This window comes from Typopeltis vanoorti, chromosome 1 (genome assembly GCF_054136105.1).
Source record: "Typopeltis vanoorti isolate ZY-2024b chromosome 1, IOZ_Tvanoo_1.0, whole genome shotgun sequence".
NCBI classification, from domain to species: Eukaryota; Metazoa; Arthropoda; class Arachnida; order Uropygi; family Thelyphonidae; genus Typopeltis; species Typopeltis vanoorti.
The window spans coordinates 50154908-50299086 of NC_143549.1; the positions used below are offsets into that span (position 1 = coordinate 50154908).

General features: G+C 35.4%; 1 protein-coding gene across 1 annotated transcript; it reads left to right on the forward strand.

Moving 5' to 3' along the window:
- Nucleotides 1-12732: 12732 nt before the first annotated feature.
- On the forward strand, nucleotides 12733-92878 carry LOC150109961 (uncharacterized). The gene is made up of 4 exons (XM_090400527.1): nucleotides 12733-13378; nucleotides 40744-40866; nucleotides 73900-73974; nucleotides 91612-92878. Exons 1-4 carry the CDS (start codon nucleotides 12733-12735, stop codon nucleotides 92490-92492), a joined length of 1725 nt encoding a protein of 574 aa, XP_090256653.1. The 3' UTR covers nucleotides 92493-92878.
- The last annotated feature ends 51301 nt before the right edge of the window (nucleotides 92879-144179 follow it).

Here is a 144179-nt window from a genome sequence, read left to right on the forward strand (position 1 = left end):
CTGTTGCATATATGGAGAAAATGGGTTTGGGTTATAAAATATTAACATGGATAAGAGGAGGACTGACGGACAGATATCAAAAAAGTGGTATATGGGGGATCTGAGTCTGCAAGTTTTAAGAACCTCTTCAGGTTTGCATAAACCAGACTTAGTGATTAAAAGAGATGGTGATGTTTGGGTAGTTGATGCGCAGGTGGTGGGAACAGGGCGCCCACTAACCTATAGCCATAATAATAAAGTAAATTATTATAAAAATAACCAAGATCTAGTTAGTAAGATAAGGGAGGAGCATGGGGAAACTCCGAGGTTTACCAGCGCCACCATCTTTTTACATGGTGTATGGAGTGCAGATAGATATAAGGACTTAAAACAGCTTGGTCCTTAAGCAGAAGGATATAAAAGTTCTTTCCTAGACGGCCCTACAGGACACACTGGTGCATGGTGTTGCCACCAGAGAATGACTACAATGATAACTAGAACAGGCATAGAATAAAACACTTGTAAAGGCTTAGGCCGATATCAAGTCTAGACGTGATGTAAGGGTAGTACTGCCCATACTTTGTTCAATGAGCACGGACATTTTTTTTTATTCTGCGTTTCTTCTGTTAGAAGAATTAAATCAAATAAAACTTAATTGAAACAGCAAGACTTTGATGCAGAAAGTATTTGATAATTATAATACCACTTCCAAATTGCAATTGGATAGTAAAGGATCAGCATACTCTATCTTAAAGGAACATCTGAGCAAATAGCAAGCATCCTTCGCAGATTTAATTTATATACCACCTTAACACAAATCCTGAAATTAGCATCTTTCTTACCACCTAGCAAAGATACTTCATCCACTTCCTCATTGCCTGGCATTTATCAAATAACTTGTACTTGTACTTATTGGACAGACTGTTCCTTCTGTTCTATTAGAATCGAAGAACAGCAAGGTTTTATAAGATTTTGGTTTTTAAAGTTTCGGGGCTAGTTTCTCAATGCCATCGACACTAGACAAAGAATTCACTGAAACGGTATCAAGATGTTACAATACAGTTGGTTCAAATTTGATTGTTTATGTTTTTGAATCATGTAAAGTCCTAATCATTGTCCTAACCTTAATCGATCACACTGTATGTATCTCTAAGTTTTGGCACTGATTATTATTAGTTATTTACATATATTTTTAAACATAAATAAAAACATTGCTTTTTATCCCTTACAAGGGAATAGAAGTGGCCTTTTAACCTTCTGTAGCTTTTGGATACTGAGTGGGCAATTTAATTTCCACTGGTGGCTAATCAGAGATAGCTGGCCCAAGTTCATTATGAATGGCAACCGATTAAGAGACTGGCAAACAAGTGGTACCATTTCTTGGTACCTAACCCTAACAGGATCTGTTCTTGTCTGAAATAGTGTGGGCTCTACAATTTTCTTGAGTTTATGGTAAGAAAATCCCGAGTTTCTGGTATAAAAAAACACTTGCCCGTGCCAGAGATCGACTAACTCGGGAAATAGACGAAGAAAAACTTAAAAAAGCTCCTCCAGATGGTGATTAAACTTAAACTTAAGTCGATCTTTGGACGACCTAGTGCAGAGAATGCAAGTGACACTTTCACTGAGCTACACAGACCTAATATTTTTAATAAATTAATTAATAATACATATATTCCAATATCTCTGAACTCTAATAGTGTTTCCAGCAGCAAACAGAACACATTATGTTATATGCATGCTGCATTCAGTCATTCTTGTATTCGTAATTCAAATAATGTTACCAGTTCTTCTGTCTTCTCTCTGAATGAAGCTCACGACATATTGAGCGAAATATATAGGAGTAATAGATTATATATACTTTTCTTTTACATGTGTGATGCCGTTATTTAAAAAAATATATTATTCAGCATAACAGAATTAAGTAAACTAAATTTGGGGAGGAGGGGATTGACTTAAGCAGTATGTCTCATGAATAAAAACAGCAAGAGTCGGGCTGATGCATTAAGGATTTTGAAGCGAAGATAGCCGTGTTGTATATGGTGACCTCCCTCAATGGGTCTTGATTTCATCGAGGTCAGAGTGTATCTCAGTAGAAGTGGCGTTTGCATTCTACAGGTCCTTTACCCGTTGCAGGGTAAAGCACCACGAGATGGAGGCACTTGCTAGCCGCCTTCTTCACTGCATATTAATTAATTAGTGATAGCCTTGGGCTAGCTATCTCTGATTGGCTACCAGTAGAGATTGAATTGCCCACCCAGTCTCTCAAAGTTAGATAGGGCTAAAACTGCCTTGCCTACTCCCTATACGGGAACAAAAAGGGAACTAAGTATAGAATGGAAGACGAAAGATAAGAAAAGTTCTTTTTTTCTTCTTTATTTCTATTGATACTAATTTTATAATGGCTTAACTGTGATCCTACAACATACCTGAGATTATCATTAATTGGTAATTATAATAACCACATTTTATTCTTAAATTCAATCCATTCATCTAACATTTCTATAACCTATGAAATGTACAAAACTGAACTGTTTGGTTGTGTGGCATGTAAAATGAAGAATAATTATGTAAGAATAACATAGTTAAATGTAGATGTATCAATTGACAAGGCTGGAGGAAATTCTGGAATTCTGGAATCCTTGAAAGGCATTAACATTCAACTGCAGGTAATGTAGTTGCCTTGATGTGAATTTGTGCAAGGTGGACAAATTCACATCCTTAAGGAAGTTAAGGTGGATTTATTTTTATTTTTAATTTTATTTTTTTATCAATGCCATACACTAGACAAACAGCACCTGTGTAGCTCAGTGGAGATAGCATGTGCCTTGCACGATACTAAATCTCCCGAAGAGAGTGCGTTCGTCTTAAGTTCGATTCTAGTTGCCGACTAGAGAAACTTTTACTAGGCCTTTTTCGACCGGTTCCCCAGTTAGTTGATCTCTGGCAGGGACAAGCGGGATTTTTCTCCCGGGAACTCAAGAAAATCGACTGCAGAACCCACACTTTTTTAGACAGTAACCCATAAAGTTAGGCTTAGGGACCATGAGATGGCACTTGTCAATCATCTTACTTCCCTGCACCATGTATAATACTTAGGCCAGCTATCCTTGATTGGCTACCTGTGGAGGTTGAACTGCCCTCTCAGTCTCCAAAAGTTAGGTAGGGCTGAAACGGCCTCGCCTACTCTCTATACGGAAATAAAAGGCATTAGCTGATTTTTTTAACACAAGACATAGTAGATCTTGAAGATATAAGTGCTCTGTTATGGTGCAAGTAAGGTTAGGATAGGTTAGGTATGTATGAATAGTTACTCTTCTTGATGCAAGTTGTCACCTGAGATAAGCTGAGATTTTTCTTCTTTTTTTTGATACTTTTACTTGTCAAAAAGGCTTGGAAAGAGAAGTTTGGGGTAGAATGAGAAATGAGCTTCATTATTCGGTGAGAATAATTTTCTGACACTCAAAGCAGATGTTTGGATCAGTAGAATAGAAGCAGTATTATGATCATGGAGGAGACAAGTAGACGTTCTGGATGTCGTCCCGGCTTTGTAGTACCAAAGAACATGAGGTCGGGAGTTTCAGAATGGAATGGGTTCTTGTGTAAGAGAAACAACTCGCCCAAGATTGTGATGTAAGGTAACAAGAAGGTAAGTGATCACAGCAGTATATATGTATATATGGATGGAGAACTAGCTATAAAAAGATCATAGATATTAGGAGAATTGAGAGTGTCATACGGAATTCAGGTTGGTAGATGTATGGTTTTCTTTTCTTACAGCAAATACTTCCGAATCTCGTTCAGCATGGTCAGTGGTATTGGAAAATTCGAACCATTTAGGATTCTGGTGATTCATCTAGAAAGATAATTCTATTGTATTAGGATACTGTTTTGTTTTGTATTGGTTTACTGTTTTGTCTTGTATTGATGACTGAATTGTACAGTAATGGTTTATTGTTTTGCATTGATGATTGTTTTGTATTGGCTTACTATGTTGTATTTATTTATTTATTTCGTATGATGATACAACGGCCGTGAGACCGTTTTACAGGGAGCTACGACACAATCTGAAACCCCCCTATTTTATCCTATAAAATATCCTATAAACCGGCATAGATGCTGAATCAGGCCTATGGCTGGGAGGGGCTGTTTCTTAAGTATTCCTGGGTTTTTCATCCTGCATACAGACAAATCGTCCCTTCAGAACACACGCAATTTACAGACAAAAAATACTAGTTGTAGTGGGTGATAGATGGCGTTGATGGATATGATTCATAGTAGTAATCCGTGTGTATTAATGGGGCTGGTTTGCTTGTTCCGGCGGACAAAAAACCTGAGTTTCCGGATGGAAAAATCCCCTACCTTCGTATGAGACCGGCTAACTCACCTTTCACCAAAAGAGACCAAATAAAGGTTCTTGACGTCACTGATACGAATCGAACATTTTGATATTTTGTCTTTCCAAACAATGGACTTCTTCTATACCGTATAAGCTATGAAGGCTCTTCGTATTGATGATTGTTTTGTATTGGTTTACTGTTATCATGTATTACATAAAGATGTATGTAAAAAATGATAAAAGGATGCATTGTAGTCTATCTGGATACCTGGATTGCACTCGAGCTTCAGGTATAGGAAGTTGAAGTCAGAATGGTTTTCGTTTTTGAAGAGCAGAATACTCATGATCAATGTCACGGAATAATAGGATAAGGAGACCTTAAGCTTGTGGAAGTCAAAAGCAGAATATTCCAATTAGACTGATAGTAAGCAACGCCGTATCTCACAAATGCAAGAGCCATCCTTGCGATGAAAAGAATCATATGATGTGCAATCTGAAACGTTAAGGTGGACTATGATTGCTGTAGCTGCAATTTAGAAAACTTTCTTCTTTTCGCTGAAACCTAAATTGCAGCTACAGCAATCATTAGCTATCTGTAAATTATGGCATGCATGATTTAAGATTGGCGTTTATATTACGAATGTTCATGAAAGTAGTTTTTTTTACGTCCATATCGATCTTTAAGGGAGTTTATATTAATCTCAGTGACTATTTTGATTTGTCTTCTTCAATATTAGTGCTAAATTCGATGAAGGATTAAGTAATTACGATATTATAACATCACAATGAGAATTCATCGAAAGAAGTACTTCCTTTATCAACCAGGATATTACGAGAATGCGCAAGAGAACTGCGAGTATTTTTGATTAGATTGCTTAATATAGGTCTCAGCGCTAGCAGTATCTGCAGAGAGTGGAAGGAGAGTAAAAATAAATAACTGTAACAATTCTATAGAAACATTCTAGATCATACTTATGTGGTTGTTTAACGTTTTAAGAAAGGATCATTAAAGCTGAAAGCAGAAACGGATATAATAATATGGTACTCTATTAGGCAAAGTCAAGAGGAGGTCTTGTCTTCAATATCCTCTGTTTCAGTAGGGTGACAGTCAACTTGGATTAAGGAAATGGCTGAACTTTGATATAGTTGGGCTTTTAAATGGGATTTCGTTAGATGATATATTGAAAAATGTTAAGTAAATTGGAGAAGTGGGTATGGATATGGATGAGATGTGACTGACAGAGAGATTATAAGTTGTGTATTGAGGTGCAGAATAAAGGAGAGGCAGGTGATCAATAGTGTGCTTCAAAGAAGCTCTCTATTTGGTGTACTACTGTTTATTTTGCAAATACATGATGCTGGAGACGATTGAAAGGATGATATTAAATTATTGGCAATGATTTTAAATTAGGGAGGGCAGTAAACGAAAAGGATATAGAGATGCTGCAGGGTAATTTGAATGAAATGACAGCATGGGCATAGGATAATGGTTAAACTTCAGTTTAGACAAATATAAAGGTATATACTAGGGTACAAAAGTTTTCAAGCTTTGTAATTTATTCATGGGATTGCATTGACAAAAAACTGAGATTTGTGAATTGTCAAGTTGGAATTGATAGTGGACAGACAGTTAAAGTTCAGAGTACATATTATAAAAGTAAACAAAACAGCACACATGTTGAAACCAGACTAGCATGAAGGAATAAAGAAGTTGTTTTCCCTCTTCATAAGGTTTTAATACGACCGCACCTGAATTATTATGCTCCGATTTGGTCATCTTAGTTTCATGGGATTTAGGTGGAGATGTCTGAGAAGTCAGTGACTAGATATTGTCAGCCATATGAGATATTTTATATGAAAATATGTTGAAGGCCTATGGGATACAAAAACTGGTAGATAGATGGAAGAGACAGAGCATGATAGAAAAATATGTTGCTAAAGAAGTTCGATAAAATAAATGCAGGAAAAACTTTCAATATGTCATGAGGAGCAAAGAGCAAATAGAATACCTTTGAAAGTTGAGTTAAAGTGTGGTTATCAGGGAGAAGGGAACTAGATATTTTTGGATGTATAGTGATTTGCATGGTTGCTAACCCTAACATAATATATTATTGTCAGAAATGGTGTGAGTTGTACGGTCGATTTTCCTAAGTTAACAGGAAATAAAAACAGACTCTCCATGATAATAAGTCTGCTTGCCAGTGCTAAAAATAGACTAAATGGGCAACCTGCCACAGAAAGGTTTAGAAAACGTTCTCTAATCGGTGACTCCAATTCGTTTTCTTCAGTAACGGGGCATACATACAATTAGATGCATACATACAAATACTTAAGTTATACCCACATTACTTTATATACTGTATATATGCACGACAGTGGCGCACCCAGAGGGGGGCCGAGGGGCATGGGTACCCCCTAAATAAAAAGGAAAAAACACTAGAAACTTTTCCAAAAATATTTTCCTAATTAATAAAATTCATTTTTTTAAATTTATGTTGTGTCGTGTCTTCTATTTCTACACTATGAATTAGCGATCATTGCAGATGCTCAGTCATAGGTCGTGTGCAATGCGTAGTGTGTATTCTCAAATCGTCTACTCAACTCCCCCCCCCCCACAAGATTAAATCCTCAGTGCGCTACTGATGCACAATGAAAATTTACATAGAATTCTGTGTTACTTTTATTTTACAAATTTGCACTAAAGTTAACATGTATACTGCAATTATAATAAATAGAACCTTTCCCATTTTATAAAAATTAGATAATAATGAAGCAACACACAAGCGAGCTCGCAAGCACACCGATATTCAATCATGATGTGATGTATAGAAATGAAAAATCTGAGTTCTGAAAGTACATATTATCAGGACTGTATGATATATGCTCAGTATGCATTTTCATAATTATATTAAAACGCCAAAAGGATGCATTGCGTCTATTTTTTTGTTGATATTCTTTAGTTTGTTGTCCAAACAGAGAAACTGACATTATTCATATGTATCTCAAGTTCATAGGAGAGCCAAAAGTCAGAATTTGTCAAATGAGAGAGAGTGACCTAATCGCCTAGAGCCTTCTCTAAGCACCAGAAAAGCAAGCACATATACAAGGACAGCATTCTATTAATATACAAAAATAATGAATAAAATAACATAAAATAAAAAAAATAAAAATAACAAATAAAAAATCTTAAATTTTACAATTTTGTAAACGTGATTATATTAAAATTAAAATTAGTATTAATCAGAAAGGAATTTTCAAGAAGTGCAATATATTATTTATTTAAATGTTTTTAATTGCATCCATAACCTTAGGCCGCATGAAGGACTTAAGTTCGATTGTAGTCGCTAACTAGGGAAACTCTTTTGAGTGGTGGTCATTGGCCAGCTATCTCTGATTGACTACTGGTAGAGCTTGAACTGCCCACTCAGTTTCTAAAAGTTAGATAGGACTAAAACGGAACTCACTAAAATTGATTACCTGATTTTTTTTTCTGAAAAAAATACAGAAGCTAACAAAAAAGGGGGAATAAAATTTAATTTCTGCAGCAGACATCATACAACAAACGGACAGAACACATGAAAATGACTTTGAATAGGCCAATGTCCTGAAAACATTAAAAAAAAAAATGCTTACCCCTCTCCTCCAAAATGTATTCCAAGAGATCCAAATTCTTACTTTCTTACATAGTCTAGTCCTAAATGGAATATGCATACTTCATCAAGAAGTCATAGGTCATTATGATAATACAGGAAGAGATGTGGTGTGTTTTTTGCACTTGTAGAATTACTTCTGTCCGTTTGTTGGTTGTTGGTGGTGCGTAAATGACAATAAGAATTATTATTATTATTGTTATTGTAATTGTTGTACAGGCACTTCCATGGAGTCCAAAGCCTCATCACTGGAGACCCAATTTATCCACACAATCTGTCATACCTCTCCTTTAACTCAGTCACAGACAAAATACTAACAACTCAATCTGAGAATTTATTCCATTCATTCACCACTCTCCAAGTGAAAAATCTTGTCCTTACTCCCATACCACGAGCTTACTTAACTTATAGAGAGATAACTTTTTTTGTTATTCCCCCTCACTGAAACATCTCCCTACATCAATCCTTTAAGTAACAAGTAACTTAAATGTTTCTATCATATCCCCTCTTTTTAGCCTATCCCCAAAGTTCTACAGCACACACACCCTCAATCTACCCTCATAGGGAACGTTCCACTGACAGCTCACAATCTTGGTTGCTTGCTTCTGAATTCTCTCCACTTCCTCATCCCCCCAAAAAACCCAGGAAACGAGACCTGCTCCAGATGTGGAATAAGGCTTCAAAAAATGGAACATGCACTTCACATGCAGATTCATAACTTCATATTTAAAATACTGCAGCAAATGGGGATGAATATATATCGTTGGTGAAATGGAAGGAGGGTTGTTGATGGAGAGATATCAGAGAGTAGTTTATTCAGGAGTAGAGTCCAAAAGAAGGCCTGTGGCTAGTGGTGTGCTGCAGGGTTCTGTACTTGGACCACTGCTATTTAATTTGTTCATTAATAATATAAGAAAGGATCTGAGAGGAAGTGGTCAGTTATTTTCCGATGATGCAAAGTTGGGTAGAGCAATAGTGAGTACACATGATGTCAAAATTTTGCAGGATGATTTGAATAGACTGATGGACTGGGCAAAGAAGAATGGATATGAGTTTAAAGTGGCAAAGTGTAAGGTTATGCATTTTGGGGTGAAATGATTATCAGCAGTATACCACATTAGTGGAACTGTACTCCAGGAAATTGACGAAGCCAGAGACTTGGCAGTATTAGTGGATAGAGAGTTAAAGTTTAGGGGCACATAGCAAAAGTGGCTAAAGCAGTTCATCAGATCATTTGGTTACTGATGTGCAGAGACAAGCAGGTTATTGTTCCTCTTTACTGAGCCTTGATAAGACCCCATCGTGAATACTGTGAATAGATCTGTATGCCAGGATTTCTTGGTGATGGGGAGGAGGTAGGGAGGATCCAGGAGAGAGTGACCAAGTTGGTAGCTAGTCCATTCAATGATCTTAGAAGAACAGGTTGAAGATTTGTGGGTAACAAAGACTGGTTAATAGCCAGAAAAGGGGTGATATGATTGAGACATACAAATTACTAAGGGTTTTACAAGAATAATTCAAAGGAAATTTTAGAACAGGTGTGGTAGTGGGAGAATCAGGTGGAAATCCATGGAAATTGAGCAAGAGTGTAGTTAGCAAGGGTGTTAGAACCAGGTTTTTTACTTGGAGAGTTGTGAATGAGATCAAAGCAAAGTATGATAGATACTTTGCAAATGCTTATGGTTTTTGACATCATGTTTAGGGCCTCCCTCGATGAGTCTAAGTACTCCTTGGAGTTGTCCATAATAATGATAATAAAAATAAATAAATAATAATAATTTCCGCTAAAGTCTTAAATTTTCTTTTTGGGAGTGAATGATGCCATTTAACTCTAGCTAATGTTTCAGAGATTGAGGAGAAAGTTGAATCTCCACTGATAGTTAATCAGAGGTACACAGCTCAAGACTATCACTAATTATATTCGGCAACCAGTGAAGAGAGAGATGGCTGAGAAGTGCCACCATCTCGTGGTCCATAACCCTAACTTTATATGTTTATTGGCTGGAATAATGTCAGTTCTAAGATCAATTTTCTTGAGTTTACAGACGAAAATCTGCAGGTTTCCAGAAAGACCTGCTTTCCCATGCCAGAGATCGATTAATTCGGAAACCAGTAAAATAAAGGCTTAGAAAATATTCTTCTATTCGTCGACTAGAATTGAACCTAGGTCTTTGTTTGGACGGCCAAGTTCCGTGGATATCCAACGCCACTTCCACTGAGCTACATAAGCTCTTCCAAAGTGCTATTTGGAACACTTTAAATTTCTCCACATTATAACTGAAACTCAAACTTTTGTCCATTTGGAACGCATTTAAATCATCCTGCAAGTGTTCCATATCGCCTTAATTCACTATTAACTCGATTAACTCGATCTAATTTTGCATTATTAATAAAGAACTGAATATTTCCATTTATTTCCTGTATGATTTATGTACAAAATAGGAATGGTTCTAGCACTGAACCTTGCACTACAACGCTGGTCAGCAGCAGCATTCACCTGGATTCTTCTTCGCTGTATACCACTTTTGGTATCTGTTCTACAGTCACCCCCCTTATTCACATAACTAGTGTTATGTTTATCTCCATTTGTTTTAATTCGCATAATAAAGTTCCATGTGGTATTCAGTTCAAATGCCATTGCAAACTCGGAGAATCATCATTTAGCCATTATGTTATCCATCTCAGCTCTCACTCCATTATAAAAAGTTAGTAAATTACTAAGGCATGACCGATATTGTCCCTCATAGAGTAGCATATTACTGTCCAATCATTCGTGAATTCTTTTTTTGACCAATTACTCCAATACTTTTAGCACCACTTTTGATATTGATTGGTCTATAATTTTCTCCTGCAATCATTTAGAATCCCCCGTATGCAATGGAATTATTTTGACCACTTTTCTCTCCCTTGGAACTCTATCAGAGATGAGACTTAATGAGTTTAGTCAATGCCAGTTCTCTTGCATATTCCCTCAAAATGAGAGCTGTTATCCTACCTAACCTCATGGCTGCATTCATATTTAGTTTCTTCGGTATTCCAAGAAAAAAAAAAAAAATCAGCTAACGCCTTTTTATTCCCGTATATACGGGAGTAGGCGAGGCCATTTAGCCCTATCTAACTTTTGGAGACTGAGTGGGCAGTTCAATCTCCACTGGTACCCAATCAGAGACAGATGGCCCAAGGCTATCACTAATTAAGCGGTACGCAGTGAAGAGAGACGGCTCAAATGTGCCGCCATCTCGTGGTCTCTAACCCTAACACAATATATATTTAATGACTGAAATAATGTGGGTTCTACGGTCGATTTTCTTGAGTTTACAGGACGAAAAACCCGAGTTTCCGGGAGGAAAAACCTGCTTGCCCGTGCCAGAGATCGACTAACTCGGGAACCGGTCGAAAAAAGGCTTAGAAAAATTTCCTCTAGTCGTCGACTAGACTCGAAACCAAGACTTCCTTCGTGCGGCCTAGCGCGATGGTGTGCAAACGCCACATCCACTGAGCTACACAGGCTACCCCCCTATTTGACTAGGTATTCCAAGAAACTATAATTATTATAACTATTATTATAACATGACCCCTCCAGGGAGTCCAAAGACTCATCGAGGGAGGGCACCTGCTCTTCGTCTCCACCACTCAAATCCACCAACTACACCAACGCCATCTATTGCCCATCATCACCACTAGTATTTTCACAGACAATCACAAACATCCATGCCCACGGCGGGATTCGAACCCGCAGCCTTCTGGTTGGAAAGCAGATACGCTAACCACTGGGCCAACCAGGTCAGTAAATTCATCCATGTCTATCCAAAAAGTCTCTGTCACAGCATTTACCTCACTATATGATATACCCTTGCAAAGTGGTCACTAAGTAATTGAAATGTTTTATCTGCTTCTGTCACCTCGTGACCATCGACACTTATTAAGGTTATTGTTCCATAGTCATTTCTCCTCTTACTTGCCACCTAACGAACGAACTCTTTGGGATTTACCTTGGCCTGCTCCGTGTCTTCTTGTATTCTGATTTAATCTGATTTTGCCCTCCTTACCATACTGGTCACTCTTCTTAACTGATTCTTGTACTGTTCATGAGTTTGCTGGTCAGCTTTCTCCTTATATACCATGCACAGCATTTTCTCTTTCTGAAACTCATGCTTAATGATATTACTCATCCATCTAACTCGTACCTAATAATCTTCCTTATCTTAGGTATAGAATTTAATATTGCTTCCTCCCTTAACTATCTCTCATCCATTATTAGCATCCTTTCCTTGCAGGGACTTATACCATGGCACAGCTTCGAACTTCCTCCTAAGCTTGTCATAATTACCTACTTTGTAATGCCACATATACACCTTCTTGCCGAAATGTTCCTGATAGATCTCCTAATGATGTTTAAAGCAGATGATTTTAATTATCTACCACCTCGTCGTCGTGCGAACAATTTAAGTATAGGCTTTTTTTTACGTCCTGTTCCTGCTCTGTGTACGAGGTTGATCTTTCCGTCTCAGTCTTGGGCGTCTAGGCTCTTCTCCCTGTAAGTTTAAATTCGATTGCTACTTTAGGAATCCTGTTGTTATTCATTCTTTCTATGTGGTGTAGCCAATTTTGCTGGTATTTTTCTATTTCTTGTACGATGTTTTTTATGTACGTAATTATCAACTTAACTCCTATAAAATTAGTCTTCATGAATAAATAAATCATGCGATAGAGGTCGCTAAGCTATGGAATTTTGTCATGTAAACAAAATAATCGCGTCTGGTAATGGCGGAAGGGAGTAGTTGTTTAATGGTTGATCATGCACGCAAGTGGGACGTTGAAGAGACAAGAGCTTTGTTACTTGTTTGGGCTGATGATAAGGTTCAAAATACATTAAAAGTAACCAAAAGGACGAGACCAGTATGGGCAAAGATTGCGTCTACGCTTGGAAAGCTTGGTTATGATAGAACTTGGTCGCAGTGTCGTTCAAGAATTGGTAATCTTATACAAGAATATAGGAAAGATTTAAAACATAGAAGTGCAGCGGCCAGTGCCGTTGGCAGAAACATTGGTAATTCTAGCATTCAGAAAACTGGTGTATTTTGTAGTGACGAAATTAATGGATATAATGTATGTAGCACCAGTAGCAGTTGTAATACAATTAGTAATAACACGTTGCCTTATTTCGAAATATTAGATAAGATTTTTGGTGGTCGAGCAATGAATGAAGGTCATCCTCCCCCAGTTTTGTCACTTAATACTGTACAGCTGTCGAATATATTCGATAATCAGAAAGGAAACAATCTCGCCGAAGTGTATAATGTCAGTAAAATGGATAACACTCCTATGGAAAATACTGCAGATTCGGAGTTCAGGGGACAACCCGATGCCAGGCCCACAGGAAGAGTTGGAGAACAACCTGCTTTAGAAGGTAATATTTTCTTTTTAATAAATCTTAAAGCATTGGGATGAAAGAGCATTTTTAAAAAAAAAAAAAAATTTAAAAGAAGTACTAATATTGGTTTGGTAGTTTTATAGCAAAATCTTTATATTCATAATACGTACATTCATGACTGGTTGTGTTGCTTTTATTACTAAACAGAAATGTCCCTTTTCAATTCAGATTTTGAATAGTTAACTTAAGTTGTTTAAACAAAAAAAATAAACATTTTTAGCTTCCTCACCTTAAAAAAAATATCATCTTCTGCTGATGAGATTATTATCCAGCTAATAATCTGCAAAATTCCAAATCCATCCATTTTTAGAATACTGACCTCACATTTGAGATGATGCACCAGATAAAATGCCTCCAAATATTCTTGAAGCTGTCCAAAACATAGCAGTTTGGTTGATGATCCTCTCTCTCTTTAATCACTTTCTGACTGACAGATTTGTTTTGCATTATGCCCTTCTACATCAATAGAACTGGCATCTGTCATTTCTGCTTGCCCTAGTAACATAAGCAGTATCAGTTCAATATCCATTTATAGTTCTGCCAACTCATCAAGCCTCTTATTCCCACTTATCTTTCATGCACCTCTCTTCTCTAGATGAGTCCTTTCCATTAATCCCTGCCCACTCATATTCAAAATCAGTTTGTTATCAGTTCAAACCTTACTTGTTGCAAGTGATATAAAAAAAAAATTAAAATAATTTAAAATAAAATGTAAAAAAAATTAATAAAGATGAAGTCATCCATTCCTAATTTATTACAATTAAATAAATTTAAATTGTAATAATTAGAAAGAAAGTTGACCCCACTAATCTTTCATTTGTAGTTTCTGTAGTAGTTTCTGACCTCTGGAATGTTGAGTATGAGGAAAGATTGAGAAGATGTAATTTGCAGAGTCTGGTGGAGAGGAGGAAGAGGGGAGATATGATATCGACCTACAAGTTGGTAAGGGGTTGTTATAAGATCAATGATGGAGAAGTTCTACAGAGAATAGTGGGAGATCAAGAGAAAACTAGAGGTCATCCCTGGAAACTGTATAAAGAGGGTGTGTGTAGGGGAGTGAGAGGCAGGTTTTTTTCGTGCAGAGTTGTGAATGATTGGAATGCCTTGCCTGAGAGTGTAGTGTCTGCAAGGAGTTTGAGTGTGTTTAAGACACGGCATGATGAGATGTATGTGTGATAAAAGGACCTTCAAGATGAGTCTTTGACTCCATGAGGTCTTGGGGTAATAATAATAATCTCTTCTGCCTGTTTTCTGAAACATTGTTTCCCATATCTCCATCCACACACACACACACACACACACACACACACAGTTTCTGAAACCTCCCATGAATGAAAGTGTTATGAAAGGGGGAAAAAATGTAAAGTAGTTTGAGTTAATAAAAAATGAAATCATTTTTATTAAGTTAATAAATTTTTATTGTAATAGAAAGAAACTGGATTGAAAGATAAGGGATTTTGAAGTAATTAAAAAAAATGTGCTTAATAAAACAGTATCATTTATTAAAATAAAACAAGTGGCAGATTCGGATGACTGTAGTGGATTTGTTCGATATACTGAAAAACCTTAACCGCAGAAATAGGAATGCATAAAATTTGACTATGGCTGAACCCCGTAATATGAATGCTTAATTATACTGTTAAATCTCAGAAAATAGTTATGGTGGTAATTATAGCAGTCTATCCAAGTGAGTAATAAATCCTTTTTTTTTTTTTTTTTTGTACATTTGAAATTTTGTATATTTGCAGAATAGTTTTCCCAGTAAGGCAGGATTTATGGAAAAAATAAAAAATAAAAAAAATGAGAAGAAAAATTGATGAAGATTTTGTGAGGAAAGAAGTATTGGTCAGAAGGTGTTCCAAGAATGTATTTTCATTTTGAAGGCAAAGAGATATCTTATATCTATGTGTAGACTTTGAAAAGTTGTGAAAAGATGCCAGAAGAAAGTGTTAAGCTGTATGCAGTAAATGCTACCATACACAGTGTGGCAGTATGTAATTTATATTACATTTAATTTGTAAATCAGTTAAGTACTCCAAGAATTTACAGATTTACAGGAAACTGATTTAATGTCATATCAGTTTTATACAAATTACTTTCTTTGTGCAAATGATATCATCTGCTTAAAACTTCAAGTTAAATAAGTAAACATCAAGTTAAATAATTGCCCTTCCCAAATTAGCATGAAAAGCAAATAAATAACTAAAGCCATTAAAAAAAAAAATCTGTTATTAGCTAAATAATCAATTTTATGAAGAAATGAACTATAAAGTACTAAGATAATTTAGATATTTAGATATATTTTGTAACGGAGATAGAAAATTAACTATGTAATTTACTCAGTTATGTAATTTTCTCAATTCACTTCAGGTATTCAACAAGCAAAGTGTTGGTCATATATGTTCAGCATGAAAATGATATATCTAAACAGTATTCACAAACATCCATTATCATGACAGAATTCAAATCCACATCCTGTCAGTTGGAGACTATCAAAGTTTGGTGTGGCAGGATGCTAGTTGACTAAATTTATATAGAACAAGAAAAGAATCAGTTGAGATACAAACTAATCATATGTATGACAGTGTATAAATTGACTGTACCAATCTTTGAGTAAATTACTTACTCAAAGATTGGTGATCACCAATATGTGTGTTCTGAGAGAGAGAAAGAAAGAAAGGGCATTAGTGGTACAACTATATTAAAAATGAAGATAATACAGAGGCATTTGTTATTATTGACATCCAGTGGTGTTTAAGCTGAGAAAATTACATTATGCTATTAGTAGATTAAAATGATGGTGAAAAGGCTTATTAGCATTATTTGAATTATATCTGAATCATCTAAAGCTTATGAAGTGACTGAGGCCACTGTTTATTATGGCATTTGCCTGTTTTGCCAGTAGAACACATGTAATTTACAGACAATACACTGTCTTCATAGCATAGTTGCCTCAACAGTAAATACAAAACAGCCAGTGTATTCTGCAGGATAAAAATTCTGAATTTTTTGGAAGGAAAGTCTTGCTACTTCTGCATGAGGTGTGATGATATCTAACTGACCTTCAACCAAAAAACTTATAAGGGTTTCTCATGTCTAAGATGGGATTTGAACTCAAGCCTTTTCAAATGAAATATATCATGAAAAGACCAAAAATGGAAAACCAGTATAAGACCAGCTGCCTTAGAAGACAAAAGTAAGAATTGATCACATTAGGGATATACCAATTAAACAATGTTTAGAATTAGTTTGTTTTAGTAATGAAATTTTCTGTTGCCTGTCCTATCATACTATCTTTTATACCCCCATACAGTTTAGGAAATACTAATAGCAACAAACTGTAAATTCACATCAGCAGTTAAGATTTTATTGAGATCCACTTTGTTTTCATACTAAACTGCTGAGTTCAAAGTTTGTATTAAAAAGAGGAAGTTTCTGACAAGTACTACTCATCTTTGAAACATTTTTGAATTAATTAAAAAAAAAAAGGAAGTCAAAAGTCACATTTAAATCAGAAGCTGCAGATAAAACTGAACTTCATTGAGCCTAATTGTCTACTGTTGTTTTATAGGTGTTTTCTTTTTGTATAAACTACTATAATCTTTACAGAGTGTAGCAATGCATATGTATTCTAATGAGTTTATTAGAACCGACTTTATTTTGATTATTGCTAGAATTAAGTCTTTTATTAATTAACTGATTTAGTTAATTCAGTTCATTGATGAATAGATACATGTAGGTTATCATCAGATTCCTGATATGTTACTTCAGAGGTGGGGGAGGATTACAGGATATTATGATATTGCTACAAGATGAGATTACATCATTACTTACTTCCTATAAACAATAAATTAAAGATGCCAAGAGATTATATGCTTGGTTTTACACTTGGATAAAGGTTTAATCCTTTATCCAAGTGTAAGCAAACAAAGTTTGCACATGAAGTAACTTCATGACTGGGCAACTAGTATATAGAGGCTAGGGAAAGTGACCTTTCCCATAATGCTATGCATGGGAAAGGTCACTTCCCAGACTGGTTTTGACCTTTATTGAGGTCTCATCAGTGGGAGCTAGACCCAGATACCATGGTTTAAATAATGCAGAAGTTATATTTCCATATACAAGTTAGCAAAACGTGTCACTTTATTATTGAAAGACTCTGGATTAAAGATAGATGTTTCCACTATTCTTGGTTTAATCCTTTATCCAAGAGTAAGTAAACAAAGTTTGCATGTGAAGTAACTTCACAACTGAATAACATCCATCTCTCATCTAGGATATCTAGCACACTCTCCCTTGATGAGTCTTTGAACTTCCTTGAGGTGTCACATAATAATAATAATAATAATAATAATATCATTTTGGTCTTATTTTAGTAATAAGATGACACCTTTTGACTACTTGTATATGGAAATATGACTTCTGCATTATTTCAACCATGGTATCACTTCTGTGTCTAGCTCCCACTGATGAGACCTCAATAAAGGTCACAACGGTTTGGGAAGTGACCTTTCCCATAATGCATAGCATTACACATTTCTGTAAGGATATGTGTTTTTCATTGTGATATGAAGTTATTAGCCTCTCTATACGAGTTGCCCAGTCGTGAAGTTACTTCACGTGAGAACTTTGTTTGCTTATACTTGGATAAAGGATTAAACCATGAATATAATTCTTGGCATCTTTCATTTATAGTATAACCAAGTGGAAAAACTTAGCATTTAAATTCCTGTGAACAGCTTCCCCCTCTAAAGCAGTCTGTCAGAACTCCAATATTATTACTATTTATTGACATCTCCATGGACTCATCAAGGGAGGGCATCCTACTCTACTAAACATAACTCACCAGTTCCACTACTTAAATCTGCCAGCTACACCACATGCTACTATCATCATCTACACGTAATACACACATCTACTGCCCACTACGATAGTATTTTTTGTATGTAACTTTTATGTGTTCTCCTAGCCATTTGTTTGTATATGGAATAAAAAATGCTAGTTTCCAAGAGATAAACCTTGCTTCCTCCATATGAGATCACTACCTCGTCTTTAGTTTAAAAAAAAGTCAATGTAGAGATTATTTCATCATCTATACTTCTGTCTTCTGAGGTACTTCTTAGAAGATAGAATTACTTTTTAGGTTGATACATTACTATCAATCCATCTTGATCTAGGTCTTTCTCTTAATCTTTTTCCTGCCATCCTGAAACAAACAAAAAAAAGTTTTTTTTTTTTTTATTACAGCATTAGCATAATCACAAGGTGAAGCTAGAACAGAGAATGTTAATCCTATTTTCAGAGCTGAACCATGTGCTGAATTGCGTGTCAGGAAAAAATTACACAGGATAAAATTGCACTGCAAAAATTACACGAGGACGAAATTACACAGGGAAGAAATTACACAAAGAAAAAATTATACATAGATAAAAATACATGAAGAAAAAAATTAAAAGGAAAAATACACAAGTAAGAAATTACGAAATTAAGAAATTAAACAAAAAATTACACATGGATAAAAATACACTAAGAAAAAAATTAAAAGGAAAAACAGGAAAATATTTACACAAGTAATTTCAAAATTAAGAAATTACACAGAGAAGAAAAAACAAAGATAAAATTACATATAGATAAAAATACACTAAGGAAAAAATACACAAAGGAAAAAATACACAAGTAAGAAATTACACATGAAATAAAATTTACCAAAAATTGTACAAAATTTATAACCAGCAAGGGGTAAATCACTAGTGCAGATTTGGGCATGCGGATTAGGGAGGTGGTTGAGTTGGAAACTCAAAATGATGTAGTGATTAGCTACCCTAATTAGTACTTACTTAAGATTTACAAGGAATAAATTCTTAAGGTAAAACCAATCGACAATTGTTAATCACCATGAACTGCTCAAGAATTTCTAAGAATTGTTTGGGTGAAGGTATATAAGTACATTTTTGTCTTACATTCTTCAGTTCTCGTTTAGTGACTTGTAATACAACTAGTGTATAATGTGTGAGTTAATAAATTTTGTGATTAAATTTTTAAAATTGATTTTTAATTTCCATGGCTGATTTTGAGTACGGCGTTAGTAATAAAGGTGGTCAAATTATAATTTACAAAGAATTCGAGTTTGTTCATCACCATGAAACTGCTATCGGAACTATTCATTGGCGTTGTGCAAAGTTTAGAACTTTACATTGTCGATCGCTGCTCCATACCAGAGACAAAAAGATTATCTGTGAGTCTTCAGAACACTGTCATGTTAATAGGACTTTTGAATCTGAAGCTCATCAACTTGCAAATCAAATGAAAAGAGAAATATCAAATCCAGGCGCAACGACTCATGCAATTATAGCTAACAGTTTAGTGACTGTATCAGACGAATTAAAAATGTGCCTACCGAAGAAGAGCTCCATGACGAGGCGATTAAATAGATTGAAAGCTAAAACAATCGGAAACGTTCCGTGAAATCCAGATAACAAAAATTTTGAAATACCAGAGAAGTACTCTAAATGGATTATTCATGATTCCGGGGCAGAAGATCCAGAACGTATAATACTAATTGGTCACAAGACTCTTCTAGATCAACTTGTAGTTAACGATTTTTGACTAGCAGATGGTACATTTAAAGTGGTTCCAGAAATATATTATCAGTTATATAGAATCCATGTCCAATATGATTCAGGCGTCGCTTTTCCTTGTCTACTGGCTCTTCTACCAGGGAAAAAGGAAGAAATATACGTGTAGATGTTGAACATGTTACTGGAGAAAATTCCTGAAGCTCGACCACGAAAAATTTTGACCGATTTTGAAACAGCAGCAATGAATGCTTTCCGTACCGTGTTTGAAAACATCGAAATTGGTGGCTGCTTTTTTCACTTATCACAATCTATTATACGCAAAGTAAATGAATGTGGACTAAAATCTATATGACTCCAATCAGTTATTTGCAGTACACATTAAATTGTTACAATCACTTGCACGTTTGCCAGAAGAAGAAGTGTTAGAAACATTTTTAGAAGTTGATGATCTGTTCTCTAATTTAGATGAATATAATGAACAAATCGAGCAAGTTTTCCTTTACTTTGAACATACATATATTCGAGGTCGACAGCTCAGGAACGGCACTTATAGACAACCTCTATTCAATATTTCTACTGGGAACCATAGACACTCTGCAGCCAACTGTATAGCTAGAACTACAAATTGTATCAAAGGATGGTACTATGGACTTCAGTCGCTCTTTCAGTGTTCCCATCCAACTGTTTGGAAATTTTTGGATAACATTGTTAAAGAATTATCTTTACAACATACAAACTATTTGCAGCATTTAACTGGTCAACGAAACCCAGGATGTCATAGGTACATTTCGTTAAAACAACGTATTTCAAATATTGTAAAAAAATTATGACTAATAGACGATTGGATTTTTTACGTTGTATGTCTTATATGACTTAGCGTTTGTTTTTTTATTATTTTTTAAAATAAAAGTAATTTTTGCAATATTAAGAAAGTTTGTGTTTAATTTGACAACAAAATACCAATAATATTTTAATCGAATTAAAGTCAACAGGTAGGTCTTATAAAGTATTACAAAAGTATCGGAACTCTTATCTGAAAATAAATATGAAATTCATCATAAAAATTTAAAACTCTAAAGTAAAAAACTTCGATGTGAATATTCAAATTTGTGTAATTTTTTCTTAGTGTATTTTTATCTATATGTAATTTCATCCTTGTGTAATTTTTGCAGTGTCATTTTATCCTGTGTAATTTTGTCCCGTGTAATTTTAACATGTAACCGCTGAATTGCTACCATATGAGTGTTTATAAAATCAAATGGTTGCAATTAAAATCAAAACTAAAATAAAAATAATTTTGAAATAAAATTCGTCATCATTAATTTCCTGATATGTACTCTCGAGGAGTGTGTAGGATGCTGTGACAGCACTACATGATTAAGTTTACACTATAATTAAATTCCTGTCAACAATTTTCTTCCATATTTCCAATAATTTCCTCAATATTAGCCTATATCATAGACTATTATGGAGGAAAATAAGACTCATATTACTTGTCAGCACTCCGATATTGTCGTAACTATCATTTCGGTCTTCTAGGTGGATTGGATGAATCAATCCACCTAGATATTTGTCTTCCTGTGGATCTTTTTCCTGCCATCTTGGCATCAAACAACTGGTTTTTTAACCTAATGTCTTCATTTTTAATATAATCAGAGTCCTAATTTTTCTCAGAACTCTGAAATCTGTGGTCTCTAATCTTTGATCACGTGCTGTATTTCTAACCCAACGCTCAGATCCATAACCTAAAAACTAGTTTGAACACTGTTTTGTATATTGCTAGTTTAATGTTTTTAGTTACTCTCACTTATTTCATATAAATTTATTCAGCTGGTTCCCCAACATTCCAGCTTTGCTTATTCTTTTGTCTCTTTCCAAATTTAATTGCTGTCTTCACTACAAACTGTGCCTAAATAGCCAAAACGTTTTACTTGTTCTATAAATTTTCTCCATTGACAATGCTGCTGAAGTTTTTTTCTTATGTTCTTGCCAATTTTCATAGTTTTGGACTTTTTTATTGCTGATTTTCATGCAAATTTGTTACAGTTGTTATTTAGTTTTAGAGAATCCTGGAGACTTGCACTTAATGTGTTTAGGAGTATGTCATCATCTGCAAAAAGAAGAGTCAAATCAAATTTGATATCTCTGATAATAATATTCTAGCACCTCTGTAGCACAGTTGGAAGAACGATGGTATGTTGCACCCTTCGATTGGAAAAGGCCTAAGTGCAATTCTTGTTATGGCAGGAGGAATCTTTATGTAGTTTTGTTCAATTGTAGGTGAGTTAGTTAGCCAATCTAGGTAGCAGGATTTTTTTTTTCTCCTGGAAACTTGTTTTTTTCATCCTGCTTATAAATCAGCCTTCAGAACACAGATAATTTACAGACAAAAAATGTTAGTGGTGGTGGCAGACAGTAGATGGTGTTGGTGTAGATGATCATAGTAGTGGCAGGTTGGTGTAGTTGGTGGATTAAGTAGTAGAGACAGAGAGTTGTAGAGTAGGTGCCTCCCTCAATGAGCCTTTGAACTCTTTGGAAGTGGTGTCAGGATAAATAATATCAGGTTTAATGCAACTTTATTTCATAAAGCAACCCATATAGATGAATAAAAATGGAGATTAATGTGCATCCTTGTCTTACACCTGATTTTTAGATCAATTTTTCTGTATTTCATTCAATTTTAACTTTCATTTATAGTATAACCTTAAATATAGACTGTGTATTGTTGTATATAATGTTCCATGTATCCCATATAAATGTAGTGTTTTGAAAAACTTTTCTCTGGTCACCTTTTCATATATTTCTTTTCCAGATACAAAACTTAAGTACAGATTCTTTTTATATTTCCCATGATTTCTCAGCTCTTTGTCATAAAGTGAAAATCTGAACTTGACAACCTCTATTTGCCCTGAACCCAGCTTGTTCCTTTCCATATTTCTTATTCACAATTTTTCTCAGCCTCTTTTCAAGCATTCTAACCACACCATCTGCATTCTGCAGTAAAATGTTCATATCCCCATATTTGTGCATTTCTGGTTAAATATCATCTGCTCCAGCTGCTTTTCCACATTTCAAGTTTTTGATGGCTATTTGTTTACGTCAAGCGTTGATATATACTTCTGTTTGTATTCCTCTTGAATATTTTCTGCTACTGTTCTATAACTGCTTGTTTTGTGTTTAACAGTCTTTCAAATAATTATTCTATACATCTACAATATCATTATCTTCAGTTTTCATGTCACCTTCATCATCTTTTATTCCTTTTACAGTACTCTTTCATCCATTTCTAAACTTTTTCAACTCCTCTACAATGTTTTGCCATCTTCCTGATATTTAGCTTCTGCAGGTCTTCCCATGACTTTTGTTTAGCTACTTTTATCTTGATATCAAAATTGGAGATGTTAATGTCAGCTCTTTGCTTTATGCAGATGATGTTATACTTCTAAATAAATCCGCTACAAGTCTGCAAGATTCTCTGACTAAATTGAATAGCTGTTGTAATAGATATGGTATGAAGGTCAGCAATAAAAAGACAAAGACAATGAAAATAGGCAGAATCATTGAAAATGTCAACTGTGTTGTGAATGGAGAACCTGTGGAACAAGTAAAACATTTCAGCTACTTAGGCACGATTTTTACTGAAGATGGTAAATTAAATATAGAAATAGACAACAGCATCAGCAAAGCTGGTATGGTGGGAAGTCAATTGAATAAATACATATGGAATAAGAGAGAAATTAGTCGGAACACTAAATTAGCTGTATACAAGACGGTGTTCAAACCAGTTTTAACTTATGGATCTGAGAGCTGGGTCAGAAGTAAAACACTTGACCAAAGACTAGAGACTGCAGATATGAGAGTCCTGAGAAAGATTATAGGGGTGAACAGATGGCATCAATGGCAATATCATATTAAAAACAACGATATTAGGAAAGAACTTGACATTGTCAGCATCCAGGAATGTGTTAGCAGAGCTAATCTCAGGTGGTATGGTCACTTAAACAGAATGGGTGAGGAAAGATTAGCAAAACAAGTGTTCTCTGCCAGGTTGGCAGCAAAACGACTCAGAGGAAGACCAAGATATAGGTGGATTGATACGGTACAAAGTGCCTTAGACGATAGAAATATAAGATCTGATAATGTTGGAGTCTTGACAAATAACAGACTGATTTGGAGGAAAATTGTAAATAGGAAGTTAGTAATGATGTAATTTTTTTCATGTAGTACTATCATATCCTGTACACCCCTTGAGAGTACATGGCAGGAATTTGATGATGACTTTTACATCATTAACTTTCCTCATCCTACTAGTAATAAAACCTGTTTTCGATGCATTGAAATATCCTAATAAAGGGATTGGTAAACAAATTTATTATATCATTTATGGTGATCAATTGACCTCTGTTTTCATCTAACAGTGTCATTTTCCCACAATCATTTCTCCTCCTACTGGCCTCATAACAAAATAAGTCCTTAGGATTTTCCTCAAATTGCAGAGCTAATCTGTTCTCATATTAGTTTCATCTTCCTTGCTATGCCAGTCACCTTCCTGGCCTGAGTCTTGTATTTTTCATGCAACTGCTCTCCCATTCCTTTATACTTTTTCATAACCTATTTTTCATCTAAATTTCTATTTGATGTTATTAGGTCATCCACTTTACACTGAAACATATTATCTTTTTCACTTTGGGTATGGAACTTGCCATTGCTACTAATAAATATTTTTTCACTTGTTGACATGATTGCTTCAGTTGGTTGTGTAAACAGAGCAATTTGTAAAAAAAAAAAAAAAAAAAAAAAAAGCTTTCTAATTATGTACAATTTCACAAAGGCATCCTTCATTAGCTGCTAGTATATGCATACTCTGAAGACAAAGTGAGAGTGGGCCATGTACAAGAGAGACAATCTCAAATTTGAAAATATTAAGATAATCATGACAAAACAAAACAAAAAAAGTAAACTCGTTGTTAATTAAACAAATTAAATTTATTTCTAAAACTACTGAATTTCCAAGTTTTTGGAAGTACATGAGAAAACATAGTGCCTTGCTATAACATTATAAAAAAAAATCGCAAACTCCTGCCCAAGAACGTGTATTGGCTTTATTTGTGCATTAATTACATCTCTAACTTTTTTTTTTAAGAGTCATTTATATTCCAAAATGACTTTGAAAACTTATTTCAGATAGTTATGTCACAATCTATGAACTGCCAGATGGTGATAAAAATTATAAATACAGAAAAGAGGCAAAAAAAAAAAAAAAAGCTTTTATTTCTATATTATTTAAATCATTTAGGCAAGTTAAGCTATTGCCTAAAATTAAGAAGCTATTTTAGTTAATTACTAATAGGAACATGCAAACATTCTTTTTGAAATATATTATTCATTATTTTTACAGCTATTTTGCCTGCTTTTGTTTAGGAATGCCCCTGTTTTAATGTCATTGGCTTTTTACTCAAGAATTCTTAGGGCATTGCAGATGTATTTTAGAGACATATGTATGTAGCATAATGGAAGAAAATTCACACATACCTTGTCTTTAATGTTGTTGCCTGTCTTCTTTCTGTGGTCACTGTCGTGCCAGGTTATTTTGCACCTTAGGCAAAGTTTACAAGTCCGCCACTTATTTCACAAGTTGGATATTTTTTAAAATGAAATTTTAAATATAAAAAATAAATTATTTTGGCATGCTTTATTAATAATATACAAAGTAATATACAATATGTATAATATATGAAAATCAAATTTTAATTTTACTTGCCTTCAATTTTGCAAAATTTTGAAAGTTTTGCTCTCCTTCATGGCTTATGCCCCAGGTGGTTGCGTAGTTTGCTTGAATGGTAATGCCGGCCCTGTTTGCAGCGCGCATACCTCTGCTGTTATGGTGTTGAAAGGGGAGTGGGGGGGGGGCTTAGGAAATGTGGGAGAATTAATTTGAAAAAAACTTGGGTTTTTTAAAATTAATAATAGTTTTTAAGAGAGTAACATGGGAGTTTTTCCAGAAATAATATCTATATTATTTATTGTTTTATTTATTTATTTTTGTTGAATAAATCTTTTTTTTGTGTGGTTAAAGCATTGGCTACTTTTTTTAAAAACATATTCCTATTATATTAATGATCTGTTAATAGTTTGGTCTGCTGATTTCTCATTCTGCAGAAACTATGTGTATTTCTATAAGTTCTTTTCATCTTATACAGGGTGTTCGGGATAAATTTGACAGTTTCGTAAGGAAAAAGAAAATCTTCTTTGTATCTATTAAATTTAATGAATTGACAAAAAAACATTACAGGCAGAGTTAATTACAATACTATCAACAAGATTTACTCAAAATAACCACCATTAGCATCGATCACAGCTTCAATTCTGCTTCGGAACCTCGAACAAGCTGATGCTACAGTCTCCCTGGGAAGGGCCGCAAAAACTGTTTTAATTTTATCCATTAACTGGGCTTTTGTATTACTGGAAGTGCGATTGGTGTCTTTTTCAACTGCGCCCCATACAAAATAATCCATGGGGTTAAGGTCTGGGGAGTTTGGAGGCCAAACATTTGGACTGGTGAAGTCGTAGAAATTTTCAGACAACCATTTTTGACTTTTCCCAGAGGTGTGGCAAGGGGCCGAATCCTGCTGCCATACATACGGCCTACCATTGGCTACCCTTGTTATCCAGGGCTTGACTACAGTTAGCAACTCCACGAACAAAGCCCGAATTCCAATGCCAGGGTTCTTCAACACCTGTTCCTGCAGATTTGCGAGGAATTCTGCTGTACGAACGCAATCAGATCGTCTGCTAGGGATCTTTCTTCTTGCTACATCCTCGTAGTCACCATTGCAAGTCTCTAGTTCATGCCTGATTGTTTTTACTGTATTCAGGGAGCATTGGGCAGCAGTCGTAATATCCTTATTTTGATGGCGGGCACGAATCATCATGATACAAGTTATTCTCTTCCATGATTCAGGTGGGTTCCAGCTATCCATCCTTTCTGACATCTTGTATATGAATGAAGAAGGGTCCAAACTTTTAAATGAAGAGAAGTGTGTGTTAATACATGTAACTTACGGAAAAATATAATTAATTATAAATATGTCAAATTTATCCCGAACACCCTGTAAATGCTGTTAAAGCATCCATAATATAACATTTTCAGGGAACATTGAATTCTGTATATAGTGGGTCCAAATATTCCTCAGCTAAACCATATAGATCAATCAAGATCTATGTCCATATATTCAATTTCTGTAGCAGATATAACTTACATGTCATTTCATCAACAGAGTATTTTCTATTTCATATTCATATATTTGTTTAGTGTTGAATGTCTTTTTTTAAGTGATTTTGAGTATAAATATGTTGGAAATCTGAAATTAACATTTTATAATATATTTTTCATTCATAAAACATTGTTTTTATGTTATTAAATTGTGTGTGGGGAGGGGGTGGGGAGGAATGAGAGTACATATTCTACTCAAGTTCACTTCTGAGATGAAGTGAACTTGAGTTCACTTCGTCTCAGAAGTGATGGTGAAATCTCATTTTCTGCTACCTTGGCACAAGGTTGAGTAAGGATTATCCTACTCTATCAGGTAAGTGAACAGTTCATCTTATTATTAGTATTACTCAGTACTTTAACATCTCTCTTATGTGTCAGTACTTTATTAATTCCACAGTACCAGATGGCACAAGATATAAAGACAGTAATGTTTCTCTTTTGTACTAATTTCTTTCCTACTTTCCATAGTAATATTTGCTTTTCAAAATTCAGTTTCATTACATAGGCATTTCTTGGACATCTTGCACTGTGATTTTGTTAGTGTCTATTCATTTATCAACTTAATCCATTCATATATTTTGTCTTGTGTCCTAAATGAGTCTTTTATTTTTTAAAAAAAAAACCCCATTCATTTAGTGTTATTTAGGAGATTTTTCATATCATTTCATTTTATAACTCTGGTTTTTTAATATCCTAGATCTCTCTCTCTCTTACACAGATATTTTGAAATAAAATACTAGCAATTTTTTTAATTAAAAACATCGAAAAATTATTGTGTTCCCACCTTTTTCTTTAATATAGAAATTTTTAAATGACATTTACTTATAATATGGTGGAATATGCAGCAGAATAGTGCCATAGGTGGATTAAGGATTAAATAACAAGACCAAGTTACAAGAATAAGTCTGCTTCAAAGACGAAACGTAGTACTTAATGCAGCTTCAGGTTTTCAGTAAGCAGTAGTGATCTGCTTACAGGAAACATTTCACACTGCATGATGAAAATCATCTATGGATCAAAGATGTGGGGGGTGAGAGAGAGAGATGATTTTACTGTTGAAATATGTTTCATTAGTTTGAAATTTTCTTTGCATTTCTTGGTCGGCTCAGTATGTATATCCTGTTTTGTATAATGTGAATGTTGATATATCCCATATTTGTGTGTTTGGTTCGGTTTCTGCCACATGCGAGAGTGGTCTGAAAAGATCTTCGCCTCGACCATAGATGGCAACACTATCGGCAAGATTTTATTTTTCTAAGTTGGTATATCTGTCATAAGCATCCATGAGAAAGTCATTCTATCAAGTAGTTCATTTTATACAGCTGTCTGAAGCAAAAGTGTTGTCTGTATCCCTTGAAATGGATAAAATTGAGTATCGTGCGGTTATAAAATTCCTTGTAAAAGAAGGTTTAACGCCAAAAGAAATTTATTCAAATTTCATGAAAGTTTAATGGCACTCTTCTCTCTTGATTTTGACAATTAAGAAATGTGCTGCCGAGTTTAAACGTGGCCGTATCAGCCTTGAAGGTGATCCACATGAAGGATATCCAAAAAGTGTAAGAACACCAGAAATCATTGATCATGTGCACGATATGGTATTGGATGACTGGCGAGTCAAAGTGCGTGAAATTACTGAGACTATAGGTATTTAAAAAGAATATATAGGATATATTTTGCATGAAGAATTGCAAATGAAAAAGCTTTGTGCGAGATGGGTACTGCGCTTGCTCACAGTAGATCAAAAACGCACTCACATGAAAATCTCTGAAAAGTGCTTGGAGCGTTTTAACAAGAATAAAACTGATTTTGTGCATCGATTTATTACTGGGATGAGACTTGGACTCACCATTACAAACAGAATCCAAACAGCAGTCAAAACAGTGGACAGAAGCCAGTTGTTCAGCTCCAAAGAAAACAATGTTGGTTCCATCAGCAGGAAAGGTCATGTCATCAGTGTTTTGGGATGCTAAAGGCATTTTGTTTATTAATTATTTTGAAAAGGGTAAAACAATAACCGAGGAATATTATTCCGATCTTTTAACCAGACTAGATGAAAAAATTCATGAGAAAAGACCCTGTTTGTAGGAAAAAAAATCATCTTTCATCAGGATAATGCACCTTCCCACAAAGGTGTTTTGGCAGTGGGAAATTTAAGGGGATCTGCACTATGAATTGTTAGAACATCCACCCTATTCCCCAGATTTTGCTCCCTCTGACTTCTATCTCTTCCCAAAACTAAAACTCTTACTCGCTGGTCAGCATTTATCTTCAAATCAAGAGGTGATTGCAGCTGTAGAGCTATTTTGCAGATCTTACTGAGAACCACTACAGTGACGGGATAATGGTGCTGGAGCATTGCTTGAATAAATGTATTGGTCTTAAGTGAGATTATGTTGAAAAATAAAAATAATTTTGAAATTATAAATTCATTTTTTCATTGTTAGGCCGAGAACTTTTCAGACCACCCTCACATGAAGGCATTCTTTACACACACACACACACACACAGGCTGCTGAATTAGAAACCTTTATGCAGATGCACATAAATGTCATCACACAGCGTTTATGCAAAATACATTGTTGTATCCAGTGTGTTCTGTTCTGGTCAGTAATATTGATTAGAATGGGAAAAACAAAGGATCTTTTGCAGTTCTATAAAGGGCTTATTGTGGGTGCCATCTGGCTGGAGGTATGATTTTGAAAACAGTAGAGCCAACTGGTTTTCTCAAAAGATGATTTATCCCAGGCTTAATGGTAAATTAACCCACATTGCTTGTCTAAGAGACACAACTGTGGTCTTGCAACAGTCTGTGAGGAACAAGATCACTGTCATTCCTTTGTGCAGCAACTGACCAAAGCATTTAATGAAAGCTCTTCCAGGGAATTGAAGAGGATATACCGTGGTATCAGGAACACCATGACTGGACACTGGATAAAAGTCATGGTTCCATGAGTCACGATACATCTTGTTCGGTACCGATGGTAAGCAAAGAGTTGGGTAGGAGACCTATGAAGAAATAAACCAACTTGCCTTGTAAACAAAGTTCTGGAGGTGGTTCATGGTATGAGGCATGTTCTGTTTTTGTGGAATGGATTCCTTGATATTTCTGGAAGGTCAGGTGTTGCTGATCAAGTCCATCCTGAATTGTTGCCTATTTTCCCACAAGTCATGGTTGTTTAATGGATAATAATGATACTGTCTATTGTACAAGACTTGTTTAGCAGTGGTTCAGCGAGTACAACAGCAACTTCCACCATCTTCCCGTGGCCACCACAAAGCCTGGATCTGAATCCCTGTTGAGAATGTATGTGATGTTAAAAAAAGAACAGATCCAGAAGGAAAGTCCTCTTTCATCAAATCTGAGCTACTTAAAAAGCTGTCTGGTGAATGTCTGATATGTTGTAGGCATAGACAATCCAACACCTTGTGGAATCTATGCCAAATCACATATTTTCTGTTAATTCAGGTTAAAAGTGGTCCAATGTGGTATTAAATAAAAGTTTCTAATTCAGTGGCCAGTGTGTGGGTATGCACACTTGTGTACATTTGAGTGAGTGAGAAGTCCAATGCAGTATTAAATTAAAGTTTCTAATTCGGTGGCCGGTGTGTGCATGTGTTTCCCTTCCATATTTCCATAAACAGGAAGGATGTTGATATTTTCTGTCATGTGTACCATGCTATAGTTTTGAGGTCATCTACATAGGTAACAATACAAAGGGCATTGTTATTTGAAATTTTTATGCCAACTTTACTGAGTATATTGTACAAGAGTGTTTCAAACAATAAAGTGTCAGTCACTCTTATGTTGAAGTTGTTAGAATTATGATTATAGCCAGTGTCTTATGTCTCTTAATTGCATGTGTTCTTCTGACTGGTTTGCCCTACCTCATCTTTAAGAAACGAGGTGAGCAGACTGGGACTTCTGACCTAATGTCAAGTCCACACATTCATGTGGTGTGTCCTCTTAGTAGGTATCCTCTGGTAATTGAACAAATGAGGATCGGTTGGCAATTTGGAGTCAACCAAATTGCCAACCGATCCTCTATTGGCTTAAGCCAGAAATACATATAATTGTATAACATGATGAGATTTCATGCTAGCTGGGGCTGTAAAAACCCAAGTTTCTGGGATGCAAAACCATGCCATTGCATATAAGGTAAAGCTAACTTACCTTCAGATGAAAAGCCATTATAAAAATTCTTTGCATCATTGACCAAATGTAAACTATCTAGGTCTTTGCAACAAGAAGCAATGTAGACATATAGCTAAGTAGGTTCTACTATGTGAAAGATTTTATTCTGTCAAAATGCACAACTTCAGTACACATCACTTTTTATATGATTGCCAAATGTGGTTATGAATTTATCTCAACATGTGGCCAAGTAATCTTTTTCAGTTAGAAGAAATTGGTGTCAAGTGAGTGCTTGCAGCACTTAATTGATTGTTGCTATTATTATTATTATTCGTGACACCTCCAAGGAGTCTGAAGACTCATTGCGGGAGTTGTACACCTATTGTACAACTCTCCGTCTCCACCACTATCTAAGTGCATTCAGTGATCCAAAAGTTTGGAAATCACTAGGTACAAGACTAGGACTGTACATTGAGTTGTGCACTACATGCATTTTCACTAACTGGTAATGAATCTTGCTGTTACATTATACTAAAAATGCAACAAAAAAGAATGCAAATGTTCTTTTTGCCTATTCAAACCTTTCCACAGGTAATACTTTTTCATATATGTTCTGCTGTTTACCTGACCTTCAAAACAATGACCCTTCAATCAACTGACCATTGCATGTCACCTGACTCCTGGTACAGCACTGTGTAATTGTACTTCAGTTATCAGAATTGCAAATTGCCCTCCTGATGTGATCAGATAAACAGTATATTATTGTATGACCTTATTTTTTTTTAACACCCACATATTTCATTATCATCCTGTTTATGCAGATGTTGAACAAGACAGTATTAGAATGCTTCATTGTTTGACACCCATTTGACTTTTTATTTCTTTTGTAATATTAACTTACCAGCTGATTGATGTGCACATGTTGTTGTTATTATTATATCAACCTTCATGGAGTCAACATGTTTATTTGGGAGGTTCACTCAACCACTAACATGTTTCTCATATTGAACCTTAAAATCCTTCTCTTCCAGTTCACCATGTATTCTGGTAATGTGTTTCACTTACCCACAGTACTTCCTGTAAAAACACTACACATCCTTCTTCACCATAAAACCTTGATAAGACTGCATCTGTACTACTGTGTCCAGATCTTGTAACCTGAATTTCTTGGAATGAGAAAAAGGTGGAGAGGATCCAGAGGCAAGTGACCAAAATAGTGGAGGGATAGTGTTATGTCTATGAAATGCTCCTTATGAGGATAGGTTAAAGATTTGTAAGTTACAGAAAATTGGTTGATAGGCAGAAAAGGAGTGACATGATTGAGATGTATGAAGTACTGAAAAGGTTTTACAGGATTGATGTAGACGAAATTTTTCAGAACCGATCTAGCAGGGGGAAAGATCTAGGGGTCTCTACAGAAATTAAGCAAAAGTATGATCAACAAGGGGATGTGAGGACTAGATTTTTTACTTGGAGAGTGGCGATTGAATAGATTGAGTCTGTTGTAGGTGCTATGTCAGTGTCACAGTGAGCTCAAAGTGAAGTATGATAGATATTGGGTAGTACTTGGCATAATGTTTAGGGCCTCCCTCGAGGAGTCTGTACACTTCATGGAGTTACCATGTAACAACAATAATAATAATACGTCTTTTATACAACTTCCAGGGTTGGATGGCCTTTTGTTCTATATATGATATTATTATTATTATTATTATTACTGCGGGCGACTCCAGGGAGTCCTTAGACTCATCCAGGGAGGCTCTAAACATCATGTCCACACAACTATACAACATTCTCACAGTATCCATCATACCTTGCCTTGAACTCATAGCACCCACAACAGACTCTGGCAGCTTATTCCACTCATTTACCACTCTAAAAGTAAAGAACCCAGCTCTAACACCCCTGCTAACCACACTCTTGCCCAGTTTCCATAGGTGTCCCCTAGTTCTCCCACCACCAGTCCTGATCTCAAAAATATCCTCTGAATTAATCCTATAGAAACCCTTTAACAATTTAAATGTCTCAATCATATCTCCCCTTTTCCGCCTATCAACTAGTTTCTGCAACCCACAAATCTTCAACCTGTTCTCATATGGTTCATTTCACAGACCTCCTATCATCTTAGTCACTTGCCTCTGGATCCTCTCCACCTCCTCCCCATCAAGAAAGAACTGAGGTGTCCAAATCTGGACACAGGTAGTCGAGATGAGGTCTTATCAATGCTCGGTACAGAGGTACAATAACTTGCTTGTCTCTGCTCGTCAAGGTATTTTTCAACAACCATGTGAGTTGATGAGCTGATTTAGCTACTTTTGCAATGTGCCCCCTAAACTTCATCTCCCTATCCACCAACACTCCTAAGTCCCTGGCCTCATCAATCTCCTGGAGTACAATTCCACCAATGTGGTATACTGCTGCTAATCTTTTCATCCCAAAATGCATAACCTTACATTTTGTCACATTAAATTGACATCCATTCTCCTTAGCCAGAACTCCAATCTATCCAAGTCATTCTGCAAGATTTTGACATCTTCTGCATTCACTATCGCTCTACCCAACTTTGCATCATCAGCGAACAAATGAACTGTTCCACTTAGATCCTTCCCTATATCGTTAATGAATAGATTAAACAGCAGTGGTTCAAGAACAGAACCCTGCGACACACCACTAGTCACAGGCTGTCTTTTGGACTCTACTCCTGAATAAACTACTCTTTGATATCTCTCCATCAACCACCCACCTATCCATCTCACCAACCCTATATCCATTCCCATATGTTGTAGTTTACGGATTAGAATTCCATGTGGTATCTTGTCAAACGCCTTTGCCAGGTCCAGCATTATCACTGTAAACCCATTATCCTTATCCAGTTCAACCATCACCTTGTTATAAAACTTGAGCAAGTTATTGAGGCATGAATCTACCCTTCACAAAGCCATGCTGTCCCCTGTACAGTATCTCATTTTCATCACTCCATTTCTGTATTTTTCCCTTGACTACTTTCTCCAAGACCTTGACAACGACTCCTGATATGCTGATCGGTCGGTAATTTGCAACATATTCTTGGATCCTCCTTGATGCAATGAAACTATTTTCCCCTCTTTCCACACTTTCGGGACTAAACCAGACCAAAATTTACATCATTACTAACTTCCTATCAACAATTTTCCTCGAAATCAATCTGTTACCTGTCAGATCTTATATTTCTATCTTTTAAAAAAAAAAAAAAAGTACATTATACTCATAGAAAAAAAGAATGTTAAATGATTATATCCACAACCAAATAAAGTTGAAAACATTCCATGAAAAAAAATCACTGCCTTCCACAGAAACCAGTTAAAAAAGAACAATCACACAAATGTTAACAACTGCTGGTGTTAATCATGATAGATCTGTACATTATCTTAAACAATTATATATATATATATTTATATATATATATTATTATTATTATTATTATTATTATTATAACAGTGTCTCCATGAGTCAAAAGACTCATTGCAGGAAACCATACATTGAAACACTAATCATTATTTACACAATACCTGTCATACCTCTCCTTAAATTCATTCACAGACAAAGCATTCACAACCTCTGGCAATGCATTCCATCCATTCTCAACCCTCCAAGCAAAAAAATCTAGTCCTAATACCCTTGTTTTCACTTGGTTAGACTATAATAAATTTAGTTATCCTTTATCCAAGTGTGAGCAAACAAAGTTTGCACCTGAAAAGTATCTTCAGGACTGGGATATGGTAATATCTCCACTTGGGCCTGGCTCCCACTGAAGAGATCTCAATAAAGGTCGAAACTAGTCTGGGTAGTGGCCCTTCCCTTAATGCATAACATTATACATATCCGCAAGGAGATGTGTTCTGTATTATGGGAGATACTGTGATAGGAGTGGTGTTAGCTTGCTCCACCTTTGCAATGAGTTGCCTGGTGTTGTACTACCTTACCGCAGTCCTGAAGATACTTTCAGACGCACACTTTGTTTGCTCACACTTGGATAAAGGATTAAACTAAATTTATTATAGTCTAACCAAGTGAAAAAATAAACTTTCAACATCTTTCTCTAAATCCAGAGTAATTTAATAAAAAGGTGGCACACCGTTTGGCAACTCCTATAGGTAGAGATGACCTTGCTAATGCCCAGTATCTCCACTTGGGCCTGGCTCCCACTGAAGAGACATCAATAAAGGTCAAAAGTAGTCTGGGTAGTGGCCCCTTCTCTTAATGCATAACATTATATACAGGGTGTTCGGGATAAATTTGACAGTTTCGTAAGGAAAAAGAAAATCTTCTTTGTATCTATTAAATTTAATGAATTGACAAAAAAACATTACAGGCAGAGTTAATTACAATACTATCAACAAGATTTACTCAAAATAACCACCATTAGCATCGATCACAGCTTCAATTCTGCTTCGGAACCTCGAACAAGCTGATGCTACAGTCTCCCTGGGATGGGCCGCAAAAACTGTTTTAATTTTATCCATTAACTGGGCTTTTGTATTACTGGAAGTGCGATTGGTGTCTTTTTCAACTGCGCCCCATACAAAATAATCCATGGGGTTAAGGTCTGGGGAGTTTGGAGGCCAAACATTTGGACTGGTGAAGTCGTAGAAATTTTCAGACAACCATTTTTGACTTTTCCCAGAGGTGTGGCAAGGGGCCGAATCCTGCTGCCATACATACGGCCTACCATTGGCTACCCTTGTTATCCAGGGCTTGACTACAGTTAGCAACTCCACGAACAAAGCCCGAATTCCAATGCCAGGGTTCTTCAACACCTGTTCCTGCAGATTTGCGAGGAATTCTGCTGTACGAACGCAATCAGATCGTCTGCTAGGGATCTTTCTTCTTGCTACATCCTCGTAGTCACCATTGCAAGTCTCTAGTTCATGCCTGATTGTTTTTACTGTATTCAGGGAGCATTGGGCAGCAGTCGTAATATCCTTATTTTGATGGCGGGCACGAATCATCATGATACAAGTTATTCTCTTCCATGATTCAGGTGGGTTCCAGCTATCCATCCTTTCTGACATCTTGTATATGAATGAAGAAGGGTCCAAACTTTTAAATGAAGAGAAGTGTGTGTTAATACATGTAACTTACGGAAAAATATAATTAATTATAAATATGTCAAATTTATCCCGAACACCCTGTATATACATATCTGCAAGAAGATGTGTTCTTGCATTATGGGAGATACTGAGATAGGAGTGATGTTAGCTTGCTCCACCTTTGCAACGAGTTGCCCAGTGTTGTACTACCTTACCCCAGTCCTGAAGATACTTTCAGGTGCAAACTTTGTTTGTTCTCACTTGGATAAAGGATTAAACTAAATTTATAGTCTAACCAAGTGAAAAATAAACTTTCATCAAAAAAGCATTACTATCCCGAAGAATGAAAACTTTAGAAGTCAGAGATATCCTTTCTTCCATAGTATGGACAAGTATAAATATCATTCCATATGTTATATATACTTTTGCAAGCTGTCAAGCAGTAATATATTTGCCACTAGGAATGTAACGCATTCAGTGAGCAACAATCATGAATATCAGATAATAGTTTATGTTGCAGACCTGGTTATCAAAGAGCATACTAGCCCTGCTTTCTTACTGCCAGGCTTCAAGTTGAAATCCCACTGCAGCTTGGATGTTTGAAAATGGCCTTAGGTAGGAGATGAATTTTAATCCCTATCGAGATTATTATACTGCTTAATAGGAGTCTTAAAAAAAAGGTTCATGTGTGGTCTAGAATAGAGTGTCTTAATTATCTAACCCTTAGTCCACTCACAATACTAAGCATGCAATAGGTTTACAGCTCTTCTCGGATGGACTTGAGATATGTATGCATAGTTTGTATTATAGGTAGTTTTATTTTCAGTTTTGTTTTCTTTATTTTTTACTATAAAAAATAGAGTGAATGAAATTCACTTTTTGTAGTAAAAAAAAAAAAAATTGAAACTTTTTTGTATGATGAGATCTGTGGAGTATTCATGCCTAGAATCACACATGTACCATAGTAAAAATTAAATTTATTATGCAATATTTTGTTTTAGTTAAGACATCATCAGTACAAACAACAATAAGGAATTTATTAAATAAAGAAACAGTAGAGCACATGCATTAAATTGGAATCCCTTTATGTATATAGTTCAAGGGCTGAAACTATTGTGCTAAAAATTAAAATAGATTAGTTACAATAAAATATAAGAGATTACAAATTTATTTAATACAGTTGAAGATAATTTACCACACTTTTGGAATAGTTTGGCAGTCATTACGATTGAGGTTAGTCGATGAAGTAGGGCTTCAGCACTTTTTTTTTGTATAAACATGTTTGTAGATACATGTTTATATATGTATCTATGTAGAAGTTTGGTGTATTCCCATTGGATCCTGTGGATAATGTTTTTAATTTCATGTTGTGTCAGAAGATTTGTGACATGTGTTAAGCTGGACACAGTCTTCATGTTCAGAGATTATGTTTATTGACAAATCTTCCTATTTGTCCATAGTAAGAAAAGTTGCATGAACATTGTACTTTATATACTGCAGTTAGCATCGGTAGTGAGAGTTTGCCTTTTGAAGATGATAACAGGTTATGAATTTGCTGATAGGTTTATAGGTAGCAATGAGTTTATATTTTTCATAATATGACATCATTTCAAAAATATGGCATCATGAAATCTCTAGTATCAAGAGCACACAACATTTGTTCTTTTGAAGAATCTCTAAACAAGAACTGAAAACCATCAAATAAACAGCCTTACTAAATGGCTATAATCCAAAAATTGCTCAAAAATAATTAATGACTCCTGTATTGCAGCCCAGACGAAGAAGCCCCCCAAGACTCCTATACCATATATTAAACGCATTTCTGAATGGATGAAAAAAAAAATGTAAATATAAACTCATCACTACCTATAAACCCATCAATCAAATTCATAACCTGCTACCTTCTCCAGAAAACAAACTCTCACTATTGTTGCTACCTGCATATACAAAGTTTCATGTTCATGCAACTAACCTAACTATGGACAAACAGAAAGATCTCTCAATAAACATATCTCTGAACATCAAGACCATATTCGGCCTATCAAACCTCACACATCTGGCCTGGCACAACATGAAATTGAAAACACTATCCACAGGATCCAATAGGAAAACACCAAGCTGCTACATAGATCCATATATTCATGTACGCCAATTTGTGTCATACAAAAGTGGCTAAACAATTGTCAGTGCCCTTGACCATTTTGTTTAATTTGAGTCTCGGGTCTGGATTAGTCCCGAGGGGGTGGAAAGAGGGGAAAATAGTTCTACTGCATAAAGGAGGTTCCAAGACTGCTGTTGTAAATTACTGACCGATCAGCATATCAGGAATCGTCAAGGTCTTGGAGAAAATAGTCGAGAAGAAAATACAGGATTGGATAGATGAAAATGGGATACTGTATGGGGGACAGCATAGTTTTGTGAAGGGTAGATCATGTTTTATAACACAGTGACGGCTGAACTGGATAAGGGTAATGGGTTTACAGTGATTCTACTGGACCTTGCTAAGGCCTTTGACAGGATACCACATGGAATTCTAATTGGTAAACTGCCTCATATGGGGATGGATATAGGGTTGGTGAGATGGATAGGAGGATGGTTGATGGAGATATATCAGAGAGTGGTTTATTCAGGAGTAGAGTCCAAAAGATGGCCTGTGACTAGTGGTGTGCTGCAGGGTTCTTTTCTTGGACCACTACTGTTCAATTTGTTCATTAACGATATAGGAAAGGATCTGAGAGGAAGTGTTCATTTGTTTGCTGATGATGCAAAGTTAGGTAGAGCAATAGTGAGTGCACAGGATGTCAAAATTTTGCAAGATGATTTGGATAGTTTGGAGGACTGGGCTAAGGAGAATGGATGGCAATTTAATGTGGCAAAGCGTAAGGTTATGCATTTTGGGGTGAAAAGATTAGCAGCAGTATATCACATTGGTGGAACCATACCCCAGGAGATTGACGAGGCCAGGGATTTGGGAGTGTTGGTGAATAGGGAGTTGAAGTTTACAAGGCACATCACAAAAGTGGCTAAATCAGCTCATCAAATCACTTGGTTGCTGAAAAATACTTTAACAAGCAGAGACAAACAGGTTATTGTTCCTTTGTATCGAGCCTTGATAAGACCCCATCTAGACTACTGTGCCCAGATATGGGTGCCAGGGTTTCTTCTTGATGGGGAGGAGGTGGAGAGGATCGAGAGACGAGTGACCAAGATGATAGCAGGTCTATGGAATGAACCTTATGAGAACAGGTTGAAGATCTGTGGGTTGCAGAAATTGGTTGATAGGCAGAAAAGATGAGATAAATTGCTAAAGGGTTTCTATAGGATTAATTCAGAAGATATTTTTGAGAATTGGACTGGTGATGGGAGGACTAGGGGCCATACATGGAAGCTGGGCAAGAGTGTGGTTAGCAAGGGTGGTAGAGCTAGGTTTTTTACTTGGAGAATGGTGAATGAGTGGAATAAGCTGCCAGTCTGTTGCGGGTGCCATGACTGTGAATGAGTTCAAGGCTAGGTATATTAGATACTGTGTGAATGTCGAATAGTTGTTCTTGACATGATGTTAGGGCCTCCCTCGATAAGTCTATCGACTCCTTGGAGTTGCCCGTAATAATAATAATATATAAACATGAACATTTATACAATAAAAAATGCTGAAGCCCTACTTCATCTACCTAACTTCAATCATAATGATTGGCTCACTATTTCAAAAGTATGGGAAATTGTTATCCTCAACTGTATTAAATAAATTTGTAATCTCTTATATTTTGTTTTAACTAATCTATTTTAATTTATTTTCAGCCCAAATAGTTTTAAACCATTGGGGTTTAATGTACTAAATTGGAGAGATTCCAATTTAGTGCATGTGCGCTACTGTTTCTTTATTCAAATTCCTCATTGTTGTTAGCTGTTTGTATACTGGTGATGTTTTTTGATACATAAGACAAAATATCTACATATAGATATTTTGCAACATAGCCAATGTAAATTGGCTATGTTGCATCATTCTACAATGATTTAGTAACTGTGTCAAAAAAAAAAGCAGTATAAAATTCACATACATTTTTAACAATAAGCATTTAAGGAATGTCTAGATAACTTATAAAAGTACGAATTATTAAAGAGTTCATATCAACTCCTTACTTAATAATCACTGTTCCCCATTTGAAGCTTTATTCATCTTGAATAGCATCTGATATTTCAAATACTAATTGTTAAAATCCCCTGTATATATTAGTATATAAATGCATGTGTACAAATGAATGTTTGTAAGTGTGTGTATTTTTGTATAGCAACAGACTATCTTGAGGTACTCTTGGATGAGAGAGAACAGCCATTAGTCCCTCCTCCACCTAATTGGTCATCTACTATGTCTCATATTCCTACAAAGAAGGAGGTTTTGAACAAAGGACAAGGTAGTGTTTCTTTTATAAGCATTATTCTTTTTATTCATAAAGATTTATTTTGTATAAACAAAGAAACTTAGAAATTTGTTCCATTTTTGTATTGTTCAGAAATTCACCAAAAAAAAAAAAAATGCTAGTGCTATCTATGGATGTTGATATGCCTCTGTAGTCCATGTTATTTTTGGTTGTTTATCTGCATTTCTATCTGAGTTCTTTTAATATAATACTGGATATTTAAGGTAGTAAGTAATTCATTAGTCTTACTATTGCTGTTGTCTTTTTTTGTTGTTTGAAAAAAAATTCATTCTGTAGAAAATTTGTTTTGGATTTGGATTGAATATTCTTTAAATAACAGATGAATAAATGAATGCAGAAAAATATTTTGCTTTTTTTTATTCTCCGATGTTTATGTAAGTAGAAACTCGACATTTACAGATTGCTTGTACACAGCCTCTTTTCTGATTTCAGTGGATTCTTTGATTATTTGCTATTTTTGGCATGCAGTAGAGATCTGGACCACACTGTAAGAATATCACCACCATTTTCTTTATTATATACAACATTCTTAGGCTACATGTTCTGTGATCCTTTTGCAACTCTTGTTGTTCCCTTTACTTTCCATTTGTTGATTTTTGCTTCTTGTTAGTAATTTTTAAGTGTCTTGTGCAATTAAATGATATTGAGCCTAGTGAGGAGGAAAAAAAAAGTGATGTGTGTGTGACTAATAAAATATAGTTATGTATTCTTTAGCAAGTTACAGTGGCAGGACAGGTGTTTATTTCATTAAGAAATATGAAGACAGCACAAGGAAAATCATTGCTGATTATATGCTTTCAAGTGCAAAATTACCCTGCATGAATTACTTGAGTTTTTGTAAAGCTGGGGAAAACAATGGAATTTGGAATGAGGACCTGTCTCACAGAAAGCTGCTTATTATGTGACAGAATTTCTTAACACTTTACAAAGCCTTCATAATGCTCTATGGTTGGAAAGATTATGGGTTGAATCAGGATCTAGGATATGATAGTTCTTTTATTCTTAAGGTGAGTTAGAATTCTCATATGCTGGTGGTAAGGATTTTCCTCTTTGAAACTAGCTTTTTGATCCAGAAAAATATGCAAACTTGCTAGAAGATGACAGTGATTAGATACTGATCCCACACCCATAGTTAAGCTGTAATTTCAAACACCCAGTCCAACCCAAACTAACTTTGCACTCCACCAACATATTCAGGTCAAAGGTATGGAAAATTAGGAAATGGTATGATTTTAGTAATGTTAACTAACAAATCTAGGACTGATATACTTTTCTTTTCTTAATGTATGCTGGAAAAACTATGGTTTGATTTTTCAGGATTACCTGATAGCTCTGACAAAGTAAACTAATTGTTAAACTAGCCAAATATGTTAGAAAGGAAGGCTGAAGATATTGAAGAAGCCATGTCACTGGATCAGTTGTGAATTGTCCTCGGTTGAAATGACTCTTCAGAACACTCAACTCACATCCATCAGCATTTGAGAAATTTTAAACTGGTAGACAGCTTGACTTATTATTTATTTCATGTGGATTACTTAATGAAAATTTTCATAGTCATTCAGGTTTCTGTAGAACTATAGAAAGTTTATTGAAGACTCCGTACAGGTAATACTGTATTAACTGTACAGATATCTAATAAGATCTCCTGTTCATGAAGTAACTTGGCAGTGAACAGATCTTTGAGGCAGAAATAAGGGTTTGTGTTTAGAGAACATTGTTGTCAAAATCTACTCTCATTCCATAATTTCCTTTCCCACTGCTATTTTTCAGGAATGTAATACATATTTGTTGTTATGTTCCATTGAGTCGTTTTCGACTCCTGGTGATTCTATGAACATGCACTCTCCATTCATATCTGTCCCTGGCCATATCTTTCAGAATTTCCAAGTGCATTCCAGTGGCTTCTTTAACTTTGTCCACCCATCTAATTCTTGGTCTTACTCTTCTCATACTTCCAACAACTTTAGCAAGCATCATCATCTTCTCCAGACTGTCATTTGCTCGCATAATATGACAATTTTTGCTCGATGATCATACTTTCGAGGGAGCAATCTGGCTTTATTCTGTCTATCACTGATTTATTGGTTCTTTTGCATTCCATAGTATCCTTAGTAAACATCTCCAAACCCATGATTCAAATGCATCTATCTTCCTACTTTCACTCTTTCTCAGGGTCCAACTTTCACGATTCTGATTTTTTTGTGAGGCTAATATCTTTATCTTTAAAGATCTTGCTTAAATTTGTCATTGCTTTCTTTATAATAATCTTCTAACTTCTTCAGTACAATACCCATGTTTATTAATTTGGGATCCTAGGAACACAAAATTGTTAACTACTTTCATTTTCTCCCCATCTATTTCAAAATCATTAAGTTTATATGTTGCCATACCTTTTATCTTTTCGAAGTTAAGTTTAAGGCCATATTTAGCACTCTCTTCTTTAACTTTCATAATAAGTTCCTCCAAATCTTCTTTGCATTCTGCTAGCAAGGTGGTATCATCTGCATACCTCAAATTATTAATATTTCTTCACCAATTTTAATTCCAACCGAAGACTCTTAAAATGTATTCTCTGTAAGTTAAACAGGTATGGAGATAAAATACATCCTTGTCACACCCCTTTACCTATTGTAAAATATTTAGTTTCTCCAAGATCTTTTTGGACAGTAGCTTCATGTTCATAATAAAGATTCCTCAGAAGGATAATGAAATGCTCTGGTACTCCCATTGTTCTTAACACATTGCACATGATCTACAGAGTCACAAGCCTTACTATATTCAAGGAAACGAAGGTAGACATTCTTTTGATATTCCTGTGCTCTTTCAATTATCCATCTCACGTTGGCGATCTGATCTCTTGTTCCTCTGCCTTTTCGAAATCCTGCCTGTTCATCTGGCATTTCTCTCTTCATGAATTGTTCTAGTCTTTTCTGAAAGATCTTAAGTAAGGAGAAATCATTGCTATAGTTCTGTAATTTTTGCACATTCTTGCATCGCCTTTCTTCAATAAAGATATATAAACTGATTTTTTTTCCCATTTCCTAGGCCATGTAGTTGTAATAAAGTTTAATTTATAAATTAGGCACAGCAAGAGATTAACATCAATAACTAATAATAAAATGGTGCAATTATAACAACATACTGTAATAAAAGTTATCAAAATGTGAATGGAATCTTAGTAACCTCAGCATACGTTTATTATTATTATTTGTTTATTTTTTATTTAGTATTTATTTATTATTTTTATTATTTATGTCTTATTTTACTACAGTGTACAGAGGATTTGAAATTGGAAGTGATCACCATTTAGTCTTGAGCAGGATAAAATTGAATTTCATATTGAAAAGAAAAACATGTAAGAAAGTTTTAAAGCAAATAAGGGTTGAGCAGCTCTCGGATGTGAACTGTGGACTAAAATACATGAACATTATTCAAGAAAAAATGAAAGAGTTTGAGAACAAGAACCAAACCTTGAAGATTCATTGGCATATCCTGAAGAAAACATTGATTCAGACAGAGAGGCATGTAGTGAGGTTGTCGTAAATGATAGAAAAATCAGAACTCTATGGTAGACACAGGAAGTTAAAGAGGCAGTGAAGAAAAAGAAGGAAGCATATCAAACGTTCCTGACAAATAAGTCACCTTGTGCTCTTAGAGAATACAGAGACAAATGTAAGAAAGCTAAACACTGATATTTACCTTCAAGGGGTGTACAGGATATGATAGTACTACATGAAAAATTTACATCGTTACTAACTTCCTATCAACAATTTTCCTCCAAATCAATGTGTTACCTGTCAAGATTCCAACATTGTCAGATCTTATATTTCTATCTTTTATTTTAATAATAAGGTGTTAACACCTTATTATTACAATTCTCTGGATTAGAGATAGTTGATGGAAGTTTTCTCACTTGGCTATGCTACCAATTACATATTTGGTATAATCCTTTATTCAATTGTAAGCAAACAAAGTTTGCCCTGAAATATTTTCAGGACTGGGACAACTCGTGGCAAAGGTGGTATATGGGGTATGTATAAAGCTATGCATTATGGAAAGGATCACTACCCAGACCGGTTTTGACCTTTATTGAGGTCTCATCAGTGGGAGTAGACCCAGAGGTGGCAGTAATGCAAAAGTCATATCATCATATACCAGTTGCCAAAAGGTGTTAACACCTTATTATTAAAATTCTCTGGATTAGAGATAGTTGGTTTTGATAACATGGTTTTGGTGACTCCTTTATGCACTGGAACTTTATGTAATGAAACTATCCATAACTATCTTGTTCTCTTTCCATTCCCTTGTCCCAAGGGAGAATTCCTCTGCCAGTTTCAAAATTTAAATAGTTTAATTAGGGATACTACCATTTCCTGCAGGAAATTGTAAACTTTTCCTTCCTGCCTCTTTTACAACAAAATTTCTTTGAGTTCCATGAACATTTCATTTAGTCTGCTGAGTTAATGAGTCCACTGCATTGTGAATTTTGCTATATGATCATAATGTTCAGGTTTAGTACCATAAGTATTATAGTATTCCCTGCAAAATCATTTCTATATCCAAAAATACCATCAGCTCTGTGATCTAAAAATGAGACCCAGCCTAAAGATGCAATGATTTTAAAAGAGAAACTACCTGTCTCAAGACACTATCTAGAAAATCCAAACCCCCATAGGAGAATTCTCCTATCTCCTCTACTTTTTTAAGCCATTTTAATTAGCGATTTAAGCAATGCCTTCTTCATTACATTATCTTCAGTCTGCTCTGATATCAGTATGTTCATACAGACAACTCAGCCAAAAGAAGATATGCAATTTTCAGAGAAATATTTGTGGATGGTAGATAGTGTTAGGTGATGATATTAGTAGTGTGTGTGTTTAGTGGAGCAGTGTGTGCCCTCTCACAATGAGTCCTTAGGCTCCCTGTAGGTGTCATATAATAATAATAACATATTTGTTATTTGCCCACCCATCCAGGTTGAGTTAAGAGTGTTTTTCATCATCATTAAATTCCTGATATGTGTCCTCAAGGAGTGTACAGGATATTATATGACAGTATTACATGAGAAGTTTACATTTTTATTAAGTTACTACTGACAATTTTCCTCCAAATTACTATGTTATCTTTCAAGATTCCTATCCTGTCAGATCTTTTATTTTGGTTTTCTAAGGCATTTTAACTGCATCAATTCTCCCCCCCCCTACCCCCAGATCTTGGTCTTCCTCTGCATTTATGGGACTCCTGTCCTGTTAATATTTCCTCTCCCATTCTGTTTAAGTGACCACTACCAGATATTAGTTTCTTCACACATTTCAGAATGCTAACAATAATGAACTGTTTCTATCCAATTCTCAGATTCATACATTAAGACTGGCTTGAATACTGTCGTGTATATAGTTGGTTTAGTGTTTTGACTATTTTTTCTCTCTTATTCCATATAAATGTATTCAGTTGATCCCCACAATCCCATTTTGATCATTCTGTTGTCAATTTCCATATTTAATTTCCCTCTTTACTAAAAATTGTGCAAATATAGCTGAAATGTTCTACTTGTTCTATAGGTTTCTTTACTCTACTATGTTCCCTATCAATATTCTCTCTAATTTTTGCCAGCTTACATGTGGATGAAAAAACATTCTGTCTGCAAGTTTCCAGTCTCAGACTATGTGTGCAGTATTCTGCGGATGTTGTTCTTTGATGTTGGCATTGCCATTTCAACACATTTATCCAACTACTCATACCACTAAAATCATTGATATCCATATGTTCAGTTTTTTTTTGGTGATGGCTAAGGGTGGAGAATAGTTGTTCTTTGGGTTCCAAAAGTTAGAGTATAAAGCCTCCCACCTGTTATTCCCTTTTGGGAATAAAAGGCATATGAGAGAGAGAGAGAGAGAGGATTAGATTACAAACAACAATGGAGACAGTTAAATCCTCTTCCACCTCGTGTAATATCAAGCCATTGTCCAGTATATCCTTCAAATGTAACACTTTGCACTTATATAAATAAGTGTAAAGTGTTGCATTTGAAGTGAAACAATACCAAAGAAACAAAAATAATTTATTAAGTTGCTAATATTTTTGCTGAATTTCCAATCAGCAACTTCAAATGACAATTGTTAAAAAAGCACAAATGTGGAAATAATTCAAATTGTAAATAAAAAGGAACTACTGTCTTATCATGGATACCTGTGGGCAATGGATAAAATGGAGGTTGTTATTATCATCATCATCCAGTTCCAGACAAAGGATCCACAACACAAGAACTTCATGGAATTGACTCATTGTGAGAGGTACACACTATCACAAACACGACCCATCAAATTGTGTTTTAAAACCATTCTGCATTTACCATACTGTCAAACAATGCATTCGACTCACCAACAGCTTCTCGCTGCCATGCTCACACCTTCCTTATATAGTTTCCAGGAAGGGCCTCCTGTTCTGTCTCCCTCCCTCTTCCATTCTATGAAACAGTTCTTCCACATGAACCCCCTTACCAATTTATGTCTCAATTATATCCCCATCTCCTCCTCCTCCTTCATGAAACGTTGAAAATTGCATTTCCTCAATCCTTCATATCACTCATTCCAAAGATGAGTTTCCACCTTAGTCAATCATCTCTGGACTCTTCCTAATATATTTTTATCACCATGAAAAGCAAGTGACCAAATCTGTCTATAATAATCTGCATGATACCAGATTAAGACCTTATATTATAGAACTATAACATCTTTATTTCTGCATATTGGGGTCAGCTGCATCATTGCCATAACTATAAAATCACACATGTACCACACTAAAAATTATTTATTGCACAAATATTCTGTCTTATGTATCATAAAACATTAGTGTAAGCAAAGAACAATAGTGAAGAATTTGAACAAAAGAAACAGTAGAGCATATGTATTACATTAGAATCGCTATTCAAATTTTTCACTGTTATTCTTCACTTACACTGATAATGACTCATGATATGTAAAACAAATTATTTTTACAATGAATGAATTTTACTTGGAATACATGTGATTTAATAATCATGGAAACTCCACAGGTTTCATCATACAAGAAAAATAAATGCCATAATCTGATGTGATGAATTTCACAACTTGCACAATGCAATCCCAGAACTTCAGATTATTGTCCTCCACCATCAACACTCTTAGAGCTCTCGCTTGCAAAATCTCCTTTAAAATTTCCTTGCCAAGCATATACTTGCATCCATCACTGCCTACCAAATTTCATAGCCTTATGCTTTTCAACACTGATCCACTTATTTACCCACTCATAAAATCTAATCATGCACTCCTGTAAGGTCACATCATCTGCTTGATGCAAAATTGGGGAGGAGAATGGTGAATCAACTGCAAACACTTGCATATCTCCAGTTATACTTGTCCTAATATCATTAATATACTAATTAAACAACAATGCCACACCACTAGTGATTTTTTTTTTTTAGAATACTGCACTCTGATATATAATTAGTTGGCATTCTAATTTAGTTACTAACTAAATTAGACTTTTTGTGTGGCAATCTATCATAAGCTTTTGCAAAATCTAAGTATACCACTGCAAACACATGCATCACCTTGTTATGCTTAACTCCTCATTCCATGCAAAAGGTTGTCTAAGCTGTCTCCCAACAGAAGTCATTATATTTCTAGCCACCATTCAAATGATCACTCTCACCAACTGGAGGTAAATGCCACCTCCCCCAAAACTCACAATCAAATCCTCTAATGAAATGATCAGATCTAAAACTCCTAATCCTCTTTTACATACTAGCTAATATAGCTGTCTTTCAAGAAATTAATTTTGATTTATTCCCAGATGCCATCTACACATTCCAATCTATATTACTATAATTAAAATCATCCATAATGATCACCCTTCCCATGTTCACTAACCCGAGTTGCTTATACATCTCTGTTGCACTATAATCCACATTCCATGGCCTGTAGCAACATCTGACTAAATACATCTTCCTCAAAACCACTGACACTATTTCCCTCTTGCATCTCTCCTTATGCGGATAGACATAATTCCCCTGCTACCATCAGAAACACTCCTCCTCCCATGCCACTCCTTTCTTGTGCTTTCTATCCTCACAAAATACATTATACACTTCCATTTCTATTCCTGCCATGATTTCAATCCACAAAAGATGCCGCAATCCAATGTGAATTGTGGCATCTTTTGGTAATTTCTTTAGTTTCTTCTCTATATTAACAATGTTGCCCACTTTGGGGGATGTTAGATGGAGATGTTGAAATCTTTGAACAAGATGTCAAATTCAGTATTTGTAAGCACACATGAAGATAAATTGATCAATCTTGTTCTGGGATAAATATTTGACCATGCTGTTCTTTCTCAGTTCAATAATTTTTTAAATTTTATCATTAGTTTGCTCTTATTGGCTATGAAAATTGAGGAAGTTTTGTTTGAAGAGAGTATGTCTGTCCATGTATCAGCTACACCTAGTGTATTTTAATAATATGGTGATACACCATTTTGCATATTGAAATTATGACTTCTACATTTATTTTTCTCTAACTGTTAAGACCTCGGTAAAGGGTCACTCAAAATCTAGGTGGTGATCCTTCTCATTACACATAGCAACATGCGTGTTCAAAATGAGATTTGCTCAGCATGATGGGATGCATGAGCAGTTTGATGTGAAATCACTACCTCCATATACAAGTAGTCTAATGATGAAGATACTTCATGCACAAACGTTGTTTCCTCATGATAGGATGGACTATAAAATAAAAATATAATTTCTTGTCTAGTATAATTTATATAGAGGGAAGGAGATTTGGAAACAAAAAATATCTTGCCTTAATACTTCTAACATTCCATCCTATTGGAAGGAAGATCTAATATCCATTATACAAGAAAGTTTGTAATGTAATGCTCCTAAATCAAATTGAATTATTTATAACATCTCCACTAAAAAATCAGGCAGATTTCTTGAAAAACAGGAGTGCTGTTTTTTGAAAACTGAAAAAACCTTGTTTTTTTTGTATCTAGAAGCCATCTAGCAGGCTGTTAGAAAGAGCAAAAAAGAAAAGAATCAAAGGATAAACTTCATAGATTTCTCCAAAGCCTTCAGTTCATCTTAGCAGATGAAGGATGTTCAAATTTCTCAGTTATTAACATACCTTGCAAATAATTAAAGCAGTAGAACTACAATTTAAGAGTAATGATTAATGGAGTGATGACTGAGAATTTTTCTTATTTTCACTGGAGTTCATTTGGGTGACTCATTAGCACCATATTTTTTATTATTATCCTTGATTACATTTTCATACAAATAACTTTTGCAGATTTGACAGACTAAACCCACATAACTAGTCTGTTTTGTTGATGCTGTTATGATAATTAATTGATCTTCATCATTCAGTCTGACCCAAACTAACTAGATAATCTCTGTAAAAATGCAATATTCATTAAGTTAGTTACTGTTTAATAGCAATAAAATCCAAGTCCTAAAAGTAAAATAGAACTAAACATTAAGTAAATGACCATGCACATGAAGAAATGGAAAATCTTCAGTATTTTGATTATACTATGTCGATAATCTGACACAATGCAAACAAAGCACAAAGCTGTTCTATTTTATAAAATATACCCTAACTGGAAATCCAAAATCAGGTACACAAAACCACTTGTCTAGTCATATTTACATATGATTCTTAGACATGAAACGTCATGCGGTTAATACATCCATAGCTTTGGGACAACATTTCTTTGATCATCTTGCTTACTGCAAACCATGTAATGGAACAGCAAGACCAAGAAAGCAATTTTGACAATACATTTAAATTCTCTTTGAATATGGGACTCAAATACCAATATACATTGACCAGCTGGCACATAACAGAACAATTTGGCTCACCTTCATTCAGTGTACTTTATTGCCACGAGTTGTTATAAGAGTCCAAAAGATGGCCTGTGACTAGTGGTGTGCCACAGGGTTCTGTTCTTGGACTGCTGCTGTTTAATTTGTTCATTAACGATATAGGGAAGGATCTAAGAGGAACAGTTCATTTGTTCACTGATGATGCAAAGTTGGGTAGGGCGATAGTGAATGCAGAAGATGTCAAAATCTTGCAGGATGACTTGGATAGATTGGAGTTCTGGCTAAGGAGAATGGATGTCAATTTAATGTGACAAAATGTAAGGTTATGCATTTTGGGGTGAAAAGATTAACAGCAGTATACCACATTGGTGGAACTGTACTCCAGGAGATTGATGAGACCAGGGACTTGGGAGTGTTGGTGGATAGGGAGATGAAGTTTAGGGGGGCACATTGCAAAAATAGCTAAATCAGCTCATCAACTCACTTGGTTGTTGAAAAATACCTTGACGAGCAGAGACAAGCAAGTTATTATACCTCTGTACTGAGGCTTGATAAGACCTCATCTAGACTTCTGTGCCCAGATTTGGTCACCTAGGTTCCTTCTTGATGGGGAGGAGGTGGAGAGGATCCAGAGTGACTAAGATGATAGCAGGTCTATGGAATGAACCATATGAGAACAGGTCGAAGATTTGTGGGTTGCAGAAATTAGTTGATAGGTGGAAAAGGGGAGATATGATTGAGACATTCAAATTGCTAAAGGGTTTCCTATAGGATTAATTCAGAGGATATTTTTGAGATCAGGACTGGTGGTGGGAGAACTAGGGGACATCTATGGAAGCTGGGCAAAAGTGTGGTTTGCAGAGGTGTTAGAGCTGGGTTCTTTATTTTTAGAGTGGTAAATGAGTGGAATAAGCTGCCAGAGTCTGTTGTGGATGCTATGAGTTCAAGGCAAGGTATGATAGATACTGTGAGAATGTTGTATAGTTGTGTGGACATGATGTTTAGGGCCTCCCTCGATGAGTCTGACTACTCCCTGGAGTTGCCCGTAATAATAATAATATTTTTCTATTCATTACCTGAATAACTTGTATGTGTGTCTGTAACATAATATATTGTTGCATATAAATCTAAACATTAGCCTCACTTCTCATAAGAACTCTTATAATGTGTAAATATCATTCTAGTAATAATCAGCATGAACCAGTAGATGATAGCTATGTTGTGCACAATTTACTCTCCAGGTACTCAATTTCCAATGGTTCTGTTACATTGAAGATATACTAAGATACAGGCCATTTAACATCTGTGATTAGCAGTGTAGTATTATGTGTGTTAAGAATTTTGTTCTATTCCACAAAAATTTTGAACCACATCAATAATTACAGAATACTTAGGATAAGAACTCTGAAAACTCATTAATTATTGTTTTGTTCAGTTGTATACATATATCACAAATTGGAGTCAAGGATCTTGGAGAAAGCAGTTCAGTATACATTTACCTTTTTATAAAACACATTTTTGAAATGATGTTAGTACAGAAGTATCACAGTGGGAGACATCCTTAAGCATTGAGTGTTATGAAGCTTCCTAATGGACCGTTTAGCATGTAATGCTGGTCTGGTTGGCTGAGTGGTTAGCGTATCCACTCTCCTGCCATGGCCATGGATGTTTGTGATTGTCTGTGAAAATACTAGTGGTAGTGGTGGCCAGTAGATGGCATTGGTGTAGATAATGATAGTTGCGGTACATTGTAGTTAGTGGAGATGGAGTGGGTGACCTCCCTTGATCAGTCTTTGGACTCCTTGGAGGTGTCACGTAATAATAATGATAATAATAATCATCAAAAATTCTAATAAACCTGACTTCTTTTTTTTTCTTCTTCTTTTCAGACAGCATTCAGTAAACAGATTTAATTGCAAGTTTTCTGAACAAATTATACAAAGCTCAAATGGAAAATTACTATTTTATTGATTTTCCACTAAATGGTTTAGACTGTCAAGGATGGCAATGGTACAAACTATGAATTGTCCAATTCATATTTATGCCTGGAACCTAACTGTATGCATAACTAATAACTACAGGCCACTCTGGTTGGCTGAGTGGCTTAGTGTGTCCATTCTCCAACCAACAAACTGTGGGTTTGAAGAGAGATGAATTTCATTGCTTACCTTATTCAATGGAGGCCTGAAGTGACTTAAAAAGTTCCATTTATATTCAAGCAGGGTTTCCTAGACTATGTAAGAAATGAATTTTAAAACATATATAAAAATAACAAAAAACAAAAACAGAAAAAAGTATTAGCCTGTGCACTTCATCAATATACTATCATCATCAAATTCCTGATATATACCCTCAAGGGGGTGCACAGGATATGATAGTACAAATAGATCAGCAACAAAAGAGTTCTTGTCCAGTATCAGAAGCAGGCTTTGGCTGAAAATACACACCATCTCTCCAGGTTTAACCATGCTATTAATGGGACATAGAAAATTAAGGCACTACCTACACAGATTTCATATTCTGGAATCGCCATCATGCATTTGTTGTCACAGTTTCAACAGACTGTTGATCACTTACTTTATGATTGCCAACTACTGGGCTCCAGATACCCCTAATGCAACACATCATCCTTTGGGAGATGAGTGGCCAGTATTAAAGCAGAGACTTTTCCAATAGTATTACTCAGAATTTTTAATTTTGCCAATAAGATCAACTTCCAGTCATTGTAATGTAACATAAATTATTGATAATGTTTGAATTATGTAGTGTAAATATAAAAATATAAATATGGATGTAAACGTAGGCATATGTAAATGTAAATACGAATATTGATATAAATATTGTATTGATATAAATATTGATGCTTCAGTAACAAAGATGGAACAGGAGCAATACAGGAAGACCTAAAGTCCTATAATTACACACTTAACCAAAACCAGTTGGGTGTTAGAACACCCAATCAAACCCAGTAGGTGGTGGTACTATGGTACTTTAATGACTTTCATGTTATGCAACACATCTCAGAATCTTTTTTCCAAATAGGAGTTCAGTTTATTATTAATCTAATAGTCTAAATCATTTCTGAAAGTATATTTTTCACTTGGTTAGACTATAATAAATTTAGTTTAATCCTTTATCCAAGTGAGAGCAAACAAAGTTTGCACCTGAAAATATCTTCAGGACTGAATATGGTGTTGTACTATCTTACCTGGGTAAGTAGTACAACACCAGGCAACTCGTAGCAAAGGTGGAGCAAGCTACCAACACTCCTATCCCAGTATCTCCCATAATGCAAAACACATCTCCTTGTGGATATGTATAATGTTATGCATTAAGGGATTGGCCACTACCCAGACTAGTTTCGACCTTTATTCAGTGGGAGCCAGGCCCAAAGTTCGAGATACCAGGCAGAAGCAATACAAGGTCATCTTTACCTATAGGAGTTGCCAAAAGGTTTGCCACCTTTTTTTTATTAAATTACTCTGGATTTAGAGAAAGATGTTGAAAGTTTCTTTTTCACTTGGTTAGACTATAATAAATTTAGTTTAATAGTTTAATCCTTTATCCAAGTAAGAGCAAACAAAGTTTGCACCTGAAAATATCTTCAGGACTGAATATGGTGTTGTACTATCTTACCTGGGTAAGCTCAGAACTAAATTTATTATAGTCTAACCAAGTGAAAAATAAACTTTCAACATCTTTCTCTAAATCCAGAGTAATTTAATAAAAAAAAGGTGGCAAACCTTTTGGCAACTCCTATAGGTAAAGAGACCTTGCTATTGCTTCTGCCTGCTATCTCCAACTCTGGGCCTGGCTCCCACTGAAGAGATGTCAATAAAGGTCAAAACTAGTCTGGGTAGTGGCCAATCCCTTAATGCATAACATTATACATATCCGCAAGGAGATGTGTTTTATTTAATTGTAGTCTTTTAAATAACCCCAATTTTAAATTGTTCATTTCCACTAATATATTAGTGGAAATGAACACTTCTGGATTTTTGGCATTTTCCTTACATGTTCATTTTCCTTTGCAGGGAACAAAGAAATGCATCGCCAGTTTAGGCTTATGGGCCAAATGAATGATCATTATGGGTGACTTTAATTTTCCAAATATTGATTGGGTAGAAGAGAAATCTCATGATAAAAAAGAAGAGGAATTTATTGAATTGTTGCGAGACAATTTTCTCGAGCAGCATGTGAAAAAAGGAACTCAAGTTCAAAGAGTGTTGGATTTGCTCATAGTGTCAGAAGGGGTTTCTGTCAAGAATATGGCTATTTTACCACCAATTGGTGACAGTGATCGCATGATCATTTTCGTGTACTTTCTTGGGAAGTATCTAATTGTATTGATTCTCCTATTAAAACAGGTTACATGCTTAACTACAAAGGTGGAAATTATGATCAACTTAGGAGAATGCTATCTTTGGTCCCATGGTAACAGTTACTGAATGGGAAAAATGTCAGCAATGCATGGGAATCTTTGAAAAAGTTGGTATCTGAATGCATCCCTAGTGTTGAAAGAATAAATAGGTTGGGAGTGAAATGGATGTGCAACCTTATTAAGCAAGAGATCCACAAGAAGAAGATGATGCGGAAGAGTATCATGAGAATAAGAGTGAGAGGAGTTATTAAATATATAACGCTCAGGCCAGAAAAGTAACAAGTATTTTGAGGAAAGCTCAGAGTATGAAAAGAAATTGGTCATACAAGCTAAATGTAATCCAAAAGATTGTGTTATTCTGCAAGGAAATGAAAGAATGAATATGGAAGAATAACTTTATTGAATGCAAGTGGTACTTGAGTATTGGAAGCTAATGAGATTGTTCAGTTAATGAGTGCTCACTTTGCTAAGATATATATCAACCAGGTGCATGTAACATGGTGCACAGTACTACTGCTACATTGGATGAAGAGGTTCGTGAAAATGAGGTTGAAGAGCTGTTGAATAACCTGTATAAGAATTTGTCTATAGGGACAGATGGAATATCAGCCTGTTTCCTAAAGGAATGTTCAGCCGAATTGGCTGTTCCTTTCACATGTTTGTATAATTTGAGTCTCAGCTCAGGAATACATACATACATACATAGCTCATGGCAAAAACATTATGTTAAAAAAGAGAATCATGATGTCATTATATATTAACAGAATTGAAGAATTTAAAATATTTTAAGTTAAAAACTTTGAAGAAAAACACAGATCTAATCCAAGAAGATGGAAAATTAAAATAAGAGTTAAAAGTAAAAGTCTTAATATGTTATAATAAGGAAAAGAAACATATATATCATTATAAATTCAGATCTAAGTTTGTAATCCAGGTCACAGCTTCAGGAGCCGTTTGTATGTAAAAAGTCATTCCAGTCATTCTGATAAGCACGGAAGGGGCATTCTGTTACAATATGTTGCATAGTCTGTCGTGGAGCACCAAAGTCACATTCTGGAGATGTTTGTCTGTTCCATTTATAGATAGTATCTCCACATAGGCCATGATTTATCCGAATTCTATTTAGTACCGTCCATGTTTTGCGAGGTAGATCTGATCCTGTGATGATTTGATCATCTTTAAAGATGTTATGCAAATGTTCTTTCGTATTTTCCTTCCATGTTTCTTCCCACTTTGATAAAGGATTAAAATTATTTAGCACTAGTTCTTCTGCTGCTTGTAGTGATGGATGGCGAGATTTCAATCTATTGACGTTAAGAGTTGGGAGATCCTGATGTATAGATATAGAGAAGAATAGGTTCGGATTACCAGCAATTTTTTGGAATTCACGGACTAAAGAATTCAATCTACATAGTTCTGTAGGAATAATGCCTGCTAAAAGAGATAACCAATATGTTGGGGTCAATCTAATAGAGCCTGTAATTAATCGTAAGGTATTGTTCAATTGAGAATTGATAATCCTTGTGTGAGGGCTATTTAGCCACACAGGAGCACAATATTCAGCACTTGAGAATACCAAAACAAGGGCTGTTGTCCGAAGAGTAGAGGCTCTAGAACCCCAGGTAGTGCCACAGAGTCTCTGTAGGATATTATTATGTGTCCTTAGTTTATATGCCAAGTTTGAAAGATGTTGCCGGAAAGTGAGAGAACGGTCAAGTGTGACTCCCAAGTACTTAGGGAATGTATTATATGGAAGTATAGTGTTGTTCAATTCAATTTTTAGTTTCACATCTGCCAAGTTATTATTTAGATGAAATAATAACTTGGCAGATAACTTGGATGATTTTGCTCCTATTTAAACAGAGTCTCCATCTTTTAAAATATTCATCCAGAATAGTTAAGTCAGCTTTTAGAATTTCTTCTGTATGACTTATGCTGTGTAGTTATTGCTATATCTTCGGCATAACAAAATTTCCTTGATGTAGTGACGGGAAGATCAGATATATACAGATTGAATGTAACTGAGATAAAACAGATCCCTGTGGCAGTCCATTATTTAACTTCCTTTCACTGCTAGTTTTATTACCTATAGTCACTATAAATCTTCTATCTCTTAGCATATTGTTAATAATATGGACTATTGTTTTACATGGGATAATTTTATATAATTTATATAGAAGGCCTTATCTCCAAACGGTGTTGAAGGCTGTTGACAAATCAATAAATGCTGCTGATGTTTTTAAACCTTTTTGAAAACCAGCTTCTATGTGAGTTACCTGGTCACAACACCCACGATTTGGTCTGAAGCCAGCTTGTTCTGTTGGGACATTTTTAAAAATTGTGGAGTTTATTCTATTATAAATAAGTCTTTCAAAGAGTTTATAACAACAACTGAGGAGAGTAATAGGTCGGTAACTTTCCGGTTTATGATTAGGCTTACCAGGCTTTAAAATTGAAAGTACTTTTGCTTTTTAAAAATAGTGGGAAGTTTACCAGTTGTAAGAATGTCGGTATAGAACTTTGTTAACCATAATCTTGCATTTCTTCCCAGATTAATCAAAAATTCTGGATAAATGTTATCAAAACCAGCAGCCTTACCAGGCTTTAATTCCTTTAAGGCTGCTTCAACTTCTTGCTGCGTAAAAGGGTGTGCAAAATTTGAAGTTATAGGTGAAGACTTGCTAAATTCTTTTAATTTTCTCTTTATATATCTTGTATGCTTTTTATTGATTGGGATACGTGATATATTAATAATATGTATAGCTAGTTGATCTGGGGTGATTCTTGGTTGTTCTTTAATCAAAGGAGCACTACCACCTAGTTTCCTAAGAAGGTTCCAAGCTTTACGGCTGGAATGAGTAAAGTCTATACCTTCAACTGTATTTACCCATTTTTTCCTTCGGGATATATCCAAGTTTTCTAGGAGTTCATCTGCTGTTTTTTGGGTCATTGTTTATCTGATATTCATTATAAAGTAATTCACATTCTTCGCTCCAACCATGTATATAGTTATGTCTAACCTCTAGGAATCCTTTTCTTGGCAGCAAGTAGGACTACACCTATAAATCGATGAAAATTACTACATATTGGAGATATCCAGCGAATACATTTGTCAAGATCATTTGCTTATTTATTCCAGTCAGCCTTTTTAAAATTCCAACGTGGGATAGGCTTTGATCTTACAAATGGAATGGAAATGCCAATGTCAATTAATACCAGTCTATGTTGACTATGAGGAAAGTCAGTTAAGACCCTTCTCAGATTTTGCATAGGGTGACCTGAATTATTTTTGCTCACAAGACATAAATCAGGGTTATAGTCTCTTTTCCAGGCCGCAGATCTAAAAGTGCCTTTGTCTTTGGCATCAAAGACTAAGTGAAGATTATTTAGTTTGATCCAATCAAGTTTTTCGCCACATTAATTGTATCGAGCATAATTCCACTGTTCATGGTGACTATTAAAGTCCCCAATATAAATTGCAGGATGTTCAGCAATAAGAATAATTTTTTCCAGCCAAGGTGATCCAGGTGGCTTATAAATATTCGTAATTGTAATATCTTGAACTTTTATCACTACTGTATGTATGTTTTCTACAATATTTTGAGATAGAAGAAAAACTTCTTTAAGACTATTTCACACATACGTTGCTATTCCATATACTTCATGATAAGTTGCACCAATAGCAGTGTAACCTGGAATGTGACCTCTTTTAAGGAGTTGTTCAGGATCAGCAGCATGTGTTTCCTGGACAGCAATCACATCAACATTGTTGGTTAACAATAATTTTGATAAATAATCGCATTTGGCTTTGTTAATAGATTCAATATTTAATTGACGAATACGTAGTGTAGGGCCAATGTTTCTAAATTCTGGTTTCTGCAAGTCACTATATTCAATAAATTCAGTAGACATCATGAAATTGGCCAGGAGATCCTTAGGATGGACTGGCTGCCTATCGCTGTTGCTCATTTTGCACCACCCAGGGGATACGTATAGCTTTAGGATCACTATGGACGTGAGCAACTTTGTCCCCCTTTGGAAGGAATGTGTGATATTTCCATTGTACAAGGGTGGTGCAAAAACTGATGTTTCTAACTACTGACCTATCAGTATCTGTGGTGTAGATATCAAAAAGTGGTATACAGTGAGTGTGAATCTGCCAGGTTTAAGGTGACCAGTGGTGTACATCAGTGTTCAGTCCTTGTGCCATTATTGTTCAATCTGTGCATTAATGACATCAGGCAGGATCTAACATCAGATGTGCAATATTTTGCTGATGATGCAAAGATAGCAGGGCAATCAGGGATGCTACTGATATTCAGCAATTACAAAATTATTTGAATAAACTGGAAATTTGGGCAAATGAAAATGGCTGTCATGCACTTTGGCATGATTAGAGTTCCAGTGGCATATTATATTAGCAGGGTTATGCTACAAGAGACTGAAGAGGCAGGGGGATCTTGGTGTACTGGTGAATAGCAATTTAAAGTTCAAAGGTCACATAGCAGAAGTTGCAAATACAACTCAGAAGATAATTGCAATGTTGAAGTGAATCTTGACATGTAAGGATAAGGAAATCAATTTGCCTCCTGAATTATTGCATAGATTTGGTTTCCTGGGTTTCAAGGAGATAAAGAAGCTGTGGAAAGGGTGCAAAGAAGAGTTACAAAGATTATATGTGGATTATCAGATTTAGATATGAGGACAGATTTCGAATATGTTGATTGCAGACTCTGGTTAACAGGAGAAAGAGGGGTGATATGATAAAGGTCTATAAAATGTAAATAACTATTTGGGAACATTGATTAAGTGTAAATGGATAAGTATTTTAATACCGATTAGTTTCACCAAACTTAAGCTGTTGGCATCATTAGGGTACAAGCACTGAGGTTAAAACATATCACAAAATAGATCTTAACTGTAAATTCTAAAAATTATAGTTACAAACTAAAATAGAATTGAACGTCAATAATACACGTCTCTCGTGTACATGATTTACTAATTGTTGCTAAGGAACGTTCTATAGTTGGCATTAAAGTTCATTTCTTGTGTGTTCAGAGATCTAATTAGGGTTTTCTTATCTCTGGAAGTATTAAACCTTGGTTCCTGTTAAGGTTATCTGTGGTGCATGCAACTGTGGCTGTTTCTTTAAACATTTGAGAGCAGTGGTCTTCCTCTATGTAAGGGATACAACTTTTTGTTGTACCCCTTACTTGAAAAAGACAAACAACTAGTTGTTTGTCTTTTTCAAGTTCTAGAGTAAATTTAATAGAATGGTGAAAGGAGTTGATTTTATTGAGAAAATCAATTAGGTCATCTACCGTTCTTGGACATCTTAATTAAGAAGCAAGTTAATGGTCTTTTGAACCTATCAGTCTACAGGAAACCTACGAATACAGGATGTTATCTACATTTCAGCTCTTCACACCACATTTCTCACAAACTCAGCATAGTACACATACTAAAGAAAAGAGCTGCTGTCCTCATTACAACAGATGAAAAGGACCTCCAAGATGAATTAGCATTAATAGAATTAGAATTTTGGAATTCGTGGACTTGTGGAATGAGTTTGATGGGCGAAAGGACTTATACAAGAGGGATGGCCTGCATTTGAATGGACTTGGTGTGCAGAGACTGAAAAAAGTGTTGCTGAATGAAGTGAAAATGGATGTGCAGAACCAGGGAAACTAGAACTACCAAGGAGTGGGGGAGTGGATATGCAAACTTCAGTGAGACAGTTGAGTGTAAAAATGTATATGATATACCCGAGCCAGCACTAAGGACAAAAAATGGGAATGGGACATTTAGATTAACGCATCAAGATAGGGGTGGGACAAAGGGATCACTGCATTTCATGTATACTAATGCCAGGAGTATTAGGAACAAGAAGGAACAATTTTTGGCCTTGATTGGCTCTTCCTGGCCACAGGTTATTGGCATTAGTGAAACATGGCTGACGGAAGATGATATAGTTAGTGGAATAGAATGTGTAGGTTATAGTGTGTTTAGGAGGGACAGAGAGAATAAAACGGGGGGAGGGGTGTTATTGATGATAGCTGATGAACTGCAGCCAAGGAGAATTGAAGTTGTATTGCAGGATAGTGAAAGGAGCTCATTTGAGGCAATTTGGTGTGAGATTGAGACTGGCAGAATAAAATATACAGTTGGGTGCTGCTATAGACCAGGTGATGGAATAGATGGTGGAGATAGTATGCATAAACAAATTGATGAAATGAGTGGAAGGAGGGTAATTATTATGGGGGATTTCAACTATGGTAACATTGATTGGAAGGAGGAGAGGACACATCTGAGGAAGGAAATGGATTTTATTCAATTATTAAGGGATAACTATCTGAGACAGCATGTAATTGAAAATACTAGGGGTGTGAGAGTGCTTGACCTGGTAATAGCATCTCACAATTTGACTATAATGAATATGACCATGTTGCCATCTATTGGTGAGAGTGATCATAAGGTCTTGACCTGGGAGGTGGCTAAAGGTGTGGAATTTTTGATTAAGACAGGGTATATGTGGAATTACCATGCTGGCAAGATTGACAAGCTTAGGAGATTGCTTGGATCAGTGCCATGGCATGTACAACTGCAAGGGCTGGATGTCGATAGAGCATGGGAAGTGGTCAAGGAGCATTTACAGGAGGTTATGGCTGATTGTATACCTAGGGTCCGAATAGTAAAACAAGTAGGGGTTAAATGGATGAATAACACCATTAAGCTTGAGCTGCAAAAAAAGAAACAACTATGGAGGAAATTTAAAGAAAGGGGTGACCTGCAGGCCAGAAGGGTAACGAGTATGGTAAAAACAGCAAAAGCCGATTATGAAAGGAAACTAGCTATGCAAGCAAAAGAGAATCCCAAACAGTTCTTTCAATATGCTGCAAGCAAGGAAAAAACTGTACATGGCAAAATGATTTTAAGGAATGACGATGGTAAGGAGGTCACTGAACCAGTCAGTATAGTGGAGTTACTGAGCGTGCACTTTGCAAAAGTATACCATCCAGGTGGTGATATTGCAAAAATGAAGGAACCATTAGTTTATACGGGAATTGTGATGAATGAAGTGGAGGTGAATAGTCTATTACAGAACCTTAATGTGAATACATCTGTGGGATTGGATGGTATACTGGCACGGGTCTTGCGTGAAGCAGCTAAGGAATTATCAGTGCCCTTGACCATGTTGTTTAATCTGAGTCTCGGGTCTGGTTTAGTCCCGAAGGCGTGGAAAGAGGGGAAAATAGTTTCACTGCATAAAGGAGGATCCAAGACTATGGTGGCAAATTACCGACCAATCAGCATATCAGGAGTCATTGTCAAGGTCTTGGAGAAAGTAGTCAAGGGAAAAATACAGGAATGGATTGATGAAAATGAGATACTGTACAGGGGACAGCATGGCTTTGTGAATGGTAGATCATGCCTCAGTAACTTGCTCAAGTTTTATAACAAGGTGACGGCAGAACTGGATAAGGGAAATGGGTTTACAGTGATACTGCTGGACCTGGCAAAAGCGTTTGACAGGATACCACATGGAATTCTAATCTGTAAACTACAACAGATGGGAATGGATATAGGGTTGGTGAGATGGATAGGTGGAGGGTTGATGGAGAGATATCAAAGAGTAGTTTATTCAGGAGTAGAGTCCAAAAGACGGCCTGTGACTAGTGGTGTGCTGCAGGGTTCTGTTCTTGGACCACTGCTGTTTAATCTGTTCATTAACGATATAGGGAAGGATCTAAGTGGAACAGTTCATTTGTTAGCTGATGATGCAAAGTTGGGCAGGGCGATAGTGAATGCAGAAGATGTCAAAGTCTTGCAGGATGACTTAGATAGATTTGAGTTCTGGGCTAAGGAGAATGGATGTCAATTTAATGTGACAAAATGTAAGGTTATGCATTTTGGGGTGAAAAGATTAGCAGCAGTATACCACATTGGTGGAACTGTACTCCAAGAGATTGATGAGGCCAGGGACTTGGGAGTGTTGGTGGATAGGGAGATGAAGTTTAGGGAGCACATTGCAAAAGTAGCTAAATCAGCTCATCAACTCACTTGGTTGTTGAAAAATACCTTGACGAGCAGAGACAAGCAAGTTATTGTACCTCTGTACTGAGCACTGATAAGACCTCATCTCGACTACTGTGCCCAGATTTGGTCACCTCGGTTCCTTCTTGATGGGGAGGAGGTGGAGAGGATCCAGAGACGAGTGACTAAGATGATAGCAGGTCTATGGAATGAACCATATGAGAACAGGTTGAAGATTTGTGGGTTGCAGAAACTAGTTGATAGGCAGAAAAGGGGAGATATGATTGAGACATTTAAATTGCTAAAAGGATTCTATAGGATTAATTCAGAGGATATTTTTGAGATCAGGACTGGTGGTGGGAGAACTAGGGGACACCTATGGAAACTGGGCAAGAGTGTGGTTAGCAGGGGTGTTAGAGCTGGGTTCTTTACTTTTAGAGTGTTAAATGAGTGGAATAAGCTGCCAGAGTCTGTAGTAGGTGCTATGACAGTGAGCGAGTTCAAGGCAAGGTATGATAGATACTGTGAGAATGTCGAATAGTTGTGTGGACATGATGTTTAGGGCCTTCCTCGATGAGTCTAAGGACTCCCTGGAGTAGCCCGAAATAATAATAATAATATTTAATAACCTCGCCTTGAATGGCTACGCATGAAGACTCGTCAACAAAATCCTTTTCTCTGAGCCATCACAAAGTGAACAAGAAGACACTCGATATATTACAACAATCGCCATTCCGTATGTGAGCAGTATCTCTAACAAGCTCGCTAATCTCCTCAAACCACACAAAATAATAGAAACAATTCGTAAACTACTACGATCTTTAAAAGATACCCATCCTTTCTATAAGTATGCTGGAGTCTATAATATCCCATGCTCGTGTGGTTCAAGTTACATTGGCCAGACTTGGAGAAGCCTTGAGATTAGGCAGAAGGAAACATTGGTTATGTTAAAAATAACAGACAAGACATATCAGGCCTCTCGTCACATTTCTCCACAACAAACCATATCATTGAGTGGGACAAAAGTTGTACCCCTTACATAGAGGAAGACTACTGCTCTCGAATGTTTAAAGAAGCAGCCACAGTTGCATGTACCACAGATAACCTTAACAGGAACCAAGTATAGAACGCTTTTAGCAACAACTAGTAAATCATGTACACGCGATACGTGTATTATTCACGTTCAATGCTATTTTAGTTTGTAACTATGATATTTAGAATTTACAGTTAAGATCTATTTTGTGATATGTTTTAACCTCAGTGCTTGTACCATGACGATGCCAACAGCTTAAATTTGGTGAAACTTGTCGGTATTAAAATACTTATACGTTTACAATTGATCAATGTTCCCAAATAGTTATTTACATTAGTTCTGTAATCAAGAAAATGCACGCTCATTATGAATAGAGGTCTATAAACTTTTGAATCGGTGTTATAGGATATATATACAGGGTGTTCGGGATAAATTTGACAGTTTCGTAAGGGAAAAGAAAATCTTCTTTGTATCTATTAAATTTAATGAATTGACAAAAAAACATTACAGGCAGAGTTAATTACAATACTATCAACAAGATTTACTCAAAATAATCACCATTAGCATCGATCACAGCTTCAATTCTGCTTCGGAACCTCGAACAAGCTGATGCTACAGTCTCCCTGGGAAGGGCCGCAAAAACTGTTTTAATTTTATCCATTAACTGGGCTTTTGTATTACTGGAAGTGCGATTGGTGTCTTTTTCAACTGCGCCCCATACAAAATAATCCATGGGGTTAAGGTCTGGGGAGTTTGGAGGCCAAACATTTGGACTGGTGAAGTCGTAGAAATTTTCAGACAACCATTTTTGACTTTTCCCAGAGGTGTGGCAAGGGGCCGAATCCTGCTGCCATACATACGGCCTACCATTGCCTACCCTTGTTATCCAGGGCTTGACTACAGTTAGCAACTCCACGAACAAAGCCCGAATTCCAATGCCAGGGTTCTTCAACACCTGTTCCTGCAGATTTGCGAGGAATTCTGCTGTACGAACGCAATCAGATCGTCTGCTAGGGATCTTTCTTCTTGCTACATCCTCGTAGTCACCATTGCAAGTCTCTAGTTCATGCCTGATTGTTTTTACTGTATTCAGGGAGCATTGGGCAGCAGTCGTAATATCCTTATTTTGATGGCGGGCACGAATCATCATGATACAAGTTATTCTCTTCCATGATTCAGGTGGGTTCCAGCTCTCCATCCTTTCTGACATCTTGTATGTGAATGAAGAAGGGTCCAAACTTTTAAATGAAGAGAAGTGTGTGTTAATACATGTAACTTACGGAAAAATATAATTAATTATAAATATGTCAAATTTATCCCGAACACCCTGTATATATATATATATATACACTGATGAAATTTTTTGTTATATGGAAGCTGGTGAGAGAACACATTCAAGAAAGGGATAAGAACTAGGTTTTTCTCCCAGAGAGCAGTGAGTGAAATAATATGTCCTTAAGGGGTAATGAGTGCGTGCATCTAGTGTGAATGAATTTAAGGTAAGGTATGATAGCTGGTTTGGGTGATTTATAGCCTCCCTCGATGAGTCCTCCTTGACTCCCTGGAGGCCTGAGATAATAACATATATCACTTATTTTAGTTCCAACAGACATGCTCAACTATTTTGCACATCTCTTTGTTATATAATTGCCATAGATTTTAATGTCAGCAAATAAAAGCAGAATCTGTCTAACCTACAGTCAAACATGAGATTCTGCTTATTAAAATCCATCTCCACATAGATTGATCTACTAACAGCCATTATTATTATTAATCTATCTATTATTAACTGTGGCTGATTTGCTACTTTAGCAAATCAGACATAGTTATAAGTACCAGAATACTTATCTTCTGCTGAATTTATCTGTTCTCTAGATCAGTGGTTCTTAAAATGTGGGTTGTGACAACTTCAGGGGTCACAGCAAACATTGATAAACATGAGTAAATTAATTCTCATTATCAAACTATTGAAAATGTTCTACACTATATCCTTTCATTCTATATTTGTTTAGTTTATTACAGAAATAAACATTGTCAAATGTCATGATTACATTACACTATAATATTTTTATTTTTAGAGGTACCTGTGGCATAATATAATTATTAAAAGAACACATAAGACCACAGTAATAACTTTTAATTAATAAGGTACAGATATTTCATACTAAAACTAATAGTACATCTTCAGCGTTACAAACAGTTATAGGAATGGAATACAAGTAACGAACATTCGGTGGATCACCTATTAAAATACATTGTTGCCACGCGCTAGGAAATGATAGAAAATAATAATTAATTAATATTTAAGATAATTGGTTTTTTAATGATTACATAAAATAAAAGTCTCCCAGATCTTCGAGAGAGAGAGATAGTCATATCAATTTAAATTCGGTCGGTGTAAAATAGCTTCACAACTTTCTTTAAAAAGGTGTTCATATTTGAACCTGCATCTATGGAGGAGAATATCTTTATCCCACTGGATATTATGAGTAGTGTTAATACTGTGTTGTGCTAGACCAGACTTCTGAGGTTTGTTGTATTCAATATAATATTGATGTTCATTAATTCTTTTTTCCACAGAATGGCCAGTTTGTCCAAAATAAGAAACATCGCAATCGCATGGTATTTGGTAAACACTAGCCAAAGATAGAGATGACAGTTTATCTTTTATAGAAGGCAATAAGGAAGAATTTTTGTTGATAGGAATATACATGGGAATCAATTGGTACTTTTTTAAAATTCTACCTATAGGTTCTGAGATTCCTGGAATGTAGAGGATTGGAACTCTGCGGACTGTTGAAGAAACCTTAGGTATTGGAATATAAGATTCAGTTATCTGTTGGATTTGATTAGGGTGGTAATTATTCGATTCTATTAACTTTTTAATGATTGAAAGTTCTTGTTGTAAGATTTCTAGAGAAGAGCAAACTTTATGTGCTCTATTAATTAGAGATTTAAGAATGCCAAATTTTTGAGATGTGTGGTGAGCAGACATTTTATGAATGTATCTGCCAGTAAATGTGGGCTTTCGATAAACACTTGTAGATAAGGTACCAGAAGAAGTTCGAGTAAGGAGGATGTCCAAAAATGGTAAAGTACCAGAATTTTATTTTTCCATGGTGAATTGGATACGAGCGTGAAGGCTATTTATCTGTTGTAGAAAGGTGGAAAGCTCATCTTCAGTATGTGACCAAATGGCAAAAACATCATCAACATAATGATACCAAAGAGATGGTTGAGAATGAACGGATGAAAACATATTGTCTTTGAATTGTTTCAAAAAATAGTTAGCCAAAGGTGGAGACAGAGGGCTACCCATGGCAGTACCTTCAACTTTTTTTGTAGATCTTGTTTTTCCAACTAAAATAACCTGAATGGATAACAAATTCAAAAATCTTTGCGATATCTGGAGGGTAATCTTTATATAATAATTTGACTGTGTCGGTTAATGGATGAGATTATAAGTTGGGAACCAAATTATGTTGTGGATAAATTACGCACCTACTTTGGAAGACCCCCCGTCTATATGGTCTCCCGAAAATCCATAAAGAAGGCTATCCAGTACAACCTATTGTGAATTGCATTAATTCTCCTACCTATCGAATTGCAAAAGTCTTGTCACATTCTTTAAGTGCTCTCACTAGACATTCCAGATCCTACATAAAAAAATTCAACAGATTTCCTTGAAAAAAATCAAGGATATAAAAATCAAAGAGTCTGAGTTGCTAGTCAGTTTTGACGTTGTGTCTCTGTTTACCAATATTCCATTAGCTGACACAGTCAAATTATTATATGAAGATTACCCTCCAGATATCACAAAGATTTTTGAATTTGTTATTCATTCAGAAGTTGGAAAAACTGTTGGAAAATTTATTTTAGTTGGAAAAACGAGATCTACAAACAAGTTGAAGGTACTGCCATGGGTAGCCCTCTGTCTCGACCTTGGGCTAACTTTTTGAAACAATTCGAAGACATGTTTTCATCCATTCATCCTCAACCATCTCTTTGGTATCGTTATGTCGATGATGTTTTTGCCATTTGGTCACATACTGAAGATGAGCTTTCTACAACAGATAAATAGCCTTCACCCTCGTATCCAATTCACCATGGAAAAAGAAAATTCTGATACTTTACCATTTTTGGACATCCTCCTTACTCGAACTTCTTCTGGTACCTTATCTACAAGCGTCTTTCGAAAGCCCACATTTACTGGCAGATACATTCATGAAATGTCTGCTCACCACACATCTCAAAAATTTGGCATTCTTAAATCTTTAATTAATAGAGCACATAAAGTTTGCTCTTCTCCAGAAATCTTACAACAAGAACTTTCAATCATTAAAAAGTTAATGGAATCGAATAATTACTACCCTAATCAAATTCAACAGATAATTGAATCTTATGTTCCAATACATAAGGTTTCTTCAACAGTTCACAGTGTTCCAATCCCCTACATTCCAGGAATCTCAGAACCTATAGGTAGAATTTTAAAAAAAGTACCAATTGATTCCCACGTATACTCCTATCAACAAAAATTCTTCCTTATTGCCTTCTATAAAAGATAAACTGTCATCTCTATATTTGGCTGGTGTATACCAAATACCATGTGAATGCGATGTTTCTTATTTTGGACAAACTGGCCGTTCTGTGGAAAAAAGAATTAAAGAACATCATCAGTATTATATTGAATACAAACAAACCTCAGAAGTCTGGTCTAGCACAACACGGTATTAACACTACCCATAATATCCAGTGGGATAAAGCTATTCTCCTCTATAGATGGTTCAAATATGAATGCCTTTATAAAGAAAGTTGTGAAGCTATTTTACATGACTGAATTTAAATCGAAATGACTCTCTCTCTCTCGAAGATCTGGGAGACTTTTATTTTGTGTAATCATTAAAAAACCAATTATCTTGAATATTAATTAATTATTATTTTCTATCATTTCCTAGCGTGTAGCAACAATGTATTTTAATAGGTGCGAAAGCTCGTTACTTGTATTCTATTCCTATAACTGTTTGTAACACTGAAGATGTACTATTAGTTTTAGTATGAAATATCTGTACCTTATTAATTAAAAGTTTTTACTGTAGTCTTACGTGTTCTTTTAATAATTACACTATAATATATAAAAACACAACTTAAGTTAACCAGTACTCTCAGGGATCACTAATAATTTCATTGTATGAAAAGGGATTGTAAATAAATAAATAAAAAATTAAAAAAAAGTTTTAGAACCTGTGTGTTATCCATCCATCTATTCATTGGACATCATCAGGTGTTGTATGGTCACAGTTTCTCAGTGATGTGCCACACCAGTCCTTGCCAGGTGGTCCTGCTTTTCTGAAGGCTTCGACTCTCTGAAGATCAGTCACTCCAGACATACCATCCATTGATCTCATTGAGGGTCGATCCCTTCTTCTTTTTAAGGAATTTTGCCTTCTATTAGTGTTTTGAGAAGTCCTTTTATTGTGTTCAAATTATTTCAGCTTTCTTCTGTCAGTATCTGTAAGGAATCTTAAAGTTCTACCAATCCTTTCTAGTACCCATCCATTTAACCTCCTCTTAGTATAGGATATCCTCAACAGCCTTCTGTAACATCATATCTGGAAAGCAACCATCCTTTTCCTATCAAGTTTCTTTAGGCAGAATTCTGAACTTTGTTCTTGCAAAGATTCAAGATTTTAGACATTTCTTTGACTGTTGTTTTAGCCATTCCTATCTTCTTCTGATATTTTCTGAATAGCAGTTCTTTACTTTAATAATGTATCCTAGGTACTTGATTTCCTATTAAGTAATTTTCTGCAGTGAAATAGTTTCCACATTTAAGTGCTATTCCATGAATTACTTAATATTTAGGTAACCACCAGTGACTTCTTCCAAAGTTGCTCTTAGTGCATTGCACTTTTCCAGTCTTTCTTATTGTTCTTTGTACTAGTTTCATTAGTTTGGCTCCGAGGATAATTGCAATGCTGAAAAGAACATTAGCATGTTAGGATAAGGAAGTCATTTTGCCTCTTTACAAGGCCTTTGATATGACCTCACTTGGATTATTGTGCACGTCTAGTCTCCCGTGGCAATGCTTATACAGGGGAGAGGGGAAGTGTGTGTTTAAGATGATTATAAGGAGTACATTGGGTTTATTTGGCTGCATTAATATAAATAAATGAAACTGACTGGGCTCTATTTGCTTGTATTTCTCATTTTTTCTTTCATCATTATAATCAAAAATTATGTTAGATACTTTTATATTTCATTATTGTTATAAAAATGATTATCCTGATCTTAGAATGACATTTCAAATTCATTGTTAGTTTATTTATCTTTTTTGGCATAGCCTTCCATCCTATTCTGTAAGAGAAATCTACTTCCTTGCTTTCTGTACTTTACTCAGTTTCCAGCAGTGTTTCCTACATATTTCTTTCTCCTTTCCTTCTTGTTTCTTATACTCTATAAGCCCTTTCACCAACTTATGAGTATCTAACTTTGCTCCCTTTTCAGAGATTTCTCTGATAATGTTAAAATTCTTCCGAGTTCCACTATACCTTTTATATTGATACCTGTTATACAAGCCCGAGATATACTTACTCAGACATCTGTTGGAGCTTACTTTACAACACATAAAAAAAAAAACAGTCCTTTATAAATAAAAATATGTTCATATTTCATCAAAAATGTGAAAAAAATGGTGATAAAACCATTGAACCTGCTAGATGTCACAAATTTGGTTCCATTGTTTCCAGAGAACAAACTTTATAACTGCTTCAAAATCTTTTTCCTCTAGATGCTATCCACCTTTTCAAACATTGCATAGAAAACATTTTCTTCTGTTTCAACAAAAGTACTTTGAATAGTGAGAGAGTCTTGCTATGGGCTCACCTCTATCTGTGCTTCTAGTTAATTTATTTATGGAATCATTTGTTACAAAGACCTAGAAGAGTACTGTTAAAAACTCAAAAGATGGCTTAGTTACATGTATGAAATTTTCATCATCTAACCAGATTCAGTGGAACAACTAGAAGAATTCAGTCTACCCAAATAGTCAACTTAAAACAATAGCACTCTACCATTTCTTGACATATGCCTAGGTTTCTGAAGAGAAAAGGTTCATTTACTTGGTGTACAGAAAGTGTACAACATAAGAAGATGCCTCTATGCTACATCATACCTCTTCCAGAAGATAGGAATAATTAAAATGCTCACGGAGAGCATACAGTAAAGAGAAGAGGAATCAAGAACATAAATAACTCAGCCCTATCATATCTCAAAATAGATCGATTAAAAAGATCTTACAACCCTCCTCCCAACAACAACAAAGCAAGAATGCAAAGATGTTGTAACCCTTACATATATATATGCTATACATAAGCCAAAATTTCTAAAATACTTCGACAATATGACTTAAATAATAGCTTGCACCTCATTTTGTAGTATCTCAAAATTTCTTACATTGTCCTAAACCACTTCATCCATCCTTTAAAAAACCAGTTGTTTATAAAATGTGATGGTTATGCAGCATATGATATGTAGGATAGACAGAACAATCTAGTGAGAATGTTAAAGACGTGGAAAGGAATCAAAAACAAATCCAAATTAGCCTATCATTCAGCCTGCACTTTATCCTATACTTTAGAAGAAAAGGGAAATGTTATTTAAGCTCTAAGAGCTTTGTCAAAAATTTTGAAGGGAAATGCCATATATAGGCCATAATTGCTTTGTTAAAAAATTCAAAGAATGTTCAGAAATGCTACATGCACTTACTCAATGCAATAAAAACCAAGATATCATCTTACACCAAGTCTGGTCATCATTCATCAAAAATGTCTGTGTGTGTGAGAGAGAGAGAGATTTGGGATGTAATGCACATTTTGTTTGAAATTCACTTAAACTAAAAAATCTCCTGAAGTAAAAAAAAAAATAATAATAAATAAATAAAAAGACAAGATAAGTAGAGAAGTAGTGTCAATAAAGATTTTAGCTTAGAATTATCTAATCTTATGCCAAAATTCTCAAGAAGAAATGCACCCTGTTTTAAAGAAGCTATATGGTTTTAGATAACTTAGTCTGTTTTTCCAACAGATATTGAGATTCCTTATATTGTTTTGGTTACCTGTTTTGCTGTATGTTCAATTGTATATATAGTATTTCAGATGTGATCTGATCCAGACCTTAATATAATGGAAGGTTTACTGACTTGCCATAGCTCTTATCAATAGTTTGTTAGCTGTTTTTTGCAACATCTAAACTGCTTCAACTTAACTTCCTCTTATCAGTTGCCTCATCCCTTTCTTTCAGTAACTATAAATTCACATGTATGCCACAGTAATTGATTTTTTAATATGTAAATATTTCATTTTAAGTATCATAACACATCATCAGTGCAGTTATAAACGACAATAGGAATTACATTAAAAAAAACACACACTTGTTTTTTTAGTGCTTACATTGGAATCCTTGATGTATACAGTAGCATGTTTAAGGACTAAATACTATTGGATTGTAATTAAATTAAATTAAAACTGATAAATTTATTTTATACAGTTTATTTTATTTATAACAATTTCCCAAACTTTTGGGATAGTGAGACAGTCTTTACGCTACTGTATACATAGAGGGATTCCAATGTAAGCATGCGCACTAATGTGTTTTTTTGAATGTAATTCCTGTTGTTGTTAACTATACTGATGATGTCTTATGATACTTAAGATGAAATGTTTATACATATTATTAAAAAGTTAATTACTGTGGCATGCACGTGAATTTATAGTTATGAATACTCCACAGGTTTCTCTATATAAAAAAAGTCTTTCTTTTAGTGTCCCACCAATTTAATATTTAACCTTCTATTTTTGCATTTCAAAGTAGTCTGTTTTTCCAAAATGTTTGTAAAACTTTATGCTTCACTATAGTGTCGTATCTGTTTTCATTCATTATAGTACCAGTTCATTTTAATGTTTCTATAAAATACTGCACATATTCCCAATTCTTATATTTCTCCTAGAGCTATGCTGTTATAACTCATACTAATGCATTCACCATTGTATCACTATTAACAAACAACTAAATATTGCATTCCAAATAGAATACAGCACAGTTAATAAGCATTAATGAATGAATAAACAAACAAAATAGAAGTGCTGTGAGGACAGAAATCTAATGTCACTTGTTACCTGTCTTTTTTTTTAGATAATTTACTCCAGTTGTGTCATCCAATCCCCTGCCACACAGTATAGTCATCCATTCCCATTAGTTTTAATTTATTCATTTACTTACTACTTAATAGTCAGTTAATTTTACTTTACATTTTAGATATATCATAATATATGCATCTCTCCTATCCAGCATAGTTATCCTATTATAAAATACAAGCAGGCATAAAATAAATAAAATAAGAGTTTTATAAACAAATATGTTAATTGCTAACTTTGAATTAAAATCATGAAAGGATATTTTTCATATCTGACCAAGCCAAGATACCATCATTTTCTCTGAACGTGAAATAAATGTGATCAGTATTAAATTGAAAGGAAGATCTTTTGCTCTCTGGAAAAAAAATTCATTTGAATGGCATATGCTGTTATAGCTCTAGCTGAAGCATTCACCATTCATAACTGCTAATCAAAAGAATTACTAGGCACCTAAGAAAATTGTGCTTTCTAAAATATTTTTATTTTTCTGTGTTATCGGTAGCTCTCTGTCGGAGAAGTGCACGTCTTCGTCGATCAGTGCTCCGATTACAGCTAACCACACCAGTTGGAATTCCTGGTAAGTTAATCAGGTTTTTCCATATTAAAGCAATACCAGTTGGTTAATTAACTATATCTTAATTATAGTTTGCATGAATACTGTGGAATATGCGCATATTTACAACACATTCTGGTACAGTATAATACTCTGTTTCTGCTTCTTTTTTTTTTTCCTCCCCCCCCTCTTTAAGCAGAACTTCAGTAAATGTGAAATATTTTTAGATAAGACCAGATACAGTTACATCAACTATTTTAATTTCATTGCAGAATGAACATTCTAAATTTATTCTATTTTTCTCTCCATTTCATATATTCAGCTTGTCTATTGCCCTGTCATATTTGTTTTTATTATATCATTAATCATCTCTATATTATATTTCACCATGGAAACAAATTCGCCAATGTTTAACCTGTTAAACATATCATTATCCATAGGATTTGTTTATATTTTCTGTTCTTTGTCTGACTTGCTTCTGTTTGATACCTTGTTTTGATATGCATGGATTTATAGTCATCATATATTTTAATGCAATTTTAAAATTCTCATCTTTTTTAATTTCTGCTTTTACATTATGTGTCTTTATTAGACAAGTTGTCATATTTAATAAATTATATGAATTAGGATTTCATTTAGTATAGGCATGAGCCTTGAATAACATCAGTGCGAGTATGCTTTCGGTATTTCTGAATATGATATTCAATTAATGCCATGCATGTTGATGATAGTATTGACAGTGGGAATTAGAATTCTATTAAACTTTAATATATTTAATGATTCAAGGTAAATAAGGATATAGATTTGTAATTGTACATTGTGAGCTGAAAGCATTGATCAAGTATGTAATATGATGGCATTAATTGCTATCCTAGTTCCTGTGAGAGAAGTAGTTAAAGAAAAAAAAAACTTATGCCTAAATTAGGTTAAGTAGTTTTTATTAGAATATTTTAATTAGAATATTCTAATTCTAATATTAGAATATTAGAATTAGAATATCAGAGAATCTTTATGTACTAGTATTGCAATGTGCACAAAGTTTCATTAAAACTTTTATTAGATTTTTTTTACTTTATTAGATAAAACTTTATATAGGGATGTTAGATAAGATGAGCTATCACTCCATTATGATGATGTGCTTTAGCCATAGTCAGTTAATCATATTTTTATAATCCTGAAATAATGCAAATGCCAGACTGATTAGAAAGTAGATAGATAGCATATCCACTCTCCGACCTACAAACAGTGTATGTATTCAAATCCCAGTATGGGTATAGATATTTACAGGTAGATGAAAATTCATTTCTCAGTGTGAGGACAGTAAACTACTTACTGAAAGCTTAAAGTGACTTGAAAAAGTTCCTTGTTTACTCTTAGAACAGGATTTCTTTATTATCCAACCTTTAACCCATCTATTTTGCTAAAGTATCATAGGCTTCCAAATTTTTATAGGTATCATTTACATTTAAACAATAAAAAAAAAAAGTAAGTCTTTCTTCATTGGAGTAGAATGATATTTTGAAACTTCACATGGTAAAAAAAAAAAAAAACGTAATCATAATAAGAACGTGTCTGATGGTATAATGTAAGTTACTCATATTACTTCTGATCAGCTAAGCAAACACCATTGTTATTTATAGTCCTTTCAAGTAATTACTTATATATCAAAGATTACTTGCTACACTTTTACCTACAAAAATGAAAGTATGGCGAGCTTGCTAATGTCATTGTATTGTATCACATATCTACCATCCTCAACTGCTGAGCAAAAGTTGAGGATGGTAGATATATGAGACATTTTTCCAGGCTGCATTGCATTTTCTGAAGTTTAAAACTGTTCAGATGATGGGAAGCACAGAGAGAAAATGATTGGTTGAGGTTGGTCAGTAGTTTGTGTGGCGATTCATTGATCTTTGAATAGCTGGCATGTATCTGCTGTACTGCTGACAAAAAAAAAGTGCATGACTTTTCATTTATTGTAATGTCCATTCCAGGTACAGCACTTCAAAGCTGTAAATGATTTTATCTGTGTTAGCACGATCCAAATTTTTGTCGTCAATAGGCTTTATTATTATCATCCTCTTTCCTTCAAGAATTTTTTGGCCTTTTAGAATTAATTGCAGTTTCATTTGGTGTGGAAGTTTGGAGAAGTCACTTAAAAAAATTATTTTAAAAAAATGCACAGTTTCCAAGTAGCATATTCAGAATACCACCATGTGTCAATAGCTGCATATTCCTTTCCTTGTATGTTCTTCTCTCTTTACAACCTCTGTCCCCCTAGTTGGTCTTCCATAGTTATTCAACTTGGGATTATTGAGCTAATTTGCCAGCACCTACCACACATCTACTTTGCATTCCGAGGCCTAACTATATATGTTGTCCCCTTGGTCTCTATTTCACATCATCTAGTTTTATTGCACTGTCTTCATTTCTTTGCTGTATTTTCTATGAAAATACAACATCCTTTCATCCTTATTCTTATGCCATTATCTTCCTCTGCCAATCAAGCTTACCAGTGTGTCCAAAATCCTTGCCCTTGTTCCTGATATTTCTGGCATTGGTAAGCATGGATTACAATATTCTCTTGTGTCCATTGATACCCATGTCCACAGGCAAATCAGTTAGAGAAACATGCAAATTAATGCACCAAATACCATTAGCAACTATAAATTTGTTTCAATATTGGAATACTATGAGCTAGCATAATAATAAACTATAAAAACAGAGGTAAACAGATTAAAACATTTATTTATAGAATTTTTGCCTAAATTTCACAGGTATCTTCAGTATAGAATTACAGAACAGCAATCAAACAGTAACAGGCAATTCTAAAAAATGCTACCTTAGTAGCTAAAGTATGAATGATAACTAAAATGGTCAATAATTTTATAACTAAAATACACACACAGGCACAAGCTCGGACGCGAAGGGACATGCTTGAAATCGCTCCTGCTTTTATCTTGATTTGTGCGGTATCGAACAGAAAAACTGGATGTATCTAGTATCAACTGATAGCTCATACAGTGCTCTATCTAACAGTGAGTAATTTACTCTAGTAATTTACTCTATAGTTTCATAGATCTCTATGCACGTATGACTGAAATTTTATTCCTCTTTTGAACTGAATACTGCTGTGATGAGACTATCTATTGTTCAGCTATCTCAAACTAGTCATAATAGGATTAGCTGCTGCAGCAAGGGCTAACCCCCCCCCCCTTCCTAACTGCTGGCACTGGGAGGTACAAAGGACACAAGAAACAACCCTCTGAAGCCTAATTCAATGGAAGCGTCACTTCTAGGAACAAATATATTATAAATATACTTCCCTGGCATGTCTTCAAATAAATCTACAATGCTCTATCAAGGCTGTCAATAACTTAACAGAACTCATAAATAGAAAAATATAGGACTGGCATTAATGCAAGAAACCTACAACATCAACAACAAAATATGCAGCTTTCCAAGTAATTTTAAAATATTTTCCAAAGGATCTGAAAGAAAGAGAGCTGCAATACTCGTGATAAACCCTGAAGTCCAGGCAATATTAATTACCCAGCACAGCAACGAGGACTCGGTACTTATTGAAATTACATACAGAGGAATTAAAACTTTTGCTGCGAGTATGTATCTCGACTATCACACAGACATAAAACACAACTTAGAAAAAATGAGCAACATCGCAGAGTTTACCACCAACCACGGCCTAATACTTGGAATAGATAGCAACCCATTCAGTATTATGGTTTAACGAAAACACAAATGATAAAGATAAAAATTTGGAAGAGTTAATAGCATCAAATTCCCTACACATACTAAAAGACAACTGTAGCACTCCATCTTTGAAAATACCAGAGGAAGCAGCTTCATCGATCTAACAATGATAGACAACGCTATTTTACCCCGCATTTCTAAATGGAAATACAAAGAAGAGGAAAGCTGTTCTGACCATCGCATTATAAGTTTCATCATCAGTAACAAAAATTTAAATGGAATGGACAACAAAAACCACCGCATTAATATCAAATACTTCATGAATAAAACCAACCTAGAGAAATTTATAAAAGCATTAAAAAGAGAATTTTCACACTTAAATTCCTGGAGAAGACTGAATAAGCAGTGACATACTCTTAACAGCGTTTCTCGAATTCCCTGAATTCATAACAACAGTTTACAACAAATGCCTAAAAAGAGGATGATTTCCTTCAATATGGAAACACTCTAAAATTATACCCATAATCAAACCAGAAAAGAAACATCCGACGAAATGAACAAATACAGACCAGTCAGTCTCATAAACATTGCTGGTAAGGTATTAGAAGAACTCCTAAAAAACCGAATAATGCACTATGTCTACTCATGCAACCTATTAAGCAGCAATCAATATGCATTTAGACCTCAGTCCAGCACAGTAGACGCAATTATGGAGGTCATAGTGTTCACAGAAGACAGTCTACAGCAAAAAAAAAGTACTACTGATCTCACTCGATGCATAGTGGCCAGCCATAATCAGTGAGTTAATAGATTTAAAATGCCCAAAAAACTTTCTCTACCTTGCAGACAATTATTTTTCAGACGGAAGAGCAACCATGACATTAAAAACCACAACTATAGCGAAAGAAATCAAATGAGGCTTCCCACAAGGTTCCTGCTGTGGGCCAGGTTTCTGGAACATCCAGTACGACTTGCTTTTAAGACTTCCTTTCACTGCTGAAACAAAAGTCATAGCCTTTGCCGATTATAATGATTCGGGGATGCGATGGCTTACAGTTAGAAGTAACGGCCAACGAAGAACTCTTTAAAATTGTAGAGTGGGCACGCAAGAAGAAAGTGACCTTCAATAGCACCAAGTCTAAAGTGCTCCACTCTCACAAAAAAAAAGCAAAACAACTTGCAACAGTCTTCCTAAATGGAGAAGTTCTCAAGTTAGCCAGTGAGCTAAAATAACTAGAAGTAACAATAGACGAAAAATTCATCTTCAATAAGCACATCTCATATGTTGCTGAAAAAGCTTACAAATAGTAAACCTCCTAGCTAAGTTGGCAAGGATTAAGTGGGCTGAAAACAATAAATACCGGTGCTATACTACCACTGATATCTTATGCTATACCTGCCTGGAAACACACTAAAATCAAAAATAAACTGCCAAAAACTAAACAGAGTTCAATGCCTTATAGCCATATGCATAATTAAAGGATACAGGACAATATCTTTCGAGGCAGCTTGCGTTATTGCAGCTCTAACACTGATCTGCCTGAAAATACAAGAATTATCTCTAATATACGAAGTCACTTCCTGAAGATATAACGAAAATTCTAATATTGATGCAAATTGCTACAAATGTCCGCTTCACTACAGTAAGTGGCCTCACCCAGCAAAGAAAACAAATATGAAGGAGAAGGAGACTGCTCTGAAAGTGACGAATTCCAAATATACACTGACGGAAGCAAAACCAAAAGGAACGTCGGTTGTTCTTTCACTACATACAACAGAGGATGCAGTCTAGCAAGAACGCTGCTAGACTGCATCCTCTCTGTTCCAACAACCAAGCAGAACAACTTGCTATAGTTCAGTCACTTACATATCTCCAGGAATTGGAACTCAACACCTCTCAGCAGAAGACATTTTACCATTTTTGTTATTCAGGGAAAAATGGTCCCTGAATAATAAACAGAACTTAAAAATAATTGGTCTTAGAGAATTAAACTAATCACTAGAAATGGATGTATTTCCACGTATGTATTTAATTACTTTTATTATTTACTTTTTGCTCTTCCCCTTTTTCTTTTCCCCAACCAGGGGTCAGTATAGGATTTGTGGTTGACAAGTGCAGCTATGCCATAACTCACTGAAGTGTATTATGATACAGCTTGTGTCCCTGTGTGTGTGTGTGTGTGTGTGTGTGTGTGTGTGTGTGTGTGTGTGTGTGTGTGTGTGTGTGTGTGTGTGTGTGTGTGTGTGAGTGATGATCTCGATATAAAGGTCAAAACAAATTTTTTTTATCTTTGTTTTAAATAAATACTGTATTTGCAGGCGTATAAGATGCACCCCTGTTTTGTACACATTTTTAAGGAAAAAAACTTTATCACTGAATATTATAATGAATTTACAGTATTTTAAATATAAAGTAATAAGTAGGTCTACCTTCAGCAAATAACCTAATTTAACTAGGAAAGAGTACCCACCTTTTAATCTTCTTCGTCAAAACCCAGAAATTCATCTCCAGAGCTAAATGAAGAGACACTTGAAACCTATTCTAAATCAGAATCTGAGTCCTCATACAACAAATTGTCCTCTGTACCATCCAGTGCATTACTAATGCCACACTTCTTAAATGATTTAACCACTCTTTCAGTTTTCACAGCATCCCATGAAGTTTTGACCCACTCTCAAACTTGCAAAATGCTAGGCCTCTTCCTTCTTCCTGGTGGTATAACCTCATAATCTGAAGCTGACTAGCTAGACCTCCTGGAGTTACTCTGAGTTTTCAATTCCTTCAGTTGATTTTTAACATCTTCTAATCTGTGAGTATCACCGTATAAGATGCACCATGTTTTTCAGACCTATTTCCAAAGGAAAAAAAGCTCATCTTATATGCTGGCAAATATGGTAATTGCTGTAATAAGGGAATTTGTCTCCATAGTTCTACACACTGAATGCTGACCCTGTGTAACCATGAAAGAAAGAACTTACAAACTTGAGTTAAATCTCTTCTCTATCTCCTATTATATAAATTTATTGATAGTAAGTAACCAACCAATTATTATAATTATCATTTCCTCATACTCTTCTGAATACCTTTGATTCTCTTCACATTCATTCAAATCTTTGGAGAGTCATAATCCAATAGTGGCTTGAGCAGAGACTTATGTAATGGTATCATTTTTTTTTTCTCCTGTTAGTGAAACTTTATTCAAACCTACAATCTGCTTAGCTTTACTTAGCTGTCTTAAGTGATATGATTCCTGAACTGAAATTCCCTGTTATACCACACCTATTTTCTCTTTAATCTTTTAAGATCATCCTGTAAAGAACTTAAGTTATCCAAACAGTTGACTATTCTGCCTACCTTTAAATCATCAAAGAGGTGTATAAGGAGAGTGTGGGAATGATGTTTTTTGTGTGGGGAAAGTAGTGGGTGATTGGAATGCATTTTCCATGACTGTGAAGATAGTTGAATGCATTTAATGCATGAAATTGATTAAACAAGCATGTGAAAATGAGACCTCTGCAGTGAGTCTTTTGACTTCCTTTTGATAATCAACAGCAAAAGGAAATTTAATAGTTGAACCTAAATCGTTTAGGAATATGTTAAGCAAAAAGGATCCTAACATGGAATTCTCTGGTGCCTTGCTCTTAACAACCTGGATTTTTGAAAAGTGTCTTGTAAACACCACTTTTAATCATCAATCCGTTAACCAATTTACTTCCCCATTAGGTGTTGATATCTGTTTGGTGCATTTTCATCAGGTTCTTATGTGAAATACTATCAGAGGCTTTGTTAAAATGCAAATGAATCACATTATTACCATTACTTTTTAGTCTATTTCTATTGTGACTTCATTATTAGAAAGATTTGTCAAACTATGTCATTGGGCCTCATTAATTATTGTTCCATTTCTCTTTTCTTCATTGTTACATGCTGATCAGCATGCATCATGGCAAATTTATGTATGTAGACTGCTACCATGTTTCTGTAATAACTTTAACATAAATTTAACTAATTATTCTATGTTTTGACCTTCATATTAGATTATGATATTACACATATATGCTACAGTAAAAACCGAAAATTAATTTTTCCTAGCTCTGATCAGAAGTAGAAAGTACAAAATATTCAGAGATCCTTGTAAGAACTAGAAACATCTATTGGTAAAAACCCATATCTGAAATACATTTCTTAGTATTTTCTGATGTTTTTAGTAAGAACTATTTCTCACCATTTACCATAGTAAAATCTAATTGCCACTGAATTACTGTTAGCCGAAACACATTTTCTCAATTGAACCAGCAAAAACTATTATACTTGTAACATAATCCTGCCTATTTTGTTTTCTCCTAAGTTAGAAGCTTGTCAAATATTCAGTTATTTACTCTGCATTACTATTATACTGGCCTGGTTGGCTGAGTAGTTGTTGCATATTAAAGATACCAAGCAATTTTATAAGCTAGGTTTTAATCCTTTTTTCCCAAGTAAGCAAACAGACAAGTATGTCAAGTTTGCACCTGCATGTAGTGCAAGACTGAGGCAACTCCTGCAAGTAGTGCCGTACTAAGGCAACTCTTACAACTAGTGCCATACTGAGGACTCGTGGTAAAGGTGGAGTAAGCTGCGATCACTTTCCGTAGTATTTTTCCCCTAATGCAAAGCACATTCTCCCTGCGGAGATGTATGATGCTATGCATTAAAGGCAGGGGCCACTACCCAGACCAGTTTCGACCTTTATTGATGTCTCATCAGTGGGAGCCAGACCTAAAAATTCTAAGGTTGAAGTAATGCAGAGGTTATATGAATTTTACCTAAACAAGTTGCCAAAAGGTGCTTTGACCTCATTAAATAAAAATCTCAGGATGAGAGTTAGATGTAGAAAGTTTTTTACCTTGGGTATATAGTATATTAATTTAACAGGAAATTACTTCACCTTTACCACGAGTTGCCTCAGTATGGCACTACTTGTAAGAGTTGCCTCAGTCTTGCACTACATGCAGGTGCAAATTTCACATACTTGTCTGTTTGCCTACTTGGGAAAAAAGGATTAAATCCTAGTTTATAAAATTGCTTGGTATCTTTAATATACTTATACCCAAGGTAAAAAACTTTCTACATCTAACTCTCATCCTGAGATTTTTTATTTAATGAGGTCAAAGCACCTTGTGGCAACTTGTTTAGGTAAAATTCATATAAGCTCTGCATTACTTCAACCTTAGCATTTTTAGGTCTGGCTCCCACTGATGAGACCTCAATAAAGGCCGAAACCGGTCTGGGTAGTGGGGCCTCCCTTGCCTTTAATGCATAGCATCATACATCTTCACAAGGGGATGTGCTTTGCATTAGGGGAAAAATACTAAGTCTAAGGAAAAATACTCAGTCTTGCACTATGTGCAGGTGCAAACTTGACATACTTGTCTGTTTGCTTATTTGTGAAAAAAGGATTAAAACTTAGCTTGTAAAATTGCTTGGTATCTTTAATATACTATATATCCAAGGTAAAAAAACTTTCTACAGTTGTTAGTATACCCGCTCTCCAACCAATATGCTGGTTTGAATCTCACAGTGGGCATGGATGCATTTGTGGTTGTCTTTAGGTTGGAGATGAATTTCATCGCCTGGTGTGAGACCACCTCCCTTCTTATTGAGGCCTGAAGTGGCTTGAAAAGTTCCATGTTTGCCTTTAGAGCAGGGTTTAAATGGACTATTTAAAAATAAATTTAAAAAATACAGAAAAATGTATAAAATTGTTAAAAATAGAAAAAAAATCCCATCACCACTCAATTATAACATCAGTGAGTGCTGAAAATAAATTTTAAATGAAAAGATGATTTTGCAAAAAAATTGGAAAGAATCAGATTAAGGAATCCCATTACACTATATTGACAAAAGAAAAGTATGTCAAACTTTTTCAAGATTAGAGATGCTAAATCTACTGTCAATAAGACAGTGCTACAGTCCAGAAGGATTAAGTGATTCAATAACATGGAAATTAGTATGGAAAAAATTATACTACATGTGATAGTTTTATACTGCATGTCTATTGATGATATAGGTATCCCTTGCTTAACGCGGGTTCGATTATCGCAGTGAAGTTAATTGCAGCAATCCCTTGATATACATGGCAAAAGTTTTGATTAATGTGCCTTTAAATTTACCACTCAAAATCATGCTCACGCAATGAGGCTGCTAGCCTCGTGGTCATCCAAATTCTCTTAATGATCTGTTTGAGAATGTGAACGTTTTATTTTTCCCAACAAATACGACATCATTGCTACAACCCATGGACATGGGCATCATTGCAACTTTCGAAGCCTGTTTTCTTAAAAAGACATTCTCAAAGGCAGTAGAAACAATAATGGGAGAAAATACGATTACGCTACATGAATTTTGGAAAAAATTTAACCTTAAACAACCAATTGAGAACATTCGTGACTCGTGGGAGCAAGTGTCTTCTAGTTGCATGAAAGCTGTTTGGAAAAATCTTCTGCCAGAATGCACTAATGACTTAGGTTGTTTTCAAAATCCTGTGAACAACATGGTCAAAGAAATAGTTGCAATTGGTGAAGACCTCTGTTTTGATGGTGTTGATGCAGAAGATGTTCAAGAATTATTGGATTCAAATTCAAAAGATTTCAGTGACAACGATCTTCTTGAAATTGAACAATGCACATATGAAGACAATGAACAAATGGAATGTGAAGTTCTTTGACTGTTATTTCCAAAGGAAATAACAGTCAAAGAACTGGATGGAATATTTCACAGTTTAGAATCGCTTAAGCAGCAAGTAATGGATATGGATCCAGATGTTAATCGAAGAATGCTTATTTGCTGAAGTTTAGAGGGTCATTTTGATTGTTATCGTAGAATTTATGCCAATAAGAAAAAACTAAAACTGTTCAAACGACTCTTTATAACTTCTTTTGATTAAAAGAAATTGCAGTAACTAATGTAAGTACAAGTATTTATTAAACATTTACTTTGTATTAATTTTTTATCTTTCCTAAAAGAGTACCATATAAAACGAACTATTAGTACAGTAATCGATCAGGGACGAATTGTACTTTTTACCATTTATTATTAGATTTGATTAACGCGATTTTGATATACGTGGTAACATTGAGGGATTAATTAACCACGTTAATCGAGGGATACCTGTATGTCATTCCTTTTGGAGATTCTCATACTGCAATTGGTCATGTTGGCTGCTCTCGACTACAGAAATAAACAAGTGCAAAATATGCTAATTTTATTGCAGTGACCAATTTATTTTTGAAAGTGTGTAAGGTTTGTGTTAGTAAACTAAGAATTATGAATATAATTCTTACACATTATACTCATTATATTCATAATATAATGGTGTATCAAGATCACCTTATCAAATTTGTTTTACTACAACTTTGACAGACCAAACACGCAGCAGAAGTTGCTTATCAATTGAATAAACATATGAACATTCTTTACATAGCAAGAATGGAAGGGAATTTGCAAGCAGTTATGACAGAACTAAATATTTTCTGTCCAGAACAGAGGATTGTTCATGGAGAAACATCAGGCTGCCTAGATAATAGAAAACACTGTAGATTTACAGTGAAGGATAGACAGCCTGAGAGAAGACATGTTACAAAGGTCTCCAGAAAAGGAAGCTTGTTGTTAAAGAGCCAAAAGGCTATTTTTCTGGCAACATAAATTAAGTTAAGGGGATAATAAATCCCGTATTATTTATAATACGGGATTTATTATCCCCTTAAGTGTAAGTGATGACTTATGCTTGGACTCACTGATAGTTCTTTGGCTTGAAACTCTTAGATTTCGATCTCCGAGTTTCGTACCCGGCTGTAAAATAAAATAATACGGGGTTTATTATCCCCTTAACTTAATTTATGTCGCCAGAAAAATAGCCTTTTGGCTCTTTATCGTAGTAATAATATAATAACACCGGTCTGGCAATTCGTTAGTAGGGGTATAGTAAGTTCAGTTCACTTAAACCTTGATATTCCAGGGTCTACCTACTCACTGATGAGACCTCAAAAAAGGTCGAAACAGGTCTGGGTAGTGACCTCTCCTCATAATGTAAAACAGTAATACATCTCTTAGGAGTTGTGTTTTACATTATGAGAAAATATTAAGGATAGTGACGGAGCTTGCTCCACCTTTGACACGAGTTACCTAATGTTGTACTACCCAAGTGATGACTTATGCTTAGACTCGCCAATAGTTCTTTGGCTTGAAACTCTTAGATTTCGATCTCCGAGTTTCGTACCCGGCTGTAAAATAAAATAATACGGGGTTTATTATCCCTTAACTTAATTTATGTCGCCAGAAAAATAGCCTTTTGGCTCTTTATCGTAGTAATAATATAATAACACCGGTCTGGCAATTCGTTAGTAGGGGTATAGTAAGTTCAGTTCACTTAAACCTTGATATTCCAGGGTCTACCTACTCACTGATGAGACCTCAAAAAAGGTCGAAACAGGTCTGGGTAGTGACCTCTCCTCATAATGTAAAACAGTAATACATCTCTTAGGAGTTGTGTTTTACATTATGAGAAAATATTAAGGATAGTGACGGAGCTTGCTCCACCTTTGACACGAGTTACCTAATGTTGTACTACCCAAGTGATGACTTATGCTTAGACTCGCCAATAGTTCTTTGGCTTGAAACTCTTAGATTTCGATCTCCGAGTTTCATACCCGGCTGTAAAATAAAATAATACAGGATTTATTATCCCCTTAACTGAAGTTTGTCGTTATTTTCAGATTGCTTAGGAAATTGTATAAAGTTTAGCAGCCATGGCCTAATAGCAAATATAGACTTAAAATTTTCCATATAAAAGGTTAGATATTGGGAGGAGGAGAAGAAGAAAAAAGTCCATCACCATACCTTCTTTTTGCAGGAAGAAGTTATTTTGCCACACAACATAACCAGAATGAAGTATGTGGGCATAGAGGGCTATGATATTGGGCAGAAAGTTGTCTTATATGAAAAGAACTGTCACTGATTTTGGGACATTTGTGAAAAGGGCATTTCCATCAAAAACTGATTAATAAATCTTCACTGTTGAGTGTGATATCCTTATGCTATTAACAGGAACTATTATACATATGTTACCAAATCAGCTTATCTCTTATCAATCGAATAGACTAAATATCCTCTGAAGCTCTATATTCTAACTTATTATCCCCCAGGTAACTGAGGTTGGAATTCTCCAGAATTTTGCTGTTTTTTAATTCCAAGGACTCAAGATTTAGATTCTGGAATAAGCTATAGATTTTTATGTAACTTAATGCTGTCATCCTTTTATTCTTCTATCTGCCTTATTGAAGGACAGTACATAGTATGACTTGACTACAGTATTTGTAATGATAACTAGAGGTCAAATTCGTGTTTCTAGTTCATGTTGCAGTGCAGCATGTTATATGCATTCATTCTTCATTTATTTTTGGTGCATTCTGAAGGAGCAGAGCTAGTTGAGATTGATGTAGTTGCCATTGAAATGCGTATTGAAAAACACTATGAATTATTTCTCATGCTGATAGTGCATTTCACCTATTTTTACTACTCATGAGAAAATCTGCTCATTAGTACTCTGCATACTACATCTTAACTTGTTTTCCAGTATGATTTTTTCTGCCTTATTGAAGGACAGTACATAGTATGACTTGACTACAGTATTTGTAATGATAACTAGAGGTCAAATTCGTGTTTCTAGTTCATGTTGCAGTGCAGCATGTTATACGCATTCATTCTTCATTTATTTTTGGTGCATTCTGAAGGAGCAGAGCTAGTTGAGATTGATGTAGTTGCCATTGAAATGCGTATTGAAAAACACTATGAATTATTTCTCATGCTGATAATGCATTTCACCTATTTTTACTACTCATGAGAAAATCTGCTCATTAGTACTCTGCATACTACATCTTAACTTGTTTTCCAGTATGATTTTTTTTTCAACTAATCTAATCTAATCTAATAAAAATCTCTTCCAAGATGGAATCTCAATTTTATTATTACAATCAACTATTTACACTTACATGCTGGTTTAAACTCATTGGGCTTAATGGAATAAGTACCATCCATCCATCAGTGGCCGTAACAGGCACTTACTCACCCACCGCCTTCCAAGTATCCTTGGATTTCCTAACCATAATACGAGGATAAGGCAGTTACCCCCTATGCTTTTAAGTATTCTTGTCTGTAAATTGAATGTGTTCTACTGGCCAGTTTACCTGTTCTGAGGGATGAAAAGTCCAAGTTTCCAGGAGAAAAAGCTCTCTACCTCAGTATGAGACTGGCTAACTTACCTTTATTCGAAAGAGACCAGATAAAGGTTCCTCACATCATGGATGGAATCAAACCCGGGTCTTTCCAACCAAAGGGCTTCATCTATGCCAACTGAGCTATGGAGGCGCTGGAATAAATACAGTACATGTAAATAATTAAACAACATGTGAAGTAGCCAGAATGAATAGTAAAATTAGATAGATCAATGATATCCAGGAAGGAAAATATTTTTTAGTAAATTTATTTCAGAAAGATGTTGGTACAAAGGGAGGTGACATCAAAGCTAATCATTATTACTTAAAACTAATTACCATATTTTTCCATGTATAAGACGAACCCTACTTTTTCAAACCCAAAATTAAGAAATCGATATTTTACTTCGCTGTCTAATCATACACTCAATGGGAGGAGGTTCAAACTGTCTCCCTGAAGCTTCATTTCCATGTTCTTTTGCGTAATTGATGACTTTTAACTTGAATTTTGAAGAATATGACAATCGTTTTTTATTTTCGGACATTTTTATGGGCTAGTGCTCAAAATATTGTTAATGCATTAACTTACCCCTGCCAACAAGTTACAGATGTATGAATGCTTTCAGAGTTCTGATTGGTTTATTCAGAATCAGCCATTAATGATGTTAATCAACAGAGTTAACAAAGGCTAATGATTAGCAGAAGCCTGTTCGCGGAGACAAGGTACTGGCAGTTCCACCACGGTAACTGTGGGTCTCTCAACAGGTTATCCCCTGTGTATAAGACGACCCCCAATTTTTGGTCTTAAAATTTTAGAAAAAACTATCGTCTTATACACAGAAAAATATGGTATAATACAGATTTGAAATGAGGGAATTCTTCTATTAAAACTTCCACTAATTTCAAATATCATTCTGGTTATTGGCTACTTTACTTTGAAAGATACTATTTATAAACAGATGAGGGTAGAGCCATGGACTCTCCCTCTCTAGCCAGTTACTATATGGAGCAATTTGATAAACATGCTCTTCTCAAACCTTCTATCTGGTTAAGATATATTGATGATGTGTTCTCTGTTTGGCCATATATCTCAGACACGTTAGATTCCTTCATCTCAACAGATGAAGTTGAATGACCGTCTTTCATGAGGAATCAATTTCTGTGTGAAGAACAATAGTTATATCAATCTACTGATGTACAGCTTTAGTTACAAAGCAGGATTGTGGTGGTATGATTGAAAATACATGATGAGATAATCATTAAGAAAGAAAGGATATCATCCTTATTGAATAGAACTTATTCTGCATTTATACATAAAAATATAACGGAAAAACTCACGTAGAAAAATTATACCATTAAATATATCGGGCGAAAATATATCGGGCGAAAATTATACCATTAAATAAATAATTTTTCTACGTGAGTTTTTCCGTTATATTTTTATGTATAGTTATGTCTACTCACGGTTTACCTCTTTTAAAACTTATTCTGCATTTGCTTTAATACTATAACCTTTATCTTGAATGTACACAGTAATGTGCTGAGAAAATAAAATATTTCATATTATGTTTGACTTTCAGTATAGAACCTGTGATCTCTGCAGGTTCTCGCCATAGATAACCTTTAGACACCACGGGAATAGTTTGTTATAGTGCATTTTCTCTAGAATAGCTTTTGGTAGAACTTTTCAGCAATTTATCATAGTAATATTTGCTGTTGCAAGAGGTGATCATATCTAAGCATAAAAGGTTCTCATCAAGTTTATAAACTTGTCCTGGTTTTGTTCTAATGGTATTACCGTATATTATCGCGTATAATGCGAAAAATTTATGGTAAAAAATACTACTTAAAGTTAGGGGTTCGCATTATATGCGGATCTTAAAAAAATATAACATCTTATTAGACTTGCACACACAATATATACTACCTAATGCTTATGCAACCAAATCTACTTGACCCACTCGCATTCGGTGACCAAGCACGCATCGTATTTGTGCATGTGCTCTCCGTCACCGAATGATAGAGCACAGTTAGGTATATCGGTTTAACCACAGTTCATTTTAAATATTATTCGTTAAACAAACCTAGCCTGAAAATAAGCCAACAGAAACATAAACGTTCATCTTTTGAAGCAGGATTTAAATTGCGTGTCATGCAGTTTGCAGAAGAACATAATAACAGTGTTGCTATGAGAGAATTTGGTGTAGCAGAGAGTAATATTAGACTTTGGTGTAAGCAAAAAGACAGTCTTGAAAAAATCCCCAAAACGAAACATGCCTGTCGTGGAGATGTAGCATCCTTTCCAGAACTCGAAGAAGAGCTAAATGAATGGATTTTGATGCAACGATAAGATGGCATTATAGTAACAAGAAATGCAATTCGTTTTCGAGCTTTACAACTCAAGAATGGTAAATTCAAGGACTCACCAGGTATTTCATCTTTTCTTGCTTCGCCTGGGTGGTGCAACAGATTTATGGAACGCAAAGCATTAACATTATGACACCGAACAAAAATTGCACAGAAGTTACCAAAGCAGCTTGAAGAAAAAGTGCAGTCCTTCCTTAAATTTATCATAAAATTACGGAAGTGTCACGGATATGAACTTTCCCAAATTGGCAATATGGATGAGACGCCCATGTACTTTGATATGCCTGGGAATCGAACAATAAACTCAGTTGGTGAAAAGGGTGTCTTAAAAACAACGGGACATGAAAAAACGCATTTTACCGTTGTTCTAGCATGTATGGCAGACGGAACCAAATTAAAGCCAACAGTGATTAAAAGGAAGAAAATTCCAAAGCATATGAAATTTCCACCAGGTGTAATTGTTCGCGCCAATCAGAAAAGTTGGATGGATGAAGAAGGTGTACAATTGTGGCTGGATCAAGTATGGAACATACGTCCAGGTAGCTTGTTACGTCAACAAAGCATGCTAGTCTGGGCGCATTTAACAGAGGCAAGCAAAGAAAGCACGTGAGCTATGTACAGATCTAGCAGTCATACCAGGTGGTCTAACTTCCATTTTGCAGCCGCTTGATGTCAGCTTGAATAAGCCATTTAAAGATCACTTATGTGAAAAATGGAGAGAATGGATGTCATCTGGTTTGGTAAAGATGACAAAGGGTAGGAATTTTCAGAAGCCTGAGATCACCCTAGTCAGGGTGATCTCAGGCTTCTGAAATGTTTCAACGCTCATTTCTTAAATGTGGAATAAGTAATTCAATGGATGGATCCAAAGATCACATCATATACGAAAGAGAGGATGACGCACAACAAATTGGAGAGCATGAAGACAATAACGACAACTGCTACACTGATGACGCAATCCCTACAGATGAATTTATAAATGAAATGTTTGACGACTCAAAAGATGAAGAAGAATTTAAAGGATTTTAACATTTTGTTTTAAAATAAATATTTCTTTCGTTAATTCGTATTGTATTATTTATAATGTTATAGAACAAGTTTAACAGATCGTATTATACGTGGACATGGCATTTTAGGGCTAGTTTTCAAACAAAATTTCTAGTTCGCATTATACGCGATAATATATGGTAATAGTCTTATTTAAAAAGTATTCTAGAAATAAAGGAAATACTTGATGCATTTCTGTAATAAGTCAGATGTGAAGTGTGATCCTTTTTTTTTATATAGATAACGTGTTAAATTAATGAATAATAAATTCATTTTTTATTCCAGGTAGAGATATTCATGTCTGTCAACATTGTGGAATGCTTTTCTCAGCTATTGAAGTTTTAGATCGACATAGCAAGCGTTGCATGGTTGGAAGGCAACAAAAGCATAGCTGTACATTGTGCAACTACTCGACACACATGAAGAGTAGGCTCAATCGTCACCTACTCACTCATAATCCTGATCATCCACATCAGTGCAAAGAATGTGGAAAAGGATTCAAATGGAAACATCATCTTCGTGATCACATGCTGATACATAGAGGAACACGAACACATGTTTGTAAAACTTGTGGAGGCTGGTTTAGAAGAGCAGTAGACCTCAACAGACACACAAAAGTTCATACTCGTGAGAAGCCTTACCTCTGCCGATATTGCGAAAAATGCTTTGGAACCAGTGACCATCTAATCACACATGAGAGGACCCATACTGGTTATCGACCATATAAGTGCGATCAGTGTGAAAGTAAATTTAACACGTCCAGTAGCCTCTCACGGCATGTGGTTCTTAATCACACTAAGGACTTTGCTCACAAATGCCCCCACTGCCCAAAGGGCTTTTATTCACCATACATGTTACGACGTCACCAGGAGAAAATGCATACCAGTATAAGTGAGGGTGAAACAAATGCTCCAGTGCAACCACCATTATCACTGCAATCTCTTCCCCCTCTTCCTCCTACTTCTTTGGCTCTCTCCTCTCAACCTCCCTCTCTTCCTCTTCCCCCTCCTCCTCCCCCTCTTTCTCTTCGTCCTCCATCTCTGCCTCCCACTTTATCTCTTCCTCCTCCTCTTCCACCACCACCCCTCACTCTACCACCTCTCCCTTCTACATCTCTCTCTTTGCCTCTACCTCCTCCTCCTACTGCACCTGCTTCACATGCATAGCATACCACGTGATTGCCTATGAAAATTGTGGTTGATTTTGCAATGGGGACTTACCTCATTCTTATTACTACTATACTACTACTACTATGAATTCCAGTGTTCAGCCGGTGTGTGAAGAATCTTGTACTATATTTATGTACTGAACTAAATTCTATTATTCACATTTTTTTATGCATAGATTCAATTGTCACATGTATACTCTAGAATTCTTAATGAAATGTGGTTTAACTAAAATACTATAGTTTTCCAGACCTGTAGATCATCCACATTAATAATTTAACTTACTAGATATGGATCACATTTCCACTATCACAAAACCACAATGCTTTGTACCGTTCCTGCAAAACACTTGTGTATAACTGCTTAAATAAACCTGTTTTCACCAGCATAGTTTCCTGCATTTATTTAACAGTCTTGTACATGGATGATCATTTGAAGCCATTTTTAGAAATGTTTCCATTCTGTTGGGAAGCTAATTTTCATTTGATTTTTGAACATCATTGCTTCATCATCAGCAGCAGCAAATTCTTAACATGTACCTTCAAGGGGTGTACAAGATACGATAATACTGTATGAAAAATTTACATTATTACTAACTTTTTATCTACAATTTTCCTCCAAATCAATGTTGTTACCTGTCAAGACTCCAACATTATCAGATCTTATATTTCTATCTTCTAAGGCACTTTTTATCATATCAATCCACCTATATCTGGGTCTTTTTCTTGCCAACCTGGCAGAGAACACTTGTTTTGCTAATCTTTTCTTTCCCAATCTTAGTTAAAATTTCAGATCCATAAATTAAAATTTAAGTGACCATACCACCTGAGATTAGCTCTGCTAATAATGTTAAGTTCTTTCCTAATATCCTCATTTTTAATATGATATTGCCACTGATGCCACCTGTTCATGCCCCTAATCTTTCTCAGGACTCTCATACCCGTAGTCTCTAGTCTTTGGTCAAGTGTTTTACTTCTGACCCAGCTCTCAGATGCATAAGTTAAAATTGGTTTGAACGCAGTCCTGTATACAGCTAATTTAGTGTTTTGACTAATTTCTCTCTTATTCCATATAAATTTGTTCAGTTGACTTTCTACCATAACAGCTTTGTTGATTCTATTGTCTATTTCAGTGATTTTCAACCTTTTTCATAATATGGCACACCTAGACTAATTATTAAAATTCTGCAGTACACTAAAATTATATTATTTTCATTTTTTGACGATCTGGCAAAAAATAGGCATAATTTTGATTGATTTAGATACAGAAGATAGTAATTACTTATCCTTTTTGGGAGCTTCAAGGGAATAAATGCGCAAATTATGACATTATTTCTTTTAATTAATTTGTTTTCATAAATCTCATGGCATACCTGAAGACCTCTCGCTGCACACCAATGTGCCGTGGCACACCGGTTGAAAATCGCTGATCTATTTCAATATTTAATTTATCATCTTCACTAAAAATCATGCCTAAATTGCTGAAATGTTTTATTTGTTCTATAGGTTCTCCATTCGCAGTGCAGTTGATATTTTCAATGCTTCTGCCTATATTCATTGTCTTTGTCTTGTTATTGCAGACCTTCATACCATATCTATTACAACAGTTATTCAATTTAGTCACGGAATCTTACAGACTTGTAGCAGATTTATTTAGAAGTATAACATCATCCACATAAAGCAGAGCTGACATTAACATTTTCAATTTTGATATCAGGTTTAATACCACTTTCCTTCATAATGTGATCCATATAGATCAGTGCTTCCCAAACTTCTGGATGTCAGGGCCCCCCTTTGGAAAAATATTTCATGCCCCCCCCTCGAAAAAAAATCATCATATAGACATATATTATTATAATATTTATTGTATTTATATTCAATACAAAACATACACAGTGAATACTGCAAAAATCAAATGCAAATATTACATTTTTAGCATCTTACATACATGTTTGACATGGCACATTATCTCATATTTTTATATAGATAGATATATTGTTATTGTACATTTGCAGTACAAGCACATGAAACATAAAACAATTAGTAATAAAGAAAGAATTAAAAGCATAAAAGAAGTTTAATAACAATTTAATGTGATGGATGTGTTTCAATATTGCTTTACAAAAAGTCAATATCAGTTGAAATATTTGAAACTGCAATTCTTAGATTTCTGCTTCGAAATGAAACTTATATGAATAAGCATATATTTACTAATATTCATTAAGCGCCGAAATATGCAGGAAGCAAAATTTTTGAACCAACAGCAATGTGTGATTTTTTCCATTAAAATATAAAAAAGAACAAAAAAGAAATAAAAATTAAATATATTTCTTTTAAGATAAAAAAAAATCTACTTAGTCTTAAAACGGTTTAAATTTGTCTCATTATTTCACCCCCCCCTCAACAAAACCTATGGCCCCAAGGGGGCCACAGCTCACAGTTTGGAAAGCACTGATATAGATAATAAATAACAGAGGGGATAATGTACATCCTTGTTGGACACCAGATATAACATTAAACCATCTTCCTATACTTCCTTAAATTCTAACTGCTGACTTACAACTCAAATAAAGACTAATTATTGCTTGATATAATGTCCCACTGACACCATACAACTGTAGCATTTTGAATAGCTTCTCTCTCTTGGTACCTTGTCATATGCATTTTCCAGATCTACAAAACCTTAATACAGATCTCTGTTATGTTCCGGTGATTTCTCAACAATTTGTCGTAAAGTGAAAATCTGAGCCTGACAGCTTCTATTTGACCTGAATCCAGCTTCTCTTTCACAGTGCTCAACCGTTTCTCAAGTATACTTGAATAAATCTTACCAGGAAATACCTCTGTAATTCTCGCATTCAGTTAAAACACATCATTGTATTTTAATTATTTCATTATTCATTTTTAACATTGTCACAAATAGCATATACACAGAGACTACGTATACTTTTTACAACAGAGCACTGATGTGTCCTCTTTTTTTCACTGTATTTACAGCTGCTTATTAACTTTCTGGTGAGCACCTCATTGTTAGCATGCTAAGTTTTGATTCATTTTAAAGCTCATGATTGTGTCATTTGGTAATTCTCACTCAAGATGAGATTTTTTTTTTGTTTGTTTTTTTGTCTTCCTACTCTAACTGCATGTAGTGAAAATCACTTGCCTCAAAAATAATGGATGTCATAGTGGCATGCATATCAATTAGGAAGACTCCATTGCAGTCTATGAATATTTCCAACATTCCTTCAATTACAAGTCACAACCATTACTTCAATTTACCTGGAATCTAAACAGTGCAGATGCTTGTACTCTGTGCATTTAGTAGAAAGTTCACCTGTATTAGAATGCTGTTGAGGTAGGCATAATGCCATCTTCAGTTTTATTTACTCAGTGTACTTTTTTATTTTTTTTTCCATTGTCCTTCTCTTTCTGAATTTATGGAATAGATCCTATGTGTTACATAAAATCAACTGTTATGGTATACTCATGAACTGAAGAAACAGTTTGTTGTAGCAAGTGATTTTGCTGTAGTGTATTTCATTTAGTTTCTTTTTTGACTGTTATAGTGAAAGTTTACCATTACATGAAACATTTGATGTCTTGAAGTTTTTTCTTATGGCTTTTGCATTACCACAACCTTGGTATCACCTCTTGGTTTGGCTCCCACTGAAGAGACCTCAATAAAGGTCAAAACTGGTCTGGGTAGTGATCCTTCCCATAATGCATAGCATTATACGTACTCCTAAGGATATGTGCTTTGCATTATGGGATACTAAGGCAAGTGATGTAATTGCTCCAGTCCTGAAAATAGTTTAGGTGCAAACTTGTCTGCTTACACTTAAAGGATTAAACCAAGTATATAATTTCTTGATATCTTTAATATTCTTATCTTAATTTATATATTAGTCCAATTGTTTCTTTACAGCCAAAGTGACTTTGTTGTGACATCGTTGTGTTTTCTTTTTCACCTAGTGCAGTTTTCCAATTTATTTTTGGTATTCAGTCACGAGACAGTCTAGGCCTAATCTCTATATGGGTAATACTGTACAAGAGTTAAAACAATAAGGGAAGTTATCGATGAGGTCGGTAATTCCCTAATTCTTTCTGCTGATTGATTCCATTTTCGAACACAAAGAAAATTTATATTTAACTGCACCACTCTGTGTCCATGGTTGTAAGAATAATGTTAAGGAATCAGTCATCAGCAAGTACAATGCTACAGTAATCTAAATAAGACAGAACTTTCCTTAATCAAATTACCTTTAAGTTATATAGCAGCCGTGATTCTCTAATCTTTCCTTACTTTCACATTAAATAGAGTTCCTGCTTAGGTCCAAACTGTTAAAATGAGCGGTGCAATGAAATGAACTCAGGCAACCACAAGATTCAATTTAAATAAAAACATTTAATACACTAATACATGAATTTACATTAATCAAAGAAGATCTGAATATAACTAAAATGATCATGAAATAAAGAAGTTCTTAAGACAATAGTAACTTCACAGTAGAGTATACTCAGTGCGGTTAAATTCTTAACATATAGATTTCTACCCTTCTTAGGGTTATAAGCTTCTAAGCACAACTTTTAGACAAGGTTATCTATTCAATATACTTCAATCTATTCAATATACTTCTTGTCGACTCTGCCTAGCCATTCAGGATATACAAAGCATGTATCGCTAAATACACACCAAGGAATTCTAAAGTCCTGTGAATCTATTACAGTAAACCTTAGTAAGTCAGTTTCTAACTTATATCACGTTCTCTTGGAACTAGCTTCAAGATATCACATGTTCAAACTTGAACTGTCATTAAGGCAATATACTTCTCCTTTATTGTAATTACATTCACAAAAGACATAGAAACGATTTCCTTACCAGGATGGTCGATATACTTTGCCTATTATCACGTGTTCTGGAAAATACTTCTTTGATGCTCAATAGCTTTCTTAGGTCACGTTAATTCGATAGGATCCAGATTCACCTTAAAGCTCTTGTTGGCTCTGGAATTCATGCTTGCTTCACTCTAAAATTGTCTATCTTTCAGGTTGCCTTAGTAATCCCTGTGATGCCTCTCGTCTTTCACAATTACAAGATGAGAGGATTAGAATCAGGATACGAACAAGAGCCCGCAAAAGAGTAAGAGAAAAACCTAGAGCTCCCTTGTCTTTTTAACCCTGGTTATCACCTTCGCTCCTCATTTCTCTTCTTATTCAACAGCACATGTCTCCTTCTTTGTGCCAAAATCAGCCTCTTGGATCTTCGTTAGTTCGGCATAGTGACTAGTGCCAAAATGTGCGCTGGCAGATAACTTCGTAATTTCATACAGCACTTAATTTCTGTTATACTGGCTATGTCCTTGGCAATGGTTTGCATAAATGGGCTAAGTTCTGAGTTTCCATGAACAGTTCACATAGGATATACTTTACAAAGAATTAGCACAAAATAAATAACTAACAACTATTAGAACATAAAATTATTTTATAATTATGGAATATACATCAATAAGTGAATAATTTACTATTTGTCTGATGAGCAAATTTGGCTCAGGGAATGGCAGACTATGTTAAATCCTGAATGAAACACTAATATATTATAATTCCCTTCATTCAAAATTTAACAACTTGCCTTTGTTCTGTAAATAATTACAGGACAAAGCCTAATGAACAATAATTATTTGTCTGGTTCGAATAGTTAAACCATATTAATTGTTCCTGTTGTGGCTTAATAGATAAAAACAACTACCTTTGGATAATAAGCTATATTTATTTTCACAAGCAAAAAAAAAGTATGGTGTGTGTGTGTATATGTTCACATAAGCATATAAAAAAATCCACTTTACTACTTCTAGGCATTTATAGGATTTCCTTTGCTGCAAACTAGTTTACACTACTCAGACTGGAAAAACCCTGACATTCATGTGAATGAACATAAGATGCACATTGCCAACACTATAACTACTCACCTATATTACTGATCATCGAAATCAATGACTCTGAAAATAAACTTTTAGGTTATATAGGGACAGATTTAAATGCAAAAGGCTTTTTTTGGAATCTGCCACAGCTCCACAACATCCTCCTGCTAACATAAACAAATGTACCTGCCTCAAGGTATCAAAAATCTTCCTTCATATTCAAGATTCATCCATAGAGATTTCAGTGAGGATTGTAGGCTTAATCCATTTCTTGCCTTACCTTTCTACATCTGCAACCACACACATCCTACCAAAATATTGGTTTTGGTGATATATTCAAGTGTTGGTAAAGCATAATTATTATCCCTTAATGACTAATTATTGCTAGATGTAGCAGTTAATTTGATCCTATTTCAATAATTTGTAACGTCTTTCAGTTTGTATGTATTCTCTGATTGTTTTTTTTTGTGTCAGTAGAGAATAGCTTTTTCAGAAGGAGCTATGATATTATTATTATTATTACGGGTATCTCCATGGAGTCAGTAGACTCATCATGAGAGACCCAATCTATCAAAACAATATCTATCATATCTCTTCTTGAATTAATTTACAGACGAAGAACTCACAGCTGAGTCAGGCAATGCATTCCACTCATTCACCACCTCCAGGCAAAACCTCGTTCTCACACCTTTGTTAACCATACTTTTCCTTAATTTTCATGGATGACCTCTTGTTCTTCTATCACACAGCTGAAATATTTCCCCTGCATCAATCTTATAAAAACTAAAAACCTTTTAGTAATTTAAATGTTTCTATCATATCCCCTCTTCTCAACCTATCGACCAATCTCTGCAATCCACACGCTCTCAATCTATCAATGTAGGGAGCATTTTTTATATCATTCACCAACTTAGTCACTCTCCTCTGAACCCTCTCCACAACCTCCTCATCTCCAAGGAATCCAGGTGACCAGACTTGAGCACAAGTAATCCAAGTGTGGAAGTATCAATGCCTTATAAAGGGGAATAATAACCTCTTTATCTCTGGATGATGGTGTGTTCTTCAATAACCAAGTAATCCTATGTGCAATCTTAGACACCTTAGCAATGTGCCCTCTGAAATTCATCTCCCAAGTCCCTAGCCTCATCAGTCACTTGGAGTACCATTTCCATCAATGTGGTACACAGCTGGTAATCTTTTAATCCCAAAATGCATAACTTTATTCTTTTCTACATTGAACCGACATCCATTACCTTTTCCCCATTTTGCCAGCTTATTTAAATCATCCTGCAAACTCTCAACATCAGCTTGATTTTTTATTGTGCTACCCAACTTACCCAACAACTGTCAGCTTATATCTTACATGATTAGCTAATTTCAGTTGAAAATCTCTCATATGTGTTCCTTCCATTCAAATGCACTTTTCTTTCCAGCTCCACTTTGATAGTGCTGGTCCTCTTGAAATTCCTGTGAAATATGTATATTTCTGTAACATTTCTTGTATTGAGTGATGACAAAGTAATTGTAACTTATGTGCGTTACACAAAAGCAAAGTCTCATTGTAATTTCCAAGTACTCATTTACTGTTAACATTGACAACAATTTGACCGTTATTCGTTTTGCAATCAAATATCAAGCAGCGATAGCTTTAACTTAAGAACATAGCTTTTTTTATTTTTTTATTTTTATGCATTAGTGGAATCCAAACATACTATAAATTACAAGTACACTGTAGAAGAATAAATTTTTATTATTTTTGTAAACTTAATTTTATCAATAGTAGACTTATACCCAACTGAACACAAAATTCATATTTATTAGACAGTTAAAATGAACAATAGATTGCTTTATTTTAAACAATATAAAGTTTTAGTATTTGATAGTCACTGAATGGTTACAAGTTTGTGCATGCCTTCAGATCATGAAACTGATACTGACATAACATTAAATTATGACCACTTGCCTAATATTCACAAATAGTAGCCTGTATACTTGGCTGTCATTTATTCCATTTGTGTCTAACATTGAGGGTGAGTGATTAGAGCAGTATGGAAAGATAAATAACTTTTTCAAATTTGTTTTAGAATATCAAGTTAATTTATTGTAGTTCTTGTTTGTTATGTGAGTGCTATAGAGTGAATTATATTGCTTTTAAGAAGCGTTGTATGTTTTGTATGAAACCATATATTGTTGGTATGATGCCATTGCATGATGGAACTGTGTGTGTGAAATGTATTTGTTATAAAAGGTTTGTGAATGGAAAGCAAGGCTCAGAGCAAATATCTAAGAAATGTTTTGAGAGTGAGTGCTACCAGTTATGTGTAAGGGGGGGGGGTATTAAAACGCTTGATAGCAGAACAGAGAATACTAAAAAGTCAGGAAAATGTATCAGCAAGATTGCTAATGAAAGTACAGTGGCAGAAGGTGAGGAGAATGAAGAGGACTTCATGAAAGAAATAGTGTATTTACATGGAGCTATCCACAGCACAAAACATGAAATCAAATGATTGCAAAAACATCAGGAGGTTGGTAGGGTTGAGAAGAGAAAGAGACTGGGTGTGAGGTAAGAAACAGGAATGCATGACAAAATTGAAAGAGGGAAAGAAAGTAAGGTGAAAATTTTTTTATTGTAATTCAATGAGTTATCGTTGAATTACAACTACATTGTTGAAGAATAAAATTGTATTATTTTTTGAACCTACTATTAATAAAATTAAACTTCATTTTATTAATAGTAGGTTTATACCCAACTGAACACAAATTCATATTTATTACACAGTTAAAATGACCAATAGACTGCTTTATTTTAAACAGGAGTACTTAATGTGAATATGACTAAATCTGGTTTTACTGGTGCAAAAAGTAATAATATTAATGAAACTGTCAGGATGTAAAAAAAGTAAGTTGAAAGAATTGATTGTTTTGGCAGATGATCTTGATTTAAAAGTGAAAAATATTCTATGAGGGAAAACAAGTTATTGGAAGAAGCAGAAAAGCACAGTGAGAGAGTAAAAACTTGCACCAGGTGTGCAAGTTGAGAAGGACCATGATTGCAAATAAATCAATGCATAGGTGTGTAGAAAGAATGGTGTGTAGTTTGTAGATGCTGTGGACTGAACATTGGAGGAAAGAAATTTGGAGTTAGGTTCTTGAGAAAGCATTGTTCACCGAATGTAGAAGTATGAACTCAGGGAAACTAGAGCTGTTAGAGTGAATTCAGGTGAGTGTGTGTGCACTGTCATCCACGAGTCGAGTGAATATGAGCATGACCTCAAAAAAATGCATAATCTAGTCTCTCTCTCTCTCTCAAGAGAACATTGAATTGGGTAGACAAGGTGTAAAGCTAGTTATGGGCATAATGGGAAACTACAGTTCATGTATACTAATGCTAGAAGTATCAGAAATAAGAGGAAGGAGTTTTTGGTATTTTGTTAGTGCAATCTCACCAAAATTTACAGGCATTAATGTGACTTGGTAGATAAACAGATGACACAGGGATAGACTGTGAAGAATATTATATTCTTGGGGGGGGGGGGGGACAAGGGCAATAGAGAGAACAGGAGATGGGTACTGATGATAGTAAATAAATTATAGTCAAAAAGAGTAGGAGGACAATAATTCATTTGAACCAATCTGGTATGATCTAGTGGTGCCAATAGAATAACATATAAGCTGCTGCTGTTATAAGGTAGGAGGGCAAGGGTAGATGTGGAAGACATATCAGCAAATAAGCACAATGAATATAGGCTGAGTGATTATCATGGGATACTTCAATAATGGAGCTTCAGTTATAGATTGAAAGGAAGAAAAGTCACATAGTGGGAATGTATTTACCTAAGAGAGAGAATTGTTTGAAAAAGTATGCAGGGGGGGGGACTTGGGGGTTTCATAGTGTCTGCTCAGCAGGATCCGATCTGTCAGTAACCAAGGTAGACTCATTGTCTCCAGTTGGGATGACCATGTAGTGTTCACTTGAGGGCCCACCAAACATGTATTTACAGTTAGAAGAGATATCTGCAGAAATACAGGACAGATGATTACAAACTTAGGAGGCAGCTTGAAGCAGTCATTGGCATAAGAGTTTGCAAGGGAAGGATGTTATAGTGCATGAAAAATGGTCAAGGGGCATCTGAAGGAAGCAGTATCACACTATTATACCAAAGGTTAGGAGGATAAATCAAGTAGGTGTTAGATGGATGAATATTATCATTAATCAGGAGCTACCAAAAAAGAAAATGTTATGGATGGTATATTCACATGAGCACAAGAAATACTATCAGCATAGTTAGGAAGGCAAAATTAGATTATGAGAAGAAATTATCTATGCAGGCTAAAAGAAATCCAGATCAGTTCTTTCATTATGTGGCAAGTAAAAGAAGAATAACCATGGAAGGATATCTTTACCAAGTGCTGATGGTAGCAAGGTGGCAGAAGCAGACAAAAGAGTAAACTGAGTGACTACGTTGCAAAGGTCAGTCATCCAATTGATGATATAATGAATTGATGGTACTTATGATAATTGTAGAATCTCAATGCAAATATAGCCATGAGATATCAGTTTGTGCATTATAAGAATGTGCAAATAAATTGGCGCTGCTTCTGACGAGGCTGTCTAACTTGGTGTCAGCTCCAGTAAATTTCCAAAACTGTTCGTAAATTTCCATTTTATGAAACAGAAAGGAAACTCTAAGAGTGAGGTAGCAATTTTTTTTTTCACCCCCATACATAAGAGGTACATTGCCGCTCCATGGTAAATCATAACCATTCAGGATTTTTGGAGTGTGGTGGTAAAGGTATTGGAAAAGTTGGTCAGGGACAGAATTCAGGAATAGGTCAATAAGAATATTATACTCTTTTTTTGCAGGTGGGAGCAGCATGACTCTGAAGGGTAGTTCATGTATTAGTAATTTGCTCGTTTTTGTAACAGTGCTGATTGAATTGGATAAATGAAGTGGATAAATTATTTGCTTGGAGAGTGAAATGGGTTTCCAGGATCTGTTTTGAGTGCTTTATCTGTGAATGCAAAGAGAGGTATGATATGTTGCAGATAGTTTGGGTCTCTCACAATGAACCTTCAGCCTCATGGATATTCTCATGCAATAATAATAATTGTCTAATTATGGTATGGATCTATAGCCATGATGCTTGCAAGAAATCCCTCTTCCATTCAGTTCCTGAATGGAGGAGGAATTACAGTGTCTGTACTCTGTTATTTCTGTCATGTTGCACAATGTACCACTTATGTAATTCAAATCACTATAGCATTTTGAATTGTTCTCTTGCACCTTGTCACATGACCTTTCCAGATCTACAAAACTTAAATACAAATACATGGTATATTCATATGATTTCTTACCCATACTGCTTCTAACTATTATATTTTACTATCTTTCCGGTTGGCAAAATTAGTAAAATTTAATAAGGATATTAAATATGTCATTTTAAAACCCAATCAATCCGAATGCAAAAGTTTTGAATGTTATCAGTTTATGAGAATAAAGCTTGATTTTCAATGTTTTAGACATGGACTACTCTGCCTAGGAGCCCATATATTTGTCTTTTATTAGTACATTAATTAGGTTTCACTGAACTGACAGAAATTTTGGACTGTGGCAGAAACCTTCGAGGGAAAAAATCCTGTTTTCAATACCACAACAGTCCCATGTCAGAGAGGTATTATTCTTCTGTTTGGCTGTGATATTAGACTAGAAAGTAGTCATTATATCCTGTATACTATCTATGCTTTAATTAGATAGATTCAGTGTCTTAAGCAGTGCAAAACAGGGGAACTGCTATGCTGAAGATTTATTCTCATAAACTCTGGTAAAATTCAAAACTTTTATGTTTAATTTATTTGGTTTTATTTAATGCCATTATATTTTAAGTATAATGATAATTGTACCAATTTATAATAATTATTTTGTTCAGCAAGTGCTAGACAAATGAATACTGTTCTCTATCCAAGCAGCACGTAAACAAATTACTAAAATTCTACAGCACACCATTCAAGTATTACGAAATATATCAATTATTTCAAAAAACAATTCCATTTGATGCAATATAAATATTATGACTCCTCATATACTTTGTAGGTAAAATGCATAAAAAAAACTTCTTTTATATCAATTTTTATTCCTTTATATCAAAATCTTGTGGCACACCTGTGAACATTTCAACACCAGTTGAAAATTGCTGCTCTAGCCTAAAGTTGGTTTGAAAGCCACTGTGGTATTAATGTTTATGAGTGTCTTTAGGTGACAGATAAATTTCATTGTCTGGCATCACCACCATCTTCCTTAGTGAATCCTTTATTAGCTTTAAAAAAGTACCATGTTTGAACAGGGTCAGGATTTCTGATTTGCAATGGGATTATTGCAAAAAACAAATAAAAAAAAAAGTACAAGACAGACAGTGAGAGAACCAGGTCTGTTAATATTGAAGCAGATACATTTCCAGCACATCTACAGTGCAATGAGCGATGGTGGTGATCTTTAGTTGGCAAGACTTATGTTCAAATCCTATCTAGGATGGGAGGAACATTTATAAGGGATCTTCCATTGGAAGCGAAGGTATGAAGCTTAATCCACTGAAAGTCTGGCAAATCAGCTAGAGAATACCAGCAAAGTCTATGGTAAGATTAACTGCACTGTCATTTCTGGTAAAAACTAATGCATAGCATGTTAGCTTGACCAGTAATGATACCAGTTAATAGTATAGACTTGTATCTTCAAAAGGAAGTGTTGTACATTATGGAATACCAAGGCAACCGTGAAGTCAACAACCTCTATATACAAATAGTTAAGTTATGGAGATACTTCGCATGTAAACTTTTATTTGCTTATACTTGTGTCAAAAATTAAAACAAGGTATAATTTCTTTTCTAGTACAATTTAAATAACATAAAAGGATGTTTATTTTTCGATCTTCATTTTACTTTAACTTGTAATAAATAAGACCCTTGTATTTGGTGTTCTTTGAAATAAAAATTGAAATTTTATAGGATAAAAATATTTTTGATTTACTACTATATACTTTGACAGTAAATTTAGAACTTTGTCACATACATTCTGTTTACGATGATTAGAAGTGTCCACTGGCTCTTTTTTATATGGGTTTCTCTACCTATCCACTAATGAGAGTGTTAATAGGTTTCAAATGACCATCTGATTAGCAAAACACTAGAATGTACTATAAGGAAGGATAACATGCAATTTCTTGCTGTTATCACATTTCCCATTAAAACAGTACCTACCACACACACACACATAACATTGAATAAAGTCCCTCTTCATCCATTCTATCACAGTATAAAGGTGATGTGAACATAGTTGGGTATATACAGTTGTAGTTATGGGAAAAGATAGTATGGTATATGACACAGAAAAAGAGAAAAAAAAAAAAAAAACATTTCTAGCTAACTACACTATAAAGGAGATTGAAAAGTGGATGCCTGTAATAAGCAAAGGGTGCGATACCTTGTTTGACATAACTGGTCAGAGTACACAGTTGACATGAAAATATCGTGCAACTCCCACAAAACAGATTTCCAAGAGCTGATAACTCAGAAGATACCCTCTCACTAAAGGTCACTGTCAAAAGTAGTTAGGTGCTGCTCACAACACCAATTACACACTAGAGAAATGGGAAATTGTGATAGGCCACGAGACATGGTTCCTGATTACCATGAAGAAATGTTAAATATTGCACAAGCAGCATGCATAAATGGATCTTCCTCCTCCCCTACAATATGGGATTTCACAAGAAATCCAGCTCAGTACACTTTAGAGCTAGTATAAAAAACCCACACATATGATCAGTTTTGATACTTTCTCTTTATTCAGTAATGTTCCACCTTAGACTTTCCAAGCTATATTTTCTCCTGATATCTCAGCCCTATTTCAGTTTACCATGAAATCTGGTTGTTTTTGTTTCGCAAGGCAAATTCTACAAATTGAGGGGACATCCATGGGTTACCTCCATTCTCCACCACTGTGCAACTACTTCATGGAAATCTTTGAAGAGAAAACAAGTTCTGTTCCACATAACCCACTGTTTGGCTACACCATATAGATTAGTGCTTCCCAAACTTCTAGATGTCAGGGCCCCCTTTGCAAAAATTAAAATATTTCACGGCCCCCCTCGAAAAAAATCATAATAGAGATATATTATTATAATATTTATTGTATTTATATTCAATACAAAACATACACAGCGAATATCGCAAAAATCAAATGCATATATTACATTTTTTGCCTCTTACCATTTGGTTCTGAAGACGATGCGGGCTGTTCTGGTAAAATATGAAATACTGTCCTTTTCTTTGAGTCTGTTTCTGATTGTTCGCGGGAATTTTTTTTTATTTTTTATCAGCCACTTATCCATCTCAGGGTTAAATTTTTTAACGTAGAATAGATCAAATAATATCACTACTCAGCGATACTGGCACACCACAGACTGATAACATGAAATTAGTGAATATTACCTAAATAAGGGAATCCCCGGACCAGGAACTTTTTTCTCTTTTGTGACTTTTCTCCCTTTACGGTAATTCAGCCTAATTCGAAACAGACAGCAAAAGCAGGTTATTAAAACGTGCATATGATTGGTGCGGTATTAACAAAAGATCGCGCAACCGAAAGATAAAAGCATAGCTGACAATTGAGTTGAAATGCTAACTCTCTTCAACCGAATTCCATATGTGAAACTGCCATAACATTCATTATATATATATATATATATATATATATATATATATATATATATATATATATATATATTACTTAGTTTTAACACTTTTACGAATTTTAACACGTTCGGTTGAATTTTATTGCTGCCTTGGGAAATCGAACTCACACAGACATCTAATTAATAACAGTAGTTTTTAGTTAGATACTGTGTTTGCCCATGCAACATATGGTTTTGTTTCAGTCTATATATATATATACAGCATAGTTTCTGTATGAGGGGACATGTGATTCATTAATTGGTGTGTTTTTATCCCAGTTGTCTCTAACTGCACTATTTGTTGAGAAATATATTACACAGACTCCTCATACCTTATTCACTGGCATAATAAAAGTACTTGTTTTTATTGCCTCTGCGGGAGGGCGTGTTGTTTATCACTGCAAGCGAGTTACTATTTCCCCACATGAACTTGTTTAAGCTTTTTTTTTTTCATGTGTGAAGTATATGCGAAACTTTTATTGGTAACAGAAAACTAGCTCGGATGACAGTGATAATATAAAACGAGTTTTGATATGTATATAAAGTCAATATCAACAGTTCCTGATTACGAACGCGTGATGAAAGGGACAGGACGATTTGGAGCTTCCCTGGAGAGCATTCGAAGTAAATACAATTAACCACTGCTTTGAAATTAAACATATGAATAAGCAATATTTACTAATATTCATTAAGTGCCGAAATACGCTGGAAGCAAAGTTTGTAAACCAACACCAATGTGTGAATTTTTCCATTAAAATATAAAAAATAACAAAAAAGAAATAATAAAATAATAAAAGTTAAATACGTTTGTTTTAAAATAAAAAAATCTACTTAGTCTTAAAACATTTTAAATTTGTTTTCATTCTTTCACGGCCCCCAAGGGGTCCGCGGCTCACAGTTTGCGAAGCGCTGATATAATGATGTTTTCTCCATTTGGCCATGTGATCTGGATACTCTCAATATTTTCTTAACACATCTGAAGTATGATGATGATGAGTTGCAATGGAGAGCCAAAATCATGAATGGTATGTTGGTGGAGATGTATGAGAAGGGAGTGGAGTGGATGTATGGCATGTGTTTGAGGGAAGAATGAAATTATACGGGCGTGTGGGGTTGCATTTAAATGGCTTTGGAGTGAGGGTGCTGGAGAAAGTGTTGCTGGATGAAAGTATAGTGTGTGATGCTTTCCAGAGATCAGAAGGAAGAGATGAAGAGAAAAATCAGGAGAGTGGTACCGAAGAGTGCTTGACAGTGGAAACAGTACTGGGATGAGAGAGGAAGAGAGAGCGGGAATACAAGAGGAACAGGGAAACGGGGGGGATGACTCGGTGGACAGGGAGACATGGCATAGAGAGAGAGTGAATGTGTGTATGAAGATGGGCAGTGGTGAGCTATGGAAATTTTAACAAAGGGCTCGCATCGTCGAGCAAAAAAAAAAAAAAAAAAAGGTTACCTTGCCAGCCTTATATTGCGACTTTGTAGAGCTTCTGACAGATATAATTCCTGTAGGCTATCAATCATTAATGCTAGATCTTTTAAAAATTCCAAATTGAGATGTCGGTTTAAAAAGCCATTATATTTATCGTTCGATGCTAAATGCTTGCATAAAGCTTCCAAACATACGCCCGATCTTTAAAATTTCGATACCAAGGCCTTTTGCAATCGTATTTAATTCTCGTTGATTTTTTGACGATTGATGATAAAAAGCATATAATTTATCCATAAATATTTCAAAATGATTTATTTCTTTAATGTTTTTTTATCGAATGTTAATTGTAAACGATGAGCAACGCAATGCTGGGAATCACAATGTTGGAAAATTTTTGTAGAAGTTTGATTGCAACACCTGATTTGTCTCCTAACATTACACTAGCTCCATCAGAACAAAATGCTATGAGATGATTTTTTATATAGTTATTGGAAAATACATATGAATTTAAAGTAGCAATTATAGCAGCATGTATACATTCCGCGGTGGTCTTTTCTAGTTCTACAATATTATTAAACCAGAAGAACAAGGGGCTCGCAAATTTGAGAAAAATTTAACAAAGGGCTCGCGCGAGCCCCTTATACCCCATCTTCAGTGGTGAGCTATAGTGGAGACAAGGAGGTATATGTGGTAAGCGGTGATAAAGGTGATTTGGCAGGTGTAGTGGGGGAAATCACAACTGACATGTGGCTTGGATAGGACTGGCTATAGACAGGGCCACATTTATACTTTTGGAGGCCCAAGGTGCAACATCATTATGAGGCCCTCAAAAATAAGCATTTTTTTAGTTTATTGAAAATGAAAGTCAACATTTCCATAATAACTCATTTTAATAACACAATACAACATTGGTATACATATATTTACATTTTAAAAAAAGTATAAAAATAAATCAGTTCAAATTTAAATAAAAAAATTAATAACTAAAAGTTTTTTTTTCTGGCTTTGGTTTTAGCAAATATACCTATAATGTCATCATAATTGATCGAGATCATTACATCTGATTCAATGCATAATAACGACAGGTCACTTGTTTTTTTTTTGGTGCAAGTTGCTTAAATAATTTTTTATTCGTTTCAACACTGAAAATGAGCGTTCAGTACTTGCATCTGAAATAGGCATCGTCAAAAATATTTTTAAAATATTTTCTACGTTCGGAAAAGTAGACCTTAACCCATCGTTTATAAATTTGTACATATTTTTAATTGAAGAATTTTCTTCCTTTATCATTATTAAAAATTGCTTAACTTCGTCAATAAATTTTTCTGGATCAATATCAGTCCCATAAGTTTGTAAAATTTTATCAATACTAATCTTGTACTTGTCTTGATCTATATCTTCCTTAAAAAAAAGTCAAATATATCTAATATGTCGAAATAGCTTTTTGTTCTTTCATTAATTTCCAAAATTAGCTTATCGCAAGTGACATTAAAAGTGTTCACAGCGAAATTTTCTTTCCCATGTAATATAATCTCATTGTTAGATTGTGAAACTTCGTCACTCATTTTTTTTTTTCGTTTTTTAACTCTTTCCATTTCATCTTTAAATTTTGTCTCATCTGTTAATAAATTCGCTTCTTCATTTACAGCAGCAAAACTATTTCTTATATCTAAAATAAAACCAACTAAAGCGTGAAACAAATTATTAGCTAAAAACAAACCCATATCGGGATCTTGTAGAGATTTACTAGTAGCATTTATTCGTTGTAAAATTTTGTCTCACATAACTGTTAAAATCGCTGTTTCTGGTTTGTCAAAATGTTCAGCCAATGATGAGCTCTCTAATTTAGAAATAGGTTTTTCATGAGGGGAAATGGATAATTCAAAGTAATGCGTCTTTAATTTGTTTATATGCACGTTTCAAAGCCAATATAGCGTCAGCTCTTGCGGGCCACCTCGTTTTACTTAGTCTTTGAACTGTTAAAGATTTTTATTAAAATGTTTAAGGAGTATATCCCCATCTTCTTGTTGAAGATGAAAAGTAATTATATACATTTTGAATAAAACAAAAATATTGCACTGCTTCCGGACAAGATTCCGCGGTATATAATGTGCAGAGAGACTACGTTTTTTCAACCTATCTTGTAAACCTGTATAGATACCTTTCATATTGGCAGCGTTATCATAGCTTTGCCCTCTGCACATTTTTATATCCAAAGATAATTCTTCTAATTTTTTTAATACTACCTCTTCTAAATATAAGGAATTATGTTGTGTAATTCTGATGAACCCGATAATTGTTTATCTAATGTCAGAATTTGCGACAACATACCTAAATATCATAGCTAGTTGGTAATTATGGGCAATCTGGTGTTGAATCGAGTATTATTGCAAAATAATCACTTCCTTAATTTCTGATATTAATATTTCTCTTGTTGTTTTAGCTATTAACGCTATGAATTCATCACAAGTATGGCAAGAAAGATAATTTGATCTGCGAGAACCACAGTTGGCATACGTTTTCATGTGATGTTTTAAAAAATCATTAAATTGACTTAAATAATGTAAACACGATAAATAATTTCCGCAAGTATCAGAAAAAATATTATTTGTATTTCCTCTAAATGCTGGCCCTAGCAATTCAGAATCAATTCGACTATTTACAGAACTTGATTTTCTTTTGCGATACGTGCACATCGCTCGTATATGCTCAGTAGAATGCTCGTGATCACATAAGGTTCGTGTTATATTTCCCCAGTCATTAAAACCGTTCATTAAGCTATTATTTGACTTAGAAAACAATTTACAAACAAAGCAGTAAATTGCTTTGCTGGTTTCTGAAAAAATTAGCCACTCTCGTTTCTCCTTTGTTCCATTCACCTTTTTACAGTAAAAATGTGATATATTTACATTTCTGACATATATTCGATTGCGTTCTGTGTATTCTTTTTTTTTTTTTTTTAATTTTCGATTTTACCAACATTCTGGGGCATATTTATTAAAATATGCTCGATAAACTGTTCATTAATAGTAAATGGCCACACTGCTATATCGGTAGGATAAGAGATAGCTTGCTTGCTGGTAAGTACAAACTCCGATTGAAAATTTTCTTCGGAATCCTCTTGATTTGTTTAATTTACTTCTTTCTCTCCTTCTATGTTTTCCACATCATTTTGATGTTCTTCATTTTCACTTTTATCTCCTCCTGATAATGAAAGGTTGGTCGATTGGTAGAGCCTCTGCTACAAATGACTCACAAAACGTTAAGCAAGTTTGAGCGCGGTTAGTAGTTGGAAGAGAGTTCAATCGTTCGATGCTGTTGGCACACTCTCCCTCGATGAGTCTTTGCCCTGGAGGTGTCACATAATAATAATAAAATTTCGAGAACTTTGAAGTACAACTTCAGTTCTACGAAATTCTTCATTTTCAGAACGCAAGAAAGAAAAAATTGCTCCTTTTGACTATTTAGCTGTTTTTCGTTTTCTCTAAGTCGTTTTCTTTTAATAGCTCCGGATTCAAATTTTCTTGGCATCATTATGTGTATTAATCTATCAAAAGTGAAATAAATATTTATTAAATCCAAAATAAACATATAAATAAAATAAACAATTACGTTAAAAGCTTAAAAAGTGGTGATGAAGAAATGTATAAACAACTTGGATTAGTGAACAAAGGAAAGGTAATTATTATGGGAGATTTTAATTATGGCGGTATAGATTGGAATGAAGAGATAGCATTTGGGAATGAGGAAAGTGAATTTCTCGAGTTCTTGAGAGATAACTATCTCAGGCAGCATGTAAAGAAAAGCATGCGAGGAACAAGAGTTCTAGATCTCATCATTTCATCACACGATGTAATTGTTAGAGGGGTTTCACATTTCCGTCCAGTTGGTGAAAGTGATCACGAAGTAATTACCTTTGTTGTGGCTAGTCATATGCAGGCTTTTGCAAGGAAAGGATATATGTGGAATTATAAGGCTGGTGATTATGACAAGATTAGGAGACAACTTCGAGCTATAACATGGAACGAGGAGTTGAGCGGTAAGGAAATAAATGCTACATAGGAACTTACAAAGAAATACATAACAGCATCAATGTACGAATGTATCCAAAAGGCTGAATAACGTTGGTATAAAATGGATGAATGTGGAGCTTAAGCATGAAATCTGGAAAAAGAAAGTCCGTTGGAGGAAGTACAAGATGAATAATATAAAGAAAAAGCCAGGAGAGTCACTCAGTAAGGAAAACAAAAGTAGAGTGTGAGCAGAAATTATCAAATCAGGCTAAGAAAAACTCTAGAGAGTTTTTTTATATATGTGGCAAGTAGAAGGAGGAATGATCATGGAAAGATCATTCCTCCTTCTGCCACATAACAAGATGAAGTTAAGGGATGAAAGTGGTAGAATGGTAACTGCTGCAGAAGACATTATTGAGGTATTCAGCGATCAATTTATAAGTGTGTTTCATCCTGATCAGGGTGGAATCATGAGGAACTTAAGTGTAGAGGACATAGGAGAAGATAACTTACTTGTGAGTGAGCAGGAAGTATTTGAGGAAATAAATAACCTTGATGTTAATAAGGCGATAGGATTTGATGAAATATCACCACGCATCTTAAGAGAATGTTCCAGGGAACTGGCAGTAGCACTGGCATGCCTGTTTAACAAGAGTTTTGCAACAGCATAGGATACAAGGGAGTGGAAGGAGGATAAAATTGTTCCACTGCACAAAGTTGGTGATAAGGCTGTAGCGTCAAATTATAAACCGGTCTATATATCTGGAGGGGTTGTGGTGAAGGTCCTGGAGAGATTGATGAGAAGTAGGATACAGAAATGGATTGATAACAGCAGTATTGTCTGTAGTTATCAGCATAGGTTTGTTAAGGGGAGATCATGTTTCACTAACTTACTTATGTACTATAACAAGGTGACAAATACCGTGGACAGAGGAGATGCATATACAGTGGTGTACTTGGATTTTGCAAAGGCTTTTGATAGACTGCCACATAACAAGCTCTTAATTAAATTGAAAAAGATGGGATCGGATAACAGACTTCTGTGTTGGATCAGTGACTGGCTGTCAGATAGGTATCAGAAATTTGTATATGGTGTGCAGTATCTGGAAAGAAAAAGGTCACCAGTGGTGTGTCACAGGGGTCATTTTGGGGTCGTTCAATTTGTATGTTAATGATATTGGGTTGGGTTTAGCTAGTGATATCCAGCTGTTTTCAGATGATACAAAACTGGGGAGAGCAATGCTTAGTCGGGCTGATGTTAATGCCTTACAAGAGGACTTTAACATGTTCATTGCCAAACACGCGACATCGCGCGATGAGAGTTCTCACCAAACGACCGATCACGCGTTATCGCGTGGACGTCGCTAACTAAATAAAAAAATAAAAAAAATTTGGCCACCACACGAAATTCCAATATTCAGTTGGCAATTGGCAATGAAAATGTTAATAGATTGCATGAATGGGCAGATAAGTGGAATTATCAGTTCAATGTTGCCAAGTGTATGGTTTTGAGATTTAGCAAGCAACGATGGGATGCCAAGTATACACTTGGTGGGGAAACTTTAACAGAGGTAGAGGAGATGAGAGATCTAGGTCTGATGGTGGACAAGGACCTGAAATTCAGGGGCCACATTGCACAAGTTGTGAAGACATCACATCGAATAATGGCAATGATGCGGAGAACCCTGACATACAGAAATAGACAGGTTATGATTCCATTGTATAAGGCCTTGATCAGGCCTCATATTGATTATTGTGCACAGATTTGGTCGCCGAGTTTCCATGGTGACGAGGATATGTTGGAAAGGGTACAGAGTAGATTCACAAAGGTAGTCAGTGGTCTTTGGAATGTGCAGCACGAAGACAGATTGAGGGAATGTAAGTTGCAGAGCCTCGTGAAGAGGAGGGATATGATTGAGACATATAAACTGGTCAGGGGTTATTATTATTATTATTACTCGTGACGCCTCCAAGGAGTCCGAAGACTCATCGCGGGAGGACACCTACTATACAACTTTCCGTCTCCACTACTACACAGAACCTCTACTATCAATCACCTACATCAACGCCATCTACTGCCCACAACCACTACCACCACAGCTAGTATTCTTTTGTCTGTAAATTGCATATGTTCTGAAGGGCCGATTTGTCTATGCGGGATGAAAAACCCGAGTTTCCGGGAGAAAAAACCCTGCTACCCCCGCATGAGATCGGCTAACTCACCTTCGATTGAAAATGTCCATATAAAGATTCCTCCAGTCATGACGAGAATCGAACTTAGGCCTTTTCTAATCGAAGGGCACAACGTACCGTCGTTCTTCCAGTTGCGCTACGAAGGTGCTATTATCAGGTAAATATGGAAGAGATTTTTCATAGAATTGGAGAGGGAAGTAGAATAAGAGGCCATTGCTTGAAACTGTATAAGGAGGGTGTGAGAAGCAGGTTCTTTGCATGGAGGGTGGTTGGTGAGTGGAATGCACTGCCTGAGTGTGTTGTGGATGTGGACACATTGAATCAATTTAAAACTCCATTGGATGAGTATTGTATGCAATAGTGAGTACCTCTCTGACTCCATGGAGGTCGGGTTTTGATAATAATAATAATAATAATCTAAACATTCAACATCCCACGAACCAGTTCGTCTTAGAAAAGAAAAACAACAGGCTCCCTGGCATTCTTTGTTTAATGAAAACCCACACATGCTAGTAGATACATTCTAGAACGTCATCCCCCTCTCCCCTTCCTAACAATATGGGTTATAAAAATCATATTTAACAGGGATAAATGACTTAGTTCTGATAACCGTGTCCTAACTACTGAACTTAATTACATTCTCTACACTTTCTTAACCAACAGCTTTAATCTCCACCAATAATAATAATAATAATAATAATAATAATAATAATAATAATAATAATAATAATAATAATAATAAATTAATAAATAAAAACATAACTGCAATGTATTCCTCCAAAATAGAGACTATACAAAATCCATTCTATATATGTATTTGGAGCACATCTGAAAAATTAACAAAACTCCTGTGCAACATTACTACCTCTTACAAACCACAAAAGTTGGCATTTCTTATCTGCTCTACCAATGACCAGCCATATTCCCTAGACCTGTCAAAGGAATTGTTTGTGCATTTTTCTTAGATTTTTCTAATCCCTTAATTTTCCCATTGCCAAAACACCTTTGTGGGCAGGTGCATTATCCTGATGAAAGATGAAATTTTTCTACTGCAAACCAGGTCTTTTCTCACGAATTTTTTCATCTAGTCTAGTTAAAAGATCGGAATGATATTCCCTGGTTATTGTTTTACTCTCTGCAAGAAAATTAATAAACAAAATGCCTTTAGCATCCCAAAACACTGATGCCATGACCTTTCCTGCTGATGGAACCGAATTTGTCTTCTTTGGCGCTGAACAGCCGACTTCTGTCCACTGTTTTGACTGCTGTTTGGATTATGGGTGTAATTGTGAGTCCAAGTCTCATCCTAGTAATAAATCGACGCACAAAATCACTTTTATTCTTGTTAAAACGCTCCAAACACTTAGCAGAGATTTTCATACGAGTGCGTTTTTGATCTGCTGTGAACAAGCGTGGCACCCACCTTGCACAAAGCTTTTTAATTTGCAATTCTTCATGCAAAATATATCCTACACGTTCTTTTGAACCATATCGTGCACTTGATCAATGATTTCTTATGTTGTTACACTTTTTGGTACCAGCCTTGAAGATGATCCTTCACGTGGATTCACTTTCAAGGCTGGTACGGCCACGTTTAAACTCGGCAGCGCATCTTTTAAATGTCGAAAACGAAGGAGAAGGGTGCCCATAAACTTTTATGAACTTCGAATGAATTTCTTTTGATTTTAAACCTTCTTTTACTAAGAATTTTATAACCGCACGATACTCAATTTTATCCATTTCAAGGGATACAAACATCACTTTTGCTTCAGACAGCTCTATAAAACAAACTACTTATTAGAATGACTTGCAGTTTCACATGCATGCTTATGACAGATGTACCAACTTAGAAAAAAAATCTTGCAGATAGTGTTGCAATCTATGGTCGAGGCAGAGAACTTTTCAGACCACCTTTGTATATACAGGTAATCCCCCAATTTACGCTGTTTTTCCAGAGACTGTATCTTCCTTTTATACATTCTTCCTTGGTATTCACTCTTGCTCATGGGCTATATGCTCAGCACATCACCGAGTTCAAAATTCGTTACTGATTTAAAGACGAACTATTAAAACAGATCATAACCGTCGATTCGATACGTTTCCGATCCTATTGTTTCCGCACGTACATAATTTTTTACAGGTTTAATTTGCATCTTTATAATCATGTCATGTCCGCGCGGTTAGCCTAGTGGCTATTCGCTTCTCAACCATATGCCTGGGAAAGGAGTGTTCTGAGTTCGATTTCCGTCGCCAACCTGAGGAGCTTAAGGATCATTCTCAGACATAGCCAAGTTAGCCTATCTTGGCATGGTCAGCAGGGTTTTTTTCTTCCCTGGGTTTTTCCTCTCACAAGCGGGCAAACCGGTCCCGTGAACACACGCAGCTACAGCCATAGAATATACCGGGAGGCATAGGGCTAGTCATCTTAAGAGCGGCGAAGGAAAGTCGCAACAACGAGGATTCTCAGTCACATAAAAAGAGACCTGCTGTTATCAATTTGGATACAAAGTAAAAAATCATACTAAAACACGAGTCTGGTTTTAAGATCGCACACGAATTTAAATTAAGCAAGTCAACAATAGGAACAATGTTTAAAGAGAAGGATAAAATTAAAGAAGCAGATGAAAATGTCACTCTTTTCTCGGCAAAGAAAATCTCTCATTCTCAGAATTTTTATTCATTCTTATGGCAAAAAGAATACAATGCAGCTATAGGTTAATGTCTAGTCCAGAAAGCCAATCCAGGGATTCATTCGTCACTTCTGAATGTCTTGGAGTTTACCATGAAATTGGCGCCCTTGGGCAGTCATTCACAATATGAGTGATCGTCTGGGCTATGGAGGAACAGTCACAATAAGGGTGTTATGCCTATATGCCGTGTCCCCCCCCCCAGTAGTATTCCCCTCGTGGTACATTGCTGGTGCTTCAGACACAAGAAGTCCTGGAGATGTCATACTAATAGCATGAAGCCAATGTCTCTAACCAGGCGTCCAAAGGTACCAAGCCTCCTGGACCACATGCGGCAACCATGAATACATCTTCTTTAGTTATTTGACCAATTTCTTCTTACTTAATAATAAGCCATAGCTGCTTTCCTAATTGTGTTGTCTGTTTCCATATTTAATTTCCTCTCTTCACTAAAAGTGCATTAAAAGCTGAAATGTTTTGCTTGTTCTATAGATTTCCCATTCAGGAAGTTTTCAATGTTCCTACTCATTTTCATACTGAATTTATTAAAGCAAATATTCACTTTAATTCAGGAATCATGATGACCTATACTAGATTGATTTAAGAATATAATGAGCATAAAACAATGACAGTTCAATATCTCCAATATTGATATTAGGCTTAATATCACTTTCCTTCATAATGCAATCCACATTGATGACGAATAGCAGCAGAGATAAAGTGCACTCTTGTCACCTAATTTTACATCAAACCATCTTCTTTTACCTCCTTCAGTTACTTGCTGACTTAGAACTAAAATATAAACTTCGTATTGCTCGATATAATGTCTCATTTACATCATGTAAGTGTACTGTTTTCAACATCTTTTCTCTTGCAACTTTTGTGAATCTTAAATGCGGATCCTTGTTATATTCTCATGATTTCTCAACTATTTTGTCTTAAAGCGATCCATTTGATTGAAGTTTCCGTGGAAGTTTTTCTAAGCCTTTTCTCAAGTGTACTTGAGAAGAAACACCACCAGGAACCGTCAGTAGAAGAATTTCTCAGTAATTCTCACGTTCAGATATATTTCCATTCTTATGTACTATGAGCGCTCAATTCCAATCGTCTGGAATTCGAAGTTCTGAGTTATGCAGTGCAGCCAATGTAAAAGTTTTATACCTCGATATCTGAGCATTTCTGATAAATATCATTTAATATCTACTACTGACGAGTAGTTGATATTATTATTATTATTATTATTATTATTATTATTATTATTATTATTATTAATATCAACTAAACTAAACTATCAAATAACCTCTAAGAGACACTGTAATACAACTAAGCCAAAAAATCGGCTCCCCCATTGAACCAAGAGACATCCAGTCAGTGCATCGGTTACCACAAAAAAGGAAAAGAGAAAATAATACCCGTCCTTCTCCCGTCGTAGTGCGACTCACCAACAGCCTAACAAAAACTACGCTTATAAAAGCTAGCAAGATTAAAAATCCAGTAGTAAAGGATCTGAAAGGAGACCACGACAACACCCCAATATACTTGTCAGAATACCTTACTCCACACTATCAGAAAATATTCTACGAAGCAAGGAAAGTAAAAACAGAAAACAATTACCAGTTTATATGGATAAGAGACAGCAAAATATTCCTTAGAAAGACACAAGACTCAAAACCAATCGAAATAAAATCCGTAGATGATCTCAACAGGCTGTCACATTGAAAGGAATATTGACAACTCGTAAAGAAGGACCAGCACCCCAACCAACATGGAAGCACACCATCAAGCAGACGTAATCACCCCGGAACATGATAATTGCCACATTCTGAAATCAATATCAGAATGGAAACAACTGACAATCCCCAAAAAAGGACTATCTAGTCTCCACATCAACATCAGAAGCATTCAAAAATACTGGCTGACCCTGCAAGCTTATCTGAAGGAAGATATAGACGAAATAGACATTTTAATACTGACTGAAGTATCTACGACAAACGAAGAGGCATCCTCCTACCAAATGCCACACTTCCAACAACACAAACACTGCAGACAAACAAAACGAGGCGGTGGTATAATAATATTTACCAAACATAAACTAGAAGTAACAGAAATAAACTATAAATTAGAATACGCAGAAAACATATGCATCGAAATTAAAAACATCAAACAAGAAAACTCCGTGATATTAAACGCAATATACAGACCACCCAACTTAAGCACCACAAAATTCCTAGAAGAACTAAACAGATGGCTTTCAGCCACGAAAGTAGGCACCTCAAAATATTTGATAATAATAGGAGACATTAATATAAACATTAGGAACATAAATAACAACACAGAACAATACCTAGACCTATTATCGGCATATAACATAACCCCATCCATACAGTCGTATACACGAGAAGAGATAGTCGGAAACACAACAACCTCAACCTGCATTGATCATATAAATATAAGGGCCCCTCCAAACAGCCACACAGCAGCCGTCATAACATGCAAACTAGCAGACCATTATTTCACAGCATTGCAGTTACACACTGAACCAGAACCCATAAAAATCACTGAGACTACAAAACAGTATCATAGCATTGTAAACGAAGCAATAGTGAACGACGAAATCAGAAAAACAGACTGGATGCAGATAGCATCTTTATACTCTGCTGAAGCTGTATATAATAATCTTAAACTTGCATTTAACAAAATATACAACAAAGCATTAACAAAAATAAAAATACGCCCCCAAACGAAACAAAATCCATGGATAACAGACAACATACTAACAGACATACAAAGAAAAGATGCCCTATGGAAACAACTTAAGAAGTCACCGAACAATATCGCTTTAAAAACTGAATACAAAAGAAAACGGAATCTCCTAACAACCCAGATTCGAACGGCAAAAAGAAACTATTACAGCAACAAATTAACAACAGCACAGAACGACATAAAGGAAACCTGGCACCTGGTTAATGAAATGCTGGACAATATACACAGAACCACTGCCACAGAAACAATAAAACACAGCTTTGCCTGCGACCCCAAATCCCTCAAACAGTTGGCAAACAACTTTAATCAGCACTTCGTGAACTCTGTCCAAAAGCTACAAGAAACAACCTTTCCTCACACACACGAACATTCTCCACTAGGTCCACGAGCAACCCAGTCGATGTGGTTCCCCACAGTAACAAAAGAAGAACTATCACTGGCAATTCAACAAATTAATCCTAACAAAGGACCGGGGATAGACGGAATCAGACCAAAAGACATCAAGAAACACTCAACCGACCTACTCCCAGTTATACAAAAACTGTTAAATAAAATCTTCGAAACGGGACACATACCTGAAACACTGAAGACTGCATTAATCACACCCATACACAAACAGGGAAAAAGAAACATAATAAGTAATTACAGACCTATCGCCACGCTGCCTGTAATCAACCAAATCATGGAGCGCATTGTACATCAGAAACTCTCCACATACGTTGAAAAATTTCAAATCATACCCAAAACACAATATGGCTTTCAAAAAAATAAAGGAACAGCAACACTCCTGGAAGATTTCACAGATCTAATAAACGCTGCATTGGATAAAAACAGAATAACATTAGTGGTATTCATTGACCTAACAAAAGCATTTGACACACTAACACATAAAACCTTGTTAACGAAACTTACCCATATCGGAATTGGAGGTCGTCTACTCCAGTGGTTTAAAGCATACACGAAAAACAGAAAGCACATCACACGTATAGGATCAGCACACAGCAAAGAGGTACAAGTAACCTGTGGAGTACCGCAAGGAGCTGTCCTATCTCCCATTCTATTTAACATATGCACACACGACATAAGCCAACTCCCCCTAAAAAGTAAAATCTTCCAGTATGCAGACGACACTGCCATAGTATCCATTCACAACACTGCAAAAATCGCTTACAAAAATTTGCAACACGACATCAATCAAATCACTAACTGGTTAACCGAAAACGGCATATATATAAACCCTGGAAAAACAAAGCTAATGATATTCAAAAACCCCCAAACCCTGCCCATAGAAACTAAATATCTCACTATCAAACATTCATCCTCCTATACTCAAAGTGCAGAACCTAAAATCACAACCATCACACAGGTGAAAACAACACGCTACCTTGGACTTCACTTCGATGCAGATCAAAGTTGGAATAGCCATACAAACTACCTACATACTAAGCTTAGGATAATAGCAAGCAAACTATACAGATTAAAAGACATTGCCCCAACCCACATAAAAATACTAATCTATAAAGCATTATGTGAAAACATTTTAAGATATGCAATCACATCATACGCATTCTGCGCAGACTACAGACTTAACAGGCTACAATGGTTGCAAGATAAAATGATAAAACTGATATTCTGGGAACAACCCACTCTTATGCACGAAGCACGGACAAAACACAAAATATTTACGGTGAAACAATTACGCCACTACACAGTCATGTTAAAACACTACTACAGTCCAACATATAGAGTAACCAGAACAACATATCAAATAACAAGACCACAGTCAACAAACTACATAACATATAAGTACAACAATCATCACGGCAAAGCCACCCGAAACTTCTACGTACCTGACATGATAAACAAACTGCCGTTCGACAACAGAAACCTAGGAACATACAGAGAGCTGAAACAGGCACTATATAAATATTATAGTGAGAATGAAAATTAGAGCAATTCCTGTTTCTCTCTCCCCCACCACACACACACACACACACACACACACACACACACACACACACACACACACACACACACACACACACACACACACACAAAAACCTATGACAACCCCCCTCTCCAAAACCTATCACTACAAGAACACAAAGCAACAAACACACCATGTCTAAATCCAACCCTATTTTCACAAAAAAAAAAAGAAGTTAAACTGTAATAGCAGTCGAAGTCTTTCAAGCATGTACCAACAAACAATAAAATCAACACCTGGCTTGTGACCACTATAGGAACACAACCATAAAACCACCACCCTCTGTCATCTATTATCTTCCTCAGATAAGCTCTGCTAAGCTTCGAGGAAGAAAATTACTAACTTGCAAGTATCTGTTATACACACTTGTAATGCGTTATAAATATTATATACATATAATTACTACAGCAACTATGTATGCAATTCATCTGAGACATAAAAAAAAAATCTATATAATCCTTATTGTAAATACTGTAAATATTATTATTGTATGTAACTTATACTGAGACATAATGAAATGTAAAAAAAAAAAAAAAAAAAAAAATTATTATTATTATTATTGAATTGTGTGTGTATGCTGCATTACTGCATTGTATCGTGAATTGTGTGCACATTGATGCCAATCCATATTTAGCTAGTTTAAAAAAAATGTATACTCATATTTATAAAATGTACACTGCATTTTGTATATCAAATTTTCGTACTGTACAGAAAAGATAATATGTTTTTCATTGTGTGTGTGCAGATACTCTGTGTGATAGTAAACCTTATCATTTTCATTGTAAAAACAAAAACAAATAAGTCGTTTATACATATAAAAAAAAAAAAAAAAAAATTATTATTATTATATTCTAAATTCAAAAATTCTGTATAAACCTTACTGTAAATATTGTAAATATTATTATTGTATGTAATTTATACTGAGACATAATAAAAAAAAAAAAAAAAACTACTCGTCAGTCCTAATCATACTCATCAATTCGTAATCTAGCAATGCCAAAACATCAAAAACTAAAACTAATCCATACTATTCATTAGGGGGTAGGGGGTGAGGAAAACTTAGTGATCATCAGTGCTACTTAAACATAGGAGTCCAAAAAAATGAATATCAATTACGTTGTTCTGAGTAGGTAGCAATAAGAACTATCCAATGTGTCATAAACACAAAAAAGACCTTATTTACCATCCTCCTTAAGCCAATTAAACAAAATAAATAATTCTCCTGTAATCTCAAACTAGCCCAATTGCCGAATTATATATATATATATATATATATATATATATATATATATATATATATATATATATATATATATATATATATATATATATATATATATATATATATATATATATATATATATATATATATATATAATAAAAAATAATAATAATAAAACCATGCGGTTAGCTCACAATTAGTTTTTTACGTTTCTCATCTGATGGCGTTTTAACGCAACGAAACGGTTAGCCCGTCATGCTTGCAACGTATATAACTTTTTTTTTATTATTCTTATTTTGAGTTATTTCAAAATCCAAAATTTGCGTAATTCATCTTTTCTATGTTCACTTTTCTTCAATAAATTTTTACATCTTGTTTATCTCAATATATTTTCTGCACTCAGTTGTCGCTATCTTGTGCTTGCCACTTTTAATTGCATACTATATCGGTTGTAATCAAGTCTTTTGTCAAAATTTCACCATCTTTACCTTCACGACTTTAACTTGGGTATGTTAATTAATATCCTTCAATTAAAATTCTATTAAATTTAACTTTTTAGCCTAGTCGTTACAAAGGGACTGCTCTATCACCAAAATAGATCAGCTTTTTACTTCCCTACTATAGAAGTTTTTTCTTTTCTTTTCTCACTCACAAAATTTTACAGTTCATATTACCTTACCTTTCGTGATACACAAATTGCTATACAATAACAGACATCTCTATTTCTGAACTGATATTTATTTCCTTCCTTTCCTTATGGCAAAATTGTATCCCTTCTTTTACCGTCCAAAATTTCGGTGTCTTTTTATCATCCAAAAACATTACATTTCACTTATCACCTACCCATTCTGTACAAATCCATCAAAACTTAAAATCTTGTATATTTGGAGTGCAGCACGAAAACCCTCCCTGAAAATTCTTGATATTGGTGGCAAGAAGGCAGTTTAGATAATCAATAATTTATCTCTCTCTCGCACACAACACACACATATACACAGACTCCCTTCAGCTACTATCTCACAGATGATCAGTGTCTGCCTTGTGTCATTTATAAATATATTTCTATTTTTACTGTTATAGCGAAATTCACATTCATGATTCCTTCATTTCTATTAAACCGCTAACAACGTGAACCTGAAAAACCATCCAACTTCCTCCTTCTCTCATTTCATCTTCCTCCGCCATCTCGAACAGACAAGGACTACAACTTGTACCTGTTCAGAAAGAATATTAAAAGATTCCTCTTCTTTTAACCCTTACCTAAATATAGCACTAATGTACCATATCTTCTGCAACCATTTGTGTGAGTGATTGAGCATATAGGTATATAGAAAAATAATGAAAACTCAGCAAGTTTAAGTTCAGTTAACAGAAAAATTCGTGAACCCGTGTGTGTGTGTGTGTGTGTGTGTGTGTGTGTGCGTGCGTGTGTGTGTGTGTGTGTGTGTGTGTGTGTGTGTGTGTGTGTGTGTGTGTGTGTGTGTGTGTGTGTGTGTGTGTGTGTGTGTGTGTGTGTGTGTGTGTGTGTGTGTGTGTGTGTGTGTGTGCGTGCGTGCGTGCGTGCGTGTGTGTGTGTGTGTGTGTGTGTGTGTGTGTGTGTGCGTGCGTGCGTGCGTGCGTGCGTGCGTGTGTGTGCTTGCGTGCGTGCGTCTGTTGAGATACTCTCCGCAAGGCAAATTCTTTGGTGTGTTTAGTTAAGAAGATATACGAGTGGTATTTATTTCCAAAACAGTTCTAAAATATAGTACAATGCATCTTAGTTTCAGATTGTATATCAAATCGTGCTATGTGAAAATCCATTTTACAACTGATTTAAAGTTCCAAAAAAGTTATAAAAAGATTAATATTATAAAGCATTTTTGGAATAAATGCATTCCAAAAGTGCTTTATTCTTCTTTTTAAACACTAGAAGTCTTTTAACTGAACCATCGTTCATTTCATTCCAATTATGTTTCTCGTGGATGTTGCTCACTATACAATAATGCAATGTACTGAGGGAAGCTTGCATTTAATTTTTCACCTTTACTTTGAAGGTTTTCCTTTTTTTAATATGGTAATAATCAGATATACCAAGCACTACTGCTGGCGCCATAATCATACCACTCGCGATGATCGAAATCCACGAAGGAAAGCGTTTATAGAATACGACCTCAATAGCATAACTAAAAACGATGGCTGCCGTTAGTCCAATTGAGACCGGTGATGTCTTTTGCAACTCCAGAGCATATATAAAGAGAAATTCGCTTACTAATGCAAACATTCCTGTTACTATAATTAGCACTCCATCTGTAAAACAGCGAAAGAAAGTCCACGCGTGTGTAATTTGAAGGTATGCAACTCCCAAAATGATAACCCCAATAGTATAATACATGCTAATAATTACTTGAGGAGTTTTTTGTAACTTTCGTGCAGTGATCATCACCAAACCTGTTATGATGCTAGAGAAGAACATCATTAACATCCCTTGCAATTGACTAAAGGCAGTTATCAATGATTCCATTTCTGGTTGGGTAAAACTTTGTAGACCAATCAGTACCACTCCCATGAATGTAGTAACTACCGAAAATACTTGGAAAGTCCCACAAGGCTCTTTCAGCAAAATGCATGCAAATATCGTAGCAAAAACAGGAAAAATATAACTGAGTGCAGTGAATTCTCCTAACGGCAGAAATGGTAAGGACAAATATAACAATACGAATGACACTGAATTCAAAGCCACCTGTAGAATTAACCATAATCCATGGCCAGATTTTGGAACCAGAGAATATCTTTTGTAGATGACAGCAACGGAGTAATAAAGAAATTTCAATCCTGACCTCATTACTAGAATTTGTACAGGGTTCACGTGCTTCATTAGTTTACACAAAGCAAATGTTAAAGATACTAAAAAGGCTGAGACAACTGCACAAAACATTCCGACGAGTGGTTTTATTTTATCAGTGGTCACAGTTTTCCTCTGTAGTCGCTTCCATTTGTTCCTAATACACGAAATTAACTTCATCTCTGTCAATCATCTTCTGGCATCGTGACATCATCTGCAATCGAAAACGTATAAGTCAAAAATGGACATTACATCTGACTGTAGAGAAAAATCTACGCACAGTACTACAAATAATTACTACTTCATAGAAATACAAATATTTTAATTCGGAAATGATTTTTCCCTCTATAAAATAGACAAACTAGTCAAAGAATATACACCATTAACAAACACTCTCTCTATGTTCACTGGGCATCTACAGATGCCGTATGGTCACTCCGATGCTCGATGATATTCCACACCAGGCCTCGCCATGTAGTCCTGTTGTTTGCTTTTCTGGCAGCCTCAACTCTCTGAAGATCAGTCACTCCACACACGCCATCCATCCATCTCATTGATGGTCTACCCCTGCCTCTTATTCCAGGAACTTTACCTTCTATTACTGTTCTGAGAAATCCTCCTTCCATCCTTTCTATGTGTCCAAAATATTTTAACTTTCTTCTGTCAATATCCTTAAGGAGCCTTAAAGTTCTACTAATCTTTTCTAACACCCATTAATTTGTACGCCTTTCAGTATATGATATCCTCAACAGCCTTCTGTAACACCACATCTCAAAAGCAGATATCCGTTTCTTATCTGATTTCTTTAGGTTCCAAGTCTCGCATCCATAAGTCACTGTTGGAAAAACAACTGCATCTAAAATCCTCAACTTTGTTCCCATGGAGATAGATCCATCCTTCCAGATTTTAGACAGGTCTCTGACTGTTGTTTTAGCCATTCCTAACCTTTTTCTGACATCTTCTGAACAGCAATTCTTGACATTAATAATGGATCCCAGGTACTCAAACTTGCTGACTTCCTCAATTCTTCCTCCATTAAGATACACTTGTTTCTCAAGAGCTTCTCTGTTTGATTTTCCTTTGAGAACCATGATCTTTGTCTTGCTAGAATTGAGCTGAAGTCCTCTGTTATTACTGATCGTGTTAACTTTGTCAAGAATTAGTCCTAGTTCTTCCATGTCATTACAAAGGAGTACTGTATCATCAGCGTACCTCAGATTACTGATCAATCAACCTACTATCGTAATTCCTGTCCTGAGCTCATCCAATACTTTACGCATGATGTCCTCTGTATATATACTAAACAAGTGAGGAGAAAGTAAACATCCTTGTCTAACTCCTTTTTCAACTTGAAGCCAGTCAGTTAATCCAACACCTGTAATCAATCTATGAAACACTCTTATCCCTCCATCCCCTGTGGCCTTAATTAACTCTGCTGGGATTTCATCTGCACCTGGGGCCTTATTGCTGTTGAGCTGCTTAACTGCTCTTTCAACTTCATGCCTAAGTGGAGGAGGTTCCAAATCAAAATTTGCTTGGTGGGAGAACTCCACATTTTCTGTATTTACTCTGTTGTACAGTTCCTCACAGTATTCTTTCCATCTGTTTTTGATTTCCAACTCTTCTGTTAGTAAGGATCCATTCCTATCTTTGATGACATTCAATTTAGGATTAAACTTGTGCTATATTGGATTGATTGGTTCGAGGTTATATGGTGAGTGGTCGGTGTAATTTAGCGCTCATGTAAAATTGGTGATTTTTGGTGTTTTTTTTGTGTGTTTTTCCTTAGAAAATTGGTTTTATAGTATATTAGAACGATTTTCGTGTTTTTAGAGTATTTTGTGTGTCTTTATAACATATTTTATTGGGCTGTCGCCGCTAGAGGGATTCGTAGTGTGTAGTGTTCGTGAAAGCTCCGCATAAGATAAGTATTATTTTCAGTTATCGTTGATGAATTTATTTAATATTGCGTAGTTTTATTTGCCTTGCGTCTCTTAGTGCATCTTTTTGTGTGTTATAATTTATAATTTGATTAAATACGTTGCAAGTAAGTATGGCTCAGTACGAAGGAAGATGGCGGCCAGTAATGATGGTTCGCCATCTTTATCAAAGAACGGTAGTATAAAAGAGATGATTCAGCTGCGAAATGTACGCTTTGCGTAGTGCGGTCAGATGATAATAAAGGAGTGAATGTGTGTAGAAAATGTAGGGAGAATGAGAAATTGAAGAGTATTTTTTCGGATCGTGAGTGTGATATTTTTGTCAAACTTCAGAATGAAAAAAATAGGGATATGACAAGAAACGGCGAGGTTGTACCAGAGAATTGTGAGAGTGTGAATGATAGTATTAATGGTTTTACTGAGAATAAAAAAGATGAGATAGACGCAGTGAGTGAGATCGCGTTACTGAATGGTGCGATACAAAGGGCAAAACAGCAGCTAGAGCGTATGAGCAAAAGTCGACTGAATGAACCAGCCAGTAATAAAAAGTATGACAGGAAAAATAGACGTATGAGTGTGAACATGAACAAAATGAAGGATAGAGTGCTGTATGGAGATTCGTTCGTACGAGGTGTGATAGTAGACGATTTGACAAAATCGTACCAACCTGGTGCGACCATAAAGGATATAACTGAGTCTATTAGAGAGCAAAAGGAAAGGGTGAAAGAAATGATTGTTGTGGCAGGTACGAATGATTTGAAAGTAGACAAAATGGAAATGATAGAAGACCTGAATGAATTGTTTGAGGTAGCAAAAGAAAAGAGTGAGAGAGTTAGAATGATTAGTCTTTTGCCACGGTATGACAGTGAAATGTTTAAAAGGAGGGCCATAATTGCGAATGACTTTAAGCGTGGGTTATGTATGACGAGTGGTGTGGAATTTGTGGACGTGTGGAGTGAGTTCGATGGGCGAAAGGATCTATATAAGATGGATGGCTTGCATTTGAATGGTTACGGTGTAAGAAGACGTGAGAAAGTGTTGCTGGATGTGGTGGATGTGCAAATTCAGGGAAACTAGATTTATTAAGGGGGGGGAGTAGATATACAGGCCTTAGGGAGGCAGTTGAATGTAAGAATGAATATAATATGCCCGAGCAAATAAGGACAACAAATCACAGTGGGATAGTTAATATAAGGCATCAAGGTAGGGTTGGGGCTAATGGGGTTCTTAAATTCATGTACACTAATGCTAGGAGTAATCGGAACAAGAAGGAAGAGTTTTTGGCCATGGTTGGCACTTCCAGACCACAGGTTATTGGTATTAGTGAAACATGGCTGACGGTAGATGATATAGCTAGTGGGATTGAATGTGATGGGTATAGTGTGTTCAGGAATGACAGGGAGAATAAAATGGGGGAGGAGTATTGTTGATGATAGCTGTTGAACTGCAGCCAAGGAGAATAGAAGTTGAATTGCAGGATAGAGAAAAGAGCACATTTGAGGTCATTTGGTGTGAGATTGTGGCTAGCAGAACTAAATATACAATTGGGTGCTGCTATAGACCAGGTGATGGAAAAGATGGTGGTGACAGTATGCACAAGCAAATAGAAGAAATGAGTGGAAGGAGGGTGATTATTATGGGAGATTTCAACTATGGTCGCATTGATTAGAGTGAGGAGAGGACACACGGGAGGAAGGAATTGGATTTTATGCGGTTATTAAGGGATAACTATCTGCGACAGCATGTAATGGAAAATACTAGGGGTCAGAGAGTGCTTGACCTAGTAATTACATCTGAGGATTTGGCTGTAACAAATATGACCACATTGCCACCAATCGGTGAGAGTGATTATAGGGTCTTGACTTGGGAGGTGGCTAAAGGTGTAGAATTTTCAATTAAGACAGGGTACATGTGGAATTATCGGGCTGGAAAGTATGACAAGCTTAGGAGTTTGATTGGTTCAGTGCCATGGCATGTACAACTGCAAGAACTAGAAGTCGATAGTGCATGGGAGGTAGTTAAGAAGTGTTTGCATGAAGCAATGGCTGACTGTATACTTAGAGTCCGAATAATAAATCAAGTAGGGATTAAATGGATGAATAACACTATTAAGCTTGAGCTGCAAAAAAAGAAACAACTATGGAGGGAATTTAAGGAGAAAGGTGACCGGTAGGCACACGAACGGTATAAAGCGCAGGCCAGAAGGGTAACGAGTGTGCTAAGAAAAGCAAAAAAGGATTACGAAAGAACATTGGCCATGCAGGCTAAAGAGAATCCTAAACAGTTTTTTAGATATGTAGCAAGTAAAAGGAAAAATGTACATGGCAGAATAATTTTAAAGAATGCCGATGGTAGGGAGGTAACTGAATCAGTTGATATAGTTGAGTTACTGAGTGAGCACCTTGCAAGAATATATCATCCAGGTGGTGACATTGCAGAAACGAATGTACCAGTAGATTATATGGGAATTGTGAATGAAGTGGAGGTGAGTAGCCTATTGCATAACCTCAATGTCAATTCATCTGTGGGATTGGATGATATACCAGCTCGTGTTGTACGAGAAGCGGCTAAAGAATTGTCAGTACCCTTGACCATTTTGTTTAATTTGAGTCTCGGGTCTGGGTTAGTCCCGAGGGGTGGAAAGAGGGGAAAATAGTTCCACTGCATACAGGTGGTTCCAAGACTGCTGTTGTTAATTACCGACCGATTAGCATATCAGGAATCATTGTCAAGGTCTTAGAGAAATTAGTCAAGAAAATAATGCAGGATTGGATAGATGAAAATGGGATATTGTATGGGGGACAGCATAGTTTTGTGAAGGGTAGATCATGCCTCAGTAATTTGCTCACGTTTTATAACACAGTGATGGCTGAACTGGATAGGGGTAATGGGTTTACAGTAATACTACTGGACCTTGCCAAGGCTTTTGATAGGATACCACATAGAAACCTAATCAGTAAACTGGAACAGATAGGGATAGATATAGGGTTGGTGAGATGGATAGGAGAGTGGTTGAAGGAGAGATACCAGAGAGTGGTTTATTCAGGAGTGGAGTCTAAAAGACGGCTTGTGACTAGTGGAGTGCCACAGGCCTCTGTTCTTGGACCACTGCTTTTCAGTTTGTTCATCAATGATATAGGAAAGGATTTGAGAGGAAGTGTTCACTTGTTTGCTGTGATGCAAAGTTGGGTAGAGCAATTATGAGTGCACAGGATGTCAAAATTTTACAGGATGATTTGGATACTTTGGAGGACTGGGCTAGGAAAAATGGATGTCAATTTAATATGCCAAAGTGTAAGGTTATGCACTTTGGGGTGAATAGAATAGCAGCAGTATATCGCATTGGTGGAACCGTACTCCAGGAGATTGATGAGGCCAGGGATTTGGGAGTGTTGGTGGATAGGGAATTGAAGTTTAGGGGGCACATTGCAAAAGTGACTAAAACAGCTCACCAAATCACTTGGCTTCTGAAAAATACTTTAACATGCAGAGACAAACAAGTTGTTGTTCCTCTGTATCGAGCCTTGATAAGACCCCATCTGGACTATTGTGCCCAGTTATGGGCACCAGGGTTTCTTCGTGATGGGGAGGAAGTGGAGAGGATCCAGAGACGAGTGACCAAGATGACAGCAGGTCTGTGGAATGAACCATATGAGAATAGGTTGAGGATTTGTGGGTTGCGGAAATTGGTCGATAGGCGAAGGAGGGGTGATATGATTGAGACATTCAAATCACTGAAGGGTTTCTATAAGATTGATCCAGAAGATATTTTTGAAAATATGACTGGTGGTGGGAGGACTAGGGCCCATGAATGGAAGCTGGGCAAGAGCGTGGTTGACAAGGGTGTTAGAGCTAGGTTTTTTACTTGGAGAGTGGTGAATGAGTGGAATAAGCTTCCAGAATCTGTTGTGGGTGCTAGGACCGTGAATGAGTTCAAGGCAAGGTATGATAGATACTGTGTGAATGTCGAATAGTTGTTCTTGACATGATGTTAGGGCCTCCCTCGATGAGTCTGTCGACTCCTTGGAGTTGCCCGGAACAATAATAATAATAATAATAATAATAATATTAATTTAAGTCACGAACTAAATAAAACATCCTTTTATAATTATGCCTTCTCATCTGGAACTCTATTTCTTCACATTTATTAGTACAGAACTTTTACTTGTCCTGCTTGATGGCTCTTCTGATTTCTCTATATAATCTCTTGTATTCTTCGGTCCGTGTGTCTCTTTGTTTTTTCAACCGCCTTCTTAACAAACACAACAGTATCATATCAATATAGCTTTATGCCCTGTAGCATAAGTTACCTCAATACTGAAGCAACCAATCAAAATAAGGAATTCGATTTTTCTTAGTTCTGTATTTGTTATTCAATCAAAAATCAGTAGAAGAACAAACACTTAAAATTCTATATCATGTAATAACCGCCATGTCATCATAGATGCATGTTGACTTTGCCGCTTCATGAATATGAAAGTACGAGTTTATAAGGCAGAACGCCAAATAAGATGGTGAGATTTATTTTAATCGACAAGACGATGTTTCTTCCTAATTACACAGGATTTCTTTGAAAATGTACAAACTAGTAAACTAGTAGACAAAACAGTAAGGATTTATATGGGTGACAATCACTATGTAGTTAAAGAAGATTCGACTGGTGTTTTTTTTTTTAATGTTTCTGATTGTGCGTGATATAAATGTATATCATAAATTGCTTGTGTCCATCTGACCGGTTTTGGGGATTAAAAATCCGCTTTTTCGGGAGGAAAGTCACCATCAGTTGAAAAAACCTGATGAAGATTGTTCACGTCGTAGACAGGATTCGAAAGTTATCCTCAATATGGACCAAGCTTCAGATGCTCAAAGCAGTAAGCAGATTTATAAGAAGCCAGTTATTTGACCGTGACAGACCATTGAGCCAAATACGAAAGGGAAGAAGGTAATCTTAGGTTCTCCGTTGTGGCAAAAATAAGAAGACGATCCTCGTCCTCTACACCAGAATCATAAAAAGAAATTTGTCATGATTTAACGTTACTTGATATTCTTCCGGTATCTCAACGCCAAACAAACTTTCGAGAGAGTACGAGGCCTGCAGTGTTCTGCCATCTATTGACTTGCCTCCATAAACTATTCCTCTCAGGCAACATAAGTAATATTTCATTTGCTGAACTTGTCGTATAACCAACGTGTGAGGCTGGACCATGCATATTGTCTTGCACCCTTCTCTTTAGATTATTTTTAACTTTCCTAATTCCGTCCACTCCTTATTCATGTTGGTGATCGTCCTTGCCGTCTTTATACACCACGATGTTGTCTAAACTGGCAGTTGTGATGCACCCAGCATTGCAACTGTCACGAACCTCGCATCGCCAATACCATCTAGTCTTATTCTTGTTGTAAGAGTGAAAATGATAACAATAATTTTGTACATAAAGCATTGGTTTACCCCTGTCACTCATCACAATTTCCGCCATATTCAGCACTGCCAAATTTTAAGGATACATTACAAAAGAATTTTAACGTCAACTGACTATTATTAATGATCACAAGTTACTTATAATTCCTTGGACTAATATAAAGAATTGGACAAATAGCATTGGATGAATAAGATAGGACGAATAACCTCAAACCCAGGTGCCTTCAGGGCATTTCGTCCAATTATTTTCAATTGTACAAATAGCATTGAACGAAATGTCCTACTGGACGAGAAAAGTAATGGACGAAATCGTGGGAATAGACGAGATTTTGATTGGACGAACTGCTCTGAAACCATAGGTCAACAACAGGCCCGCGGCAGGATGAAAACTATATTAAATTACATGTATTATCAATTTAGCTATTAGTTTCGACCGCAGATTTTTTGATTGATATACTAGTTATGTTCATTATTTCTGATGATGGAAACAATTTATATCCTCAACATGGAATCAAAATTGCTTTAAAAAGATTACTCATTTTATAAAAAAATCTATTGCTTCTCTGTGCAAGTTGTAATAGTGGAAGTAGTAGATTTCTATGCTCTGCAGAGTAACGCTTCATTGAAAGTCACTTGCTCTGCCCTGGTTACAGTGATCAGGTTCAGAGACTCAGTTTCACAGTCAGCAATGTTATTGTTGCAGTTTGTGTCCTCTGGTCAGTTATTTCAGCCTTTGTGTACTATGAGTTAGAAACGTAAGATCAGTGAAAAAAAACAGGTCATTTCAGGAGAAATGGGAAAATGAATTTCTGTTTATAAACAATAACAACAACAAATTACCGTGCCTTGTGTGTTTGCAAGTATTGTCTGTGTGCAAGAAATTAACCTCAAACGCCACTACATACAGCACCATGCCGCAGAATACCAAGAATACGTTGAACAAGTACGTACAAAAATTGTACGTAATTTGGAGAGAAAGGTTAGTGCTCAGAAATCTATTTCTACTAAACCAACATCAATACAATAACGCCCACTCTTGGCATCGTTTTGTAAGCGCAGAGATAGCAAAAGCAATTAAAAAAATAATCATTATCTGATGGTGAATTTGTTAAACACTGTTCTTTGAAAATGGCACGTGCATTTGGGAAAGATAAAATTACCAGTGAGTTTGAAAGCTTCCCACTATCAAAACAAACTGTAACAAAAAGAGTCGAAGAAATAGGTTCTCACATGTTAAATAGATTAAAAAGTGTTATTAGAAATTCAGCTTACTTCTCATTGGCTCTGGATGAATCAACTGACATAACAGATACAGCTCAACTTCTAATTTTCATTCGAACTGTTTCCAAAGACTTTTTTTTTATTAATGAAGAGCTACTAGCATTAGAGTCATTGCATAACACAGCCAAAGGTCAAGACATTTATGAAGCAGTTATGAAGGTTGTAAATGGTGCTGGTGACATCAACAATCTCACAGCTATTGTGATAGATGGCGCCAAATCAATGCGTGGTATTCAAACAGGCTTAGTTGGCTTACTAAGGAAGGCTGGAATCAATTGCCCTGTATTTCACTCCATTATACATCAGGAGGCTCTGTGTGGTAAAATTCTGGAGATAGAGGATGTTATGAAAACTGTAATGAAGTGTGTGAATCTAATTAAGGACGGAAATCGGGCCTTGACACACCGCAAGTTTCTTTACTAACAGAAATGGAGGCAGAATATGGCGATTTAGTGTTGTATACAGAAGTACGTTGTCTAAGTAGAGGGAACCGTTTGAAACGGTTTTTTGCTTTGAGAAAGGAAATAAAACATTTTTAGAGGAACACGAGAAGACAAACAAAGAACTAATCACAAAACTGTTAAAATGTGATCCTCATTTGAACAGCTTACTAGCCTTTCTAACAGACATCACACATCACATGAATGAACTCAACGTGAAGTTATAGGGACATAACCAAACAACCTCAGATTTAGTTGGACCACCTAGATGGGTTCATAAGTCGACTGAAGGTTTTTAAATTCACTCTAGTCAGAGGAAACTTGGTTCATTTCCCGTCCTGCAGGGAGTTGATGGAGCAGAGCCATGGTGACTTCAAGTGTTCTGTGCTAATGTGAGACCAACTTTTGGAACAATTCAGTAAGCGATTTTCTGACTTCAGCGACATGCGGCCACAACGGACATTATTTAACAACCTAATGAAATGCAACATTTCAGAGCAGCATGACACTATTCAATTAGAGTTGTGTGACCTTCAAAGTGACCCCTTTTTCCAGTCAAGGGTGGAGATAGGCATTGATATTTGGAAACTGGTACCAAGGGAAAAATATCCTGCATTGAGTGATTTCAGCTTGAGAATTGCAGCTATGATTCGAAGCACATACATATGTGAATGCACTTTCTGAACTATGAGGGTCATCACAAAGATGCCGACTGACTGAGGACCACCTTCAGTATTTGTTACGAATATCGTCATCATCGTTAAAATTCGACTTTGATGAACTTGTTGCAGCACATGAACCAAACGCCCAGAGTGTTCTCATTAAGTTGTGTTACATGTAAAAAACCAGATATATCTAATTAAATTTAATTTAAAACTTATATTTAAATCAATCAAGTATTTTATATTGTTCTCTCAGTAGTGTGTACTAGGTTTAAAACTATGTAACTGTTAAAACCATATAACACTGTTAGGAGTTCGTTGAGGGTATTTTACACAACTAAAGTTTGGAAATGTTTCATTTATCGTTGCCATTATGAGAGATACATTATTATTTTAGAAAGAAATTTCATTTGCAAAAGCTTGTAAAAACAGTGTGCATATTATCATAACCTTTATGAACTTGGCCATCAATGAGAAGTTGCTGTTGGCTTCCATCAAATGGAGCTGAGAAAATGCACATCTGCAAACGTTATTGCTTAGCCTTGTTTTTGAACGTAGAGTTTTACTAGTACTGTATATGTTTTACAACATCACATATGTAAACAAATTAAGTTAATATTACCTATGAACAGTGGCGCACCCAGAGGAGGGGGCGCACGGGCTCTGGCCCCCAAAGAAAAAGGAAATAAAACACTAGAAAATTTTCCAAAAATCTTTTCCTAATTAAAATTCATTTTTCTATTTATGTTGTGTCGTCGTGTCTTCTATTTCTATACTGCTTATGAATTAGCGATCATTGCAGATGCTCAGTCATAGGTCGTATGCAATGCGTGGTGTATATTCTCAAATCGTCTACTCAACTCAGCGGCCCCCCCCCCCCAGATTAAATCCTCAGTTTTAACCAGCTTAAATCCTGAATTATACATTAATAGCCTTGTTGGCAGACTGAATTCACTCTTCAATCAATAGTCTGTAAGTTCGAATCTCACTGCCGTAAGGAATGCTTGTGAAAGTCATCAGGTGGTTGATGATTTTCATCACCCGATGGGAAGCCACAATACTGCTTACTGGAAGTTTGAGGTGACCTGAAAAAGTTCCATATTTGGTCTCGATAGCAAGATTTCTGGATCATGTAACGCTTACAAACGATACTAATGTTACGATAGATGTGAAACCTTTCGTGGTGGTATTACCATTAAACACACACAAACAATGTTAAAGATACCAAGAAATTAAGAAAGTATATACTTGGTTTAAATCCTGTTCCTAAGGAAGCAAAACAATGTTTTGCGCCCGGAAATATATTCACATGTACACACGTCAGAAAAGGGGATGTGTTTTGCATTATGGGATACATACCAAGGCAAGTGATATGAAGTCATTAGCCTCTATATACAAGCAGCTCAGACGTGAGCTACTTGTATATTTGATGCGCAAAACCTTGTTTTTGCTTACTTTGGAAAAGGATTTAAACCAAGTATAAAATTTCTTGGTATCTTTAACGTATATTACATCTAAGGTAAAAATCTTAATATATATATATATATATATATATATGTTTTCAAAATTCATTTTTACTCGGTCGGAATATTATAAAAAAAGGTTTAATGACTATCACCGAGAGAAAAGATGACAAGATATATTTAAAAAAGATACTACTAGTTTACTAGTTTCGTTACATGAACATCCTCAGGTATCACAATCAAAGAAGTATATAAAAAATTACAGAGACTTAAAATTGTACTAACAGAACAAGTATAAAAAACAGTAGCGTGTTTGAAAAAAATGCAAGTATGAGTTCCAAACAAACGAATACTACGCGCTGTCGCGAGTGCGCCAGTACTGAATACTGAACAGGAGCAACGTGTGCGTCAGAGAGATTGTAACTCAGGCTGTTGTTCATATGAGAGGAATCTAGAGAAATTTCTCTAGATTCAACAATCTTTCTTTCGAGTTCATCGTAGCACACATGGATGTTAGCAGTTTGAGTCCAGTTTACAATGTGCTGCTAACATCCATGTGTGCTACGATGAACTCGAAAGAAAGATTGTTGAATCTAGAGAAATTTCTCTAGATTCCTCTCATATCAACAACAGCCTGAGTTACAATCTCTCTGACGCACACGTTGCTCCTGTTCAGTATTCAGTACTGGCGCACTCGCCACAGCGCGTAGTATTCGTTTGTTTGGAACTCATACTTGCATTTTTTTCAAACGCTACTGTTTTTTATACTTTTTCTGTTAGTACAATTTTAAGTCTCTGTAATTTTTTATATACTTCTTTGATTGTGATACCTGAGGATGTTCATGTAACGAAACTAGTAAACTAGTAGTATCTTTTTTAAATATATCTTGTCATCTTTTCTCTCGGTAATAGTCATTAAACCTTATTTTATATATATATGTGTATATATATATATATATATATATAAGGGGGAAAAATAGGAATATATTATGACAAACAGTTTTGAACTTTAAAACAAAAAAAGAAAAATTAATTGAACCAGTTCTTGTCAAATATGAATCGGTTACTAAATTCTAGTGATGGAGTATCGCTGTACGTTTCTCTTTTACATATTTCATGTTGAGTATTTCTAGTATTTCTCAAGCTTGAAAGAGGTGGGGGAGCGAGTAACGGACTAATACAGAAATCAAATTAAAAATACGTGACTTATTATACACAATTTCTAGTATATCAATTCATCGATTTCAAGCTTGCTTGCCTTTATAAATTTCTATACAACTTTTGAATTTTGTGACACAGGATTACATAGTCAAACAATATTCTATGTTCGTCACATTTCAATCCTATGCCAGAAAGTTAAATTAATCATAAGTGACATATCGGTAGGTATATAGTTATATAATAGAATACAGAACAAAAATTATTATTTAACTGTTTTAATTTAAAATTACGGAGTATATTATAAATACATTCATATTTTATAGCCATATAAAATAATATTTAAAATTTTCGAAGTTTACCAGAAAACTTATGAGAATATAACCTTGCATTGAGCGCACGGCCTCTGCAAGACCACACACACACACACACACACACACACACACATAAACAGGACTTTTGCCATCCTTATGTTTAATCCTGTTTAAAACTTAAACAATTTTTGTTTAAGTTCCAAACAATTTTTTGAAGCCGTTTTGAATGGTTGGTTCTGAGAACCAACCATTCAAAGTCTAATTTATGCACTAATGAAAGAAGAATATACGATCTCCTAACACTACTTAAAAGACACGGGCGGAATCCATGTCTTTAAGTGGCGCAAAGTCATATCAAATCCGATGAAAATAATTATATTATCATAAACTCTCTCCCTCTCTCTCTCTCTCTCTAGGTCTATTTTCAAAACTTGTTAAGGTTCATTTGCATTCGGGTATAAAATATAGATGTCTATAATATCTTCCATATTGATATGAAAATTATGATTAGTAACTATTGTTATCATTTGGTGTAGTATACATCGCTGTATGCTACACCGTATCAACATCGCTGTATGGGATATCATTGGTTAACATAATCGACAACTTTTCACCAAACAATGTGCTTAGTTTATTGATTACTTTTAACTTTCATCGATGATTTTAACTTTTAACTGATGACTAGATGACTTCTAATGAAACTATCTTGTAATATATTTTGACCTACGGATTAAGAAATTAATAAATTTTGTAATTAATATAAATTAATTTATTAGTAAATGAGTAGTACATGTAGTAGTAGTAGTAGTATGCAAGTTGTTCTAGATGTCTAAATGTTCTAAATTGCTACGAATATTTCTATAGAATAGAAATGCACAGAAATATACATACCAGTTATCTCATATAACTACGATGCATTATGATGATAATAAAGAACTTAAAAACAAAAAAACATAGAGTTAAAACTTTCATGAATTTGATCAGATGGCAAGATCTGCGCAATTCTGTGTTTCATCTGCTATATGCCGAGCTTCTAAGTAATTTTAAGGAGAATTGCTGAATCAGCTGATTAAGCAAACGCAGTCATACAGCGCTATTCATCATATGATAAAATGTCTATTTGCTTTTAGTGTTACGTGAGAGAACGGAGAGAGCAAACAGGTATGCTGTATTTACGGTTATATCGGCTTTCTTATGCAGTAAATATAAACTGAAATAATCTCATTTTTATTTGGTTCTTCTGGAAGACACAAAATGGAACTAGAAAACCAGACCTGCTATTTTATTTAAAATTGAGCTTAAATCTTGCCGCACAGAATAGCCTTTAGCCCAGTTACAATCTATTCAACATGAGAATTTATTAGGATTTTTCAATTAATGGTGAATTAGCCAGTCTCATACAAAGATTACGGGTTGTTTTCTCATGTAAAACACAAGCATAGGTTGTCTTCAGTCGAAGACGTCTACCCCTTCCTTCATGTTTTAATGCTTATTCATAGAGCCAAGCCATACAATGCAGACTTTAAAACCAGATCGGAATATTGTGGTTAATTCTTATTCCTAGTTTGCTTATTTTTCGGGATGAAAAACCCAATATTTCTGAAGAAAAATCCATACGATCGGCTAATCAGACTACACGAGACGTCAAGGTAAATGAATGTGCTGGTAAATAAGTTATAAAATTGATTTAATTTTAATGTCTATTAAATGTTGTAATTTTGCTTGTGGTAACTTCCGTGAATCTACATTAGCAGAAGTGATTGGAAATTCGATTCTACTCGAACGTTTTTTAGGCTTTTTTTTTCCCCCAGCCATTTCACAAGTTAGTCGATATATCTGACACACGCAAGTAGTTTTATTTTATTTTTTTCTGGAGACTGAAAACACGTAAAAGATGAAGCGAGTTTTATTGTAGAAGTGAGAACTTGGACATTTCCGGTAAGACCCACTAAAGCATTACAGAGTTCTTTTGTCGAGACGTTCTCTAGTGCTTCAGGTGAACCCTGTGGCTGCACTAGACACCGGGCGGGATACATTAAGGAAAAAAAACAGAATGTTTGGATTAAATTGTTTGGAACTGCGGCCGAAGCAGCTAAAGCTATGAAGCCAATGTATTATGACTTCAAACTGTGTTTGCTCTTCCATCTGGTTTGCCTGTTTGGCGACATATTTCCCTTGCATTTCTGGAGAGAAATTCATGCAAACTCCGCATGAGATCGGTTAATCCTTTCCAACTTAATCCTTAAGTTGAAAAGGATTAAGTTAGCAGGCTGAAAAGCAGAAAAAAAAATCTGAGTTCTGTATACCTATCTGACTTTTTTTTTTTTTTTTTCAAGTAAGATTTTCTTTCAAAATTGATGATTCGATAGAGAGAACATCCCATTCTCTTTTCTAATTCATCAGTGGGACCAACAAAAAACAATGATTGCTAAATTGTTCATGTTAGAATTCGACGCCATCGATTGCTCAATCACCGATTCAAAGGTGGAGCTCATGTTTAGCAAATTATGTTTAGCCTGAAGGGAATCAAATGGTAGAAAATAACTTTTGGTTTAATTGGTAATTTATGTGCAGCTCTTATTAATTTTTATACATATTCAGTTAACAGAGTTCACAGTCGAAAAGAAACATGAAATAGAATAATGAAATCTTTGGCTGGCAAATGAGTCTAATTTGGGCCTTATCCAAAGGCCTAGGAACCGACCAGTTGTCATCGTAAAATGAGATGCTCATAAGTCCATTTTCTGGAGTTTATTATTATTATTATTATTTTAGTGCGATCCTAGTGATGAAAGATCATGTTCTATCAATTAGTATAGTACGCTGGATGAGCTAAGGATTAGATAATCCTTAGATAATCCGAAAACCATGCTCTAGATATTAAACAGGAAACTCTCTTTCTGAAGTACTTCACACTTGAAAAAGTAAAACTGAATAAAGATAGAAAATATTCCACAAAATATCATATACGCTGGTTGTTATGGTGTCCGTTGACTTCTTTACAACCAGTGTATATGATATATTGTGGAATATTTTCTATCTTTAGAAACAGCCATGGCGCCCACCTTAATAAGATGTAGGACCTCCTTTCGCTGCGATGACTGCAGCAATCTACCGAATACTTTCTACAAGCGTACGATAGAGATCAATGGGAATTTTGGACCATTCTTCCTTTGCACATTTAATGAGGTCCTGGGCTGTTGTGGTGTGGATATCCCTTGACCTCATCCAACGCTCCATTTAATCCTACAGACATTCAATAAATAGGGTTGAGATCAGGGCTCTATGGAGGCCAGTCATGTGTGGTGACGTTAATGTCCTCACAAACCACGCACTTACAGCATTAGCCTTATGACACGGTGTATTCTCTTGCTGAAACAGACAATGGTCAGTTCCGCAGAAACGCCACAGAGTAGGAAGCATTGCACTGTCCAGAATGTTCAAATACCTCTCAGAGTTCAATGTTCGTGGTACCACAAACAGAGTTTCGAAGCCCAACCAGGAAAAACCGCATGATACTATCATACGGTCATCTCCGAATTTCATTGTTCTGGTTACACACTCTGGTAAGAAACGTTCAACGGGCATCCGCCACATCCACACACGTCCATCTTCTCGATAGATAGTGGAGCGTGATTCGTCGATCCATACCACAGCTTTCTAAGCTTTCGCATCACACTCTTCATGCTCTTTGTACCAGCGAAGACGACGTTGCATGTTAGTTTGGGTAATGTGGGGCTTGCATATGCAGTCCTACCATGGAAAGTATGTTGCGAGCTTTAGTTCTGAATACTTTTAATGTAGAAATGTGTTCCAGTCGATGCCCAAACTCCATATTCAACATGTCAGCCGACGAATAGCGGTTTTTATATACGTGTATTATTGTTTTTATAACGTTACTCGTATTATTGTTCTTAGCACGCTACGGTCACGTTCGATTAGTGTTGATGAGTCGTCCACTGCGTATAGCAATTGCATCTGACTCCCTGCGCTTCCATCCCACTAAGGTATCCCTCATTGTTGACCTGGGATGGCCTAATTTGTCGTATAGATAGGCCTCCAACTTGGCATCCTATCACAACGCCTCTTTTAAGCTTCATTTCCCTTCTCGCAGCCTCACCAAGACACAGTTGCACTGACTTTGGAGCATGATATTCTTCCAATCGACTCGTTACATAGTAGCACAGTGCTGTCTTTGCCCGTGGCGGTGTCCGTTGACTTCTTTTCAAGTAGTGTACACACAGTGTACACACATATATATATATATATATTCCTGAAAAGAGGAAAATATTTTTTTGCTTTGGATATAATGAATAAAGCGCAAAAAATAGGGTTTAGTCAGCAGAGGAATTTTTTAGTGTTACCAGGGAAGTTTAGATATCAGCACAATAATAATAAAAAATTAAATAAGAACACACACCCTTTGTAAGGTATTCGTGTACGAAACACATAACTTTTAAAACCGAAACACTGCACTTTGGCAAAGGCATTTAAAGTGTAAGGGGGGGGATAGAAAAGAACCTATCCAAATGGGCACTGTTAGAAGGCGGCTTTAGTTATTTTCTCCTATATCGATCACATTAATTGCTACTTAACTTTCACAGAGATCATTGTTGTTCTCATTAATAGAACTTCACTGGTCGGACAAATGTTGATGAAATTTGATATTGCCATTTTTGCTGAATCATTTCAGTTCTGGTTTGACTCTATAACTTTTAGTAAATTATATTATGTTATATATATATATATATATATATATATATATATATATATATATATAATTTTGATGCCATAATTACAATCTGTGAAGTTCAGAAGGAAATTATTGTAATAATGATGATGTCATTGTGTTATAACGATTCTGCTGAATAACCAACTTTTCAATGCAATCGTTGTACACCCACTGAATAGTTGACGATTGGAAATCCAGAATATCTTAACAAAGCATAGAGTGTAAACAGAACCTATTGATTCGAGTACAGTGCGGTTCAATGTATTAGTTGAATTAACTGCGAAGAAATGAAAACATGGCTAGAACTTTGCAAAAAAAAAAAAGATACTTTTTTTGACTCTCTTGAATTGTTTACGTGTATTTGTTCGGCTGAGGTGATGAATGTTGGTCAATGCTCTGTCTTGATAAGTGTTTAACTTGACTTTTACAACTTCGTTTATACTTGCGAAATTTTTGGCTTCTTCTGTTAGTTTGTATATGAGTATTGTGATATATGGAAAAACAAATTATTTTTTTATCCTT

Excerpts from the sequence above, each read along its gene's own strand:
- LOC150109961 (XM_090400527.1), top strand. The coding sequence starts at position 12,733 with ATGGCGGAAGGGAGTAGTTGTTTAATGGTTGATCATGCACGCAAGTGG. Across the intron at positions 13,379-40,743 it reads AGAACAACCTGCTTTAGAAG|CAACAGACTATCTTGAGGTA; the intron begins GTAATATTTTCT and ends ATTTTTGTATAG. Across the intron at positions 40,867-73,899 it reads GGTTTTGAACAAAGGACAAG|CTCTCTGTCGGAGAAGTGCA; the intron begins GTAGTGTTTCTT and ends TGTTATCGGTAG.